The sequence below is a fragment of the Manacus candei genome, unplaced genomic scaffold (assembly GCF_025592945.1).
Source record: "Manacus candei isolate 608988 ecotype Guabito, Panama unplaced genomic scaffold, ASM2559294v1 h1tg000064l, whole genome shotgun sequence".
NCBI classification, from domain to species: Eukaryota; Metazoa; Chordata; class Aves; order Passeriformes; family Pipridae; genus Manacus; species Manacus candei.
In genome coordinates, this window is record NW_026138112.1 from 1942922 (window position 1) to 2064817 (window position 121896).

Below are 121896 nucleotides of genomic sequence, written 5' to 3' on the forward strand. Positions count from 1 at the left end.
TCCATGTGATTTATATGTTTTTTTATTACGGTGGCTGTATTTTAGTACACTACATTGTAAATTGCACCCAAGTATATATGATGGATTTAGTCATTGTGCTATAAATTGTGGTGGATTTTTAAAAGAACACGTCATGGTTGACACAACTACAACATCTGATTTATTTCTAGTGCCAGATTACTGTAACAGTCATCAAAACATTGTCTTGCACAGAGAGTTCATTAGAACATTTCTCAGAATATTCTAGCAAATGTTTGCCTTTCAAAGGCTGCTGTTTTCTACCTATGGTTCTTCAAACCACGTTTACAAAGTAGGGCAGGTTGCAGATAAAGGAAATACATGTATTCTGTAATGAAAACTTTGCATTAAAAGTGTGGAGGGAAGATTGCAATGTCCAACTGTTCCCATTTGTTGTAGGAAAAGAGGAAAAACTGTGTCCCATATAATCTGAGTGGCTGAGATAAAAATGACAAAAAAGCAAGCTTTTGCTCCTGTAAAAAAAAAATAGACTTGATTACTGCAGGCTTATAAAAAGAATCCAGGACATGAGCAGGGAACTTTTTTAAAAGCCCTCTCCAAATTCCACAACAGTGTTACCAGATTCTGTCATGCACAAAGTGTAAAAAGAAAACACAGAAATTACTAAACAACACAAAGTAGAATATTTGCATATTTATCAGTCTGACATGCTGGTGTCTGTTCTGCAGCTTGTCCTGGTGTCACAGGACAAAAGTGGGCACTGAGTATATACATTTGAATAGGTTTTTTAGGACTGTGATAAATGTAATGTATCAGTTAGGAAAAAGAATTCTGTCCTGTTATGTTTACAAGCAAGTTATTTCCTGCTGGGAAACAGGAGGAAACAGAAACAGTCTCAGTTCCTATGTTCTCACTAAATGATCTCCTGAAGTAACAGTAACCTGAGTCCCAGGCCATGTTCACCAGTGCACTCTGAGCCACTGCAACTGCATTGAAAAAAGCTGGATTTTGGATCAGTCAGATCCAAATTTGATGACTGTTCTAATTACTGTATTTGGGAATCCTTAATGAAAGAAGAGTACATGTGTATATGTGTGAGAGAAGGAAAGATGGTCCCTTTGGGATGGTACACAATGGGAAAGTGCTAAGTGTATTAAATATTCATAGAACAATTAGTATTCAGCTTATCCCACAAGTTCAGATCTGAGTCCAGATCCAGATCTTCCCTAATGGGTGCATTTAACCTCTTGGTTCAAGCCTTATCCTGCCAGTAAGTAACATAATTGACCTCATCCAGCCCCAGAACATGCACAACCATGGCTGTGTTTTCCTGTTATTTGTATTGTGGGAAACTGGAGCTGATCCAGAGAAGTCCATGAAGAGATTCCAGACTGACTGTGGAGTGAGAACTAATTGAATTCATTGTCTGCACCAAATACCTTTACTAATAGAATATGAAATAATCTTAAATAATCCCAAAATGTTTTCATAAGCACTTGAATTTATGAAAAATATTCAAAACAGCAATTTTCAGTTATTTGCTAGTACAGATTAGTTTGTAATTTCTTTGATAATACAAATACTCAAGTTGGCAAAATTGTTCAAATTCTTAAACTAACAAATTTGTTACAAATGTTTTCAGGAACTCCTAGAAAATAAATGTTCATTAGTATTTCCAAAAGGCTGAATTTACAGCACTGCATTGCACAGCCACGTCTGAAATGAATTCTCATAGCAAGAAATCTGAAAAATGAGATGTCCAGTTTAAAAGAAAGATATAAACAAGAAGGGACCTGCTATTAAATCCCCTGGTAGTAACTCTCCACTTGGATTCTAAAGGAAATTTAACTGAGCTGAGCTCTGTTTTCAGAGTGTTAAACTGAGGTAAGATAAATCCTGCTATTTCAGTGCTACCAAGGACTGCTACAACAGCCTGTCTTGCCAGTCACCAGGAGGAAAACTTCCAAGAACATGAACTCATTTGCAGGGAAATGGAACACTGAGATAAAACAAGGGCTCCTCACAGCCCAGCCCAGATCACCCACGGCACTGAGCAGATGCCCATTGCTGTCTGAGCTGCTGTAACAGATCCTTTGATGTTGATATATGACTAAATCAGACAGGTCAGAAGCCAGGAGACAGAATGGAAAAGGACAGACCATGGAAAACACACAAGGACATCTTCCCACATGTTTGAATGCTAGCAGGCTTGCACAATCGACTTGTTTATTGGCTTCAAATTAGGATAGTACTTTAGAAGGTTATCAGTGAATGAAAATCTCAGACTGTGAAAGAAACTTTCATTTTTATCTGAACATTTCCCCATTCACATGTTGATTTACCATGAATAATTTACCAAAGTTAACAGCTCATCAGGATCTTTGATGTTTCCAAAGCCACAGCCCACAGCTGTAGTCCTCAGTGAAAAATGGGAGTATACAGCTGCAAGGGTAAAATTGCAAAGTTATGTTTAAGCTAAGGAAGGCATTTCTCTCACAATACCTATTACAGCAGGAGTGTACACTGATCCCAGTGGGAGACTAATGCATCAGCCCCACAGACACTGCTGACTCACAAATGCTCACAGAAATACAATAGCAAAACCAGTCCTGATCCAGAATTCTTAAGGAAGGGAACGTGCATCCTTCCAGTCATTACACTTTCTACTATTTGAGATGCCACATATTAAACTCTGTGCACTTCAAAAGCAGGAACAATGAGCCATGCCCCTGTTGTGCCCTAACTAGTTCTATTCTAGAAGAAATGACAGTGATAGGAACAGATTTAGGGAAGGGTCTATATTAATTCTTGAAGTTTGATGTAATGCAAATATATGCAAGTTGGCAAAAAGAAAAAAAAAAGCCAACATGAATTTAGCCTTTGATTCCTGAATGCTCTCATTTATTTATGGCAGAGAGTTAAAGGGCAGATATTGACCCTTATCTGTTTCTCATGGGAAAGAAGTAATTTTGGTACAAGTAATCTCTGTCTTCTTTATAAGTCCACCCACTACTGCGCCTTTCATAAGAAATCAACATCCAAATTATTCTTGTAACTTCTTGACTACAGTTTTCAGTTAAATAATACAGCAGCTCCCTGTCTTGGGAAAAGTATAACTGTCATGATATTGAAAATGTATTGAAGACAGCAAACTGAACCTATCTGATTCAATCTCATAAATGAATAACATCTTTGCTAGGCTATCACTGATTCAACTGGAATTTAGGGGCCATCAAGTAAGCTCAGTTTCTGTCTCCTGTATAAAGGGATTTTAGTTTGTCATTATCCAGCACTGCCTGAATGGAATTTATGAACGTTCTGTGATACTGCCAATAGACAAACTTACTCCAGAGCTAGGAACAACTGTCTTTGTGACAGCTTATTGCAACTGTTTCTTTTGCATAATGTTGACAAATAGTTTGATCCAAATATTCATTTTGAATCCCTAAATGATAGGTAGAGTAAGCAGACCCAGGCAGCCTCCCAAATCTCTCCCTTCTCGTTTCTTTTGATGCTAAAGTAAGTTTAATGCTAAACTAAAGTAAGTTTCATTTACACATGCATGTACCAATCGCTTCTATCTACAAGCTCCACTATATAAACAACATAATCACCTAAACAGCAGCTGAAAGATACCAAAATATCTAAAATCAAAAGCATAATGGCTATTTCCCAAAAACTGCCAGTAAACCTCCATGGTACAGCTGTGTGGGGGCCAATACAATGAATTAGAATAGATTTCATTTTGCACTTCTTGAACCTGTAACAGTCCTGCATTCCTTAGTAGTGCTTAGTCCTTTGCTGTACCTGTTCTGGTCATTAACATAATCTCCATTTTTATCCAAATTTTATGTTGGTTAGTAGTAGTATTTTCATTGCCACCCCACTGAGGCTACTTCTTTATTCCTTGTTGTGAGTTACTTTATTCTTTATTCTGAGGCCAGGGCAGAACGTTACACTCACATAAACATTCTGTATTTGTAATAAGAAGTTTCCTAGGTGCAAACCAAATAAAATTAAACAGGATTATCTGAACATCAATAACAACCAGGGCAGCTCTTCTCTTACATCTCACCCCATTCAGGATTCTCTGTAGCTTCTATTCAACTCTAACAGCAACAGAGAATCAAAAATATGGCTTCTCTCTCAACAATAAGCACCAGGTACAGAGTTCTGGTCCAAAACTTGAAAACCCCAATCTGTGGAAGTATTTGGATTTAAAGTCTCAAAAAAAAAAAAAGGGGGAGGATAGAATGTTTTCTGCAGCTGAAGTTCAGGCACAAGTAAAAAGGACAGTTCACCTCAGTTCACTATAAATAGAGACTTCTAAGCAAAGACCTATCTGTGGAAAGCAAATTTGGACACCAAAATGTACAGAATAAAGGACTGATTTAGCAGTAGACCTGCAAAGATGAAAAGCTGGAGACAGTGGTTCATTTGGCACTGCTGCCTGGGAATAGACAGGGAGTCATTTCCCTCTGGTAGCTGCTTGGGTGACATAGATTTCTTCATAACTTCATAGCACCAAGAACCAATAATGCAGGTCTGTCTTTGTTCCTTCATAGTCACAGTCTCCACTTGGTGTTGCTGAATGGCCTGACAATCATGAGGATGAACAGCCAGCAGAGGAAGGATGTTCCTACACACTTGTTAAGACCAGAATGACCAGGTAAAAAATTGTCTTTTTGAAAAGAGAAGGGTGGATTAGTTTTCCCCTGTAGAAGAATACTTCTGTAGAAACACTTGTGTAAACAAGCTGAAATACTAGTTTTTGGAATATGGGAGGCCTCCTCCTGTGTCCAGGTGATCCCCCTTTTGAGGAAAGGGAAGACTCAGAACACTGAACTGTGTAACAGCAGTAGCAGTGCTGCTGTGTATACATAGTTTAATACCCACGGGCTTCCTTGTTCCATTTGCAAACCAGAGATGGATTTTACTATCATGACATAGTGTGATGAAGTATATGAAGAACTTTAAATTACTGTGCAATGGATGCAGTATGAAAATATTAGACATTGAATTACTTCATTTCCAGTTCATAGTTTTCTCTTCCCTTGGTATTACAAGGTAGTGAGGTTTGCTGAGGTTTGCATGGCTAAATCCTGGAAGATGCTTGAGAGGATTTTTTTGTTTGGTTAAGTAGAACTCAGTTTGGAGCTTGACATGGCCATTGACTGTTACTGTGACCTCCTTCCCTCCAAGTGGTGTTTAATTCTGAGTGGAGAAAAGTTCCTGTGAACACCTTGTCTGCTGTATTCAGAAAGGTTTGAGTCCATGATCTAGCCAGAGAACAAACTGTTCTTGGGAAAAGCATGAAAGTGTTGCTCACAGGTCTCCTTTGCTATTTCTGTAATCCTTTTTTCTGCTTAATAATCCAGAAGGGTTGGAAACAGAAGTGATAATAGTCTGTCATGTGGCCATACTGAGAAATCATAGGTAATTTGTTTTACTAAGACATTGTTTGCACTCCTGGCAAACACTGGGCACACTGCACTCACTTAAAAATTTTCAGTTACTCTTTCTTTTTTTTTTCTCTAAGAGTAATTGGGAAAGTCCAGTGTGCTCATTTTTGCCATAGAGAGAACATCATCTGAAATGTTTGTTGAGTGCCACCAGCTCTGCTGTACAGTGATTGACTGTGCTAGTCAAACACAGCCCTATGTAAGGCCAGTTTGGGGACACATTGCCACATGAACTGGGATCTGGAAATGCTTCCCTCACCCTGCACTGAGCTGGGAAAGCTGAGCCCATCTGACCAGTCTCTCAGGTTCCATCAGCTCCTTCTGGTGCAACTCTACCCATGAGAAGAGTTTATAGTGCTCAGGATTTGCAGAGACTCTGCTCTTAGTGAGGAAACTCCTTGTATCATGTTGTGTAGACATACATGTTAGTCTCAAACAACCTCTGAGCATTAAACTACCATTTTTGATCTTTATGTGGACTTTGACTTGTGTGCAGACACTGGAACTTCTTCCCAGAACCGCTGTGGGCCTTTGAGGAGAGTCCTACCAGCAATACAGCAAAGTGTGATGGAGAGACCATGTTCTGCCTTGCAAGGAATCCTGCTGTCAAGCCATAGCACTCTCTGAAATCAGGGGAAGAAGGCCTTTAAAAAAATATGTTATCTTGAAACTGTCACGTCTCCAGCCCATCTGCTTTGCCCATCATGGCAGCAATTTATCCAGCATTTTGCCTTACTCATATTCCTTGGAAAATCACTTCTCCGTGCAGAGTGATTGGTTTCTTTTTCAGGGCTCAGCTTGAAGTGCAAGGCTGTAAGCGGGAATATTGGTACTCTGACTCATTCTCTTGGAGGGCTATTTTTATGATTGTTCGTGGAACTACATCTTAAAACTCTCAGTTCGTGTTCTTAAATGATTTTCACAGCTTTCTGCTGAGTCGTCTCAGCACAATGGTTTTCCCCTCTAAAGTTAGAGACTTTCTGAGGTTCTCGGGAATGTAACTACTCTCCATCCCTGCAGCTTGTAAAACCAAACTATTGGCTGAGTACCTCCTTCTTTTTCTTCACCTCAGTAAGTGGCTCCAAGTCAGTGCTATTTAAAATTTAATCAGTCTTGTCCTAACAGGATATACTTCTTGAATTTTAGTGGTTTATGTAAAAGATAGGTTAAATTCAGCTACACTAACTGCCTTGTGACAGAACCTTTATCTCCAGAACCTCTTAATGAGCTCTCATTAGCACAAATTGCCCCTCAATCTCTCACCACTTCCTATCTTCTGCTTTCTTTGCAATCCATTAGCATCCCTTAACAGCCTCATTTGAACAATTAAACTTTATTGTTTCCAGAAACACACAAGGACCCCCAGGTTCTTCTATTAGGTCTGTGTCTCAGGGACCTGGGAAGGTAGTCACACGGTCCAACTTAGCAGAGGCCAAATTCTACCTACAGTTCATTATCCTCAGGGAAAAATTTACTGCGGGTTGTTGATGTGATTGGTAACTCTGGATCACCCTATAAAGGCACTTAAACTAAATGTCTGATGTTAGAGTGCAAGAATCTCCATCCTTTCCTCACACCCGAGGTTCAAGTCTCCCTGGCTAATCTCTGCACAGAACTGTGCCTTCTCTGTGGCGTTGATTTGCCACGGGTTTGTCTTGTGCTTGTTTATGTTCACCATTAATGGCTCAAACTTCCCTAACTGAGCTGGATGTTCTTATTTGCCTGTGAGTGTTTCAACTACCAGCAGGCAAACTCAAACTCTAAGCCATGACAATGGTCCCCTGAAACTGTGCTCGTGGATTAAAGGCTAGAGTGGCCCTGGAAGCTGATCCCTTCCAAAGGGATGGAGTCCATGGACTCTTAACAGTAATTGTATGGTGTGATGTGAACTGTATTTTCTGAGCTTGTCTGCTGACTGTGTTTAAAGCCCCTTGAGAAGAAACAGATCAGAGGTTTTACAGCTACACAGAGTTTGTGCCCAAACACTAATGGCTACGTTGGCAAGCAGAAGGGACTTGGTATTTCTTACTCTTTCCTCAAGATACACCATCTTTTCTTTTGACATTCTGATAGATCAGCAGATTCTCATTCCATGTTATATTCCAGGCATGCAGCTGAGTGATGATTAATGTCTATGAAAGTGAAAACACTGCACCTTTATTTCCTATGTCTTTACTGTGTTACATTATATCTTGTTTGATGACATCCGGAACTGGGAAACGTGGCTCCATTCAAGTCAATGGCAAAGCTTCCAGTGACAAAAGTGTCTCATTCATAAAGCTGTAAACACATCTTACTATTTTTTTGTAACTTTAATTAATTAAATGTTCTCAAGAGGAGTCAGACAGAGCAAAATCTCAACTTCAGCCTTCATCTGATCAGAAGTCTCCATTTTGCTAAAGCTCCACGCAGGTATGAAGTCTTTTTTCTAATATCACATGGCAGAAACAGAGCCTGTTCCTTTCTAAGTGCAGGCTGCCATAGTTTTTCTCACCAACTTGAAAACCATGACGGAAGCAGATCTTTTTTTTACTTGTTTTGTGGTTGTTAGGGAATTTTTTCCCCAAATATTAGTGTTTGGAAATAATATTAATTTCTTTGCTCCTTTTTGTGCATCCCCCAAAGTGGATTTCACTTTACAGGTGTTATGTTCGGTAAGGACTGAATCACTTGCTAGAAATTGGCCATAATCCTTTCGGTTCGTTATTTTCTGCTAATCTTCAATGCTTTTCCTAAGTTTAACAAGTCGCTGGAGTTACAGGAGATGGCAAATTCATCCTAGACCCGAGGAAATGCCTTTTCAGGCTTTCCCCCGCTTGCTGACGCAGCTCAGACATCAGAAACGCGAGTTTAAGAACGCGGCGGAGTTCTTAAACTCCGGGGCGAGGGGAGCGGGAGAGACTTCTCAAACTCTTCACAGGGGTCATGCAAACTGGCATAAAGTCTTTTAACAGCAAAAAGTTCCAAAAAGTCCGGAACAACCGCCGGCTTTGCGCTCCTCCGGCCGCCGGGGAGCGGGGCAGGGACAGCCCGGGGCTGCCCCGACCCGCCGCAGCCGGGACGCGGCGCTGGGAACTCTCGACGGCTGTCGCTCGGAGTTGGTGTTTTCGCGATCCCCGCCGTGAACTTCGCTCACGAGTTGAAAGCTCCCGCGCCCCGCCCGGCCCCGTCCCGGGGCGGCTCCCTTGGCTCTGCGCCGCGCCGGGTCCCGCCTGCCCGGAGCGCGGCGCTGGGCTTTCCGCGCCGCCCGCCCGCAGCTCCGCACCGCAGCCCCATGTCCGCGCTCCCCGCCGGCGCCGACATCAAGCGGGCTCTGGAGAACAGCCCCGAGACCAACATCGAGGATGAGCTGCCCGACGAGCCGCCGCAGCCGCGGCCCAAGAACTACTTGCTCCTCAGCATCCTCTCCTGCTTCTGTCCCGCCTATCCCATCAACATCGTCGCCTTCGTCTTCGCCGTCATGGTGAGTAGAGCCCCGATGGGGGTCCAAGCCGGCTTGACGGGGCGCTCCGCGCTGCCTTGGCCACGGCGTTCCCGGCCGGGGGGGCTGGAGGAGCCGTCCGGGAAAGGGGCATCCAGCCGCCTTTGAACCGCTTGTCCCTGGAGCCTGTGCACAGTGGGGTGAGGCAGCGAGCCTGGGAGCATCAGCAGGCACAGCCAGGGGATCCACCCGAGCTGTCCCACCAGCAGATGGAAAACGTGGAGTGAAAGGCAGTTTCAAACAAGTTTTCGCTCTCAGGCTATGTAAGGGAAGCAGGTTTATCCCAGTTAATGGGATTTGTTACATCAAATAAATTGCACGCTGGATTGGACACAGTGTCTGTGTGTGAAAGTGGTGGCTGGGGAACAGAAATCAGATTTAGTTTCTGCTTCAGCTAATCAAATATGATAGGAGCACATTTTTTTTTCCAGTAAACAGGTTCTTTTATACTATTTACTAGAATATTAAAACTATAAAGATTGTTGGTTGTTGGCAAAAGCCCTTATAAACTGAGTATTAAATACACTGAGAGAACAGCCTTACTCCTACAACCTGCAATTGATATGCATATTCCTTAATAATCCAGCAATCCCATTAACTTCAGAAGGATTGTTGGAACAGAATCTCCTTCTCTCAGTGAAAAGTTGCAGAGTCAGATCCAGAGTTTTCTAGTCATATACATGATCAGTGTTATCAGTAATACTGCAATGTATTTCTGTTGTTTAGGAGCTGAAAAAGGTTTAAAACATGTTGTGTATTTTCATCCTTTTCTCTGACAGGCTGAAAAGGTAAGTACAAATATAGTTGTTTCTTTTTGCAATTAAGTGTAAGAATAGTTAACTATGTCTAAAATATCCTAAAGCACACTCTTTTAAAACTAGTAAGATTGATCAGAAATCACATTGCTTAGGCTTGAAAATGACTTAAAGGAGCTATTCCAAAGCCATCTTCCCAACTATTTTTGTGCAGTTAAGTATTAGCTCCCCTTTTTTTCCCCTTCTGTGTTTGTTTTCTTTGTTGTTACCTTAACTGTACAATGTGATCTTTTCCTTGATTTGGGAAGACTTGGTTCTGCTGGTACCCAGCATCCTTTCTGTCCATGGACACTGAGGGTGCTATATAAAGTAATGAGAGCTGATGATCTGGGGCTGCGAGCGTCTGTTCACTGTGACAGTGCCTTCACCAAGGCACTGGGGCTGCACAGAAGTTATCTGTCAAGGACAGAATTTGGCCTCTAAAGATTTTTGCACCCCATATGGAGAAATCTCCACCCACGGCCTAGTTGAAGTTCACGCAGGCTTTTGGAGTCAGGCATCAGTAACTGTCACCAGGGGATATGTAGAAGCCAGGGTGGGAAGAGCACTTCCTGAATGCTAAACAGTCTATGCAGGTCTCAGCTGCCCACTCCCTTTGAGGGGGAAACAAAAACCAGACCAGTGACCTCCACTGTCTGTGAAACCCTTCTGTTTCAACAGCATTGTGTTTCAACAGCACCTATAACCTGTCCTTTTCCCTAAAAATAACCCATCCAACTTCTTTTCTGATCCCCCTGCCTTTCAGAGCTGCAACCTGTAACTGCTCCATTATCCTCAGCTGCAGGTTCTGCATTTTAGCCTGTGCTGGTTTTATTTCTGTTTCTGCTGGGATCTACATCCTCCCTCTCTTTTTCAGATAGAGTTGCTAAGGGTTAATACTGAGATAGAAGAGTAGGTTATTTTCTTTTCCTACAGAAAGTACCTTATAGTCTGCAGAACTTGCCTAAGATCTTGTGTCAGAGATAAAGGCCCATAGAACCAGAGTTCTCTACAAATTTCCACTTCCTAGAATGGGCCTGAAGGGAAAGTCCTATTGGCTTATAGAGGGGCATGGCTCAGCACCCTGTGTACCTGTGTCATGTCCTCCTTAACTGCTCTAAATTCAGACAGTGTTTTCACTCTAAAAGTAGAGTCTAGGCTCTAACACACCCCAAAATAAATGACAGATTTGTCTTCAGTCTCTTCTGCTGCCCCATTTACAACTCCAGCACTGGTTTCCTCACTTCTTTCTCACCTTTGGAGGCACAAACCTTACCGTTACAGATCTTACCTCCTTGACTATATTTTTAGACTAAACCTTTTGCAAGTTCTCCCTATTGCGATAACAACCTTTTCTTGTTCCTTACCTACCTGTTTCTCATGGCAGGGGTCAGAGGACAGCTGGTAGAATGGTCCCTTAATGGCATCAGTAACACACTGTATTGGCATTACAAGAGCAACCCCCTCAAACGAGTCACTTGGAGGTGTGAGGATTGCTCGGCATGTTTAGCAAATGGAGTTCTGTTTTCCTCAGGGACCTGGCCAGAACTCCTGGCTGTAGGATCACTGTTCTCAGTGCTCCTCTGTGGTTCCAGCCAGATGCCATCCATTCTGCTTCTTGTTGTTTCCAGCAGCTGTATTTGCATTGCTGTACCATTAGTTGGCTCACTCTACCCCAGAGGTGCCTCGCTCAGACTTACCCTGTTCTTACATAGGTGAAAGGCATCAGGGGCAGTAGTGTGGGGGAGGTACCAAGTCAGGAGCTTATGTGACAGAAGAGACTTCTCTGGTGGCTAGGCAGGGTGTCCCTGAGCTCTTTGACTCCTTATCTGCAGCGGTGTCTTGTCCCCTATGGTGAACCCAAGGAGCACTCGGCTGGCAGTGAACTGCCAGTTGTGTCTGCGAGCTGGCTCGTGTGGGCTGGCTGTATCTGACTCATGGGATCAGAGCTAGAGGGAGACTGTGGGACAACTCTGAGAAATGAATTGGATATTTCCAATACCAGCACTGAGGTCTGACAGTTGAACACATTTTGTTGGATTTTCTCAGTATGCCTCGTTCAGTTGTCTTTATTTCAAAGATCTGTATGTCAGACTAGACATCTAATTCTATAGGGCCCTGGATTTGTAACAGCTTCCAAACAGTCTCTCAAAAGCTATTTCTCACTGATTTTTGCTCCTAACTGCCTCTTTATGTTGACACATTTTTGTTTAATCATTTACATGCTTCAAACAACATATGTGGTCAAGCTGTGACAATCTTGGCTCATCTGCCTCTGATAGTAACAAGTTCTTTTTCTGCATTTGTCGCTGTTGGATTCAGATGCTTTGTCTGTACATGAGTTTCCTTAAGCAGAGACAATGAACAAGGGGGTGGTAGAAGTCATGGGACAGCAAAGGATGGAACTTACTTTCTGAGGGAGTCACCTCTTCTAATTGGCATCCTAATGAGCCACATACAGTGTGTTGGCTTTGGTCAGGTCAGTGACTAGCAGAGTGACCAGTGTGCCTGTAGTTAGTAAGTTTATTTCCAAAGTTTATTATTTATACATTTTTTTTAAGTAACTTGTAGGTACCTGGACATCTAACACTGTGTGGGACAACCTGTACCTACTTCAGGAATATTAAAGAACAGGGCTCAGCACCTGTTTTTAGGCATTTTTGCATGGCCTTTATCTTTGAAAACTGGCAAGTTTTTCCTCTGCAACAGCCTGCAGAACCAACTCCCCTTTCATGTGTCCTGCTCAGCACCTGCCTGTTTTGTTCACCAAAAAGCAGAGATCAAGCCTGGTTCTGAATTGCTCCCCGAGTCCCCCCTCTTCTTTCTCTTTCCCTGGAAACTTTCTTACACTGAGGAGTCACCCTGAGTCAGCACGTCTCACTCTTCCTTAGGACTGAACTAGAGAGTGTCTCATTTCCAGGCACAGCCAAATAAGGTTCACACAGCCTGGCTTAGAGAGCTTAGAAAATGCTGATCAGAGAACCTCAGTCTGGTCTGCCCAGACTTGTAAGAGAGGTAGAGGAGGGTTTCTGAAGTAATTCAGTGTTCTTTCTGGTTTTGCCATGATCAGTGCTCTGGGAATGTGGAACAGAAAACATATGTAAAAAGGGATTAGAAGTTTATAGCTAATTCATCAAATTTCTGTTCACATGAGGTTAAGTTACTTTATTGTTGAACTGAGAATATATTTTATAAATAGATGTGTGTGAACCTGGTGAAGTCACTGAGATTACTCAAGTAAATTAACAGCTGCAGAACTGTGACTTTAATTTAGTTTATGACTTCATAGGGAGCGAGGTAGCAGAAACCTGAGAAATCAGGTGGTATTAGGTTGAAAAGGGCTAAAATTTGTTTCAAGAGTTGGACAGACCACATGTCTCATACAGATGCTGTATTCTCAATATATATATATATTTCCCTTGGAAATAAACAGATGTAATATTTAAGGCTTAAACAGTTAATGTTATCTATGTCTAATGTGTAAAACTGGAAGCTTGACCAGGAACCCTTTGAAGCAGATGGAAGTAAATGAAGTTCAAAAAGCTTTGTGTCAGACCCCAGCCACTCCCCCAAACTTCTTATTTGTTCATGAACGTCATATAAGTTATTTCATTTAATTTAAGCCTTTTCATAAGGAAACTTTTGTCTCCTTCCTGTCTCTCCCAAATCCTATTCTGTATTGTTAATGCTGTTTTCCTCCTCTTCATCGTGGATTTGTATTAAAACACCATTATTTATTAAAGTTTGCATAGTGAATTATTTATGCAGTACCTGCAGAAATCACATGGACATTTTCCAGACTCCCTAAATACATTAGTAAAATGGCACAGAACTGCAAGCTGGTGCTGTGACATCTTGCTTACAACTCTGTCTCAGTCTGGGGGACTGAGTTTAGGCTTTTTGCAGGACCACACTGTAAGATGCCATGCAAAGGGAGTGCTTTGATAAGTGTGGAGAACAAAGGCCAGGGTGTCAGTGATGCTTCCCTGTGTTTCCCCCTGTAGCCACAGTCACATCTATGGTTGCTGGCAGAGGCAGGAGGAGGTCAGCCTGCTCCAGACCAAGCCAAGCCATGTTTCTCCTTGTACTCCTTTTAATGACCTTCCCAATTGTACTTTAAGAAAACCTAAGAAAACTCTTCTCCTGTAGACAGGACTGCTGGAAACAGCAGAGTAGTTTAGGGGAGAAGACTGTGCCAGCCCCCCTTTGTAACAGGAGGCTGCACTGGTGGAGTATCAGAAGTGACACTGTCCCATGTGACTATGTGCTTGTTCCCCTTTATCATTTCCATCTCTTCTCTTTTCCCCCATTCCATCCTTTCCATTTGCTGGTCAGCCTCAACAAAATTTGACAGCAGAGCAGAGGTATTAGTGATATTCTTTAGGGACATAAAATAGAGAAATGTTTAGGCATGTAGGCTTCCAGGAAGAGAAGAAATGTATCAGTGCTCTCTTTAAGGACAGGAGTGCATCAGCATCTCAGCCTTTCTTAGACACCAGAGAATAAGTACCTGCACTTATCCTTGAGATGCAATTCTAGGAATACAGGCTTCATTGCTTTGGGACTGTCTTGGCAGGACTGATCTTACTGCAGTGCTAACACCAAGAAAGCATCTAAGCCCATTAGCTTTGTGTGCTCACTAATCGACAGAACGCACAGATAATGTCCCTAATTATTTTTTTGCTTGGGAGAAATGGCTCTACAGCAATGCTTGGTATCCTCTGATGAACTTCATCCCTTTCCTGCTCGCCACAGGCTCAGATCTTTACTCGAATTAACTGTCGTTCTGTCTTTGCTACAAAAGCTGATTTATAACTGAAGCCTGTTCATTATAACGCTTGGTGATACCTTGTGAAGTCATTTTCTAAACACAATCTGAATTCTTCAGTCCACAGAACAGTTCATTTTATCAGGTCCTCATATTTCTCCTCGCATACTTCCCATTTTTGGGATACCTCCTGGAATACATATATGATACTAAAGAACGTGCTGTGACTAATCTGATTCCCTGAGGAAGGATGCTGAGACAGTGCAAAAGAGCACTCTGATAAAGAACTCTGGACTCGGCGTTCTGGTTTTTTTTACAATAAGTTGTAAATTCTCTGTTTCTCTTCTCCAGGCTTTAAACAGTTATAATCAAGGAGACATAGAAGGATCAAAAAGACTGGGTCGCAATGCCCTCTGGGTTTCTGTTGCATCGATTATCATTGGCCTTGTCATCATTGGCATCTATGGGATAGTTCATTTCACAACGGTAAGGAAGCACTATGAGCAGTTCCCTGGGCATGGGCTCCAGAACAACAGACTAAAGATTGTCAAAACTATCTATTTTTATCTCTTTAGAGGTGCATGCATGTTTTCCCAAAGAACAATTTTTACGTATTTTACCATTTAGAAAATTCTGTTGTCTGTAGTTAAGCACAAATGAGCTGTGGGTTTTCTAGAAACTCTTGCAGCTCCAATAGGTTTTTCCACTTTTGGCCAGTTGCTTTTTGGTTTTTCTGCTCCTCATTTTCACCATCTGCGAGACCAACTGCACAGAGATCCTTAGCTTTCAGGTAATAGAGTCCCCAGGTGCTAATTTTCAGTCTCACAATCTGGCCACTTTATCTTTCAACTTTGTAAGGAGAACACGACACTCAATTGCTCTTTTACTGTTTGACAGTAAAACAGGTGACCAACTATATCAAAAGTGGCCACAAATGTAATTTTGACTTGGCTCTCTGTGGGGTAAGGCCATTCCTTCTCCTTGCTGTGTTATTGTCCTGCCTTGCTACACCTGCAGCAATAGTGACAAAGCTCAGTGAGTGAATCTCTGTAACACAAGGGTTACCCAGATGGATTATAAGCTTACTTGAAAAAGAGGACAAATGTAATGAGGCTACTGGTACCATTTCTTAAAATTATGCAACAGATTTTCTCCATAGTACTGTGCAGTTCCCATTAAAATAACCAATTTAAATGAATTTATTATTGGCTGTTTTGACTTTCAATGCACTGTACAAACTTGTGCATAAACTATAAACAGAGATCACCTCATGTACCACTGAAATGCAGACATCTCTGAGGAGTGGAATGGAGTAGCTGATTAAACATGTACAGCATTTTCAGACAAAATTTGAAGTGCACCATGTTGAACTACAGGAAAGTTAGTGGAGATGGAGTTCGGTTCTGTAGGATATTATTAGATGGTGCCACAGAATCTGAACCTTCCTGTATATTCATTAATTTTCTATGCATTTTGCAAGCATGAGTCTCTCTGTTTCAGCTTGTGTTCAGTTTGTTCAGCCCTCACAGATTTAAAACCGAGTCACTTCAGGCAGGAGGTGCCAAGTTTTGTAATTGACAGCAGCAGGAAATTCCTCTGAGCGCCTTTACCACCTTACTCATCATTTCTCAGGCAAGGAGAGCAGCTCAATATTTTTTTCAAAGTAGGAGGAGAGAAGGGCAGCACGGGGGGGTGCCTGGGAACCCTCAGCACACTGCTGGGATATTAATTTCTGTATATAGTTTCTGTAGAGGTCTCTTGGCCTTGAGTTTCGTGAGGGCTCAGGGTTTACTGGATTCACCCTGTTCTCTGGCTTCCCAGTGTCTTTACTGCTCCCCTTCTCCCTCTCACTTGTCACCCTCTGAAAAGCCTTTGCTTCTAAGGAAGTATTTGATGGCAATAACAATCTTTTGATGTGAAAATAGGTTAACAGGAGGACCCAACTGGGCTTTCCTTTCTCCATGCTTACCTGAGTCCCCTTTGTTGCCTTACTTTTGTACATTTATATTTTATACTTATTTTGGTGTGCCACTGGTGTGAATGTATTGCACACTCCATGCAGTTATGTCACATCCATTTGTACCTTGTTCATGATTATTTGCTAACAGCCATTTTGCCTCTGCTGAAGTGAAGTGATTGTAAATTAATTCTATGCCAACTTTAATATATGTTTCAGTTTTAGTAAGAGAGCACAAAATAGCCTTAATAGAGTAATACAACAGATTTATTTGATTACCATTAAGCAGAGATTTAATGTTTCCATGACTACACATGCATTTTCCCTGAAAGTTAATTCTGACTTCAGTGATATGTATGAAAATCTTGACCTTCCAGGATGTGTTTTATCCACATGAAATTCATCAGCTACCACAGCACCCAGTTGCTCCTGCTGACATTCCTTTTGGTCTTCAAAGGATAACAAGTCTCATTGCAAATTACCCTTGGGAGAACCCCTTGGTATTCTCCTACCATATTCTTAGGTATCTTACCTTAGAGCTTGTTGTTTACCATCCTACCATCCCATTTCTAATCTGTTAGTACTTTATCTGTTCTCCCAGAACTGCTACAGCTTCTCACAGGGGGTGTCACTCGAGTGCATAAACTCTTCATAAATTCATACATTTAAGTAGCTAATTCTGATTTATCCACGGCCCTGCTGCCAGTATCAAAGATACCAGGTGTAATGAGAACTTGAGTTCTTCCACAGCATCCCAGGTCAGAGCTTCTGGAAGGCAACAAAACTGAGGCATCCAGGTCAGGTTGGCAGGAGGGAATCTCTACTAGTTGTTACACAACTTTTCCTCTTGGTACAGGAACTTGGGTCAGGCTCAGCTGGCTCTGAAGTCTCCTTCAAAACAACTCCACATGCCTCAGCCAGGAGAAGAACATCGAGTCAGGGGTGTCAAGGGTAGGAATGGTGGGAGCTGCAGAGAAAGGATGTGCAAGGAATTCCTGCTTTGAACAAACAGCAACATTATACCCCAAATAACACCCCCAAGTGTACCTAATAACACTGGCAGACTTGAAAAGAGGAAGACCCTTTCACTTTTCAGAAAATCCCTACCTCCAAGCATCCCTGAGTGCCTTCTCTGGCTTATTCAGTCCCAGAGTAACAGTAGCACAGGAATAACAACAGTCAACACCTACGTCTGTATGGAAGAGACAGCCTTGACTTTTCATGTTGAAACTTTACTTGGTGCTAAGTCAACTCAGGGCTTCTCCTGCTGCCTTGGAGAGCCTCGTTTGTCTTGAACATTGGCATGTTATCTTTAGCAGACATATATTAAGATATATAGTGATACCTATATATACAATATCCTGGAACAGGGCCCACCCAACATTTGGGAACCATCTGCCTTCTGCAGTCATGACCCTGAATGTAGGGAAGGGGAAGCCATCATTTGCATCACTGGAATTAACAGCTCAGCAATAAAACTTGTCTTGATCAGTGTAAACAGTATTCCTCATTATGCTGAGGAATCTCTGAGTGCAGAGCTGTGGTGTGTGCCAAATCAGGGCTGTCCCTCATTCCACACTAGGCCAAATTTATTCTCACTCCATTCTTCATACACTTTCACCCCCTCCAGTCAGCTTCTCCTGCGCTCCTGCCTTGCCAGTCCTGAACACTGAATTACATTTCCACTGCTTGTTCAGATGTAACTGAAGCCAGTATTTGTGTCACCAGCGAGTCTGGCCCTGCATATGTGCCTTAGGCATGTTGTCCATCAAGAGCTGCAGTGAGAAAAGGGACATATTTGCCTTCCATAAGGAGGCATCACTGTGAAGTGAAACAGTGCAGAGCTGTGTGCCATAGCCTGGCTGGCCTTGGTCTGCTGCAGCATGCCTGGATAGAGAGGGAATGGCAAGATAGCTGATGACAGGTGAGACATCCTGAGTCCTGCCTCTAATTCTGATGTCCTTGTCTTAAGAAAGATGTGGTACACACACATACACGAAAGAAAGGGAAAAAAGAGAAGGGCAGTTCCTTTGGTTGTTTGTGACATGTCACTGTCAGAGGTGGGATGCTGCAAAGGTGGCTGTTTGCTCCAACCCACTGCTGCTGTTCTTATGATCCTTCATGAAGCCTGTCAGTAACCTTTCCACTGACTTGGGTGCTCTTGGAGTCAGCCTTCCTGTCTCTGAGTATTTTGTTCAGCAAATGAGGGCTCTCAAGTCATTCACAGTCTGTGTTTTCAGAGTAGCCTTGAAATTTTTGAAGCAGAGTCAAAACTCTGTTTTGGTTTGGTTTTTGATGACACAGGACACAAAGTGCCTTTGGATTTCATTGGAGTTCCACTGGCAGAGCTTAGGGAAACAAAATCCTGGGCTGGATCCTCCTTTATGTAAGTGAAGGAGACCCCAGGGATCCTAAACCCTTTTCTTAACTGGATCTCAACAGTCACGTTCTACTTCATGCTACCATGGGAATTATGGATTCTTATCCCATTCCCGGGTTTGCTACATAACCTGTGAATAGTGTGGAACAATATTCAGCTTCTCACAGGAGATTTTTAGACTCACATTTAGCCTATCTCTAGTGTCTGAGTGACACTTTACAATGCTGTTCAGGGCAGAACTAGAGTTCACATGAGTTTTGCCACCCAGTTGACCCACAAGGCTTGTTATATAAAGCCCAAGTCTTCTGTGCCCCTCTCTAGTGACTCTGCAAGTGGGAGTGAGTCAAGTAGAAATGCGAAGAATGAGTGAGAGGTTTTAGAGTGGAGTAAAGACTCAAGCTTTTCTGTAGAGCTCTGACTGACACAGAGACTGTTTTGATCCAAGAAAGGGCAGCCAAAGCAGGGATGGAATGCAAGAAACTCCTGCCAGTGGACCAGCGTGGGAGACTTCTCTAACTCACATCAAGTGTTCACTGTCTTTGTTTATCTTGAACCCAGGGCCACAGGCATGGTAGAGCTATCCTCTGGTAATAACTTAAATGAGAAGGGTACTCATGTTTGAGTTCAGAATTTTATGAAAACCGTTATGATATTTTAATGCTTTTGTAGAGGAGCCTGAACTTCTGACCCCTTCTTTAATCTCACTCGATCTAGAACTTGACCTCAGAAATACCACTTGTCAGCATGGCTTTGAAGGAAGACAGAGACAGCCAGGCTGTGTGGAAAGCACCAGCTTGTACTGCTTCATAACCAGAAGGGTCTTAAATCAAGCATAGGTGCAGTAATGCAGCATTGGTAATTCTGGGTAGAAGGAAAAGGAATAAGGATTTAGACTGGGCACCAGCAACAGATGTATACATACAGTGTAATGCAGTTTTCTTACTAAGTTGTAAATACTCCTTCAGGAGGAAAAGGCATGCAACATTATTTTTAATGTCTCTGTTGTCCCTTTCATGAGGCTCTCAGAAGCCTTTGCAACCAGTCACTAAGTGACTGCCTGTCTTTCAGAGACAGAATAAACTGAAGGCCAGCATGAGGACAAGAATTTACACGCCAGCCTCCAGATCCTTACATTACAATCCTGTCCTCTGTACCTTACCATAAAAAACCCCAAACCCAAGTCAAGGAATACAGCTTGCCTTGTGCTGCAGGGATGGAACTGCCAGTAACTGATAGAACTCGAAGTCTGAAGTCAGGGCATTCCTGTTCTTTTACCTACATTAATTCTTGGTGTCCATCCAGCCAGTGAGCTTATCCTGCTGCTTTTCTATTGGTAAGGGCTCTCACTGATTATCTCTTTATGCCTGCCTCATTTTACTGGATTTGTAAAAGTATAAGAGCCTAAAGTCCTCTACCTGTCTGTCGAAGAGTTCAGTCAGGTTGGAGGCTGAGCAGTGGCAGGCACGTGCAGATGCACAGGGGCACTGTGACCACACCAGCCTCGTTTCCTTAGCAAACCACATTAGAAATCCTGGTCCAGCTGTTTCATCTGCACTTGCAGGAAATGTTCCCACAATGGCTTCTGCCCACTGGAGTCTTGAGTAGCATCCAGGAGACAATCAGCAAAGGAGTTAATGCTGTCTGAAGGATATATTTATTGTGTCGAGCCTCGTGTCCCAAATCCCTCTTTAAGGAACTGCTAAGCATGGCTGCTTGATGGAGGAGATATCTCAGAGTCAGGCAGAGAGCCCACAATCCAGGGACAAGCCAGTGAGGTCTGTACATCCCTGGGTAATGTCTGAGACCTTCCCTCTACCCAAAAATGTGAGGGAACCTCTCAACTCCTTCCTCTCCTAAAGCAGATGCACAAGAAAGGTTACCCAGTTTAAAATGTCTGTCACGTATTGCTGTTGTATTTACCAAGTTCTCTATTACTGGCAGTGTTGTTCTTGCCTGACTCTTTTATGTACCACTCCAAGAAGCACAGATGCTGTTCACCTCATGAAACTTTCAAATAAGAGCTCATTTCCTGGCAATGAAAGGTCCTAACTTGCATTGATTCAGGTAACCCAGTTTAAAAATTCAGTTCAGACTGACAGGTGACCAATACCATTAGAAACTCAGCTCTTTGATTCAAACCTGTATTGAACCACTAATCTAGAGGGATGTTTGTTAAGAGAACAAGTACCACTAATGTGGCATAATGTATCCATTAGGTCTGCAGAATTAATAATTTAAACTCACAGGGCAAACCCTCTGTCTTTTCCTCCTCTAAACATACTTATTTCTGTGTCCTTGCAGCATGCTATCTGAAGACCAGGACTGCACTTGGAGGATATGAACATGTAAACCTTTGGAGGGGGAAAAAGAAGAGATGGAAACCATTCCAGACTGTTAGCTTTGACCCTACAAGTCTGCAGAGGCATGTTGCTGGTGAATGAACTGATAGTCCAGTTAGTTAATCAGCATGGCGTGACCAGATTTTCAAAATCATTTATTTATAAGAAATCTCAGTATAAAGCAGCATTTTCTCTTTCACCCTAACGTATAATGAGATCTTGCCCTAAAAATAATCCCTTTTCTTTCTCATTTCCCTGGAATGTATGCTGGATCCATGATGTTCCCTGGCTGACCCCAGCCAGCCAAAGCCAACACATCTAGACTGTTTATAGTGCACAATGTAAGATCTGATGCACAGCCCACTGAAGTAGAAGAACTGCTGTTACCTCTGGTGGGTTTTGAATCAGGCCATGAAGGAATTTTTTATTACTTTAAAATAGTCTCAACACAGTTGTAACCATGGGTTAGTGATTTTATCCTGCTACGTGATTTTATAATGCTGTGGGTGTGCTCTGACTCAGCAGCTGCTTTCTTCTGTCATGCTCAGCTTTTAGATCTTTATCTTGGATTTTTAACCACCTGGGACCGATTCCAATCACTTGATTATTAAGAGAGACTCTTCTTCCATAGCATCTGTATTTTTCTTAATGATTTATTTTTGTTTTGTTGTCTTTCATTGTTGCTCTCCCTTGACTTAGCTCCAGTCCTGCATTAAAGTTGCACTGATCATATTTTCCTCTTTAAACTACGTATGTAAAAAGTTCATATTTTTTTTATCTGACAAAAGATCTTCTTTTAAAATAGATGTTCTTCTTCATCCCTTTGTTGTTGTTCCTCTAGCAAGTCTCACAGTTTCATTGTGCTCTACTTTGTTCATGTCTTTTTTGTTTAGCTCATCCTTTCATCTTGCTACAACTACTCTGTATATCACTGCAGTTAGAGATGGACAGACTTTTGCACCCTTCCCTACTTACAGTCACTCTTCCTGATCCTAAGATACCACTCAGTGAACAGCCTTAGGTTCCAGAACTGGTGGCCTCTAAATTACTGCAGTTTCTTGATACATTATGAAAATTAAGCATGGGACAACTGGTTTTATTAGCTGAAAACTGTTTCATAGAATACATTTGTTTTGTCACACAAATATTCCGTGTTAGAAGGAGTAAGTTCTGGTGAGCATTAAGACATGGCTACATCTTCAGTGGCTGTTGCTCTGTTTTCTTTATTATTATACCTTCAAGCAAGCTGTGCCAACTTACACTCCCTGTCCTTGCACTAACATCAATCTGGAGTGACTAACCAGAAACCTGGAGAGTTCTGCAGGTGCAGGTGAGAGAAGAATCATCTGACAGGAGTACAACTACCTATTAAAAAAAAAAAATCCCCCAGAAACCTTTACCTGTTAAAGTGTATGCCTGGAAGTAGCATGTATTTTCTGTGCCTTGATATTTTACTTTCAATGTGCTTTTTTGCTTTTCTTCCTGCCAAATTCTGTTTTTCATTGAAGTCAGTGAAGCATCTTCTATCCTGAATTACTGCACTATAAAACTTCAGGAGCACTGGTGAAATCAGTTGATTTATTCAGCATTTAACTGATAGAATTTGTCCACGTGGGAATCTTGCCACTGATTTTGATGATCCCAAGAATTGGCTGTTCTGTGAACTCCTCTTTGGTTCTTGAACACTATTTCAATGGTCTGATATGTCTTGTGGGACTTTTAGTAGCTTGCGTTATTATCAGATATGATAGAAATGTCATTGACAAGTGGAATAAAATTACTTTTAATTCATGTCCATTCTGGTATGTGGGAAGTGATTTTCCTAAGCTTGGTTGCCTCTTCTGTTTGAAAGAGTAATATCCCTTTTTTCTAACCCCTTGGACAGTTTCAAGATAAAATGAAAGGAGGAAGATTTCTGGCCTACATGATAGCACACAGCCAGTCTGCCACAGCTAGTACACTCAGGAGTTGCTAGAGGTCAGGAAATGCTCAAATACCAGCAAGGTGAGCTCTTTGCTTCATTTTCAAAATAGCATCCAGAAAGAGTGTTGAGGCCTTTTCAAAATGGTCCCTCAGTGGTTTCTGAGGGACTTTACTGCCATGAGGGGAAAGTGGTCAAAGGAGGTCACCAAAGGAGGTCTCTCAGCAGGTTACAGAGTCAGATCTCCACCACCTCGAGTTGCTGGTATCAAAGCAAACCCCACTGCATTGCTGCAGAGACACTTTTCTCCATCAGCAGATGAAAAAATCAAAGCGTGCATAAAAAGTTTGATCCTTCTGCAGAATTATAAACCCCATTACTGTAAACTAAACCACAGCTGGTGGTGTGAGAGGGGAGGATGATTTCCAAAGTTATGTGGGCACTAGAGGATAGGGATAGGCAACTTGAAATATTTTTTGAAAGTGCCCAACGAGGACTGAGATCAATAGGAGCTAGACACCCGACTTGCTCAGAGGCTTTTGAAGACCATACTGGAAATCTAACTTGCATATTGATGCTCATAAATATCTTTGAAGTCTTGCTCTTAATATAATTGAGAATTGAGCCATTGTATCTTCAGTGCTTCTGAAGACAAATGTTGGTACCTTACAGTGCTATTGATTGGTATAAAAATAAAGGCTTTATATTAAACCACTTAATGTGACAGAGAAGGGAGAATGCAGCAATTCCTCTAATGTCCTTAGTACTTCTGTGTCATAGGTAATCTTATTTTTGTTTTACTAATGTACTGGTACTGATTCTCTTCATTTATTTACGTTAACATAAATTTTCAGCCATGTTTGAGAAGTGCAGCTTATGCTGGAAATAGTCCTTGTACAACCACACCATTCTGTTATAGGTGTGACAGACCCATACAAAGGAGGCATCAAACACAGGGAACCTAAATGACATTTTACTGCCCAAACAGCAAAGCCCTGGTGACAGCAATGGGTGTGGAAGGCAGTTGTCTGACTGAGGAATTAGTGCCTGTTTCATGTTTTGAGGGGCATATATACAAATTTCATTATCTCTGATAGGCTCTGGAAATTCCCTGTTTTTCATTGTCATGCATCTAGATTTGGATTATTGGTCCATTATTCTGCATTGGACCAGCCATTTTTTGGTGGGAAAAAAATCCAACTCTCATATATGTGTACTGAATGATGTTATTTGATTAAACAGGGGGAACTGGGAAGCAGTAAAACATATTTCAACTTGTGTGTCTTGGGCAAGTGAACAGACACCTCCTTCCACAAAGCTGCCTCAGGCAACATTTTCGATGCAGTGTTCTTGCAGGATGAAGGCACCAGTTAATGCCTGAAGTCCAGCTCTCTTTTCTCTCCTGCACATATTACAGGCAGAGACAGATGGAAACTTGAAATTGCTGGCCTCAGCTCCTGGATCATGTTGGCATCTTTTGCTTCTTAGGGGGCAGCTGCATTCTGCAAAACAGCACCATGCATGTATCTTGATATGTAACCCTAGAAGAGGACTTCTAAATATAAGTGGGGGTTCTTTGCTGCCATGTGAAGGGAGTCAGCCAGACACTTAAACAACATGTGGTGTGAGCTTCATCAGATTGCAGGGCAAAAAAAAAAATCAAGGGGACAATATGAAATGAAATTCTTAGTGTGCCTCCCTGCAGGCACACCCAGCAGTTTACAGCTTATGACTTGAAGATCAGCACTGGCTCTTCAATTTATGTGGTTGCAACCAGAATCCATAAGCAGTGAGGCTCCAGAAGTTGTTGTTTTATATCTGTGTCTTTCAAAATGGGCTCACAGTGTGACCTGTGTTCTGCCTTTCAGCCTGGAGATAGGTTGTATGTGATTGCTGCCCCAGTGTCCATCACTCCCAGCTTCAGTCCAGGTGCATCTGCTGGAACAGTGTGCAAGCATCTCTTCTAGGCTCATTCCCCTACCAGAGCCTAACTCAGTCTGCCAGTTATTTAAGATGGATTTTGCCACTGATTTTCCTCAGTAGGGGGAGAGACAGGGTCATCTACCCAGTTAGTTTTTACTTTGTGTGATTGTGTGTGCACGTGCACTAGATGAGGCATTTAAAGGACTAAATTCTGCAAGGCATCCTTGAACAGATGTGGAACCTACCCTGACTTTGGAGGAGATACCTCCATGCAGAGTCAGAGCCCCCAGAAGGCACAGGCTTCTGGCTGGCTTTAACCCTTCAGGCTGAAACACTACCTGAATGTTGGTTCCCTCTTGTAATCCTCCCATTTCCAACCTCATTTTTAACTAACAGCTCTGGGAAGGTGTGCAGTGTTGGAGTAGGGAAGGGATGCAGTGGTTTGGGAGGGATTTTTGTGTGTGCTCCCAGTTTTCCATCTCCCAGGCACAACGGCATGTTCTGCATGCACAGCCAAGTGTGTGCAATGTCCCTGAAATGTGAGTGAGCCTTTAAGGAGGCTGCCTGACTTCCTCTGCAGCTCTCCCTGGCAGCCTGGCAAAGTGGGCTAAATTCAGAAGTGACCTGGAAGGAGGAGGGGGCCAGTGTAAAAATGGAGGAACAAACCTGGAACCCCAAGGTAAAATGGGATATGATAATAAGGAATTTAACCAGAAGGTTTCTGCAGTTAAATTTATCCTGTCTTGAACTTCAGGGTAAGTTCTGTTGCTGCTCCTACCTAGCTCACTCTCCATGGCACAGAAGCTACAAGAAGCACTTGCTCATGTGTCCCATAAAATGTGATTGATGGCATGTCTGAATTTGATCCACCAGCTCATGTCTGAGGATGGCTCCTCTGGGTTTGTCATATCTCGCTGTAGGGCTGAGTCAGCTTTCACTTCACTTGCAGAGACTTCTCTCTGGCTAAGTAAGCTTGGATCATGGCAAGGAAAAAGAACTTTGCCAGATATCAACTGATTCTTCAGGACTTTAAACTGCGTGATATGAGGCTTTAGGGCACTGCATTTCTTTTTTGACGCCTACTCTGAGGTAAGAGAAGGGGAAACTCCACTGAAATTAAGGGGTGCACACCAGAGCAGGCTGTGTGATTACAGTGAGCCATGACAGCCCTTCTTCACATTTCAACCAGTGTTCAGTGAGGGCTTAACTGCTTTTTGATTTTAATCAACTGCAGGAGATAATCCCAACAGTGAAAAGGAGAGATTCTGGCCTAAAGCACAGTGATTGGTGAGTGCCATCCCTCACTTTTGTGCCTGAAGGGTCTGTAAGGCCATTCTTCACCCCATCTAATACAAGATATGCATTCCCCTAAACAGATCTCTCCTGACCTCAGATCCTGTTTGGTCCTTACTCTCTTTTAAAATGAGTCAGCTGATGAAGAAAGATGGTAAGTGATATCTCCAAGGGGGTAGAATGACTCAGTAGTAATGTTGTCACTTCACTTGACCCCTCAGCCCGTACAGCACCAAAAGTGCTCTGTAATGATTGTTAGAACCTTGACCAGGTCTGCTGAATCTCATCCTCTTACGAGCCAAGAACCAAATTGCCTTAAAATTAATTTCTGAATAAGATGCTCTGTGTAAGATTTAATAGTCAGGCCAGGTCTAGTTCATATTCACTGAAGAAGGTAGGTGTGAGTGAGGGAAAAAGGAGCTGAGCTTTGCTTATGGCTACTGTCGTGGTAATTAACAGAGACCACGTGGCTCTTCATATTCTGCATCTGCTTTTAAAACCCCACATGGCTCTAGGAGGTGTTGTAGCACAGTCATGACACCAGACAAAGCATTTAATCAATTAGTTTTATCTGTGAACAGTCCAAACATGGACTGTGCTTTTTTTTTTTTTAAGGGAATTTCTTATTCAGAATTACTCAGTTACATTTTCCCCCTGATCCTTTTACCCCCCTGTGTTGGAAGTGCTTAGTGGGGGCTAAGCCTGAGTAGCCTGTTGCTGTGTCTCCCATCTGAGAGATGTGGCATTTCAGAAAACTAGAGAGTTGTCGTGATAAATTATTTCAATGGCAAGTGACACTCTGACATTCTCACTAGGGAAGTTAACAAGGAGCCTCATCTGTGACACATGTGGAAATCCTGATGGAAAAATGTGAACCAGCTTCCCATCTGTTTCATCCTCATCTAGAACTAAGAGAAGGAAGGTTAAGACAGGTATGTAAAGGGGCAGAGGTAGAAAAGATATTTTGTAGTCTTCCTTTGGAACATAGAGGCTGGTCCTGGAGGTAGTAGAAGAGGTGGAGGTTTTATGCCTTTCAGGCTGGAAAGCATGGACGGAGGCATAAAGTCATAGATGCTGTTAAAGGGAGAAGCAAAACTCCAGGGTTCCAGAAAATCAGTGGGTGGATGAGCTCTGCCAGGGCCTTGTGGCATGTCTTTAGATAATCTCTTGCTTCCCACATCTCCTGCATTAACAGCTGTGAGGGAAATGGGCTCCCACTCAAGCTGATGGGAGAAAACAGCACCCCAGTGAATGTGAGGACTGTGCCTGCAGACGTGCCCGTGAGGAGGCAGGGGATGAATTAGTTTTCACGGTGTAATTTCGTCCCGCCCTTGATATTCACGGGGACCAGCACCTCACAAAATGAGTTCTGTGCTGATTGCTCCAGGACTGTGCTACACCCACACCCACCAGTCACAGCGAGGGAAGACAAGAATCGGGGTTGAAAAGGAAGCAGTCATGGGGAAAAGGGGGAGGAGAAGCCAGCAAGAGGCCGACATACCTGTGGACAGGACAGAGGCCGTGGACACAGGCGACTCCCAAAGGTGTTGGCACTTAGCACAACACAGATCCATCACCGTGTAGGGAGGAACCACCACATTTTAATATCAGACTTTAACCTGAATAATGCTTGTAACCTACCACAGACTGGTTACCACAGCCTCGTGAGCTATTAGCAGTCCTTACCCTGCAGTTTATTACCTCTCTGTGATTCTCAGAAGTATCAATAACTATTGCAAAGAAGTAAGGGCAGGCCCCAAGTGAAGGTCCTGTTGCCTGGAACAGGCCTGCCTGGCTGTTGTGCAGATCATCACAATGGCAAGAGATGGAGCCCTGCACTGCAGACACAGCCAGCACACACAGAGGTGTGTGCACTGGTACTGGCCAAAAAAAGAACTTGGGGAGAACACAAGGATTGAGTTTGGACACCAGGAGTTTAGGAGCACTGAGCTGTGTGAAATACCCAAATAACAGCAGCTGCATTTTATATCAGGGAGCTGTTCTGCAGGGGCTGGGGAAGAGCTGCCTGCACAAGTTGCCCTTGCACCCCTCTGGCAGGTTATCCTGTGCCTGGAGTGTTGGACACACCAAAAACAGATCAGGAGCCAGCCCTGGGTCCGCCGTGGGGCAGAGGAAATCCGTCTGTCCCGACAGAATTCTTCCCACAGTGTAACAGCATTCCACCGGGACACAGTTCGACTTGGTAGGAATCCTTCTGCCTGTTTGCAGGTTGCTTCTGCTGGTTATTAAGAAAAAGCAGCTTCAGTAGCTGTGATGCAGGGCACGTGCACTGCTCAGGTTTACGGGTTGCCCAGGGAGGTGGCAGAGTCACCATCCCTGGAGGTGTTTGAGAAGAGCGTGGATGTGGCATCAGTGCCATGGTCTGGGTGACAAGGTGGTGTGGGGTCAGAGGTTGGACTTGGTGACCTCAGTGGTCTTCTCCAACCTGGTTGATGCTGTGTTAGAAAAGTAGAAGAAAGACAGCGACAGCTGGTGAAGAGCAAAGGGTAAAACGAGATTGTGTGATTGGGAATTCTTAGAGAAACATATAAGTGTTATTTCATATGGGAAACATTCATCAGTTAAGGGCTCAGACTCCACCGGCGCTTCCTCGCGGGCCGATGGTCCCAGCGCGCCCTGACCGCGGGGCTCAGCGCCCATCCAGGCGCTGAGGGGACACGCAATTCCCCCGCGGATCCACAACGCTCCTTGGAGAGAGCAGCCGTCCCCTGGCACCGGGAGGGAGCCGGGGATGGAGCCGGGGGCGGAGCAGCACCGGAACCCCCGCGCCGGGCTCGGTTCCCGGCGGCGGCCGCGGGCCGGACCGGGCGGAAGCGGAAGAGCCGCGGCGGGAGCGGCGGGCGGTGGGTGCGGGGCCCGCGGGGCCGGCGCGGGGGGTTCCGTGGGGGACCCGGGCCGGGCTGTGGCGACCCTGCCCCGGGGCTGCCGGGCCGGGCTGTGCCGCCCCCGGCGGGGCTGGGCCCCTGCGGGAGCCGCGCCGTGTGGGCTGCCCGAGGGGACGCGCCACGCGCATCCGTGTGGGGCGGGAGGAAGGGCTGGGAATCGGGTGCGTTCTGCCTCTCCCGGGGAAAAGCGGGGACCGGAGGGAGCGGCTGTTCCCTCCTCAGGGCAGTAGTCACGGCCCCGAGGCTGCCAGAGCTCAGGGAGCTCACGTTCCAACGCTCTTGGAACGTGGTGGGATTTTGGGGTGTGCAGGGCACTCGATGAGCCTGGTGGGTCCCTTTCAACTCAGCGTATTCTGTGTTTAGAGCCCCTCCCAGCTGCTCTCGGCACCCCCGGCGGGTGACACCCGAGATAACGTTATTGTGGTGAAGTCACGTTTTCGTTTGGCTGGTTTCGAGGCGTTCTGACAGAAAGTTCTACTGATGTTTCGGCTGATGTGGTGGAGCGTTGTGTGCAGGGTGTGCAGAGGGCGAAGAACAAGCCCTTGGCTTGGGAAGACACAGCACTTTTGTGCTGCTGACAGAGACCGGCTTGGCCACCTCTAGAGTGAGCCTGGCAGAGGTGCGCTGGTACTGAGCTGTAGCACATTGTGGAGAGTACTTAACATTGCCACTTAGTGTCTTTGTCCTGAGTGTGGGATCTTCAACTCAGACACACAGCCCAAACCCACTGATGAGTTCGCTCTCCTGCCTGCTGATGTTCTGGCTTCGAAAGTAACCTGTGTTAACTGGGCTTTTCCTGCTCTTTTAGATCCTTGGAAATGGGGAACACGAGCAGCGAGCGGGCGGGGCTGGAGCGCCATGGGCACAAAGGAGCCCGAGGGGACGGCACAGGAGGAGCCACCAAGGAGGGGGACCGGCCAAAGATCCTCATGGACAGCCCTGAGGATGCAGACTTGTTCCACTCAGAGGAAATGAAGGTGGTTTGTTCTTGTCTTTCAGCGTTACTGGCTTGGCGCTGCTGCCAGTTGTGGGGCTGTTTGTTACCAACCTGCAGTGATTCTGTTGTTGAGTTTACACCAAAGGGACCGTCCCCCTTGCTTCCCATGCCAGGGAGAGAGAGGGCACTGATAAGGAGTGTAGTGGCATGGTTTCCAGCAAGAACTGAGTGTAGAAAAACTGAAAAGTAGCCAGCTCAAAGGACAGTGCCCCCCCCCCCAGCTTCCTTTGAATCCTTAAGGCCTTTGCAGTTACCAGTGACATTTTACCTATCTATTCCATATCAAAAGATCTGTTATTTTTTTTACCCCGTGTTTGATGGGTTGTTAGAAGTGTCTCGCTGCATATCGTGTTTCATAAGAACATCTAACAGAAAATTACACTTAGATTTTGGCTGCTGGACAGAACTGTTTCCTACAGGCAGCTCTAATTCTGTGCCTACAGTATTTGTACAATGTAACGCTTCATAAGTATTTCTCCTTATTTTTCTTCCTCTTCTTATATCTGTGTATTTTGAAAGCTTTGGTGATCTCAAGTAATTTCTTTTTAACCTAATTGGGGCTGGAGGCAGTGGCATTGTTTTGCCTTCCACTCTTTCTGCAGATTTGGAAGGCTTTAGCATCTTTGCACAATTGTACAAATGAACTTGTGAACTGCATCTAGAAGTGCAGTTTATATTCTCCATCTGACAAAAACTACTTGTAGAACTTTTACCTTAGAGAATTATGCCTGAGGGCAGAAAAAGCCTTCGGTACAACACAGGTTGCCTAAGTGTTCCAGGAAAGAATTCTTTTCAGATTCAGACGTTGTTTTTGCAGGCTCCACTGGAGAAAGAGGAGTTTCTGGCTTGGCAGCAGGACCTGGAGGTGAATGATAAAACCCCCACTCAGGCTCGGCCCACGGTGTTTCGCTGGACTGGAGGAGGGAAAGAAGTTTATTTGTCAGGGTCCTTCAACAACTGGAGCAAAATTCCCCTTACAAGGAGGTAACAAACTGCTGCTGCAGTGGTGCTCCTCAGGGACTGGGAGAGCTCAGTGCTGTGAGAAAGGTGGTCAGTGGGTGGATGGGGATTGTGCTTGGATTTACTGCTCCTTAAGCCTGTGATAAGAACCTGCCTTTTTGATTCTCGGGTGGCACAGGAGGGAAGTTGAGCTGTGTGTCAGTTTTAAAGGAGTGATTTGTTCACTGGGCACCACACAGGAATGACCCAAAGCACTCCCTGTTGTGCAGTCTGTGCCTGGGGTGGGGAAGGGAAAGCTGGTTCTAAGCACAGTGTCTCTGATGACACCTGGATGTCTTTGCCATATCAGTGGCTTTTTTCCAGCTCAAAGGGTCCAGGAAACTCTGAGCCTGGGACATGGCACAAATGAGAGAATAAATCCATATTAAGGTCCTAACTGCTTCTTCCTACCAGAGAGCTCTGGAGCTCTGCTTCTTTAGTACCTGAATAAGTATTTCATTTAAACTAGTGTGGGGGTTTTTCAAAAATTTAAAACTTAATGTATGGCAGAACAGTTTTAACTGTTGATCTGAGCCCTGTTGTCTGTCAACAATGACTGATCTACCAAGTCCTGGTGTGTCTTATCTCAGTGAGTGGCTGCCTGCACTGTCATTGGTGCAGAAGGGTCTTAATTTCTAAGGAAACTTGAGGGAGGAGCACTGTGGCCTGATAAAATGGCATGGGAAGATTGTTCTGTGCATGTGAAATAAATTATTGAGAGAGGAGCTGGAAGAAAGGCCAGTGGAACATCAGTATTGCTGTCATACTCTTAAGTGGAAAGCCTGGGAGACAGGAAATGGTGAAATGAATATGGAAGAAGGATAAAAATATCTCTTTATCAAAAAGAGAAAAAAAAAACAGGTTTGTTCTGTTTCTGTTGTCAGATTATGCATTCTGGGAAAGGGGTGTTTATGCCTCTTTAGAGGATAAAATCACATTACTGAACCCAGTACACTCAAGTAGGAGTGCTTGTTATTCCAGACTGAAATTTCACATCCAGCTCTGTGGTGGGATGCTTGCACTCCATACCTGAGCAGAAGGGAAGTGGCAGTTGAGCATCAACTGTTTCTCAGCTTTTTGAGATGCTGGTAAAGCCTTCTGAAGAATCAGGAAGTTCACAGCACAGGAGTAGATTGCCAAGCAGCAGCTCTTCAGCCCCAGAGTAACTCAGAAGTATCGAGTTGCTGCTTTTATCCAATCATTGTTCATCTATTTTGTAGGCATTTGGGAAATGCAATTTATGATGGCAAATATTGAAAGGGAAGGAAATAGGAGAAAGCCGATCTTGTTCCATCAGCAGGAGTCTCACAGATGAAATGAGGTCTCGTGTACTAACAAGTAATGTGAAGATGTGAGGGTGACTTTACTAAAGCTCAGTGCCAGTTACTTGATGTCAGGAGTGTGGGGGAACTTACTGTCACTGAGGAAATTATCATTAATGATAATTGATTCTTTACCTTCAGATTGCAGCAGAGATTCTCTTAAATGTGGCACTGCCTTTTTAAGGTTTTGCACGTTACAGAGGCTTGTGCTCTGTGTCCCATTGTGTGTCACAGTTTATAGACCAATGTACTTTTCAGAGCCTTTCAGGGCTGATTGTTTGTCTTAAATTCCAGTCACAATAACTTTGTGGCAATCCTGGACCTGCCAGAAGGAGAGCACCAGTACAAGTTCTTTGTGGATGGGCAGTGGACACATGATCCTGCAGAGGTAATGTTTGCTTTGAGTCACTATTTATTGACTGATGCACCTGAGGATGAGAAACTGGCTGGTTTCTCTCCCAAGAGCTGGTCCTTTCAGAGAGAAGGCATCAGTTAATAGCAGAAACTGGCTGTTCAAGCTGGTGAGAGAGAGGTTTCTGATCCCAGCTGGAGTAGTGGCAGCATCAGACTGAACCACAGAAGGCAGGAGATGTAACAAAAGAGGGACAGGATCTTTTGGCCATTGGTTTATAAGCGGTGCCAAGCTTTTCTTGCCTGGTGCCAAAGTGCCTTTTAGAGCACTGTAGCAATGCTGACAGCCCAGGTCTCGCTGTGCTGCACTGCCTGTCTGTGCCAGGATGTTGTTGTTGCTGCTCTAGTAGTCCAGTAATTGTGCCAAAATCTACCAGGCCTGTTCTTCCTCCTGTGCTATAAAACGAATTTTGACCCCAGCCCACCCAGCAGTCCTCACCTGCTTCAGAAGTCTGCATTCACACCTGCTGGTTCCTTCTTGCTGTCTTGGCAAACCTTACAGAATTTACCTTTCAGTACATTCAGCTCTTGGAACCCCCTGCCTTGAACTCCAGCCTTAGCTTTGTAGCAAACCAGCAGTACCAACCATGCTGCATCCTACATCAGGCCTTGCAGTCTGAGCCTGGCTCCATAAGCCCTGTAGAGCTGGAAGTGAAGCTCAGCTCCTGGTGTCACTGGTAGCTTCAGCCCAGACCTGACCCTCTCCTTGTCTGTAGCCCAAGAATTGACCAAGTGCTGTGGGCCTGGCAGGTTCCATGGGCATTTTTCCCTCCCAGTCCTTAATCCTGAATTTGCTCTTATCATAAAACTAACTGAGCTCTTTTCATATCTGGTCCCATCATATTTTAAAAGCAATATACCTCATCCTTGGTAATGCTGATTGTGTGGTTTTGAGAATCCAATAGTCCTACAAGCTTTTTTAATTCTGATTTTTGTATCTTACCTCTTCCCAGCCAGTAGTAACCAGCCAGCTTGGTACTGTCAACAACATCATCCAGGTGAAGAAAACTGACTTTGAAGTATTTGATGCTTTGATGGTGGACTCCCAGAAATGTTCAGACATGTCTGGTATGAGCTTATTGGTAATTTTATGTCACACTTTTTAGAGCTGTTAAAAATTTCATTTTCCTTTTTATCTGGAGTTAAAGCTCCAGTAAAGATTAATCCACACTTGTGGATGTGAGCAGGAATCACAAATCACAAAGGAAGAATGTGGAATGCACAGAGGGAGCCTCTGACAGAGCAGCATTGTGGATCTGATGAGGAGGGGCTCATGGGTGCTTAATAACTGTTTCTTTGCCCCTGCAATGTGCAGTGGCTGCTTTTAGGGCACTCCTTGGTGGACCAGTCTCTGCTTTACCACATGAAACCAATGCTGACAGCCTACATTGCTCCTAATTCCATCTTCCTCTGCTAAGGAAGTGGCTGAGGGGGTCAGAAGTTGCACATTAAGAGGTAGAAATTAGGTGCATTTAGCAGTGCTAACACAGGCTTGGGAATGTATCATATTCTCACAGTGTAATAAAAATTATCTGTATCTTAGAATAATACAAACATTTTTTTGTCTTAAGTTTCATATTCTAGTGTAACAGAAGAGAGGTAGAATTTAGCTTGAGCCATGTCTGAACTCAGCCTTGTTACAGAGCTCTGCAGGGATGGAGACCATGACTGAAGCAGTACCTTACCCCCTCCTTTGAGCCCGAGGCAGGAGGTGTGTTTGGTTGGTTTTTGCCCTGGACAAACCCTTTTTGGAGAAAGTGTTATTTGTGAGACAAAGCCAGGAGGAGATTCTAGTAGGTGCCTTCCCTGCATGTGCTGTAGCAGCATTTCCTTAGACTGGTTTAGGCTCTGAGGAGCTCTTTCCATAACCCTGTCTCTGTACAGGAGTAGCAGTTTCCTTTCACAGGTACATCCTGTTTTTGTGGTTCCCCCGGAGGTAACACAGAGCAGCCTGTGCACTATGGAATGTTTGCTGGAGAAGTGCTGGGCAGAGATGACAGAGGAGTTCTGGAGTGCAGTCAGGCCCTCAGAACTCTGCTGCCCAAATCCTCAGCTTGTTTCAAGTCAGACTTTGGCATCTTAAATCTCCTCTTGGGCAGTGACTGATCCTCTGGCACTGCACCAGTGGCTGCAGTTGTTGTACTTAGGTGCCATTGATTTCTTTCGGTACCTCTAAAGAACAGATATTCTTACAGACTATTTAAGATAAAATATTTACCATCTCTCTGGCAGAGCTGTCAAGTTCACCCCCAGGACCATATCACCAGGAGCCCTATGTTTGCAAGGCAGAGGAGCGCTTTAAGTCACCACCTATTCTCCCCCCACACCTGTTGCAGGTCATCCTGAACAAGGACACAGGCATTTCTGTGAGTACTTTAGCTTGTTTTGCTGAATAATGGCCTTGAGAGTGGAAACAGATGGGGAGAAAATCTGGGAACAGACAGGAGACAGCTTAGGAAAATCCTTCGGATAGTTACCACGTTGGTAAGTTTTTTATTATGTATGTCCAGATGGATTCATCTGAAGTAAATTTATTTTTCTACTTGACTCTCTTCAAAGTTGAGAACTAGATTGCTGTTTTTCTCCCAAAACTTTAATCTTCTGAACTGTTAAGAAGCCAGAAGCACATAAGAGGTGGTTGCTGTTTGTTTCATGGTCACGGTGAGGATGAAGAGGGTTTCACCCAGAGGAGTCCTGGGTTGTTCTGAAGCAGTGACTGTGTTTGTGGTGGGCTCAGGGTAAGCAGCAGTGTTGTACTGGGGGTATGGCTGGTTACAGACAGTGTTTGTCACCCATCAGCTGTGGTGAGTGAACTGTAAGTTCTGTTATTTTCACACTGTCTCCCTTTCTCTTCTTCCCAGTGCGATCCCGCTCTGCTCCCTGAACCCAACCACGTCATGTTGAACCACCTCTACGCGCTTTCCATCAAGGTGAGAGGCCTGGGCACGTTCCCCACGGGGGCAGATTTAGTTATCCGTGTCACATGCTCACTTGTTTTCCATCTCCTGTAGGATGGAGTGATGGTGCTCAGTGCTACACATCGTTACAAGAAGAAATACGTGACTACTTTGCTGTACAAGCCAATATGAGCATCGTAGTTGTTTGTGACCAATTGTTCTGGGCCAGTGCAGTCTCAGAAAAAAATGCTTCACTTAACCAAACATACTCCTGCTCTGTGCTGTAGCAAATGAACTCTGATTTCATATTGTTTCTGAGACTTCCAGGTTCTCCCGTATTTGCCTTATTTTCCTAGTACCACCTTGGAAGTTCTTGGAAATGGCAGCTTCATGGCAACTAGACAGGTGACAAAGGTGTCAGTGCCCATTGTCAGCTCAGTTAAAAAACCACCAGTTTAATTAGGCTGCAAAATGTGAGGGCAGCAGCAGATCAAAGAGCTTTAGCAGCAAGGCAGGCTCTGAGTCTGTCAGCCCAAAGTCTAGAAAGTTCAGGATTCTTGTGGAATCTGATTTGAGCATAACACTCAGCAAAAGCAAGCTTATTACTGCTTCCATAGCTCATCAAACACAATCATTTCAGTAGCAAGTTCCAAACTTGCGTGGCTGAAGTAAGTGTGAATATTGATGATCTGTTTTTGTAGCAGCCTTTTCTGGGCAAAATCAGCAACATAATCACCTACAAGCTCGTTATTATTTTACGGTAGACTGGGGTGCACGGTTTCTACTGTGAATAGCTCTGTAGTTTTTCTCTTCAGGAGAACTAAAATACTTTTCCCCTGTGGAATTTCTGGTAAAGACAATTGTTTTTAATGGCTGGATTTTTCTGTAAATCGTAAATGTGTCTTGGCAGTAACCTGCTTTTTGAAACCGGTTTCTCTTGCTGTCACTGATGAGGACTTCCTTAAGCTGGTGTAGGTAGCTGTAAGGAAATGGATGGACTCAGTTTAGGAATTAGTTCCTCAGTAAGAGCCTGAAGGTGACTGTAAGTGTCCTGTGTCCCAGTGGCCAAACTTGCCCCTCGGTGTCCGCAGTTGCAGCGTGTTGGCTGCAGCAGCACCGCAGCCCTCTGTGCCAGGGCTGGAGCTGGGCAATTTTTTATTCTGTTTCTGTTTTCTGAGTGATCAAAGTAATGCCAGGCTGCCTGTACTTGATAGTCACAGCCTGTTTTATCCCAAAACAAATGCAACATTAATGCAAACCTGCTGCCAGTGTGCCCCAGGCCCTGCTGGGCCCTTCCCTTGGCTTGTGTTGGTGCCTGGGGCACTGTGACTGTGCCAATGATAACCAGCCCCGTCCCACTGTGGGGAGAGCACCCTGCACTGATCTGTGAGGAGTCTGAGTGGGGCCAGAGCTGCAGCAGAGTGGACCAGCCACAGAGGGAGGCTGGTTTGCCATCCTGGGGTCTGTTCACCAGCCTTGTTGCAATATCTCCAGTAGCCGAGTTAGACCTGGGTCCAGTGCAATGGTTTTCTCTGAAAACTCTTTTCTTCATTCTGTGCTATGGATAGTATTTGGTATTCTGAACTCCAGAATTGCTTTTGTTTTCAGCCTCTTTAGAAACAAATAAAACATTTTCAAGAGAAGTGGGTGACTTGCTTTGTTATTACCCTTCCCATCTTTGGAAACCTTCCCTTCCATGAGTTGTTATTTTTTTATAACCTGTGATTGCCTGGTTGCAGTTTTATGGCTCAGTGGGTTGTGCAAGCTTTTCATTCAGAGATGCAGCTTGAAACACTTTCTCCACTTGCACTTAGTGAAGACACAGGTGTTGGTGTTTATTTGTGATGTAGGGGAACTTTTTCAGCTGTGTTCACAGAAAGTGGCTGTGAGAATGTATTGGCAGAGAGAAGTCCTGCAGGGAGGCCTCTTAAATGCTTTCAGTGCCTGCAGGGAAATGACAGCACAAGTTTCTTATTTGAGTGACCCTGAACTAATTTTTTTTTGCTAGAAGAAAAGCTTAGCAGTAGCTTAATAAGTTTGGGTTGGTTTTTCTTTTTTTTTTCCTAGTTACAAAAGAAATTTTTCACGTCAGTGACTAAAGGAGCTGAAACCTTGAGACATGGAGAACAGAAAGGCAGGTGAAAGCATGCACGACTGAAGCATTTAGGGATTCAGGCTCATTAGTTCTGGCTAAGCTTTATGGATTTTTTTTCCAATTCCATATATGCATGACTCACTCCAGGCTCTTATCAGTGCTGGTGTGTTGGAACCACAGCATGGAACCAATTATTTTATAAAAAGCTTGTTCCTTTTTCTTTTTTTAATTTTAATTTTTGCTTTGCAGCCTCTTGCCCTGTCTCAGCTGGCAGAGCACTGGGTACAGGGGCTGCAGCCACCATCAGCTTTTGCAGCCCCAAAAAAGCTGTAGGGGTAACTCAGAGCCCAGGGTGGGGGGCCCAGGCTGTGTGACCAGCTGCTGCCCCACAGGAATGATGATCCATCACCACTTCCACCCTTCCCTGCCCCTGGAATGAGCGAGCCCAGCTGCCCACAGGCCCCAGGGCCTCTCCACTCAGGGGCACCAGGTGATGGAGGTGAGATGTTCCCTGGTACCTGTGGCCTCAACTGACACTCCCAGCAGCCACACCCTTCCTCAGGTAAGCCACAGCCCCCCTCAGCCCCCCCATCCCTTTCTCTCCACCAGGAACATCTGAAGGAGAGCGAATGAAGGAAGAGGTAAAGGCTGCTTTTATTTTTGGTTTCTGCTGGGGGATGGGTTTTGGGGTCTTTTTATTGGTTTTTGATAGGTTGTTTTCTGTTTGATGGGTGAATGAATTAATCACTCTGTGTTCCCTTATTGCAATGGGATGAATCAATTCCCTCCAAAGGCAAAAGCTGGATCAAGAGTTGGATTTATTAGCTCACTTACATTCCCCACCCACAGCTCACAGTCTGTGCTGTTATGTTTATTCTTGGCTGTTGCTAGGAGAGCACATTTTTTAAGGTAGATGCAGAGACTTTTGTTACAGTCACTTTTGGGGACTCTGGAGTAAACCAGTACAGAAATAACAAGAGTTCCCTGCCCTCCCCGACCCCATGAATTTCAGCACAGCCTCTGGGGGTCCAGCTGACATGGATTTGTGCAGGGTTTTTGGGAATCAAAAGGCTCGATAAATAATAATTTTTTTTTACTCCACCAGTTTCTGGATTAGTTTAGTTTTGTTACAATTCGGATCATGCATCATAGGACTGCAACAATGAGCTTTAAATAAGTATTCTTTGTGCACAGTAAAAGAAATAAAGGAACATTGAACAAGTCAGCATTTCATCATATACATCATAGTAGGCACAATAGATAAATCAAGCAGCTCGGGGTTGATGTAGAGCATTTTTCATGGAGAATGTCATGTAGACCAAAACGTAAGAGGAGCCATTGGTAACCCACCCCCACAGCCTCCAACAAGCCCTTTGTCAGGGCTGAGGGGGTGGGTATGTGCACAGAACCAAAAACACTGAACAGTAGGAGGACAAATTAAGTTACTGTAGGCAGCAGTGTGAATATTAAAAACCTCTTCCTGTGAAAGAATACTTCAGACCCTGTAAAAACTGGTTCAGTTAAAAATAGATGTTATTTACATTTAAGTCTGATCTAGCAAGTTTTCCCAGCAGGTGTAAGTTGAGCTGTACAGTAACTCTGCAGGTTGTACTCAATCTGACTGGATTTGTGAATGGTCTTTTTTTTTTAAAGTTGCAGCTATTAGGCCTTAAAGCACCAGCATGTTACAGCAGTGGGATGAGGAACTGTCTCTGTCCACTTTGCTACCAGGACGGTGCTGGGATAAATCCCAAACCTGACATTAGATCACACTACTGTTAATTAAGATGTTTTTTTCCAGCTCAAGATGCATGGGGTCATTTAGCAGGGCAAGACTCTTTTCCCAGATACTCACACATATTTTACCTCTACCCCTCTCACTGGTGAAGCACACAAGGACAGGATTTAGCTGTAGGTGTTTGCAGCTGACTGCTGCTCCAGGAAAGGACTTGGATAAATCCACCTGTTGTAGTTCATGTGAACATGCTTGGGGTTGGTGAAGCCACTTACAACTACTTGTTCAGGGAATGATGAGTATTAAATGCTAAATATTGCCAGGGTTAGGTCTCAGGTCAGCTGTGACACCCGTGGATTCCCCAGCCCCGGGGCTGGGAGGGGGCAGGATGGGCAGGGGGACTCCAGGGAGAAGGAAGCCGTCATTTCACCATGCCAGTCAAGATAGTTATTTGTTTTATTTGGTTATTGTTCAACAACAAAGTTCAATACTTTCCAGGTGGAGCTTTGAACTGGCCCTCTGGTTCCCTCCCTTGTCAATAATAAAAAGGTAATGAAGAAAAATCCTGTACTTTTAGAGACCTAAAACCTCATTTATGCTAACAAGCTTCAATTGCAATTTAATGTTACAATATTTCTTCATGGGAGCGAGGAGGACTGAGCTGAGGGCCCTCCAGTGTCTGAAGATGGCTGTCCACAACCACCAGTAAAACAAAAAGCTAGTGTTGAAAAACGCACAGTTTACAATAAAAAAGTAGAAACCAATTCAATTCCCTTTTGTTACGAATATAAAGATTCTTGTAAATATGTACAGTCCTTTGAGCTATTTCTATAGCAGGAAGCATTTCACGAACAAGACACAAGATATACACTTTCAGGACTCAACAAGCCCATTTCTGAGGTCTTGAAGATCTTCCATGAGATGCAAAGATTTTAAAGACTGATCTCTGTGACCTTTCAAAATATTCAGACCAGGAGACAAAAACTTTCAGCAAGTTTCCTGCCAAATCATCTGATTGAAAATAACCCAACAGACAAGAGAACTGAATACAATATCCATGAAACTCGCCAAAGGACACTGACAAGGCATTGGAATTTTGATGGGTTTCTAGAACAGGTTAGCACAGGCTTGCAAGGGACTAGCAGAAGTTTTAAGTGTGGTGCCAAGGGAAGATTGGATGCAGTTTTGCTCTTCCCAGTTGTAAAGAACAGGGTTGTTCACTTAGGATGTTGCTATTGCAGAGGGAATGGCCAAAAACCTGCTTTGAAAATCATTTGCTCTCTGCTTCATGTTCACAGCAAAAGAGAATAGGAAGCAATAAAAGGCTCGAGGTCGGACAGGCGGCAGCGAAGGTGTGTCAGCACCTGCCAGAGCTGCTCCCTGTGGGTGTCCTGTGCCACCACACCGCATCTCATTGTAGGACAAGCTACAGCTCACGGGAGGAGCCAGCCCGGGCTGCTCCCTCTGGGAGCTGAGGCTGGCAGGACTCATTGCTGAAGGGACCGTGTCCAGTGCTGAGAGGAGAACACAGGTGTGACTGTAACTCTTGTCATAGAATAAGGCTTGTTAACTCTTCGTTGCCAAATTTCCAGAGTAACGGTTATTTTGCAGCGTAATCTAAAGGTTTCGGTTAATTTACAAGTGAGGTACAATACACTACTCAGCAAAGCAACCTAAAAGGAGAGAGCAGCCAGTGATGGTGCAGCAGCATGCAGTGAACTGTCATGCAGAAGACCTGGATAAAGTCTTACAACCCAGTAGCTTATAGGTAATGCACTTTGTCTCAGGGCCGGGCAGGGGGGTCGGTTAAAGCAGAGATCTTCCCTCCCCATCAGAGCTGCTCTAGAGCAATTTTAGTGAGAACAAAATAACTTTCAGAAGTGGCAGGTGAACAGACTAATCAGAAGTAATTTTTTCTCATGTTCTGTGGAGAACATCCAACCACAGCTCCTATTGAAAGACTCACTCACCTTGGCCCTTCTGTTTCCAGGCCATCAGGGGCTCCCAGCACGTCTCAGAACTGTGCCCAACTCTCTGGTAAGGGGTGCTAACCACAGTAACGACCTGGGGCGGGACATTAGTCCCATTTCCTTGATGATCTACTAGGGACTAAAGTGGATACAAAAAGTTCATGAACTGCTTGAAAGAGTAACAGTAGTACAAAGTGCAAAAACGGGAGTGCAGGAAAGTGCAGAGAAATCAACTGAGCTGCGAAGGATCTTCAGAAGCGCCACGGCTCCCGCTGCGGAGCGAGCTTTGGCCCAGCAATGCTGTTTGGGAACTGGGCAGCAGACAGATGGAGTGCATATACTCAGTATATTTCCTTTTTTTCCTGCAGGTCAAGATGAGTAACTTTGTCTAGCTGAGACTTACACTGAAGACTGGTCCCAGACCTGGCAGGGAAATAAAACCACAGTTACAAGTCACAGATGTTTCTCTCCCAGGCATGAGGTGCCAGCAGCAGAACATCACCTGCTGCTCCCACGGAGCCAGGACACAGTCCTGCCTCCTGCCAGGGGGCATCATCCGAAAACACTGACAGGCAGGCACTGTCAGCACCACTGAGCACAGCAGGCCCAGACCTTAACCCCCTTCAAATCCTCTATCACTTGATTTCTGATAGTCAATTCACCTGTTCTAGAGTCAAGCAGCATTTGCGGTCACAGAACTAGCCCAGGGAAGATGGTCACAGAGCCAGAGAGTGACACCATGTGGGCTCTGTTCTAACTAAATTTGAGGAGCAGAGGGGTGAGATTTGATTTGCTCTTGTACTTCACAGTCCCACCAGCCCTTCTGCAGTACATACAAGCCTTGTCCTGAGAACAGAGAAGTCTCCAGGCTTCTGACTTACCTTATTGACTTGAGCAAGAGGAGTTCTGGCACCACTCACAGGCATCCTGCCTCGGCTGCTGTCCTCGAACAGTCGTCCCGGGGAGCGCTCCCTGCGGGTGCTCAGCAGCCGCCCTGGGGATTTCTCCCTCTCCAGAGGTCTCCCAGGGGACTTGTCCCTCCGCAGCTCCGTCCTGCCCTCGCGGTACCGGTGGGGTGTGCTTGGCTCCCGAGGGTGGCTGGGACCTTCCGGGGGGCCCGGGCTGGAGGCGACGCGCTTGGTGATGTGCTCGTTGTAGGTGGGGGGGCCTCTCTTGTTGGGGCTGCTGTCATTCAAAAACAAGGGATGGGAACAGCTGAGTGACAAAAACCTCTCGTTATGTTTTCTTTTGGCAAAAGTGTAACTTTCCCCCATAACACGCCCAGCAGCGCTCAGGTGAAAAGCCTCAGCATCAGCCCTCAGGTGCAGAGACACTTTGGTAGCTGAGTATCCATCATGAGCCACACGGGTCAAGTGCCTCTAAGGAATTGCTGATGTAAGTCAGGTGTGTGGAACAGGCCAGAAAACGACATCTTTTTGTGCACTTCAGCCATACACTTCTTATATAAAAACGCACTGAAGTTTGATATATGCATTTTCACACTCAGAATTTTCTGGGATGTTCAGGCCAGGTTGGGATAAGCTACAAGCCTCGATTTCTCTGTCTCCTGTGCGGAGGGGCACTACCAGCCCCAGTATTTATTCACCTGTGTGAAGTATCACTGTTGTGCTGTATCATATCACAACTTCCCAACACTGTCTGCCTGAGGCAGACTCATTATTTGACAGGAAGGGGCTCTTGCTTTAGAGCTTGTTACAGCCAACCCATGTCTAGTGTCATATCAACAGCATCTGAGGTCACCAAGCTTCAAAGTCAGAGCTTTATCACAACATCAAAGTAAACCAGCAGATCACAAAGCATTTGTGGAGATTATCCCCATCTTCCTAGAGAGATGAAGTTTTTTCCCTTCTGGGTTTTAAAACATCAGTGACTCTCCTCCAGCATTACAGTAACAGGCTATCACCAGCCTCCTTCTCTAAGAACAGAACAAGGGAATCTGTTCCACCACATCAGGGGTGAGGTTTACTCGTGAGGGACTGTAACACCCCGATGTCACCGTACCTGCGCGTGGCAGAGGAGCCTCTGTGGTGCTGCTGCTGCTCGTTGTTGGTCTCCTTCACCAGATTGCCCTTACAGCAGATCACCCTTAACTTGTCCTGGTAGGAGGAGGCCAAGTAGATCGCTCCTGAGGAGATGGCAGGCCCGAGGTACCGTGGGTTTGGTATCTCCAAGTGGGCTCGTGCAGGAGTTCTGGGTAAAATTGCAGGAAAAGTCTTTACAATGGCAATGGTTGCCTTTTCCTGGCAAGTCCATATATTCTGCACCACAGGCTGTTCAAAGGGGTGAAAAGAGAACAACTTACCCTAGAGAAGCTCGTGCCTGAATCTCGATCACTTCAAGGGAATTGAAGTGGGTCACGAACAGATAGGGCTCCCTGTAGGCTGCAGGAGCAGCACAAAGATGGGAAAAAACACAAAATAAATTCTCTATTAAAAACTTCTAAATCACATCAGTGAGTACAAGAGAGCCTGACAGCCCTCTGGGAAAACTGAGGAATACATTTTCTGTAATAAGACACAGACACTATCACTAAGGGGGGAGATGCGAGCTCAAAGAATTGTTGCTTTGAAACTGTGTCTCAAGGACTTTACTAACCAAAGTATCATGAAAAAGACATTAAAAACAGACTATTAACTGAAGAAAATCCCATTAGGCAGCACGAAAAGGCTGAGGGAACCACAATGCCATCATATATTCTTGACTATTTCAGAAACTTGCAAGCATCATCAGAAATTGCACTAGCCAGTTCAGTCAGTGTCAGACTAGGAAAATTAAGGAAATGTAACTTTGGTTTAGTTTCCTTTAAATTGCTTATACTTCAGAAGGTTTTGCCATCTGGATGAGCTTAAATCGTGGGGAAATCTCCATAGTTTCTGATAGAATTGGGAAAGCGAGAAGGGAACAGAAGTGCTGAGTGCAGAGTACCCATCCCACGAGGAGGCTTCAATAATTCCATAATCCAAGTGACTGCCCCCCAACACCTACCAAAAGCCAAGGGCAAGCGGTTCCACTTCAGGTCGTCTGTCCTGCTGCGCCTTCCGTAGGAATCCACAAAGACACCAAACTCTGCCAAGAAAAGTCATGTCATGAGCATGTGCCTGAATTTTATTCCCTTTTTTTGAAGGGACAAAGGCAGTTACCCCAGGCTTTTTATCAGGGACAAGGTGCAGAGATTATCTTGCACATCCTGGAGTGTTGTGAATTACTCCAATTGACATGGAATTGGTGAGATGTAGGAGTACTGTCAGGCCAAAAGGTGCTGCAGTTCTGAGGCTCTCTGTACTCATTAAGGTAAGGTTATTATTCAATTTGCAGACTCCTACCATTAGTCACCCAGAATTACTGCTTTTGAAGACTTCCTGTGCATTGCCATGACGCTGTCCAAGAGGGCAACAAAAGCACTTACACAAAAAGAATAACACCCTCTCTTATTTCATCTGTCTGCACGGGAACCAGACAAAGCTCAGGTCTGAGAACCCCTGAACATTTATCAGGATAATCAAAGACTTGTTTGCACTTAACTCCACTGGCTGCAGTCCTTCCTTCAGGCACAGTCTACGTGCAGCAACTGATCCACAGCAGGAAGAACTTTTAAGCCAGAAACAGGCTGCCCAAAATTCAGCAGCACTTCTGCATCTCACGTGCCAGAGAACAGGTGTAGTGCAACACTTGCACAGCCATCCACCACCTACCATGGAAACACAGCAGATACTCCTCCCTTTGCCCCGCTGGGTTCACTTGGATGATGCTGACTGGAAAACTGTTGGTGGAAGCAGCAAACACAGCAGAGGCCAAAGTGTGGTCATTTTTATCAAGGAACTCTACAAAGAGAATGGAGAAAAACACCTTGATTGACACCAATGTCTTTTTCCTGAGCTGTTTTAGAGCAGCCCCACCAAAAGAATCTGTGGAGCCACTTGGAGCATTCCTGAGGAATTATCTCCTACCCTCCAGCGTGTACTGCTTCATCTCAATTTCATAGAACTTGTTGGTTCCAATGATGATGCTGTAAGTGGTCAAATGGATGCAGCTGCAAGGCTCCGAGGTTTCAATCTCCTGGAAAAGAGGACAGTATGGACAGATATTAGTTCCCTGTAGCAGTTTACAGATAATGCTTAGTCTGGAAGATTGTAAACTGCCACATATGTCTTTATAAAGAGAGAGATGGCAACGTCAAAGTCTCAAACACATATGGAAAAAAACCTCGTTAAAGGAATTGTTTTGTTGGAAGTGATACTTGCTTGAATACAGACTTGCATATCAGCTCAGCTCCAGGTGCTAAGCCAAATATTATCCTCTTCCTTTTGGAAGAATATGCTGTTCTGGAAGACACTTGTCTGCTCTGCAGCTCAGTTTTCTGGAGCAGTAGGGAGCAGCTCCCTGCTTACAGTAGGTGACAGCCATGCCAAGGACTGCCTGCCTGGACAGGGCTTGGAGATGACATAAGACCAGGACTGAGCAGTTGGGGCTGTAAGACAGGCTTGTCACTGGGAAGTTTATCTGTCAGAACTGCCCCAGCTGCAGTGTAGCTGTGCTGGAACAATCACTTCCTAGCCTAGAAGTCACCATGAATCAGGGCAGCTGCTGGAAAGGCAGACAAAATTGCCCAGACAACTGCAGCAGGACTGACCCCAGTCAAGTCCCAAACTCTTTCTAACCCATGGAGCAGAACTCTTGTCAGTAGGCATGTCCATGATCCTCCCAAGAGCATCCTGGCTGTTAACACTCCAGAGATCAGCTTGATGGTTCGTTAAGGAAGACAAACATAAACAACGTTCCTTCCTTCCTTCTGTGCACATTACACAGAGATGTTGTCCAAGACCTGCCTTGTGATTGCACAGCTAGGAGAGCTCTGCAGGTTAGCCTGACACAACACACAGATGCCCAGATCTTCTGAGGACAAGATTCCTTGCATAATTCCTAGCTTATCTGGAAATTTAGTTGGCAGAAAAGAAGAGCATATTCTGGGCTTGCTGCCATCTTGTTAGGATCTAAATTCAGTTGTCTGGATTAGTGGAGATAAGGAAAACTTGCCTTCTAAAACACGCCTTTGCATGTTCCCTTGTCAAAGGACAGGGCTGTACATCCTCAGTAAATCCTGCTGGCTGCTGCTCCATTGTGAGCAGGAGTTGGTATCAGCTACAATGCCTGTAGATGTTCCAGGTTTGCACTGTTTGTGCCAAGACATGTCTTTCCTCCTCAGGAGGCCAGATCTGCATGACTGTGCCCACTGCTTCCCTCCTGCAGTGCCCATGTAGCACTTGGTGGGAATAACAGCCTCAATCAGGCTGTGAATTGAACCAGTGCCTTCAAAGCCACCTGCAGATCCTCACAGGGATGTGTAGTTTGACTGGAACATCCCTTAATTTGTGAATTGGAGAGGACATGAGTTTCTGGGTGCCATAAGGCTGTTTAAACTCTTTGTTCTGAGGAGAGATCCCTATTATTTTGAGGCTTCCCTCTGGTTCTATATGAGCATATAAAATTTATTCCTGACATTCCATTGGAGTTGTGTTTGAGAAGAGCAGTGGGTCAGATGCTCTGTGATCTGCCTGCAGCTGGCTGAGGGGAGTTGCAGCAGTTCTGCTTTCCCTCCCTGCATGGCAGAGAGCAGCAGGACCTGTGCAGATTCCACACAGGGCTGGGGCTGCAGGTGGCTGGGGTTTTGTACAGAGGAGGGCACACACAGCCACGAGAGATCCACACCTTACAGCCTTGTTTCCTGCCAGGAGAAAGTACACATGTACCAGGATAAGTAGGGGAAAGAGCTGCCTATCCTGAGATGGAATAACACCAATATACCCTTCAATTTTCACTTGTGCAGTAGGACAAATTCAGACACCCATTGCTTCCACAGTTGCAAAGAAGAGTGAAGTAATTTGTTATGGATTTCTCCAAAGACAACAGAGGTGAGGATAATTAAGAGAGCTGGATAATTAAGAAAGCCTTTTTTGGGACCAAATAAGTGAGGGTACAATTACAGCTGAATCCAATATCTCAAGAAGTCACAGTTCTGTTCTGCATCTCTCCAAATATGCCAACTCTTATTAAAGGAAATTGCTGCCTACTCCACTTTGAGTCAGTGCACAGTGCAATTTGTTATCATTTTAGCTGGCAAACAAGTGTTCTCATGCATGCAAAAAGGTTCTAGATGTTTGTTTTAAACAAAGGTTTAGTGCACTCTGTGAATTACCTCAGCTGCTGCAGGGAGTTACTAAGCTCACCTTTCTGATACAGAACTTGCTCAAGCTCTCGTTGTATCTCAGAACCACCACTTTATTGGGCATGGCTGCACAGATACAAAGAGTGTTCTCAACCTGGAAGGAAGATAACAAGCACAGTTCAGGATGGTAATACAGAGTAAATTCTATTGCTGAGCAAGTGAAACGGATCCAAGTTACCTCTTGCCACAAAAAGAGCTGTGCAGAGATAAGCAAGTACAATTTTTTAAAAGGGTAATTATTGTGAATTCATGGAATAATGAAAAGCCTCTTCACATTCTCAAAAAAGAACGTGAATTTAAATGGCTTCTATGATCTCCTTTATACTTGGAAGAAGTTAATAAAAAATTAGGTTTTCCACAGGAAAGGGATTAACAAATTCAAATAGGTCAGGTCTACATTTCAATCCCTGAAACTGTTATCTTAAACATCACCTTGAAATGAATGGTGTTCAGTTTGTTACCAAAGTGCTCCATAGAAGTAGTTGTTAATGAGTATTTTTGTTATGGTTAAATGTTCCATTACTAAAACCAGTAATTTATGTAAATGTCAAGAATTAAAGTGATGCAAACACCTAAGGAAATCTGCTGGCCTGGGAACATGGCATTAAAGAACAAAAAGAGGATAGAATTCACTAATTATAAATCTCAAAATTACAGTCAGTGGTGAGGAGGCAGTTGTACTATGCTCTGCTGGATTTCTTTTATCTAGCAGTTTAGGCTACACCACCATGGCATCCTGGCTAAATTTATCCATATTAGTAGCAGATTCCCCATTCTGTCTCCAGCTCAGCCTCTCTTCAGCCCATACACTCTTCTCATTTGAAGAAAAATATTTAAAACAAGAATATAGACCTTGGGTGTGTTGCCAGTGGAATAAAGATGCTGATTTTACTAATATTAAACTCAGAGCAGCCTAAGGGGAGGTCTGGAGGCACGAGGGAGCTGTTTCCTACCTTGCCAGCAGCAAAAAGATGACATCCTTTGACAGCCTCAAAGATATTTGGTGAGACATCGGGTTGGGCTGGGAGGTGAGACTGGGCTAGAGATTGCTTCACTTTCTTTACATCAACAAGACACAGAGCCCTTTCTTCTCCTGGAAACAAAAATGGTTGCATTTCATCAAGGGAGGGCTCCCTATTCTCTACAAAAGTCTGTCCTGTTACCTAAGCAGCAGCTCCTCATTACAGGCTGTTACTGTGGAAACAGTCACAAGGTACCATGTAGAATTCATCCCATATTATTTCTACTCAAAGTGAAACAGAAAACTTAGAGAAACCGAACCCCACGACAGGCAGTAAATCCACTGAGAGAACAACCATTCCCTCCGTGAGTTATTAGTGCTGCTAAGGTCTAGCAGATCACAGCGACTGTGGCCTCATTAGGACACCATTCAAAATTAGCCAGGAAGTATTACTTTACCCTTCAGAACTTCTTAAAGTACAAGATGTTTTAAGTACAAGATGTTTTAACCTCTCTGTGCCAAGAGAATTGGCAAGGGACTTCCAAGAAGTGGCCTAATAAATTGCATTAGAGCCCAAACACAATTCTTCTCAGAAGTCCAGCAACAGACTAACACAGCCCTCTCCTCATTATGTGTGAGATTTGCTTTGTTCTGTACCACCCTGGCACAAATAAAGCATGGACAGCTTAAATCCTTACAAGGGGAAAAATGCAGAACAAACAGAACAAGAGAGAAAATTTGTTTTTCATTCCCTACAAATGTCATATAGACACTTGATAATTTGGGCTTTCAGCTTAAGATACACCCTAATGTTCAGCATGCCTACATCAGTGTGGGAAGGATTATCTCTGGAAAACCACAGATGGAGACATTAAAACTTGTGTTCCTTTCAGAAGGGAATCTTAAATCATGACAGGAAGTCCCAGTTTTGTTACATGGATTAGTATTTAGGGCAAGAGAGGTTAAGAGTTACTGGCCCTATGCCACAGTGATCACATCGTGGTCCTCAAACGGTTAATTAAAAAGGTTATGCAGTGATTAGAGGAGAGATGCTCACTAATCAGCTCAACCCTTTTCAAACTGGACTTGCAATGATGACTGACCTCTAACCTGGAAATGTTTTTTCTCTGTTTCTTCTCTCCCCCAGCTTTGGAAACAGAGAAATCACTTTCTCTGGAAGGTTTAACTGAGCCTTCACGCCCATATCCATTCACCAGCCTCAGACCAGGCTGTGTTAACCACAGTAAGTGACTCCTGGCAAATACTGACAAAGGACCAGATAAAAACCTGTGATGAATCCAAAGGCCAAGGGCCCTTTGGCACCTCAGTGCAGCACAAAGCCAGTCCCATCTACTCCCTGCAGGGAGGTAACACACAGCCCAGTACCTGCTATCATGAGTAGCTTCTCCAGGTCCTTGATGAGGTGAATTTGGAAGACGGCACCCATTCCTGGGATGTGTGTTAAGGAATTCTTCAGGACATTCAGGGCATAGAGACCTTCCTCTGCCCCCACCAGCACTACCTACAACAGGGGAAAAAATAGCACTGCATGAGGTGAACAAGGAATGCTCCAAGAGCAAACTTGGATGACACTCGTTGGCAGTGAAGAGAAAAAAAACAAACCCACAAGCAAGTGTGTAATTACACCTATTGCCATTAAGGCACCACTTCCATGAATGAATTATCCACTCCTCAGAAAGGCCCCACTGAACATCATCATTACCTGGTCACTGAAGGGCATTGTGCAATTTATATCCAAACGGTCTTCACCCTCCAGCTTCAGCAGGGAGTTTCCAAGCAGTTTCTGCAAATGACAAAAAGATATTTTTTTTTCTTGTTGAGTTAATCTTCATTTCTTTATCTGTGAGCATTTTAACAACGTAAGGTCATCATTTCAGACAGGCAAAAAGCTTGGCTTTTTCTCAGAAAGCTAAAAGTTGCAGGGATGCCTCCTACAAAAGAATTAGTAGACTTTTATCTACCTGACACACAGTAAGGCAAACCAATCAGAATTATCCTAAGCTCAGACAGAACCCATTACTGCCCCTATCCTTTCCATTTCCCCCAATCTCTTACAGCAGAGCAGTGGAATTTTCTGAGGGGAAGGATTTAAGGGAAGTACAAATGTTGGTGGGAGCATGTATTTTTCTCACAGACAAAAGGAATGTGAGCCTGAGAAAAAAAAGAGAATTTCCTGCTAGTCAGATATTCCCTGCCTCCAGAGCTAACATTCACTTACAGGATGCCATAGAATCCAATCTCCCTTTACCAGAAAATAGAGTTTTCTGGTACACAGTGTGAAAAAGGCTATCCAAAACCTAAACAAATCTGTTTAACTTCTTATTCCTATTAGGAATAAAACAAACTTAAAAACACACACACACCTCCCCCACAGTCAAGAAACAACAAAACCTCTGACTCCATAAGTTTTTGCTTTTCACTTTCTTTCTTTATTTCTTTGCTCATTCCATGAGACTGAATTTAAACCATGTGCTAACCACTCTTTCTTCCTTTGCTGGAATTACAGAGATATTTTGGGATTCTCTTACTACACTCCCCATGTCTTTGAAGGGTATCGTAACATAAAGCATCAGTCTCCCAATGAACTAGTTCCTGGTGCTCACATTGTACCTCATAAGGCAGAAGCAATAACTTACCTTCAGTTAAACCTCAGTACGTCAAATACCGAAAAAATATTTTTCAAAACTCTGCTCCCTCCCAGAATATTTTATTATTAAACGAAACTTTCATACTCACAGCATCAGCCTCAGCTTTTTCTCTGGAAACTCTCCCACCTGCCACTATTGATTCCAGTGCTGTGACCCAGCGCTGTTTGTCAGGGAAGCTGGGTGCTAACAGGTAGAGTGTTCTACCAGGCCAGCAAGTGGTGTGTGGATGAGACTCCAATTTTAGGATATATGGCACATCTGAGATGTTATATAGATAGAATAAGACTTAGATTAGTTTTTGGAATATTGTCAGTGGACTTAAAATCAACACCTTTCAGCCTCATCGGAGAGAAGTTGTATTTATCATGACATGTTACCATGGCAATTGATACACTGGTTTCTCCTTTACAGGTCCTGCACAGGCTAGCTACTTACAACTAAATATTAGCTGGATGTATGCAATCCATACATACAATGCTCTCTTTACTAAACAAAAATAATGTCTTGCCTTTTATTCAAAAGAGAAAGAAATTCCATTGTGGAAAAAAAAAAAATAGAAAACCATTCAGTTGACTAAAGTTTTCCCTGTACTGATTAAGAAAAATCTGTAAAAACTGGTTATGGAAACCTTTGTTTTTAACAATCTGTATCCTTTAATGTCAAAGTCAAGACATACAGAATCTTATCATCAGTTCTATTCAGTACATACAAATCAACACATCAACATTTTTTCATAATAAGAGACTATACATCCCACAGTACTTCTAAGTTAATGGCTTTCTGGTGAGAGCACAATGGTGGCATGAGGTATGACACATCACACTTGATAGAGAAGAAATTTAAATAAACCGAGTGTTTACGCTACAGATCTCTGGGAATTTACTTCCATTTGGGTGGATGATCATATTAACCACAGTTCAACTACCACGACAGAAGCAACGGCCTGCATGTGACCAGATCTAGAGTGCTGAGCTATTCCCCCAGTTCAGAGAGAGGTAACCTCAAAATTACAGAGTTACAGAATGGAAGTTAAAGGGAGAATATTCTGTTCAGCCAAGCAGAAGGCTAAGTGATGGCAAGCCAGATGAAATCCATTTGACCTCATCTACGTAAGATTCTCACCTGTCTTTGCTGTATTGGTAAGCTCAGTAGCTCCTACAGCTCCATGAACAGTTACATCACCATCAGGAAGGCAGAGCTCAAATTCCTCCAGAGGCCTTTGTCCAGCTGCAGAGGAATGGGGAGACAGATTAGGAATGAACAAAGAGGTAGCAAGAAAATAACTGTGATAGCAAAATGAAGTGGATGCACAATGGATGTTTCACAGCTGGATTATTATGACATGCCAGCTAACAAAATGGTTAAGGATCTAGAAAAACAATGATGTTGCTTTATTACTGGAGATTTAGCTAAACTAGATATGACCATAGCAAACAGTAACAATCCTTAAGCCTCTCAACTCACCAAACAACATCTGAAGATTAAAAAATAGGTTCTTCCTAGAAATGCTAAGTTACCTTCTCTTGCTTCTGCATCATAAATGAGCACTTTGGTTCCTTCCAGGACAATATACTTCCTGTCCCAGCCCTGTTGCCCACGTTTATTATTCCTGAAGGAAACAAGCACAAAGCCATGTTGGACTTTCTGCTCAGATCTTACATAAAACAAGCATGCAACTCCTACAAAGTTCAGTGCAGCAATTGTAATTGTAGTGGTGGTAACTGTAATGCCCATGCAATGGGCACGTACCAATTATCTCATTGGAAGAGCTAGGATAATATTAGGAACTCTTCCAAATATTTCAGCACCTGATATGGCACCAAGATTCCTGTTTGTACCTTGGCACTTTCATCCACCCCTCGAGACGCAGACTGCTGCTTGGCTCCTTCAGCTGCAGACCAGGAGAATTCATTTTATCCCGGCAGAACGCTTCGGAGAAGTGCGTGGCATATTCTGCTGGCAGCCCACAAGTAGCTGGCAAGCAAGTTGAGCATTTTGGGTGACACATCACCTGGCATTCTGACAAAAAGGACAGGGAAAAACTTATGTTAAACGACACAAAAATCATGACGCAGCTGCCTCAACTTCTACCGCGCAAACCCCGGCTTCTCCAAGAACCTCCTTCCACGCTAAACCACCAGATGATTTCTAATGTAGAACGTTTGCACCAACTAGTTTCAAAGCCTTCATATCGGTCCTTTCTTCAGTTTGCACTGAAAATCTGTTCTGGCTGGCTGTGGATCTTCCTCCCCCCCCCAGCCCTGCCGTGTTTGCCCCCTCACCCAGACACTTGGACGCCTGCCGGCCGAAGTGCACCGTGTCCAGGCACACGGCACATTTGGTGGCCCTCATGTTCAGCCCCACGTTGAAGCGATGGGGGATGTTGTGGTGCATTCGCTCCTTCAGGCGGCGGCTGTACTCTGCAAGGGACAACATTTCTCATCAGGGGGAACGCTGGGAGGGGAAAGTTACAGGAGGTTTTGGCAGCTGAAGGCAGTAAAAAGTGACACCATTTATCTGGGAAGGCCGTGCTGAACACAGACGCTATTTTCCTTTGCAATTTGCACATCTTAAGCTACATTACAGCCTCAGGAATTACCTTATACAGGTGCACAGGCTGCAGAACAGACTGTAGAACTGTAACAGCTGATGTTTGGTGCAGCAAGGCTATGTCAATCAAAACACCTAAATTTCAAGCCTGCACTCGGATGTGCTAAAGTAATGTCTCTGCTTTGCTTACAGCTAACAAACCCTTCCACACCTATCCTGGGTAATCAATACACTTCTTCCTACAGGCTTCAGGCTGTAACACCAGCCCCTGCACTCATAAAGCATCTTAAATCCCTGTTAGTGGATCTATCCTTCAAGGCATTGTCTTTTACTGATGAACACAATTCTCTTCCCTGCCCATGACCTGCCTCTGAGGACATTTCCCCATGGCAATGCTACCCACCCTCACAGCACCCTGGGCCTCCCCAGCTCTCTGCCAGGGCTAGACCAGTCTGTGGATTCTGGCTTTTTCCAGCTGAAGGCTGGAGGTCTCAGTTCAGAGTCTCTCTCTGGAACACTGGTTAACCAAGAATAAATGAGCAGAGCCCTCAATCCCTTACTTTTTTCTGGTGATCCCTCTCCCCTTCATTCTCAAAAATATGGAAGGATATCACCTTTTTCTAGTTAATAGGATACTAATGTCATCTTTGACCTGGTATCTTCCTTTTATGCCTAACCCAAGTCTCTTCCCTTTGCCAAAAGTCTTGATAGAAACTTTCTGCTTAGCAGAACAAATCTGCAGACAAGTAAAAATGTTAACTGCTAAGAAAACACCCATAAATCCTTTTGTCAATGCAGGGAGTAGAACAGAAAACACACTCCTTTGAAGAAAACATACTCCTTTGAAAGAAACATGATCTTAAAACAATTCATGCTAATAATTACTTCCTTACCGAAGTTTTCAGAAACATATTATCCAAACAGAATTTCAAACCAAAAAAAATAAAAGCAAAACTCATCACCTAATAACCCTACAATGAAAAAAAATGGGGTTTGGAGTTAAAAATAAAGAGATAGCATTGACATGGTAGAGAGAAGAAGTTGGCCAGGAGCCTACCCTCTGGTGTGGAGGATTCCTTCCTGCGGCTGGAGGGGGGAGCCAGCAGGCTGATGGGAGTGGGCTGGTGCTCCGGGGAGCGGACTATGGCAGACATGATGATCTGCTGCCTGGCCGTGGCTGGAGTGGATGGATGAGGGTGGTCGGATATTTTCCGATGAGCAGCTACAGACAAGATAAATGCCACCTCAGTTAACACAACCAACACCACACGCTCGTTCACAGCAGCGGTTCTGTGCGACCGTTCAGTTACAACCCGCAGAACAAAGCGTAGCCCTATTGCATCTTCACAAGAGGAGATCATGATTAAACAACACCAGTTACTGCTACAGTGGCACACAATTAAAGGCACGTTTTCAGACCAAAAACGTGTGTCTCCTTCCAGATTCACCTTTTCTGTTAACCCCTACCTTCTTCACGAGCAGATCTGAGTTCAATGCGTGTTTTCTGAAGAGCCTCCTCCAGCTCAGCAGAACGAGCCTTCTCCTTCTCCAGTGCCACTTTCAGCTCATTGTATTGCAGGGGAACCTGTGTGGGTAAAGAAGGGTCCTCTTTCCGCCGACTAAACAGGCCCTAGCAACAGAAACACACAGACAACTCCTAACTCCTAGCAAGAGATGGCTTAAACTAGGCAAAGTGACACTGGCTAGTGTCAGTCCGGCCAGAGGGCCTAATGGCAATTCTGTTATGCTTAAGGATGGATTTTTAGTTCAAATTGGCACTGGAGAGAAAATGTTGAGATATGGATTCATTTAAAGAGGGACGTACGTTACCTGTCAGTACTCACACCTGGAGTTTCCGAAAGCATCTAAACAGAGGATCTCAAAATATGTGGTTAAAATTAAATTACTTAATTCAACATGACAGAACAGCTTATGACAAGGATGTGACACAAGTCACATCACCTGACTAATTAGTCCTATGCTGTGACTACAAGACAACCACTCTAGATGCACACTAAGTTCATACACATGTAAATACTTACCATTAAAATAAAAACATGCTTAAAATTCTGTATTCCCACAGCCTCACTGAGGTGGAGCTACTGGGTTGTAGGAATAACAAAATACAGGAAAGGCCACAAAGAACACATTCTGCCTAGTGAAGTTTGCATTCAGCAACTTGGAGTGGTCTTAAATGAGGACACATTTTGTTACACAAAGGAAGATAAAACAGAATATTAAGAATACACAGCACATAACTAATCACAAAACCATTTAATTCCATGCCTCCTAAACCTGTTTCACCCACCTTTTTCTTTTTTGCTGGTTGGTCCATCTTTGCCTGCAGGAAATCAATGAGTTTAGTTTGCTGAGAAATAGTGCCCTCCATTTTCACTTTTTCATGGGAATAGAGAACCTGTGAACCACACACACGTGTAAGAAATTTCATCTTATCAGAAGAAACAAACAGATAACTCAATAGCAAAACAGAGCTAAAAAACAGTGTAAGGAAAGTGTCAAACAAACGGTAGAACATTCTAAAAGCTCAGAGGGAACCAGGCAGAGTCCTGCCCTGCTTCCTCACCCTCACCTGAATGTTTTCCAGCTGATATTCCAGGTCACTCCTTTCAGTCTTCAGGAGATCTGCTCGGTCCAGAGCCTCTTGCAGACCTTGAGTCAGGCGGAAGATGTGATTCTTCTGCAGATCCATTTGCTGCTGCAGCTTTGCCTGCTGTTAATAGGAAAACAAAGGCCAGTGGTTTGGGGTTGCTGCTTGCTTGTTTGTAAGTAAAACAAGTAAAACAAGTTAAGCATTATCACTCCTTGTAAAAGAAGCATCACTGCAGAACTTAAAAGTAAACAGACACCTCTTTAAAAGCTGGAAAATTACAACATTCTAGAAGATTCCCTTCCTTTCAGAGTGCATTAAAACTAAACAAGCATTTCTACGTAGAGTATTTATATTAATCTGTGGCAGTGCCATTTCTTTCAACTGCATGTTCAAGTTATTTGCTTTTTTGAGCACTTAAAATCTTGTAATTGTTAATTAGACTGCACATACAGAATTGTTAATTAGACTGCACATGAAGAGTTTCTTGATACCACTTTCTCAAGCTCTCTATACAACCACCAGGAGCCATCCCAGTACTTTGTAATAATAAATTAAAAAAACAATCTTTACTGTAAACCAGGCTAGTCATAGTCACATGAGATAAGGAAAATTATGGCCAACTGTTTACATTTTTGTCTCTAACTAACAACAGAAAAGGGCACATGACAAACTACTCTTTTAGGATTTACACTTTATTGATGAGAAAGTCCCTGAGAAGGAAAACCACGAACAGCCATATGTAATAAAGCAAGAGCCAGAAATCTTCTGTTGTGATGCATAATGGAGTTCTCAGCTCTGGGGTACCCTGACAGTACTCAAAGAAGACCAGAAGACTCTAATTGCCCATAACCATCCTTCCCCTGAAATCCTCCTCTGCACCCTTTTCCCCCACCACCCGGGACTCATTGTCTGTTCAATGATTCCCTGATACAGTGCAGGTGTGTGACCTTGGATCTGACTCCTGTGACCCAAATTAATGATGAAAAAGGGCTGTGAGAAGCCTCACCTGTGACCTCCACCTGTGCACTCCCAGCACATTGTCTAAAGAGCTGCTTTTAAGCTGTGGTCCTTGCACTTGGCCTGGTCAGAGCTGGGCCTGGGCACAGACCTGGCCTAGGACGTGCCCCATGGCTACAGGCTTCTGTAATGGTCACTGAGCCACCACTGAACCTGGGTACCTTCCCCAAACCTGCTCTGCTCTTCTCCTTCTGGTTCTGTGGGTCTGTGCCCACTGGGTGCAAGGTCCTGTCCTTGCCTGATGTGCTGCCCCCAGCTTGGCTTCCAGCTCACCTTCCCCTGAGGAGCAGTTCACTCTTACTGCTCCCCAACACAGCCACACACTCTGCAAAGTTTTAAGTAAAAACAACTCCCCCACCTTGATTAATCTCCCCAGTTATACAGGAGAAGGATGGATGTGTAACACTTATTCACAGAACCTCCCCCCCTCAAGATGTGGAACCTTCTGAAGTTCTAACATGAGTCTCCAAGGTTACCTCCTCCAGAAGTCTCTGCTTGAGCTCCCTTTCTGTCTCAAGCTTCTGTTGTAAACTGCGAGCATTCATCTCCAACATGGCATGCTTCTTCTCCAGGTCATTGAGCTAGGCAGGTGGGACAGAGGCTCAGGATAACACTGAACACTGATAAATAGAGCATTCCACAATCCTAAAATCCAACTGCACCAAGCACGTGATAAATAACGACATAATTATCCTTTCCTTACTTGCAAAAACCCAACCAAATGACATTTTGGAGTGTTCAAATGCAGATACCAAGTTATTGAAGGACTTCATCATTCCAGGTATCATAGGCTGCTTTTGCTTTAGTCTTTTTCAGAGGTCTTTGGCTTGAAGATAGAATTCTATTCTATGACCTCCATTTTTTTTTAATTTGTTTTAACATCTTGAAAAAAGCTGCTCGAGGCCACATTTCTACAAGTAATATCAACAGAAAAGTATTTCATCTAATTTTAAAAGTCTAGGGTTGAAAGTTACCTTATCAGAAAGGCTCTCTGCTTTGAGCTTTTGTTCCTTGAGTGCTTGCTGGAGGGCCAGAATCTCTGCCTTGTGTTCCTTGACAGCCAGTTCTACCACCTGGCGAGACTCAGTAATACGCTGATCTGCTCTCACTCTGCATTAAAATGGAAAATAATGTTACCTAACTCCTTTCAGGCTTGACCTCTCCCTAGTGTGCAGTGGTATCAATAGCTCTTTCAGGGGTTGCCTCAAATTCAAGATGTTACTTTATGAAGCCAGACTGTTTGCTGCAACACTTTTATATTATATAACTCTGTTCCTGCCCCTGCTAGAACTACAGCCTTAAAATTTCAAGACCCCACAGGAAGAGTTAGGAACAAAGACTATTTTTCCATATAATAAAGTAGAAGATAATAAATCAAGACATTTTAAAAATTACAGTGATAAATACCACTCCCCATGGATCTCTCACTTGCAAAGAAACAAAAGGAACAATATCACTGGTGAATGACTATTAACTAATAAACCATTTTTAGAACTACCTCACAAGATTTTATATTTAGTTCCAACTCCCATATCCTATGCTAAATATAATTTTTGTACTAGCTTCTATAGAGCATTTTCATAAAAGTTAATAAAAGGGGGAGGAGGGGAGAGAGACCTGCTCTGTTTCTCAGTATCCAGCATCCTCTGCAACTCTCTAACTCGACATTCAAACTGGGACTTCTCATCCCCTAGAACATTTCTCCAGGCTTCCCACTGACGCTCTTTCTCCAGGAGTTCATCATTCAGGGCCTCCAAGTCCATTACTTGCTCTTCCAGCATCGTACATGTTGTCTTCAAGGCCTCCATAGTCTAAAAATAAATCCTCCTATCAATTCTCACATCCCACATCAAGCGTGCACTTTAAGCTTCAGCCTTACCATTTAAATTACAGCACATGCAAATTGGCAGCAAACATAAGCTGGTAAATCACAACCCATTTATTTCAAGGCTCCCCTACGTTTGCTTGCGATCGCCGATAATGTCAGTTCGGTGTCATTACGAACATTTTGAGATTTCCAGGGTCACAGAATCAAAAATGAATAATTCTAAATATCTTCAGATATTTAATTACATGTTAAATATCTTCAAAGTGCAAAATTTCTAAGTAAAATTCTGTAAAAACACAATGGGAAATACCAAAAATTTCCATTCACTAAAAACGGCTCTGGGAAGGGAAGGCTTACAGGCCCCTGGAAGCTTATTATTCATTCCTTATAGGTTTCCAGATTTAAAAGAATTTTTTGCCTTTCAGATAATTAGCCAGCTATCACCAAGAGATCATGCCCCAGATTTGGAGAGCCTGACCTGTTTCTGGCTGGTGAGCTGCATCTCCCTCTCGGTGATCTCTCGGCGCAGGTGGTCGACTTCGCTTCGCAACTGCACAACCTCATCGTTGGCCCCCGAGGCCTCGTCCAGTTGTTTGGACAGGAAGAAATTCTGGTTGTTCAGTTCTGCATTGTCTTCAGTGAGCTGGTTCAGCTGCTCTTCCAAATCCGAAATCACCTGGAAAGAAAAGCAAATTAAATTACATGTCAGTGAGTACAGGTCTGTGAATAAGTGTTCTCGCACAGAACAAGCTTTTACACTTTTTTCAAATTTAAACAAAAGTAAATGGTAGATTTTTATGCATAGGAGTGTACTTCACTTAGGAAGAGGGTTTTGTTTCTTACAGAAAATAACCTGTTCTTTTTTTAATCTGGTTCAGAGTACAAATATGCTGCAATGCAATTTATTATATGAGTGAACTGTCACAGCTAAAGCACTGGGTTGGGAGTCAGGAGCTCTGGTTGTATTCCCAGCCCTGCTGCTGACTTACAGTGCCTTTGCCAAAGCACTTTCCTTTTTTTTTTGCCTCAATTTCCCCTAAGAGCAATGAGGTCAATACCTCTCAGGAAGGCTTTCAAAGAGTGGTATTGAAGAAAACTGATTGAGAGGTGCAGTGGAGGCACTAAAACCTGATGGATGCCCCTGGGAATTGCTTGTATTATTATATGTAACACTGTGTGTAACCAGGAAAGGCAGAGAAATTTTAAGGAATATAAAGTAGCAGCATTATGGATGGGACCACTAGGAAAGAAATTACTGTGGTAACACAACAGATTAACAGAAAACCAGTGAAAAGAAAAAAATGCCTTTGGGTGAAGTGGAAACACTGTTTAATCAGAACAGCATTCCACTTAACACTTTAAACCACTTTTCCTTTAAATTTAAAGAAAAATATAAACAACAGTGGGCCATTTTCACATTTGATTTTTATGAATGAAAGGCCTGAACACAGGGTGGATGAATATGTACCTCCTCCTAACTCAAAACCAACGTCACCACAACAGAAGAGAAAGAAATCTCAGTATAATCTTGAAATCAGCTTCATAAAAAGAATTTCAGAAACTGGTTAACTCCATATAATTCATATTCAACTCTCAAAAATATGTTCTAGAGGCTTTTTTGCCTAGATGTCAAAGAAAAGTGAATAAGACACTTCATTAAATGGGAAAATGATAAAACCCCAGAGCACAGTTGGCCACACATTCAAATTTAAATATCCCAATTTCCTACACAAGCCAAGGACTTAAATATCTAAAGCAGCAGAGGATAGAGCACACAGCTCTTCTCAGCTCTCTGGAAATATGACAGCCACTTCTTTTTGAAGAATCTCTAACACAGATTTTGGCAGCCTTTTACCATGCCTCTCCTAGACCTAAATTAACAGTATTTGGTTTTTTAAACTGTAAGCAGAAAAAGTCCAACAGGCATTACTCCCTGCTGGGTGAAGGGGAGTTCCTGCCACCCATATGTTCAGGGTCGAATGAAGATGATTCACACTCCACAACACAACATTTCTAATGAGAATCTGACTGTGTGCTCCTTCCTGAGCACTCTCACTGCCCTGCTCAGAATCCCCATTTTATTCTGGGTTGTTTGCATCGAGCTTTCCGAGAAGGCAGCCCATGTCAGAAGGATGTGTTAGTGTTTGTATTGCTACCAGGAGAAGAACTTAGATATCTATTTATATAAACAAAAAGGAGCAAAAGAACATTTGTTTTTACAGTGTTTTACCTACCATTCTTCCAACAGCTGAGATCTCAGCTAACTGCCAGATAAGAAACTCTCCTTTTCTTCCACTTGTTTTTATTTTTATATTTAACTACATCAGGTATCTAAGCAGTTTGAAGATGTATTTCATATATCCATGGTTTCTTCCACATCTATTTTATATATTAATACAAGTACTTCTATAAAAATTATTAAACTAGCTTTGAAGTACAAGAAAGAAGAGATGAGGGAAACACAAAATGGATAAAGTTACATGCAGAGTTAATGTGTCAAACTACTTAATGAATTATTAAAACTGGCTGCATTTCAAGTTGATTTAATTCCTTAAGGGCTAGAAGTTGAGCTCCCATTTTCTTTTATTCTGTGTTCTGAGATTTTGACTTCTTTCCCTGAATATAACTAAAATTAAACCCAATCATTTTATATTTCACTACTACATTCTATCTAGCAGGATATTTCTGGAAAATTTCAGACAAATAAAACAGTTAAGAAAGGAGGGTTCCAGAAGAAGTGATTTGATCTCCTTTCTTGAGTGTGTATTTACTGACAATTCCAACCTAAATAATGTAATCCATATAGATTGATAGATTTAATTTTTTTTAACTAGAGAAAATTTGTTCTTCTTGGTACAATTTTCCATTTTTCATGGGGAAAGGAGGAATCTGTTAACAAATCCAATTTTTAAAAGCTATCTACAGCTATGTAGAACCCAACAGAATGAGAGAGTTTATTAATACTATAAAGCCTAAAGAGTAATGGGTAATACTGACACAGGAAAATGGGACATGGTGTGATATAAATGCCTGTCCTGGGGTCCAACAAAAAAGAAAATACAAATCAAAAAACCACATTTAATTGGAAGTGTTGTCTTAGGCATAAATACATAGACACAACCTATGCCAGAATCCTGCACCTGGAAAGAGTTAATAGCTTTAGGTATTTTTGGTTTTCAGTTAAGGAAATCCCCAGGCAAAAAAAAAAAACCACCAAAAAAACAAACCCAAACCAACCAACCCTAAGCTATTCTGAAGGTAAATTTGAAGTATATGAAAGGAAAGTCTGCAAGAAAACACTATTAAATCCTTTAGAAACATATAATATAAATATAAAAATCTTCACATTTAAAGTTTATAAAACAACTAAACACTTGAAAGCTTGGAAAAGCAATCCTAGACCATCTAGGCCACTGCATCAGCACTCACAGAGCAATTGGAATTTTCTCTTCAATTTATGCACATCTTCATCACAACTAATCCTTAAAACAGAGATATCACCTAACTACACCACGCTCATCTTGGCAGATTGTTCACTACATGCCACATCTAAGCACTCAACTTATCTTTATACAGACACAGAAGACTCTGCTAATTTTTAAATATTACAAAACAACCCAAGCAGAGCAGCTCCTCAGCAGAAGGGACCACACACTGCACAATTCCTTCCCTGTTGCACAGTTGGAGGAAAGCAGGGTGTTCCTCTAGTGAGACTGAGCACGTTCCCAGCTGTTACACCTGGCTCTACAAACCTCTCCAGCCACAGATCAAATTAAACATCAGAGCAACAAGCAGTCAGGGCCATGGTGATTAGGTTTGCATATCAGACACAATGTACAGAACTTATTCCACGTGTTCCACGGAGCAAAACCGCAGGCAGAGTAACGAGGAAAAGGAGAAAAAGAAGGAGTTTTTTTTTATAAACTAGTAACTGCAGCTTGCAGACTTCTCCATACCCTTATTCCTTCATGTCTCAGTTCTCAGATGCCACCAACGAACACGCAGAAAAATGCAAGGACACAGCAAGGGAAACTCTTTTGGGATGCTTTCAGCAGCATGTTATTTGGAGCTTAAGGTAATTCCAGACTAATAGTTTTCCTCTATCCACTTCCAGTCCTTCCCATCCCCACTAATCTCTTCTAGAAAGCTACCTGTCAGAAGTAAATAGAAAACAATAAAAAGCTGTCTCTCAGCCCCAAATTATTGTGAGGAGGAAGCAAGAGCAGACATCAGACTTGCTTTGTCTCACATCTGGACCTGAGAGATGAAGCTTTTCAGACAGAGAAATCCCAGCACTGTAAGGGAGCAGAGCACCCAGAACATGGCTGCAGAGAGATTGTGCCATTTGATCCATTTATAACAATGAATCCCTCACTTTCCTCCCCTTTCCATAGTCAGACAACATCTGTGCCTTGAAACACACCTTACACAGGGATCTCAGTCTCCAAAAACCCATCATGGCTTGAGGGACATTGCTCTCCTGGGGAGCTGCAGAGCAGTAGGACACTGCACTGTCTGCATTCCTCTCCTTCCCACACCAACCCAGGATTAAAACACACAGTCCCTGGACTCCTCTACCAACCAGGAGCCTCATCCTCAAATGAAATTATGAAGATGCTGTCCATGGTGTAGGTCCCATTAACCTCTTTCACAGCAACACCCCAGAAGACTCTGACTTTTTTAAAGCTACAGAAATTCAATCTCTGCCTTTAACTGGTATGTGCCATCATATTTTCTGTGAAATGAGAATCAGGATAAGCCCTCCCACCCAACAGCAATTTTCTCTTTTTTTTTTATAAAATTAACAAAGCCATTTATGTTTTTGCCTGGGTATTAGCCTTGTTACAGTGGGCAAGATCCCTTTACTCTGAAACATAATTTAGCATAAAGTATACAACATCTTTGGATATAATTTTGGAAGCTGTCAAGAACACAGACTGTTTTTGTATGCCAGCTCATTGAGCCAATGTGGAATCAGGATCTTAGACTGAAGTCAGCAAGACTTCATGCATGACTAAAATGATACACGTGTCTGATGAGCTCACAGACTCACTGCCTCAATATCCAATCTCATGGGCAAGTGCAGAATCAAGCCTGTTAATGCTTAAATGGGAACACAAGATGACAAAAGAACCTCGAGGAGAGAAGATAACCTTTATTTTATTGGAGAAAACTTGAATAAATGGAAATGCAACATCCAATTAGTGTTAAGAAATTCTCATTGCTAGAGTAAAAGTAAGTCTGTACCTGAAAAACAAGATTCAGATAGTGGTTCTCTACTATTTTGCTAAGCTGAGTGTAAATACTTTATAGGGTTCTTTTCTTCTAAATATTTAAAGACTTTACTTCCTGCTTACTGAATGTTTTCTTTTTGAAACATTTCTAGTATTATTTAGATAACTTAGTTGTATTTTTAATTTTACACATGTTGATGATCCCAGAACAAGCCATAATTCAGAGCCATCTGGAAACAATGGACAAATATGTAAATTTACCTATTTAAAAATGCCTTTTGTTTCTAGATCTTTCTCTGGTGGCCTGGAAAATACTTCCAACTTCCAATACTTCAAATGGATCATATTTTTGATAGAATTGATGTAGGGAACTAGTTCTTCTCCCTCAGCAGAGTTGCTGGATGAGCTATCCTTGTGAGAAGTCTGTGATAAAATACTACCCTCTGTGTGTGCCCACAAGCCCTGTGTGTGCAGCAGGTACAACAATTTACAGTTTTTGTTGTAATTAGGTATCCTGCTATTTCTTGCTCAACTGAAAGACAGAGAAAGCAAATTTTAGCATTTTCTTTTTGACCCATCTCTTTGAGAGATGTCACAAGGGGAAACAATGCAGAGCTATCAGAGCAACTGAATACAAGTTCACAAACAAGGCAGAAAGCATGACCAACACCACAGCAATGGTCTCTGTGTCTCTGACCCAAAACCAGCAAATTTAAAATTAACAAACAGGAGAACCTAAAAAGATATCTCCTTGCACAGAGACCTCAGCAAAAGGAATAACAAGTGTGCAATAAGCATACAAGGAAAGCAGACACACATTTGAGTTAAGCTCCAACCAGAAGCTGTGACCTTTGTGAAGCTAGAGAGACAGAAAAAATACCAAAGAAAGTAGATTAAGTATTTTTATTTATCTTTTGAATACTACAAAAGTACTGAAGTAATTCAATATTTCAATATTTTTCCTGTCTAATCTTATTTTCATAATTCTTATGCTGTTTGAGGCTTCTCAATAAGATCAAATAAAAATAATTCCCTACCAAAGTTTGCCAGACTAGTTCAAGGAGTTTGTATCAGCTTAAAAAGGATATCTTTTGAGAACTTGCTGAAAGAATAAACCCATCCATTGTCATGCTGTATAAGTAGCAGCATATTACAATTATTCCCTTGGAGAGCTGTCTGATTTTAAAAGGAGTATAAATTCTAATCACCTTCAAGTGGAACCACGTGGTCACCAAAAAGTACAGCCTGTATCATACCAGTTACCATCAGATAAACACGAGGCTGAAACATCTGGTGAAGGCACCATAATTAGTGTCCCCTGACCCTCACTGGCAGGAGAAGATTGCCCTGATTTCCTCTCAGTGCTCCTCAGCAGACAGGATGGACAGCTAGGACCAGTCATAACACAGAACAGGAAAGTTTCTGTCCATGGTCAATTAAATTATACATGGCATTCTCCTGGGCTGGAAAGAGAATGTATGATGAGCATGTATTATTCATTTAGGAACTATTTAATTAATTTCTTATTGATGAAGATGTCTGATCCCACTTATCCCACTGAAGGGCCTGACAATGCACAACACTTTTACAAATCCTTTGATGCAGAACCTTTGAAGCTCTCGACATTCTGGAAATGTTATGGGTCACTCTTTACTGCTGGAGCTTGTTCACCACACTTAGAGACAAAGTGTTACTGGATAATGAGTTACAGACTCTGCAAGGCAGCCAACCCTGCAGAGAACAGAAGCCACTGCTTCCACATCTGGTTTTTGCCTCCATGGAGATCACAGAAGTGTTTGCATAGAAAGCTGCAGTTCTGAATGAAGGGCAAGGTATAGAACAAGAGAAGAGAGCTATGGATGTAAGATATGTGATGACACACATGGAGCTAGAGGATCAATCTAAGAAAATGAAGAAGGGAACAAAAAGTAAAGATTCTTGTGCAGGATTTCTTCATCTCTGGATATTTTATGAACAGAAGAATGCCCTTGCTTAAGTGCTAAAGAGTGAGGAAAACAGAATGACTCTCCTCTTGAAAAGGTATTCTTGGAAGATGGAAACTTGTACAGATACTAAGTCCAACAGCATGAAAAACTGAATTTGAAGAAATCACTGGTAGTAGGGAAACAATCAAGATAAAAAATCCCAGGATTAAGCCCTGCTTACAGGGTGGAGAAGGAGAAAAAGCCCAGAGGGATCAGCAATCGCTGCTGATCCAGAGGACTGTGGTGCTCATCCAACACTTCTGTAATTCATGTCATTGGAAGGCAGATGCCCTCTTATCAACCATCATAAACAAGTGTGAAGATTGTTAAACCTCAAGAATCCCTGTGGATAGACAAAGCCCTTGGACATCTGTCCTGGACTGATGAAATGAATCCGAAAACATGTCAAAGATCTCAAGGTGAAAATTCAGATCCTGGAGTCCTCTCTGCACTTTGAGCAGGCAACTACATGTCAACGTGTTATTTAGAACCTTAACACTCCTTGCCTCTTCAAATAGTGTCAAAATCCTCCTTAAAACCCACTCTGGCCTAGATCTACAATGCAGCTCAGGATTTGGACAGGTAGATCTTTTCTTCTTGTGAGCAGAAAAGATCTTCACCTATAGTCATTTTTTGCAGCTGCTACACCATTCTTATTAGCTGCACTGCAATGAGATATTTTAATTTACTTTCTTCTCCAAAAAAGAAGAATAGTATCAATTTCATGATCAGACTAAAACCTCAAAATTGAGGTTTACCTGAAACCTAAAAGAAATCAAATCCAATCCATCCAGGTCCTACTAACACCTTGAAGCCAGAAGTCCACATTAGGAACTAGTGTCATCAAGGATTAAAGGAGGAAATTGTTTGTTTCATTATCCTTAATTTCAAAATAATTCAATGATCTGTATTTAATACTCACTGTGCAGCTATTACGAAGGGCTTCAAATTTACGCTGGATTTCATCTCTATGTGCCTAAAGGAGGTAAGAAGTTAATCATCAATTTTTCATACATTAGAATTCGAATCCAACAGCTGTTGCTAAACAAACTGCAGAACAATCTACCAGCAAGCAAAGTTTGGAAGGCAGATGCTGCAGGGTATGAAAGCACTTTGCAGTGGCAAAGAACTGATTAGCAAAAGTCACATCCTACTCAATCAAAATACACTTATGGCTCCCAGTCCTGAACTGCTTTAGAAAAATGTACAAACTCAAGAATGGAATTATGTAACAACAGGTTCCTTCTGAAGTGGTCAGCAGAAGACTTGTTGATCCCATTTTAAGTTTGTACATTCTTGACATTATAATTTGAGCTGGTTTTACTTCCATATCCAGATTGGTATTTCATAGAAAATGAATACTGCATACAATTTAATGCTTGCAAAGAAAAGCTATAATGATATAGTATGCAAGCCATCCCAAACAGCTCTGCCAATCTACCTGAATCCTACCACAAAGTCCCTTTTAAATCCCAAGCCTCTCTAAAAAGCAGTGATAAAACACAATAATCAATTCTTTGGAAGACAGCATCCAAAGCATGGAAAAGTGCAAACACTTTTTTTAAAGAATGCAGGATTGCATGCACCATTTTACCCCCTAATTTACAAGCAAAGCATGACAAAGCAAAAAGTTCTTGTTTCAGCCTCATGGCCTCTCTCAAAATTCATGAAAGGGATTTAAAAAGTGTCTAATGTCATGTGCTAAAGGTAACCTGTGCAAAGGTTAGTGCACGAGCACATCCAGCCACCTTTCTTCATTCAGAACATTTCCCTTAGAGCCAAGAGACTAAACAGGAAAAAACTGTTCAGCAGAAGTCAAATATGAGAGCTAAAAAGCTATCTTACCACCACGGGCAAGGTGAAAAATTAAAAAAAGAAGTATATAAAAAAATCCATGACAGGAATACTCCCCAGCCCACCGAACTGGACTGTCTCACAGCAGCTGCTCCAAGAGCACCACCATTCTGCCAAATTAACTGAAGCAATGACTGAGTGAACACAGGTCATGAATATTCATCTGTTTGACTGTTGGGTAAAGATATCAAGCACATCACCAGCCCAGTGGCAGTGATATCAGTTGTTATGCAAAGCTTTCAGCTGGGAGGGGACTGCCTCAGTTTTGAGCAGAAAAGAACCCGATGCCGTGTTCTATTCAGTTATTCTTAGGCCTCGATGCTGTTGCTGCACTTGCCCAGCTTGTGCCCACTTCAGAACTGAGGGAATGGTTCTCCCATTCAGCTCCCAAAGCATCAGCATAATTCCAGCACCCACGTCAGCTGAGCCCACCACCCCTTCCAAAAAACAGCAATGGCAGGAATACTTGGAACAGTTCTTTGATTAAATGCCACTGGAGCACAAGAATGCACATTTTCAACACTTCCAAATAACAGGATTTGAAGGTCATTAAAGGCTGCTGCACAAGGGGGTTTAGCTGGTAGCAGGTCATCTCCACTCTCTACCCCACAACCCTGGGAATCTTTTGTGATGGAAATATTTCTTAGAATCAAACAGTTTGAAAGCATGCTTTTGTACTCAAGAGACAGCAACCAGCAACATATAATCTAGAATTCCATTTACAGGGGGCTGGGGTGGAAGAGGGTGGCAAGACTTGAACTTTTCTTTTTTCCTTTCTATCATTCACACACCTCACCAGAGACTGCAAGACACGTGTGACAATTTCTAATGAAACAAGCATTATGTGCTAAGAACACTCTTTCCTAGGAATTTGGTGGGGTTTTTCTCCCCCCCTGAATAAGCCTCCTCAAAGCAGGGTAACTGATAGGAAAAAAATAATCAAAACATTTATGATCATCCAGTACTTCTAAACTCACGAGCTATCATTTAAATAAGTATATCACAGAGTAAAGCTCCTAAAAATACCAATTTTAGATGCAACCTTCACCTCAACACAAAAGCAATAAAGCTCCTACAAGCCATCAATCAGTTTTGGCAGCAATGAACCATTACTAAGAAGTATTCATGTGGTTAAAGATATAACTTGGCATTTTAGCCATCCCTGCTTCTATCAACACAAGGCACAACTCATATCCAATTCTGAAAATTAAAAATTTAACACTATAAGTTAATTTAAACCCCTCTATGAAACATGCACCTCCATAATTCTTATCTGTATGTAGCAGAGATTTCAGGGCTCACCGTGAGGGCTTGGATCTCTTCCTCTGCCTCAGCTGTTGTCTCCTCCAGCTCGGTTTTGGCCTCGCGGAGCTGGTTCTCCAGGGCTGTCCGTGCCGCCTGCAGCCCAGTGATCTGAGATTCCCGCTCCTGCAGGGTCAGCTGCAGCTCTGTCAGCTGCCTCTTGAGCTCCAGCTTTTGTTCTTCATGCTCCAGACTAACCTGAAGAAAGAAAAAGTAGAATACAAGTTACTAACAAACAAGAGACAGGCAATGCAATCTCATTTCAGACCTTGCTTTAAGATGCCATTGCCATGTCTGTCCCAAAAATCACGTCCTTATAGATTGTTTCAGTTACTGGAAAGTCAAGGATGCAGCTTTGTCTACTCCCTAAAAACTACTGGTTTGCTTGGAAAGAGGTAAAAAGCAACCTGCCATTTTGAAACAACAAGACAACAAGAAAACAAGAATAGTTGCAGCTGTAACTGGAACTTCACATATCAAATGTTGATACAAAATGTTGAAGAAGTTTGTGATGAACTTTCTACACTGAAACTGAGAGTCTTTAAAAATCTTTACTTGGGCATAAATGTCCATATTAATATTTATTCTTATGTTAATGTTATATACATTTTGCAATTGACTTTCATATTTCATCTTCCCTTCAGATTCCTTTTAAAGAAAGCCACCAGATCATCTGGCTCTGGGTTTACCTGAGTGGCTTCTGATGAAGGTTTTCTTGCAACATACTCAGGGATAAACATGTCATTTCATGGATAAGAAATGAACCACCAGCAGAACAGATTTCAGATGCTCAAAATCAATTCCAAACTTTAGCACCTTCTTCAAGCTGTCTGTTATCCCAAGGGAATCTGTCTGTTGTGCTGGAGATGCATGACAAGCCTGTCAGAAATCTTACACTGGTCCCAACCAGCCTCTGGTCAAACAAGGACATGGTTTTCCAACCCCTGTAGCTAAAGGCAAGATTTCAGTCTTAGCTAAAAATTAGTAGAGACTGGAGAAGGTAAAAGAAGATCAGAAGTGGATCCAAACTAGTTGATACAAAACTAAAAATGAGGCACAGCTCACAGATCTTTAAAAATTTATATTTTCATATTACTGTAGGTTTTCTTTCCAAAAATCTCAAAAAAATGTGTGTGAAGCAACAGGTCTCCTGTTTTCTTACAGCAGTTCTGCTGTGTCCTTTGCTTTCTCTGCTGTAGGCTCTAAGGATATGGTTAATCTGATCATTGGACATAGCTGAGCTTTTATTCTCTACCCAGACAATACTATAAGGATATTGTAGAAAAAACCCCACACAAATAAGATTCTGAGAAAGCAAGATGATCTGAAATCTCATATTCAGAATGACAAGTTCTTAATAACTACTTTTCTCTCCTTCTAATGAGCAATTTTTTATTTTTTTTTTTTTTACTACTAGGGGGGAAAAAAAAAAGTACTGTTAGACCAAACTAAATTAACACACTTTCAAATACCACTAAAACAACTTAATTCTAGTTCTCACTACATTACTCAAAATGGGATGCATTCAAGAAAGTTTGTTGGGAGGGACTGAAGCCAAGTTTTCACCTCTCTCAGCCGTGTCTCCAGCTCCAGCAGGCGGTTCTTGTCAGTGTGATCTTGGTGACTCATCTTTTCCAATTGTTCTTCTAATTTTCGATTCTGGGCCTCTAACTTTCCAGCTTGTGTTTCCAAGTAGAACTTCTGTTGCCTGAGCTCTGAAATCATCTCCTCTTGGGCTTTCCTGATGGGAGAAAGGCACAAGTGACAAACCCAAAATGTCCCCAACATATGTCCTTTCACTGGGGTGAAATAAGGAAGAACCCAAGTTTCCTGTTAAGTAGAACAGTTCAGTTCATAGCTTAAATTCTACATCCCAACTAAACATAAAAAATACTGGTGTATTCACCAACATATGCCCAGAGCACTAAAATGCCATGTTTGCAAGTTGCACAGACAAATGGATCTTGTACAGGGCAATCTACAACAATATTTGAGCTGCAGCTCATTCTCCTCATTTCTTCAGTTCCTTGTTACGTGTTTTTCTATGCAGGAAACACAAATGCTAAGAAGAGTTGCTTTCTCACAATGTATTTCCATGAGATAAGAGGAATGAGATGCTGCAGGATAGGGGGTAGTGTGTTTGGGGTTGTTTGTTGTGGTCTTTTCTAAGTTGTAATGGATCTAGAACTTGACCTACACTGATGTGAAGTTTTGTTGTCTTTGATCAAATTCTTAATCTACAAAGTGAACAAAAGCAATTACTTGTGTTCATAAGAATTTTGAGAGCTGGCAATGATTAACTATTACCATTTGAAATGCATACCCTCAAAAAAAAAAAGGTCTTTCTACATTATTTACAATTCCTGGAATCATGTTATCATGCACTGGAAAATTCTGCCTCATAGTGTGCTTTCCACTTAGAAGCCTCACAAAGCTCTCCATATATTAATGAATTAATATTTTAAGAAGTTCACTGTGAGATAAGCTGTTATTAATCCTATCCCAGAGAAATTATGTGGGTTGCCCAAGATCAAATAGGAAGACTTAAAAAAACTAAAAATAGAACTTTAGTCTTCTGACTCACATTTCTGTGCATTGCAAGCAAAACCACCCTTTCACCTTTCCTCTCTTTTTAATTTACCTCTACAGAGTATTGTCAGCCAGAACTGTCAAATGGTGTTATTTCATTTCCTACTGTTTACTGGGCTATCTTCTCAGGAACCTGATAATCATTGGTTTCCTCAGATACTGCTGGAACAAGAGCTTGCAGAGCTCCCCTCTCCTCTGAAGGGTTTAATCACTAGTTCTCCTCTTGATAAATGCTCGGATTAGTTGCAGCTTTTGTGCATTCAAAATGCAGTCCAACAACAATTTATGCATTTTCACCAGCCCAATTCACAAAACAAGCACAAAATCATTAACTATCTGCATGCATAATAAAGCAGTTTTCTCTCAAAATGTTGCTAATTCTGTCCTATCTTCTACCAATCCTGCAAAGTTACATCACTTGACAATATGTCTCTCAATAATCTATTCTAAGTCATATGTTAAAATGTTATTATATGTTTTCCTTGGTTTTTATGGCTCTTCAGTTAAGTGTACTGCTTTCAGAGGGTGCATCCAGCTCAGCTAAGTTCTTACACTCAGTCAGACCAATGACTGTGACACTTCATCTTCCAAAGGCTTCCCAGGTACATGTTGGGAAAACATTTATGTTTTATTTCAGATTGAAGGTAAATTATGGCTTTTGTTGCCTCAACAAACTTCCTGGGTGATTAACTAGAGGTCATCTGGAGCATAAAGCAACACAATTTAATTCCTCAGTTATTTCTGTCAATATTTTTGGCTGGTCAGGCTAAAATAACTTGCCAGATATTTGAAATACAATGAAAACTGGAGCCATTACATATCTGGAGGCATAATCAGCACTGAAAAGGAATAAAACCAAGGCAGCTCTTTGCCAAAACTCATCCTTGTCTGATTCTATTCAATATTATAGGGGAATCTATCCAAGTGCTTCCCACAAGGGCACCACCTGACATTGCATCCAGCAGCTGATGGGCACAGAAAACCTGTGTGCAAAAAGCCAAAGTTGGTGGATCTCTGAACTCAGTAAGGGCACAAACTGCTTTAGCTTTGCCCTGCAGGAGGTATCAAATAATCCACGCAGGATGGGATGTCTGTGAATGTAAGGTATTTAAAGTTTTCAATTTCAACACCATGTGTCACAAGAACCAGGGAAAATATAAAATCTATTAGCAATATTTATGTTCAAAAATGGAATATATGCTTCTCCAGAGGTATTTTGGATATTAAAATTATTAGTATTCATTTAACATGTTTGGCAAACCAGCACAAATCATTTGCCTCAGGAAAGGCTCCAAAGTAAACACTCACTGTAACACAAACCAATTTTCCCAGTCATGTTTGAGGAAACACAAAATACACAGTGAGCCACAGGTATGTGAAGAACAAGCACGTTTTTGAAAGCATATCACCGAAAAACAAGCAGGGAGCACAGCAGGCCTGCAAGAAAGAGCCACTTTTACAGTGAGAATCAGAGAATCATTTAGATTGGAAAAGACCTTGAGGTCATCTTCCTGAGACCTGTTCAGCAGTGACTGCAGCTGCCACACTTACATGTTCCTCTGGGTAAAGAGGCTGCTGTTTGCTGCCAGTTTGTTGGCCTCAGACAACTCCACAATTCTCTGTTCCAGTGACCTGATCTTCGAGTCCATTGCATTGATCATCTGAAACACAAGTGATCATAAAAATAAAGTTTATAAGAAGTCTGAGCTTTTTCTAGAAACAAGAAGAACTAAAAGAAGACTGCACGAATGGCCAGAAGAGCATCAAAGATGCAATTCCTGGAGCTATTTATAACTGCTTTTTGCTGCTTTAATATTAGGAAGAAAAGCAACCACTATATTATCAAAATGAGGGGTACACAACAAGCTGCATGGCTAATTTTAAGGATATATTCTTGAAGATACGCTGCATTAAAAAATCATGTCTTTTAAAATTAGCATTAATCAACGAATTTCCTTCAAAGCAGCTCAGCAGCTCTACAAAACCTCAAACAAGATTATCTTGCTTGAAATCAGTGTCAGAAAGCTACTCTTCAACTGCTTTGATTTCCAATTCAACACCACATACCGCCTTCTGCTCAGCCAGGACTTTACATTTTTCACGTGCTTCTTCTTCATGTCTTCTGAGCATATTCTCAAGTGCTTCCTTATCTGCAAGATCTTTCTTCATCTGATTTTCCAACACCTAAATGAAGACATTTCTTTTGTCTAAATTATATCTGTTTCACTGGGCAAAGGGCAAGCAGAAAGAAAATCATGAAGATAGACAGAAATTTATTTTTTAAGCAGTTGATCATATCTCAAGCAAAACTAAACCCAGGGTGCAATTGTATGAAATCCATGGAAGAGCAAACTCCAGAAAAAAGCATTCCCTCAATTATTGTTGAAGACTGAACTTGATGATGGAATTTTATAGACATGGAGACAGTACAGATTTTTTAAAATTATTACTTTAAGTCATATAAACTCTGTTCAAGAACAGTTCCAGACTAATGCAAAAAACCCCAGAAAAACTCTCTACTCCAAAATATGTACAATAGGGGAAGTAAGAAAGTGCCCATCCTTTGGCTGCCCTACCAATATGGTTCAGAAGGAATCTGTGAGTTCCATAAGTGTGGATGAGAAAGGCAACTGAGAACCACATGAATTCTTCTAGTCAGAGACACCAAATCTAACAGCTAAGTAAAAAACTTATTTTTGTGACACAAACACCTGTCATCAGGAACAGGACTAAAGTAATCAATTGCTACACTTTTTTAAAAAATGCATGTCATGTATGCATGTCCAGAGCTCTAAATCAGTTGTTAACTAAAGGTCCCTCCCTTCAAAGAAATTTTTGAAGGCACAAATTCTGCTCACCACAGGATATTTTTTACTGTTCCAATTACAAAAACCCCATGTCCTCTTTCATCCCTTTGAACCTTTTTCATCTGGTTTCCTGATTTCTCCTCCTAAAGCCTCTAACATAGGTCCCCATAATACACTGGTTTTCTTTTTATTCATTTTCCAATGCCTATCCTCTTTTCCAGCTTTTATATCACCACTTCTCCTTTCCCAACATCTACATCTGATCTTCCTGCTCTCTATCAATCACTCTCCTCTCATTGCTGATTACCAGATGCTCTGATCTGCCAACAAATCTTTACTTCTTTTTTTTTCCTTCACATTTCTCCCACAGAAATTTCTTCTCTCCTCTTAAATATTATGTCCTCTCACATTTAAGCCAAAATGTAGAATTAAGGTCCTAGTTAAATGTACCAGATAAAGATTGTTTCTACTAAGAATAACCTGGTTTAGCAAAGATTCTTACAAAATGTATTTACTGCCTGTCATACTGTAAGCTCTTTAGAAAAAACCATAGCCAGTGTATATACTCCTATTTCCCAGCTTGTTTTTCCTAATTTTAGATGGTGTCTATGATTCTATTTCTGTTTGTTAATGCTACCCTGGAAAAGACAAAAACAAAGTGGGTGGTTTCTGTGGCTTCTTGGCAGATGTTACAGCTCCAAGAGGATGGAATTTCAGAAATGCTCCAGTATTTGCTGCATTTAAAACTTGCAGGTAGGTTGAGTGAACACTCACAGAAAATCACCAGTACGAACTGAAAGTTTCTTCAGGGTGTGAGATCTGACAGCACTAAGTATCATTGAGTCAGCAATAGTCAAATTACAATCACCAACTGCCTCCCTGTAGTTCTGACTCCCAATCTCAGCTGTCCTAATGCAGTGCTACAGACAGGTAAGGTACAAGGGCAGGGACTGGGAGAAAAACTGATTGAGATCCCACTAAGCTCCCTGCACATTGCAATAGGGGGGAGCAAGAAGGCTACTCCTAAGACTAAACAATCAGAGCCTAAAGGCAACTGTTTTTCCCTGAACTCCTTCTACCCACAAAAGCTTGTAGGAAGATAAGATATTTTTACTTTGAGTTTTTCCTCATAGAATTGTTCCTTCTGTTTCAGCTGCAGCTCCAGGTGTTGTGCTGCGATCTGAGCCTCACGATGCTTCTCCTCCAGCTCCTGAAAGCAGCAGAGATTCATATTCAGACATAAAGAAATAGTAGGTGCTGTGTGTATGTGTTACACAGGTATCAAACACTCATTCATTCTTTTTTTAAGACTTCACACTATAAAAACCCCAAGACCAGGGCTGTCATGTTAAACAAAACCTTATGAGAACTGCACATTTTCTCCTTTAAGCTCTGCATATTGCTGCTGACCCATCTACTGCAGTGCAGGTCCACTGCTAAGGACAAAGATTTCTGCTTCCATGGTAAGAATCTCCATTTCCCAGTAAAATATTCTCAAAGATAGGCCAAGGACATTTGGTGAAAACACACAGTTATAAACATTTTATAGCTGCAGTGGCATCACAGGAAGTTCAGATCTATTTTTACCAAGGTCTCTCACTTGTTTTCTCACAGAAAACCTCAATAAGGGGCTACTGCTGTCAATGCTTTTCATTCTGCATTCAGAGTGGGAATAGCATTTACTTTGCTATATTCCTCAGACAAACGTTGTCAGAACAACTATTTATAAATTGCTTGGAAAATGAAAAGTGCAGGATGCAAGACATGTGGTGGAACATGCCAGAATGTTTTTAACCTCTTTGTTTCACATAAGATAGTTTCAGCTGTGCACAGCAAGGATTTAAGCCATTTGTAACTCAGAAATCAGCTGTTTCTGCTGTCTGACTATGTTATTTGGGGTATATCTATAATCAGCTTTCAACAGGACACCTCACAGGAGCTGGGCTTACAACTTTATGCTCATTCATTGTTGTATTTGCCACTCCAACAATTTCCCTGGAACAAGAGCAGCTCCAGGTCTGTCATTCACTACCACTGGCTTGACTCTTGCATAGACAAGTTGAGGTGTTGGGCTGCATCCAGGTCTCCTGTCTGCCTTCATTACTGCATAGCACAGAAAAATTTCCTGATATATGTGTGTACTTTAGCACTTTTCATATTAATGTCATATTTTCTTTTCTGATCTTCCTCATCTTGAAAAGATATGACTTTTTTTTTGCAGTAATTTGCCATAGACCTCTTTTTCCAGAAGTGAGAATCAAAGAGGAGGTTCACCAAAAGTAGGTCATCTCCAGTGCCTAGTCCCGACACTTCTGCACGGAATGGAGATTGCTGCTTTTTGCAATTGAAATATGTCTCCCAGCAACAAGAGGGACAACTCACCTCCCCCAGAAGCCCACACGTTTCAGGGCCTGGCAGAGAATCAGACAACCAGATCAGCAGCAGCTTCAAAGCCACCAGCATCAGACTGCTCATACTGTGGCAGAAGCTTCACCAGTTCCTGCAGTGGCACTTAACAGCCAGAGTGGGCTCAAAAAGGTAAATCTCTTACCATTCCAGTTCTCACTCACTATTCTCTATGTAGCACTGACTTTGTGTTTGGCATCACAGCATTGATCTACACGTTCAGACAGTAATAAGTATCTTCTCTGACTTGTTTCTTGCTTCTTATTCAATTCTTACAGGCAGATGAGCTGGTACTTCTCTGATACTGCTACATGAGTGTATGTGAAAACAATGCCTTTATTCAGCAATATCCACCTTACTCTATGCAACTCTGCATCTCCAACTCCCTTCTTACCTTTCTATACTTTCTATACCAGGAAAAGTCAAGTGTTTGAAAAGATCAGCTCGAGGGGAGGTCCAGGGTAGGAGTACAGAAAGAAGAACACCAGTACCCTGCGCTCCCAGGTCAGAATTGCAAGGGACTAGGAAAGACTGTAGGAATATTTCTTCAACACCTGTTTGACTTTTTCATAAAATACTTTTGTGCCTCCCCAACACTGTGTCAGAACTCCATGGAAACTCTATAAGAAGAGCTAAACATATCCCCTGGTGTAAAACAATTACTCGATATTTCTGCATTCCCTTCCAGTTTCTCCTCCACAGAGAACGTAATCAAAACCAAGGAACAATTCCCAAATATACACAGGAGGCTTATGAAACAATTCAAAGTTTTACACTATTTCTAAACATAAAATTGGCTCTGTGCCCAGCATAGTCTCCCACTTACCATGCACTCGTGCTATCAAAACAATTTGAAAGGAACAGCACCACTAAAGAACCGATTCTACCTTTTTTTGACAGCAATCAGGTATTCTGGTGTTAAAGTCTACATCCCCAGAACAAGCCTGGGTCATCTGTTGACTCTAAATATGCTTATTTATACATTTCCATTTGGCCTTCCTCAGGTGTGTCTCTGCTCAGGATTACTACCAATAAAATGCCATCCTTTTTTCCCTTGTCATATTGGCAACACACAAAGAGAGCTCATGAGGAACGCAAAGTAAATTTAATTATTCCACTATAAAATTATGCTTCCTGTCCCAGGGAAGCAAAAGTATTAGAAACACCCTCTGCTTGGTTCACTGGAGACTGACATACTAACTTACTATAAAGATTTAATAGGTTTAAGCAGGAGAGAAACAATAAATTGCCAACAGAGAAACATGTGGGTGAAAATGGTTTCCTGACAAATATTATCTTTGGAGATGAATAGTTTAGATGACTAATTTCTCCCTGCTTCAAAACATAAGCATTTCAAATAGATCTGACCTCTAAATTCCTCTACCATTTAGTTTAAAAGATAGATATTAATGGTTTTGTTGTCGTAGTATCTTGTCCTGAGAATATTTTACTTCTGAAACAATCACTAGGTAAAATAATTTAAATATTACTATGTTGACTTAAGAGTGCTCGCCCTGAGACAACTACAATTTTGAAGAAGTATTAAGACTAAAAGTACAGGAGTGAGTTTGTAACTACAGGTGCAAGGAGAGTTTGAGTCCTTAAGCTTTCTCCAGGATGACTGATACAAGAAAGAAATCCCCTTATTCACCAATTTCCACCTTATTCGATGCAATTCTACTTCTTCTGATTCTTTCCTCCCCCTTTCTTACAAACTCTCACGCTGGAAGTTTCATTTTCACCTCTGCTCACCAGAATTTTCTCTGCCATCTGTTGAATCTGTTGAGATTTAGTTTGAATATCTTCTTTCAGGCGGTTTTCTCGTCGTTCCACAGTCTCTAATCTCTTCACTTGATTCTCCAGAGAATGGCGCCGTTCCTGCAGAGCAATTATGAGCTGCCATTTAGGCTATTCAACTCTGCACTAGCACAAAGCAAGGAGCAGTTTCTAGAAAAAAATTAGGCTGAAGCAGGCAATATACATGGTTGGTTTCTGTATTTTAAATCCTCATCATGCCTCAAATCCCTTCGGTAACCACATGTCCTTATTGACTCCTCACTCAGAATAAAAAATCTCAGCTTTTTTCAAAGAAATGTATCTTTTTTAATTAAAAATGGATTCATGTCTAACACTTTCCCCTGAAGAGTTACTACAGGAATACCCATTGTTCAGAGTCATCCAGATGAGGGTTCCTAAATTGATGCACATCCCGATAACTAATTTACTTTAGATAGACACTCTCCACTCACCTCCGCTTCAAGTAATTTCTTCTTCATGCTTTCATTAGAATCTTCCCTGTTCTGCAGTTTCTCCAACTCCTTCTCAGCTCTCTCCTTTGCCTGACGGATATTCTGCAGAAGCTCAGTTGCCTCTGAGCTGGCTTTCACAGCCTGAAGGTCAAAAGAAAAGAAAAGAAAGGTATTATATGAAAAGCACACACAACAAATTTGGTGTGTGAAGGTTTCATCACCTCAAGATGGTCAACATTCTGAATAAATCCACTACAGAACTTTGGCCTATCTGTCTAAATTAAGACAACCACAAACATGTGTGGGAACCCAAATTCTAACATCAATTACATAATTCTAATTTCTGTTTCACACACACAAAAAAAAATTAAAATCCAGGAGATGCACAGGTTTGTCTTATCGAAGACTTGCTACATTTTCTACTATATAGAAACTTGCTATACTGCAAGTTTCTACTTGACTCTATATCTTGACAGTAAAGTCTACCCCCCAGTTCAGCTCAAGTTCTTGGAAAGAACTCACAAAATAATCTTACTAAAAGATCAAGAGAATAACCTGTCGGCCTAAAGACAATTCCTTAGCATCAATGCAGGGAGAGAAGAAGACTGGATAAAACATAATTGTTTTGAAATATTACAAGTACTGTTTCTATATAGTTTTGGCCTCCATGAACAATAACCCTCTCAGGAAGTGCCAAGTGTGAAAAGCTTGCTCAGGGGATTATTATGACAACCCCTTTCTCTTCTGTTGAAAGATTCCAATAAGGCTGTTCTTACAGTGATGACTGACCATGACAGCAAACATTAGATATTATTCAGCATACATTGTTAAGGTGTTTTATAATTCTGCTGTGAATCCTTATTGTTCAATACTTTTACTATGAATAACTGAACTCTTAAGTGACTTTGCAATTAAAGCAATTAAACCAAGTCCAACATGTATTTTAATAGTGAGCTAAAACCAGCTGAACTCTGTCTTCAGAAGCAGGGGAGCAGTGCATTGCCCATGGCATACCCATTAAATGAGAATTTCTCTACACTACTCCAGTTCTGACTCAGCTTCATTTGTAAAAATAAACACTGTTGACATGTCTCAAGAGCCAAAAGCATATTGAAAACACCAGTGATTTCAGATACCAGTTCCCACCCCCCTTTCCTTATCATCCCCCATGCTATGACTAATTCTATTTTTGAGGGTAAAACAAAGTGCATCCCTCCTCTCCATTAAGGTTTCACTGGAAAGTCTTGTGGAAAATTCACTTTCACCACCCAGATGTTACCTTTGTCAGCTTTTCCTGCAGCTCCTGGATTTTGGCCTGCTGCTCTGTATTGATCTGCAGTTAAATAAAAAGATGGAGGGAAACAGTCATAAAACCAAAAAGGAAAAAATGCTCTCTGCTGATGATACTGTATTTATTTTAATTGACTTCCCAAAAACCTTTGTTTCTCCCTATAAATTCCAACACATCAAAATGCTCCTTGGCCAGTCTATTCCCACTTTGCTAACTTCTGCCTGATGTCAAATTTTGGTCACCAAATAGATTGTTCAGTGTGAGAATACTCAGAATTCTATTAGGTTTTCATTTGCTGTTCTTTATGAATAAAGAAAGCCCTTGTGCATCTCCAATTTCACACCTAACTAGGATGACACATAAAGGCCTGTCTTTGTCTGGCTTCTGAACACAATCCATTATGAACAGGTTAGCCAGAGACAGCTTTATATCAAATCAGAAAGAACAGTGAATCACACCAAGACAAAGACATTTTAAAAAATGAAATGAGATGAAATAGGGAGGGTTGAGAGGCCGTGCATGTCACAGACTAGCCAAAGGCACTCTTGGTTTCTATGTATAATGTGAAAGACCCAGCAAGCAAACTCCAGGACACCGAAGTGAACATACCTTCTCCAATTTGCAATACAACTCTCCTGCTTCATTTTTTCCTTGATCTTTAACCTGTAACTTAAGTATAAAATACATAAAAATCTCAGGAAAAGCTGTAGTACATTGTGCTTCTATCCAGTCGTGGTATTTAAACACTAGAAGTTACACAAAGTTGAAGTCACGCTATTTTGAGGGTACAACTGGAAAACATTTTGCATTAGTTGTACAAACCACAGTAATCTTTGAAGGATCCCTCCCCCCAGCTCATGTGTGAGTGTGTCAAACAGCACTAGGAATTGAAGCAAAGCATCAGCCCTGTGTCTCCCACGAAGCCTAAACTACCTTTTGCAATTTGTTGTGGCATTCGGCAGCTTTACGTTTGAATTCTTCAGCTGCCAGTCGGGACTCCCTCAACTCTGACTCGTAGAGGTCACTGCGCCTGCGAGCTGAGATCAGATCCTCTTCCAACTGATTCATCATCAACCTCATTTCTTCGACTTGAGCCTGATATTCCTGTAGTTGGGGTGGAAGGGGAGGAGAAGGTATTACGTTTTAGAGGCAAGAGGGGAAACGCTTGGAGCAGCAGATCCCAGAATATTGATTACAGGCAAGAGATGGGTTTAAGAGGATGTGGAAGAAAGGTAAAGTACAAAATAAAACAGTAAAAACTAAACAAAATAACATCAATGGTGTTCTGGTTTGAGTCCTGCCATTTTCAACTCAATACCTCGTAAAGTCAAAACACTGACTTTTTTAAGAGTGCAGGAACACATAGATACATCTACACACAAATGATAAAAATTACTTACATTTCTAAGTTCTGAAACAGAAATGTGCCTTTGAGTTGATGTCTACTAAATGCCCAGATGCTGCCTCAAGATCTATTTTCGCAGGCTGATAACATGACAGTTATCACAGATCTGCACAGCTTGGGTAAAAGGAAAGAAGGAGAAGCAGAGGGGTAGCACACTGTGCCATCAGCTATTTTCTCTTGACAGAGTTAAAAAGGATCACATTGCTCTGCATGGGAGATAACCTAAAATCAAATATCATCTTAGAAAAACTACCTATAAATCACACTGCCCATGGAAGATATTTTTCTATATAGGCAGAAATAAAGATTCCCCTTGCAGGAGACTACAAGATAGGGCATTTGGATGGGGAAGATGGGAGAAGAAAAGAATTTGAATTGACTATCTCAATGACACTGGGAACTCAAACTGAGACTAGCTCAAGAGATTGCTTCTCACATATTCACTGGAGAAAAAAGATTTTAATCATGTTTATTTAGCATTTACTAAGTCCTGTAAGTATACATTTCATAAAATTACTCTAAAGCAAAGGAAAAAAAACCCAAAAACCAAAGTATTTTTTATGAAGTTGAGAACAAGCAGAAAACAAGCACATCAAGAGCTAGGAACAAAGATTATGAAGGACTGACAGTGGGGGAGTCTCTCTTTCTTTCCATTTTAATACCTTACAATAGGCCTGACTACCCCCATATGCAGAAGAGGAACTGTCTCGTGACAGACTCAGGTTTGTCATCGCTCCCCCAGACAGGCACTGCCTTCAGCTACAGAGGGACTGCAGGAACACTGACCCCAGGGGCAGCCCCTGACTCTCCAGCAAGGAGAGCTTATGCAGATATTTAAAGAAGCTGGGCCTTTAACAAATTGCTTTCCTACTCCTTTGGCAGAATGGCTCTTTGCTTTGTAATCCCAAAATTGGTTCTCCAGTTTGTAAGGAAGACAGGCACCTACTCTTTCCAGTTAGCCTCCTGTGGATGACCTTATTTTCTTGCTGGAAAGAATTAGAGCCTTTTGATAATAACTACGCATATATTAACTCAAATATTCTTTTCATACAAATAAATTTATGAATAAAAAAGGCAGAACTGTTTGAAGGAATACATGTCCTGCTCAGAAGGTACAATTTGTTAAGACTTCCTAAAATACTGGGCTTTTACATCAGCAAGCACTTGACCAAAGAATTACAAGTATGACTACAGTTGCCACTGTGACAATGAGTGTTTGGGAAGGGAGGAGAATGGGGAAGGAGAAAAGAAGGAAGAAGAAGAGATAGTTAGTGATATTTCAGGTTTTCTTGTTTCATCACATTTGAAAGATTATCTTTGAATAAGTCTCATGATCAGGTCAGAGAACAGGCCACACCACTCCAGGCAACACAGAACAAACCTCTCAGATATTCACTGGTCAGAGTTTAAGAACTACCAAGAGGTACTTAAGTGCATATTAGTGGACAGGTAAAGCTCAGGGCATGTACCTGAAGCAAATCACATCAGGGAAGTACATACAAATGAGTGGGGCTCTCAAAAAATACAGATTCTGAGCTGTTGCAAGTACATCTGCTCATACAGATCTTCATCAAGTAACAACCAGAGCACAGGTTTAGTTAAAACAAAAAAAACAAAACAAAACAAAAACCAAACACACACCCCAAACAAACAAAAGACCCCACAAATCCACCACGCTCTTCTATTCAAGTACCTGAGGTCAAGTTGAACCTACAGCCTTGCCCTGAAAATACCATGTGCCTGAGTATTCACTTTTGAAGGTTCTGATTTGCTGTTGATTTGACTTGTCCTCTCTCAGGTTTCAGGTTTTCAACAGCAAAACTCTAAAGGGACTCTTTCATCTCATCTCCCAGTTCCCTCTGACTTAAAAATCATGGTCCAAGTTAATGGCCAAGATCCACCTGCTCGTATGAGTCAGCACAAATATCTCAGCATTTTTTGTTGCTCTTGTCTTTCAGAAAGCTCAGAAGATCACCCCAGATATGAAGGCCTGCAGGATATTACAGATTCATTTGTTGACCTAAGCAGCACTTTTATGTCATTGTGATTCTTCACAAGCCAAATTAAGAGATTCTGGGACAAAGCATTTGATTAAAAATTACTTGCATTATGTTTCCTCTGTTACATGTGTCTGTACTGCCTAAGAATTTACGGGTGTTTATAATCATCAGAAATGTTCCACATTTCAGTATTTAAAGCAACTTTTCAAGCAAAGCACCAGAACAGAGAGCAGGGAGCTTTAGATCCCTTGTATTACATAAAACAACCACCCAGAAGAATGCAGGAGAAGTCTATGGAGGCCTGATACATCCAGAGGGTTGAGTTTGCATTTCATTACTTTTTACATAAGAGCTTCTTATGTCTGGAGAATTATTACCAAGGTTTCTGGGCTTCCTTGTCTCAAACACTTTGAAATGAGTCAGTTACCATTTGTAAAGTGCTTTGAAGATGAAAACCAACAGATAGCTGCAAAGAATTATTTGAATGCTACAGCAAATTTCAATTTCTTTGTCTCAATGCAGTATGTTGCTGTTAATTCATAAAACTGAATTAATTTTGTCTTGTAAATAATTTTAAATCCTAAAAATGTCCAAATTTGGGCATATTTTCATTTAATTTTGACTTTTTTTTTTTTCTTATGAACAACCATATGGATTAATGAATTTTGGACAAAAAAATTTTTAATTTCTCCTTTGCAAATGGATTAAATTAGGAAAAGAAGAGTTAGGCAACATACATTCTATTTTGAAAGACTATTAAGCATTTTAAATGGTCAGATAAGAAAGAAGAAAAAAAACCAACACAAAGGCTAGCTCAGTTCCCTCCCAGGTGAAGATTCATTAACTTGTTGTGAAATTTGCATACCTTAACCATTTTAAATGGATAGCTCATTTCTAATGCAGTATATTAGTAAAGCATTGCAACTTTCTCCTAAGCTAGTTTTATAGACAGGACTAGGAAAAGAAAAACCTGAAGTTTGGAGTCTGTGCTTACTTGCAAAATACACAAGTGGAATTTTGTTGCTTCCTATATTGTTTAGGAACCCATGTGAAAACACACAGATTGGGAGTTATCCCAGCCTACCAACATCAAATGTCATCCTGGCACCAGAGCTAGCATATGCCAAGAATGCCTCTTTGTGGCCAGCCACCCTGCTCCCCAAAGAAGCAGGAATACCTGTTCTTTGATCTCCTGCAGTTTTCGGCTTTGCTCTCTGATATCATGAAGGAGCTGCAGTGCCTTATCATCTTCCTGAGACACCTCCATCCGTGCCTGCTCCAGGCTTCGCTTTAAGCTCTGCAGAAAGCAAAATGTTCAATACACAGTCTTTGGTTTTTTCAAATGGTATATAATGAAGATCTTTAGTTACACAAATGCCTCCTCGACTGCAGTGAGGCATCAAAATCATAACAATAAAAAAAAAAATTAAAAAAAGAAAAATTGAGGCACCAGTGATGGAACTCTAATGAAATTCATGGCCAGTGCTGCTCCTATCTGAACAGAAGCAGCCCATTTTTACAAACATTGTTTACTCAAATCTTGGTTCAAATATCTACTTCCTCACATCAGGTTTAGAGACAAAAACCAAACACAGATCACAAAAGGCATCCATTATTGACAGCATTTATCTATATTTTATCCAGGACTATTAATTCACAACCTAGACACAATCCTTCAACTTCATGTTACTTACATTTTTCTTGTTGCTGTTAAGTGAGTCAAATGCTTTAATCATTGTTAAACTTCTACAAAGAACAGAAGAGCTGAGTCTGTATCTCACCACATACCTTACCTGCAATTTGGACCTACCAGTGGAATGGTCCTCCTATCAACTGAGTATTATTCTTCAATAGAGAGATATAAACTGAATTTTATTTATTTACCTAGTAGCATTTGGTATGGTAAAACTCAGCCCCGTTTTAAGATGTGCTTCCCAACAAACCAACCCATCAGAAATGGTTTTCAATTCTCTGAAAGAGAGTATTATCTGCACTTCTGTTCTTGGTACAAGAGAGGAAACATAATTGTATATCCAACTGAAAATACAGAGACTATCGACTAGAATGAAAATATCCTCACTGGAATCTTGCCAGGACAACTGGGCAGACATTCCAGCTCCCATGAAAAATGCCAAATGATCTTTGAAGTCATGGTTTTGCAGTCTCATTTTTATATTCTACCTGAAAAATAGCCCCTGTCCTACAACCTTCCCTGACATTGTGCTGGGGAACTGGATCAGTCTGAACTCAGGACACCACAGATGGAGGCAACACCATTGCTTCCTAATCCTATTTGTTCCTGAAGATTTCTGTCTAGGCATTGATTAGGCCCCTTCCTCTTCTGGCTAAGAAACCTGCAAGAAGTCAAACCCAAGCATGTTCTAGCACAGCCAGTAAGACAAACATCACAAATAGTTTCAGCAAGACCAGGACAGTAGTCACTCCTGCATGATCTAAGCACATGACCATGAAACAACGCTCGAATAAAACTACCAAGCAAGCTTTTGCAAACAACTCAGGGCTCCATGTTCAACAGATATCCCCTCACACATTATTTTCTCTCCATCAAGTACCCCACTGAAAGCACGATGGAAGAGAAAGACAAAGACCACCAAATTTCAGGCCTCCAGCTCTGGAAGGACTGGGGTAAGGGCTCACACTGCATTCTGTGATATAGGTGGCCAGGTCCTGCTCCAGGAGGGATCGCTGGGTCTCAGAGGCTTTCAGTTCCACCTCCTTTTGGCTAAGTACAGCCTCCACCTCTGACACTCTCCGGTGCAACCGCGTCATTTCCTGCTCCATCTGCAATAAATACCAAGAGGTTATAAAGGGGGGCTTCACAAGCTTTGTTAACTGCTACATTCAGAGCTCTGTTTGTAAGGAATTTGTCTCCAAGAGACTTCTAAGCTATGTTTCTCCAAATGGTGTTTAAATTCCGATACCATTGTCTCTGCTCCAGGAATGCACAGTTCTTCTTAAGGACAAGTAGTAAGTCTAAGTCACCCCATTCATTCAAGCTGCTTGTTCATATTCAGTCATTCTTCGAACCCCAGTTAGCAAAGAAGACACAATCATTTTTCACCTGACTTGCAGAGATGGGTCACTTTAACCTTATCCCAAATCCATGCTGGACCAGAAGATGGTTTCCCCCCATCTCCTTGTCAGGAGCAAATGGTCAAATCCAGAACAGAGCAGGGAGAAAAGTAATGGAATTCTCATAAAAGTCTCAAACAAGCAGTAAGTGTTAAAAGACTCCACCAGGTTCCCTTTATTGGAGCACAGCAACTGTTATGAGACGTTCACCATAAGCAGTGACGTGACAACAGTTATATAAGCAGGAGCTGATGAGTGAGGAAGAGCCCCTCAGAACAGTACTGGGGTAACTGTTGTGATGAAGAGGCAGGGCCTGCAGGAAGCAGCAGTCGTCTGTGTCAACGCTGGGAAAAGGACAGTTTAAAATCCAGAGCCGCTTCTTGTTAAGATAAAAGTATCTAGAGCAACAGCATGGCCTAAATTCATCTCCCTTTGTACTGGACAGGAAGCCACCTCTCTGAAGGAAAAGCACTTTGCCCACCACGAGTCTGGATGATCAGCAGCATCTGACAGATCCCTGGACATACAGTGGTTGCAGATTCCTGGAGCAATGGAGATGGCCAATCGCATAAATAAATACCTTGTGACACTTGTCCTGGGCGTCTTGGAGTTCTTTGCTCTTGAGAAGAAGTGTCTTTTCCATGGAGCTGACCTTGGCTGGAGAATCCACACTTGAAAAAACAGATCTAAAGGAGCAAAGCCAAACAGCACATGAATATAGGCAAAAGGTAACAGAAATCTGATTCATGCAGCCTTTGTAAAGTCATTTTGTACTTACTTATCCCGGGATAAAAGAAAGGTGCAGCAATTCCAGCCTAACAGCCATCATTTCAGATCAAACATACCATAAAAGCTGATGACAGTATATCATTATTAAATAATCCATGTGTACTTCTATTTACGATATTAATGTTTTCCATCAGTGGATATGTCACAGTGCAAAACAATAAATCACAGCAGCAGCGTTGCATAATTTGTAGGGATTTATAAGTGCAACAAAACCAAAGCATAAAGTCAAAGTAACCTTTGGAAAGATAACAAATTTCCGGAGAAATGCCTTTTATTTGGTACTTTATTTTTAAACAGGTTTTTAAATTATCATCGAACTATAAAAGCCCTAAAAACTTCAACATTTCATAATCTGCACCACAGGAAGAAGAGTTTAATATCCTTAGTTACATTCTGTGAATCAAAATTGAAACTTTCCTTACCCAATTCATATGATCCCTACAAACTCAATCAATATCAATATGATTAGTCACACTGCAGAACTTCAGAGCTCCACTTAGAAGTAATTCTTTTTCATGAGACACAACTTAACTGTACTGTTCAAAACAATTTGACTCCAGAAACCTGGGGGAAATATTTACTTGTCCTTAAGCTTTCTGTCTAATTGGGACTCAGCATTTAAGAAGTTACTGTTTCTGCTAGTCTAAATTCCTTCTAGAAAATGATAGGAAGCCACCTGATGTTTGGCAGCATATTTTTAGTGCTTTGCAGTCTTAAATATGCAATCTGCAACCAAAAAATTAAGTACACGAATCAAAACATAATTTTAAAAATCACATTCTCCCTCGCATCAAATGATTCAAACCAGATATTTGAGCAGTTAGTGATGGAACCAGTGCTAACTGATAGATCAAAACGCAGGAGCACAATGAAGGGGCTAATAAAAGATCACACGGGCTGCCCACACGTTGCTTTCTGCTTCTCCTGGCCACAGTTTGGTGTGCAGCCAGCTATCCCCATGGAGAGAAAGGAGCTTTGAGCAGCTCTCTGCATATAGCCACACACCCACACACAGCAGCACAGGCTCCTCTTAACACCAAGGAAAGTTTCGTTCCATCACCACCATTTTCTGAGAAAAATCTACTCCTTAATCCAACTAGATATGCAACACAGGCACAGGAAGAGAGACGGGGATTTGGATGAAAATGCTGCAGCAACATCTCTGTGTCAAACAGATCGTCAGCACCACCACCTCAAGCTGCCATTAGGAAACAACGTTTGGGTATCAGCAAACAAACACAGCAAAATCCACCAGTTCTGCCCCGAGAGGTCAAATATTAACATCTCTTCAGAAACCTGATATGGAAAAACTTAGAAGAAAGAATCCTGCATGTCAATGATACAGATATGATCAGGACTTAGTAAAAAAAAATGTTTAAAATTAATGCTTTTATACAACATTCCTTTAGTCCTGGTCCAATCAATCCGATCCGTCTAATTACCATATTTAAAAATCAATTTATAAAGCGTGTCTATACTCCTACAGAGAAAAGGCAACCATCTGAGAAAGATGCATATTAAATTCCATAACAGCTGGGTGTACAAACAAGGCTAAAAATGAATAGTTGAGAAAAGCAGTCTAAAAATACAAATTAAAGCTCACATTAACTAAAAAAGACACTAAGGAATCTGCTTTCAAATGTTAATCAAATATATGTAAATAGCTGCAAATATGTACTGAGACAAGTCTGAAAATCTTCTTATAATAAAAATGTATTTTTACAGGTCTGAACTGTACAGGCTGAAGCAATCTTTTTTTCAATTATAGTTTCAGCCTTAGCCATCACCTTTTCAAACCTGAGGCATTACCTAAGAAAACTCCAGCCAGTTCTCCCAAACCTGGTTTTACTTGTGGCTTCTATTCCACCTCCCTAAAGGAGCTAATTTTATTTGTTATTTTTGCTCATTTATTTTATTTGCTATTAAAAGAATCAGAGCCTAATGTTACAGGCACTGTTTTGCTTTTCAAAAATTTCTCCTAGTAAGCCAGTTCCAAGCATCCATATGCACTGCAAACCAGGCAGGAACAGGATGGAGTCAGGGAAGGAGATGCAGAGCTCTGCAAGGACAGGTGGTTCAGCCAGGTGGGATGGGCTGGGACAGAGAGCAGGAGACCGACCGAAGTTTGCATTTCACGAGGTGACTGCAGAGGGAGCTGCTCCTCAGGGTTGGGGTTGGCTTTGGAAGGGAAGAGGAGGCTACAAACTAGAACTACAACCTTTCTTCCTCATTCCTGTCCAAAGCAAGGAAAAAATTCCTTAAAAATATATGTCCTGGTGACAGGACAATTTTCCTGCCGTGGAAACAGTACATCTTATCCCCAAGGAAACCGATTTTGGTTAGCACTGGACACGCAGCTTTTAACAGACTTGCTTTCCCAGTAATTCTTTCCTGTGTACAAATTGTATTAGAACAACTTCCTGAACATCCATACAATCTTCAAAGTATCAGAAAGGGGCAGACAGAGGAAATCAAGAGAAATGGAATACTGGCTAATCTAATAAGCCTTGTCATGGTGATGGAAGCTCTCAACAGAGCATGACAAGGTGGAAAATACCCACATTTCTGGGGCACTTACATTCTTCCTCAGTCAGCATCATTGCAGAAATTAAACACATACAATCCAACATCAAAAGCCATGATGCAAAGCTATCATTCAGGCTGAGACCATCTCAGAGTATCTCATTTAATTAACTGCTACATCTGGATCAATTCTCTTAGCACGACAGCAGTTTCTGTTGTTTCCTCTGAAGTGTGAAAAAATAGATTAACAAAAGGTAACCAGCATCCATCAACAAGAAAATTGCAATAAAAAATTAAAAAAATCCCAAAGTCAAGTCCATAGTACCAAGCTCTGATAGCACTGGGGCTGTGCCAATTTACTTTCCAAAGAAGCACTGCCTGCATGACTAAAAACCGAGTTAACTTACAGCTGACTAGTGATTTCACAGCTAGATCAGCAGCAGCCTCAACCAGCAGAATGATCAGAAATGGTGCTGGTTGTGCAAAAGCTCCTCCAGTTCCAACTTGGCTGAGATGAAAAAGAAAAAAGCATTAGCAGAGGAAAAGCTCCAGGATGACTCTGGGGTATCAAACCTTGGTCCCCCCCGTGCATCACATCACACCTCGTAACTTCCTGTGTCCTTTTGTGCCACTCTCATAAACCCCCAACTCACCTGTGCTGCTTCCTTCTCACAGTGATTGGCACCATCTGTCCTAATCCTGGCCCCCACACAACATGCCCATAATCTCATCCCCCATCCCTCATGCTCTATTCCTTTTAGCATTATACTCATCTGTACCTTCCGCCCCCTCCTAAATGCTTGCTCAGGCCTAAAAAAAAACCAACCAAAAACAAACAGTGATACCATCAATCTGTGAATAGAGCTTGCTGAAGCAAAGCATATTTTTGGTATGCTCATCCTGTGCTTCCTCTTTAATCTATCTTTGGTGAAAGAGCTCACCAGAACCGACAAACTGTTGGAAGAAATCAGTAGTCCTTCTTTTGGGAAGAATGGCCCATTTTAAACCTCAGTATTTTATAATGACACTCATGAATCCATATCAAATTTTTAAAATTAAAAAAAAAACAAAAACAAAAACAATCCCAATAACCCAAAAAAAACAAAAAACAAAACCCCAGAAATCCTGAAAATACCACTCCTTAGGACCTTGCAGAGAGGACATGGGCAGGCAAAAATTTGCATTATAAAGTATTTTTTAATTAGGTATTTTGGTACATTTTATTTGGTATTGATTTTTACTAGGCATTTATTTTTATTAGGTATTTATTTTTATTAGGCAATTTGGTATATTTGGTTAACCCTGGATTTATAACATATTTATCTTATGCCTTCGGGCTTCTGCTAGTCACCTGCAAAGGACAAGAACAATTTTCCTTCACCACTTGATGCATATTTTTGGCACCCAAGGGTTTTTGTCACTTGTTCTAAGCACTGGAGATCAGCCATGGTTAGGGACAGGAAGGTGGGGCTGGCTTTTAATGGAATTAAACCCTCAGTTGCCTCTTATCTTGTCACAGTCACACGCTCACAGCCAAACCAGCAGTCAGGTTTGCAGTCTGACAGGCTCTTCTCCCCCACATCAGGAATTCAGAGGCCATGATGGGAGAAGGACTCAGCTGGTCTTTCTCTGCAGCCTCAACCCAGCTCTTAGAATCATCCAGCAGATTGCTAGGACAGGAACCTGTGGCAGCAGCAATTAAGCCCTTCATTTCTCCTGATTGCTTCCTACAATACATTAATGTCATGACTTTTGCTCTTTTGTTAAATTTCACAGTTGTTAGAGGGTCACAAATTCATCCCAAATCTCATGGTATGGGGCAACACTGTAATTCAATGAACCCTTTTAATCTACACACCAACTACGTAATTTCTGGCAACAGGTCTAAGTGACTCAGGTGAACCCTTCTAGCACCAAGTCATTGGGAGAAAGAGAAGAATGGAAAAGAGAACTTCTTTTACCTTCCTTTTCTTTTTACTGAAGTATTTGAAATTCCTAGCTCAGCCACACCTTCTTACTGTCCAGTGAACAAGGTCAAACTTCGTGGCTTGACAGCCCTCAAATTAAAAGCCACCAAAGTTTCAAGGACCTTGTTACTGGCACCCTGCAGCTGCCTGGGCTCACTGTGAGCAGCACTGGAGGGCTCGTGCTGCAGACAGGAAAACAGATCTGCATCACTTAGCAACCATAAGGTTGGACTTTCAGAGGAAAGATTTTAAGAAGAAAAATTCTGGACTGATCAACTTCCTGACTTAGGACCTTCCAGAGAAGACGTCCCGAGATTCACAAGAGATAAGCCTCCCCCCCTCCATTTACTGTTATGCATCTAGAATTTGATGTTCAAGCCAGTGTGGACAGAAACAGTACTGTATTTCCTCAAGTAAAACACACACTAGACAACATTTCATAAGTAAGAAGTTATCTTTAGGACCCAACTGCAGTGATATTGAGGATAAACTAATCACCGCATTATTTAAATACAGATATATTTTCAAGTCTCCGCAAGCTCTTTGCCATATTTAAATCACCTTCTCGGAACAAAATGCAAATATTAACTGCTAAAAATAACAAAGTGCATTTATCAAGATCTCATTCAAAAAAAGAAGCCAATAAGACCTACCTAAATTAAAATTATTTGGGGTAAAATTAAATATATGATGTCTTTCTGTTCCAGTACAGGGAAAAAACAGGCCACACAAAACAGAAATTTTACTTCAGTCAAAATCTCTCCAGAGGACATTAATCCCTATACTCTTTTGCTTTACCTTTTCCTATCTATTACCAAAATTCAAATATAACTTCCATATGCATTTTCAGTACCATCTCCAAAAAAGCAGCACATCAATCCATCTGCTACAGCTGTCTCAGCCTCCAGTACAGTTACACCACTGTTCTGAGACTTCACCTCACACTCCTCTTCAGTTCTAGTCCTGGACCCGATTACATAGAGATTTTTACCACACATATGTGGTCACTATTGAGGCTCTCCTGTCACCTGAATGGCCATTTAGCCTTGGTACATGGATTGCAGTTCCCCAGGCAGAAAAGATAATACCCTAAGTTAAACTCATCACTCCTGAATTAAGACAGATTTTAACCCCAGGTATCTACAGATCTAACAATCCCTTTTTCCAATTCTGCTGACAATATTAGATCATTTCACCAAAAGAACACTTTTTGGGTTTTTATGTTGTCTCCCTTTTGCCATAAGAGCAACTCTGCTGAGGAGGAACAGCCAAAGATTCCCTTCTTATTACTGGCATAACCATCATATAACCTTGATTCACGGCGTGGGCAAGATCAAAGATGTCAACAGTATCACCAGATTTGGTGACACGTTTACTGCAGAGCAACTATCACAACGAGTATGACAAAAAACGAAACTTGATTAAGACAGATTGACAACCAAGTCCCTGAAGGGAACTAACTAGCAGGAGTGAACGATGGTTGACACGAAAACACAGCACCTCAGTGCACTGACTCACTAACACAGTTAAAGCCACTGCGTTCCTGAGAGGCCTCCAGATCCCAAGGTAAGGACTTCCCAACTTAATGCACTGCACTAATACTTTTTCAATAGCTCTGTCATCAGAAACTAACCACCCACCACATCAGATGGTTTATAACACATTACTTATATTCTTCTTTTTCTCTGACTCCATTCCCTCAGAAAGCATGTTTTCTTTCCATGGAAAACCATTTCTTCTAGATCTTCACATCCCTACACACACACACACACACACTCTGAATATTTCACCTGAATCTCCAGTCTCCTAACACAGTACAGCAATGCCCAGTCCTCCTTTTTAACTTGACCCAGCAGCACACAGCCAGCTGCCATCAGCTCCTTCTCTTGTTCACTGACCCATTGCTGCACATTCCCAGGTTAGTGGAGCTCCATTTCTGTGGATCACTGATTCAGCCTTACACATCCCCAGCACTTGGTGCCCACTCTCTGACCCAATAAAATAACACCACCCCCCTTTTCCATCTCTGAACTCAGTATTCTCCCTCTTGCAGGGATCTGCAGTACCAGAAATGCAATCATCTGCTGCTCCCTGCTTAACAGCAACAACTAATTCAGAGTATTTCAGCAACAATTTCAACAATAACTGCTTTAGAATCAATCTTTCCATCCCATTCCCTCCCCTTCATCCCAGAAATAATCACAGAACGGTAGGACATGCACAAGGCACAGCAGCAACAGATCAAGCCCGAATCTGGCAGCTTCCCTACAGCAGAGTACAGCAGTTAAAACAGCTTTTCCCCACACACACCATCCCCACTGTAACAAACCTGCCCATTTTCCAGTGGTCCTGTCCACCTAAGCAATAATTCCTACTTACTCTGGTCTGAGGATCCCCAATGCCTTGATGAATGAAAACCCCACAAACGGCAAATCTTCCCCCGAGAATCCTGCTGGGCTCAACTGGCGCGTAGAGGATAAAACCCGCGAATTCTTCTCTGGTTCATCAAAATTTGAGGTGTCATCATCAGACTTGAGAGTAGGAACGAAGGGGGGAGGAGCTGGTGAAAAAAAAGCAAGAAGAAAAGACAAAATTCAGCTACAGTTCACTCTGCAACAGTCCCACTCATTCAGTGCTTGCAATGGCACTGCAGCTCCTGCTTTTAATCTTGCTAACACAAGCAGACTGAGCTGCTGCTCTCAAAGCGTATTACAGCAACAAGAGATTAACCCTTGAGCCACCAACATGGCTACCACTCTGCAGGCACAACGTCTCCCACACTCACCAAACTGGGCTTTAGCTTGGGCATTTGAGATTGGGGGGCTTGGGGTTTTTTGTTTCAGGTTAGGATGTTGGTTTTTTTAAACACATACATTGAATAAAATCAAAGCACCAGGCTAAGTAAAACATTGATGTAATATAGCTAAAAGTCAGTCAATTCTGATTCATCTTGAAAAGGAAAATGTCTTCAACCTGTCCAATTAGTGACACTACCTGAGAACGAAGCCTGATCCTGTGCCAGTCAGCTGAGGGATATATCTTACCCTTCAGCACTAACAAGAATCTTCCCAGCATGGGCTTCTAATCAAGAGCAAACTGGTCTTTCTCCTGGAAGGTTCTAATAAACTACAGCTACTAGAAATTCACTGGTGTTTAGGAAAGGGAGAAAGTAAGATTTTATTTCTCTGAAAGAGCTTGCTGAAGATCTGGAACTCTTGTCGGGACACCACTGCAGTCTGGCTCTGATACAATCAGCTCTGAAGAGAGATATAAATAGCAGGAATTACAATGTATTTCTTAGTATAATTTCTAAATTGGTACCACTTAACTTGTCAAGCAGTTGTTTAATTTCAGCCGATTTTCTTACATTAGCTTCAGTTTAATTAACCCAAGGAACAAAAGGACAAGTTCTCCTCAATGATGTGCAGCACCCGAGCTACCTGCTGGCTTGGCTACATGTGGGAAAGGAAGGAATGCAAGAGCCTGCTGGGCAATTCCTGCCTCATTAAAGCACGTTTTCTAACATTTATTTATTTATTTATTTATTTATTTCATCACTTAGGTCCCCACTCACTGCAACTCTACAGAGCTAAAAAAGAGAATAGCAAAGGAGACAGCTCTTCTGTCAGCAACCAGAGCAGCCCATTGTCACCAGCTGATGGAAGTGGAGTGTGCTAAACCCGTTACCATGGATCCAGTATGGATCTCCTGGAGCTGAAGGGCTGGTGAGGATTGAAGAACCGGGAACAAACATTCCAACCCCTGCAGTGCAGGCTCCCTGCTCCTCACTCCCTGCATGCTCGGGGGTTAACCCTACCTGCCTGCATCGTGACAGATGCTGCTGCCGGCGGGACTGACAGGGGCAGAACCAGGCACGGCTGGAGCTTGCTGGCTCCCTCTAGGCTGCCAAAGCCCTTCACTGCCCACTGTTAACTCTTCGTTCTCTACACAAATGTAGCTGAAAGTACCCACCAGACCAGCAGGAACAGCCAAAAGACAAAAAAAAAAAAGAACTGTGTCTGTATGAACTGCCAAATCCCAACCACACACACAGGCTTTGGTAGCAGCTCCCCAAGGAGCCATCCTGATGCTGCTCCCAAGCAGGGAAGTGAGAAGAAATTCCATGAAGCCAGATAGGATGCTGCTCACGTACAGTAGTTCCAAGTCCATTAGAATGAGATAAATGGGGAAAACACAGAAATTAAATAGGTTCTGTAAGTAGCACTTTTATTTACTGGCAGCAGAAGATTTAAAATTTCTGTCAATATCATGAATTTATTAATTTCTTCTGTTTTATTATGGTTATAATACAAATTTTATTATGGTTATAATACAAATTTAGATTCAATATAATGCTGATATTTTTGTACATAAATATAATTTTGAAATACAGATTGTTGGTTAGGCTGTGTATGTTTTTTTTAAATCACTTAATGTCAGAATAACGTCCAGCTACTCTTCCATATCCTCTTAATGATTAAAAACAGAGAAGTAACAGGAAACAATTTGTAAGTATTTCATTTTTAATGCAAATATAAGCCTCAAGTTACAGTTAATTCACAGCAGAGGAGGATTAATTTAGGATTAGAATTTTTTAGTTCAGGACATTTGCTGAAAGAACTCTGCACATCCTCTTACAGGAAGGGGCTGCTGTGAGGTTTTTAACATTGTTTCTGAAGACAGATGCTGTCTGTGAGGTAAAGTAATAGGGAAAACAGCAAACTCTTCACTTCATCCGGGAAGTCTAGAATCTTTCTTAAAGAGGTACCAAAATCCAACTTGGCTGCCTTTTTATAACAGTACAAGCACCCTGTTATGCACTTCCCAGAGCCTGACAGATAACTTTATCTTCAAAAGAGAGATCTAGAGCTTTAATTCTCACCAGAAATCAGCAAAGAAGATCTTAAGAGTCATCTTGAAGCCCTTGCAATTAAAAAGAAAGTCCTTCCTCTTACCAACAGTAAGAATTCTTACTCAAACCACATGCATAAAAGAAAATATCATTTAACTATGCATGCACATAAAAAGATGAAAAGGGCTCAGTGGGGGCACAATGGATGCACAGAGATAAAACTGAATGTGAGACAGAGTAAACCTTTGGGGCTGGTGGGAAACTAGTTTAAAGAGCACAGTGTTTTACACTACAGCTTCTTCTAATGCTTAATAAAATATGAGAACAAAGAAGAGAAATTGTGAACACTAGAGTAAAAAAGAATGAAAAAATCCTTTGTCCTCTATGTTGCATTCACTAAAATCCATCACTAAAAGTCCAAGAACTCTGCAGTATAACTTTGATATTAATAATATTTGTATTGATACTAACGTTAATATTTGTTCAAGAAATAGTAGCAACTGAAGAGGAGACTTGGAACAGTCATTCAACAAAAACACCCTTAGATGTCAAGTAGTTCTGAAATTGTCAATAGTGACTGAAAATGAGAAGCAGAACTTCTTCAGGAGTTTCAACACAGGAGAAAAAAAATCACTCCAGAGTAATAACTGGGAGTAACTTAAAAAAAAAAAGAAAAGGTTAGATCCACTCTGTCTGATTTTGTTAATTATTTGGTAGCTTCTTCACAGTCTTTTATTTCCAAGACTGAGTCCTCTGTCTGAAGTCCAAAATACCACAGAATAAACAGAGTAGTCTTGTAAAAACAAGCTAAAACAGACAAGCAATTTTGTTCTCAAATGTGGGTTCCATGATGACATAATCTCTAGTTAAATTATTATTTCTTGCTTAAAATCAGAAAGCTGTCACACAGCTGTAGTATTTTCAGAACAAGATGAAGACTGGGGAATGCAAATACATTGAAGTGCTTATCAGTTGCTTCTTTAAGGGAAGAATCCTTTAGCAGAGGTCAAGACAAGCCTCTGAGAGCTAAATGTGAACACGGTGCCATCACATCTGACAAGGTGAAAAATTTGCACTTTTTTCAGGCTCACTCAAAAGGGAGGCAAAACTATTACTCAAAAAGACACTAAACCTGATGTTTCTACTCATGCAAACTGGTCGGGTACAAAGACCTCTTTTTGTCTCTGCCATGTTACGACGAACGCACATGTTCTGTTTACCATTTAAAGGATCTTGTAGAGAACTGCATGTTTTAAAAAAGCCAATTGCTTGCCTAGATACCTCCCCACTTGTGGAAGGATGTAACCCTCTTCCATCTGTTCCAAAGGATGACTTTCAGAGGAAAAGGGGGTGTTGTAGGTTGCTTAGTTTAAAAAAAAAAAAAAAAAAAGAAGAAAAAGGAAAAAAAAAGAAAAAGCCAAAACCACCACACACACACACACACTCTCAAGTACTTTAATCACTTTATCATTAACATTAGATAAAGTGTCTCCTATGGAAATAATTTTTTTAACACTGCATTAGTGTGTGTATTTATGACTAGTTCAAAGAACATTGCTTTAACCAGGTCTTTCCATCATTTCAAAATATTTTCATGCGAATTCAGAAAAGAGAGACTGCATTTCCCCTGGGACAGTGAGAGACTCAACTGAAATAGGAGACTTAAAAGCAATACAGAATGTTTCTTAAGGATAAAAATGTGTCTTTTCTTGATATACAAGGTGATCTATAAATGCTTCCCGAGGAAAAGCATCCACACAGCCTTTTTAAGTAGGTTAGGCATTACTGTTCCTGGGGCTCTAACAGCCCTATTTGAGAAGGTGTTATGGAAGAAAAATAGAAAAGCCCAGTGATGTAATTTAAGGATGTTTTCTCTAAGACCACTTATAAAAAAGGCACTGTACTAGTTCCAACCAATTTATACAATATTGTCTTAACATTTCTACTGTTCTGTCAAGACAAGGATCCAACACATACATTTCTGTTAGCAGAAGTGATCTCCAAGCTGAAATGAAAGTGAGCTCCAAGAAACAAGTCAATGAATTTCTCTGAAGACAAGCATGAAACACCACAGTGTTTAACTGTTAGCATGTTGAACGTCAGCTTTGGGTTCAAAAGGATAAAGAAGTGTCTTAGACTTATGAATAATGAGATTTGGGTTCCTGCTTGTTCACAGAAAACAGCCTAAAAATCAGTCTTCAACACTTTCACAAGTTCTTGTGTTTGCACAAGACATGAATTCTTTTCTTCTCATATATATAGTTTCCTCATGCAAGTCCAAACATGCCATTCCATTTTCAAAGACCTCTTGGACTGCAGTTACTAAGCAATTCTTAAAATGAAAGGTTCTTTATGCTATACATATATATTGCTTAGTTAATAATAAAAGTCTTCTGACCATCTCCCAGCTAGGCTTCAGCAAAGCAGTTTGTTGGTTCCAAATTAAAAAGCTGATGCAGTTTATGGATTTGAAATTACAGAAGGTAACTAACAAAATCCACAAATTATAAAGAATGTAGCCTTGTTGCTGATAACTCAAGTATGTCATCCCCCCATTCTCTATCTCTGATTTTAGATAATTATTAAGTACTCAAATAATTCTGTTATCAACTTTCCAGTGAAATACTTGATCATTTAGCTGAAACACAGGTAGAAATATGCTTATTCCAGGTAAATAAATTCCAAACTATTTTCAGAAAATTCTGTCAAGTAAATCAACACAAACTTTTGAAAGTTTTGGGTTGGTTTATTTGTGAGGGGAAGTGTGGTGCTGTCTGTTTTGAGGTGCCTTTTTTTTTTTTTAATAAGCTTTAGAAGTCATTAAATAGCAGAAGTCAACAGAGAGCAAAATCCATAAGTGTGTTTCAGTATAATACTCCAATGAAGGGGAAGATTACCTGTTGAGACTAATTCAGTTAAAACTGACCTTAGGTTTAATGGTTTGATCTTGTTTCTGTAACTTAAGAGCTGCTTCTACAGAGACACATTACTTGAACCCAAGGAAGTTGAGAGCTTGTTTTAGAGGCAACAATCTTTAGGAAAGGGGTTTACTAAAAAGTCAAGTGTTTCATAGGTTACCATAACAACAAAATGTAACACTGAAAAACCCCTTAATGACACATTCTTAACTAAAATCAGTGCATTAAGAATGGCTATCCTGGAGCTCTCAGCATGATAATTAAATACCTGCAAGGCAAAGGTACCAATTTTTTCTCTACCTTGCTCAGTTTGAAACAGAAATTACATCATTGTTCTTATGGACTAGAGAAAAGTCTGATTGTACTGATACAGAATTTGTTTAACAGTCGTAGAATCATAGAATCATTTCAGGTGGCAAAGGCCTTAAGCTCACCAAATCCAACACTCCACAACCCCAAAATCTTTGACCAGGTTAACCTGAGGCAGTGAGATTCTTTAATACAAACCTAAATCCTCTGACCTCTTCCAGCACTCACTAGTTTCCTAATTTTCTCAGGCTGCCATTGCTCCTGTCAAACACCACTATCAGCAGAGGTCAAGATTAGAAAGAGCTCTTTAGCCTTTAGGTAGCCCAGGTCAAACCTGACAGAGGTTTTGGACAGAAGGACAGCACCACTGCCCCGAAAAACCAGCCCAAGGAGAGCCACTGCCCAGAGCAAAGCAAGAGGTGATACATTGAATCTGCTGCTTAAAGCAAGAAGACTGCTGTGTTTTGTGCTAGTTCCAGCAGGGGTTCATTGAGGATGAGGCACAACATCCAAGTCAGGGGTCAAAACTGCACGAATTGGCACAGTAGGTAGGTCCGGATATTAAAGGGAGTGATTCAATCCACTGGCCAGCTGCAGGCAGAAATGGGATTTTTTTAAAATCCCAAATGCTTATTTCAACATTGTAATGACAATCAGGGCTGCCTACCAGCTTGCCCATCAGCATCACCACTGCTCCATGAAGTGGCAAAAGTGCTCAATGAACTCGTGCAGTCGTGTGAATCCTAGACAGGCAATTGGTAAGGAAACAGCAGAACAGATGCTCACATGGCACTATTTTTTTTTTTGGATCTGAGATAATATGATATAAATGTTATAGAAAAATTTCAGACACTGGTGGCTTAGGCAGGGCTCTGGGGAAAGAAGGCAGAGTGAGCTGGGAAATGTATGCTAAAATGATGAAAAGGGCTCGAGGCTCAACAGCTCTCAAAGGGCAGAAACAATGGAATTTAACAGAACAGCAACTCCACAAGTTCAAAATTAATGAATCAACAGAAAAGTGAGCAAACAGTCTGTGGAGCTGACAGCTGAAGTGCTGAGATAGTCATCAAATGTAGAAGCACTGGGCTTAGCAATTTATCATGGAAAATGGAGCACAATCATTCCCTTGCAGTATATTTGATAAAAAATATAAGGCAGGCATGTTGCCTGCCCAGATAATCTTACAGTCCAAATAATTTCAAATACTATCCAACACAAGTCAGACGCCCATATAGAGATCACTGGTGATCTGTGAAATATTTGCTTTTGCCATGGAGCTGGAGCCTCAGTACTTCCAAACACAAAATTCCATTGTTTACATAGTATTATAAACAGTTTTCTGCACAGAAAATTATCTGCCTCAGTGGTTTTATTCTACTCCTAGCTGAATGAACAGATTTTTGACCAAAAAACCCCCAGTGATATATTACCCCCATTGACCTTGAGGAAAAACTCAATGGCCCTACAGCCATGGACATTTCATCACCTACAGAAACTACAAAAAATAAACCAACCTTAAAGTGAAGTTGGTTCACGAGCAAGGAAGGAGAAAGCTGAAGGTACAACAAAAAAAAACAGATGAAGCCCAAATTAAGCAAACTGAGGTGGCAGAGGCCTGAATGAACCTACTGATGCATTTTAATCTGAGAAAGGACATGGAAAGGACCATTTTGATTTTCCAGTCTAGTGCCTGCAGTAATATGGCAATTGCATCAGAAATTCATATGGAGTTTTATTAAACTCATCTCACCTTACAGTTTTCACCTGAGATGTTAACATAGCCTATTCAAAAACCAAAATGAGCTGTTTTGTTAAAAGCACCTGCTCCAGGACACGGTCCTCTTTCATAATGAATAATTCAAATCAAACACACAAATACTCACATTGTAGCAATTTTCCCATTAACCAAAGAATCAGAAATTCTTTATAAATACAGCTTTATTCTACTTACTGTTACGGATATTATTCCAGTCAATTTTAGAAAAAAATGGGTGGCAGCAGAGACCCTCATAACCCAGCCTTTCCTTCTGCCCACAAAGCAGGCTCTGGATCAGGTCAAGAAACTCACTGCTAACTTTCACATCCTCTGGGAACTTCAGAAATCTCTGCATTAGAAAGAAATGGATTTCTGCTCAGTAGGAAAACAGGCTCAGAACAGTAAGATTAAGTTTCATTATTCTGAGATATGTCAGGCACAAAGGATGAATATTTATAGCACACAAATAAAAGCAGGGTGCTTTTTATCCAAATAGGCTTTTATATGCATTTACTGCAGCAAAGATAAGAACACAGGAACAATTGTTCCCACCCAGGCCAATGGTATCCCAGGTCACCATCTTATGCTGAGCAATGGCCAATGGCACACACAGATGGAAGAGTAAAACAAGACACTTTCCCAGAAAATTCTCCCAAACTTCCAAGGGTTTGTGGCTTAGGATTTTCTGAATCAGGGACTATGACACCTGTTACAAAAAATTACTTGATATCTACACTACAGAGACATGCAAATACAATATAAAGCATATATTCCAAGTATTTTATGAACATGACAAAGTAAGAGACATCCAAAAACTTCTTTTCTCAACTGTAAAAACAGTCTTTAGTTACACCCTTTTTACTTGAGAACAGGGAAGGAGTTCTCTCTACCTGGAAGTTCATGATGTTATTGAAAGTTTTTGCTGAAGTCCCTTCAGTGAAGGGAGTTCTTCCATAAACCATTTCATAGGCAATGACTCCGAGGGACCACCAGTCACATTCTGGACCATAAGAGGCTTTGCCATCCCCGCTCAACCCCGTCAGCATTTCTGGTGCCATGTAGTCAGGTGTGCCAACAGGCAGCCTGGCACTCACCTAGAAGCAAAGATATACCAAGTGATATTACAGCACTTTCTGTTCATTTTCATCTGGTTTCTTTCTTTCTTTTTTTTTTTTTATTTCTTTAATGAGGCATAATTTTCAGCCCTCCAAGTGAATTTTAAGTAAGTAATTTTAAGCAAGGCTGTTTGGCAAATAAGTGCAACATTAAGGACACTGCTGATAAACAAACAAAGCAAGCTATTTGGTATAAAAGGAGTCAAATCATCAGAGCCAACTGTTATTAGAAAGTACAAACTCCTAAAGTAGAAAAGCTGCATTCCAAAAAGCACAGGATTACTAAACTGATGTTTTAAGCAGAAAATACAGTCTAGCTCTACTGCTTCAAGTAGTATTAACAGGGATATCGTAGTTGAAATTTCAAAACCAGTCAAATTTAGACATAAATATTCCCTGCCCTCATTCCTCTCTCCCCCCTACTTTTTTACCTTATGTTCATGATCAGCAGAGTACTAATATCTGAATTTCTGGACTGCTTAGAAAAGGTAATTCGGGAGTCAAAACTGCAATCATTTTTGCACTGAGTGGCATAAAGAATGAAACAGAACAGCAGGCAGGCTAAAAACCTGAGGGTGACTGAAAAGGTAATGTGAAGAAAACACTTAAAAGGAAAATGCAATGCAGAAAGCACTGAAAATGCAAGAACAGGGAAAAGAGAATGGTGAGAATCACATCAAAAAGAAAATGCTATGAAGAAAGAAAAACTGTAAAACAAGACCGGAATCTGGTGCAGAACTTCATGTTCTCACTTAGATATATTTTAATTTTAAATTTTCACTTAAAGTTGTTTGCAGTTACCAAAACTTACAAGGAACTTATAAAAAACTCCACTGATCCAGATTTCAATGTAGTGCTGATGAGTGAAGCCCAGAACACTGGAATGTGACCCATTTTAACCAAGAGATCCCCAGTCTTCAAAGCTATGCCACCTTAGTTACAACAGACACGATTTCCCTTCAAATTATGAACAATTATAAATCCATGTCCATTGAACAGCTGTCAGAACCTCTAAAAGCATGATTTTGTATCACAGTGCAGCATCAGGAGTAAGTAGTCTTGCCTAAACCTTACCTGTGTATTTATATGTATTTAATGAGCTAATATATATCTACTGAGGGCTGCAAAAGATACCTGAGCTCATGTTTGAAAAGCCTTTCATAAATAGAAAACTATGATTGAGAGCAGATTCTTGGGCAAGAGAGGCAGAAGAGCAAGGTGCAGTCCAGGAATAAATACCAAGTTAGTTTTCCCCTTTTGACTGGACTATCCAAACAAGCCACAGACAAAGTTTAAATCCACATTATTACCGTTTTGTTTACTGTCATCTTGGCAGCTGACCCAAAGTCCACCAGTTTAATGTGTCCTGTTCTGTCAATAAGAACATTCTCTGGTTTGATATCTCTGTAAGCAAGAAGAAAGCCATCAGTACCTTTCCATGCTATTCCCTGCTATCACATCCAGATAACAGGGTAGCCCTATTCAGTTACACTCAACCCTGTGCTCAGCTGCACTTTCAAGTGGGAGCCTTTTTTCCAACTGCTGTTCTGTTTCCAACCAAATAGGAAAGTATTAAAGTTCCCCTTATTTCATGGAAGGTTAATAATTATTGATAGAAGATGGAAAGAGAAGGTGGTTTTGCACCCTCATCACATTGTGAGTTACAGTGAAGTATGAGGTAGCTTTCTTCCCAAATTCCCTTGCAACTTATTCTGCTCATCTTCCAAATCCAGGCAGTGACCCTGCATTAGAAGGCCACAGTCTGTGCTCTAAGTGCAGCCACTGCACCTCCTGGAACTTAAAATAATTCCTAATAATTTCCACACCCTCAGAATGGAATAAATTTATTAAATACCAATATGATTTGAAAATGCACACATCAGCCTCCAAGCCTGGAGAGAAAACTGTGATATTTAACTACTCCAACATCCTATACTGCCCTGTTCGCCAGTCAGCACACAACAATTTTTAACAATTACACTAATTTCCCACACTCTTTGGTGCCAAAAGCAGCAATCTCTGGAAAAGATTTAAATCTTTTATAGTGCAACATTAAGGCTTCTTTTTACTGAGCCTCCAGAAAAATATATGTAACAATCCTTTCTTGATATTAGGCTGAACTTTACATCAAAGTTAATGCCTTTAGCTACAATTATAGTTGGGAGTCTGATTAATTTTCTAATTTTGTCTTCCAATACAGCTTGTGAAATACTGTCCTGAAAGAGGACAGGATATAAAATAAAAGAAATCACACAAGAATGCATCATTCCAGAACACCTTTTCTGGAATGATACTGATTAAACATATCTGTGCTCTGCAAAGCAAACTTTACCTACCTGTGTACATAACCCATCTGATGGACACTGTGAATGGCCAAGACCAACTCTGCAAGATAAAACTGCACCATATTCTCATCCAGTTGGTCCTCATATCGGTTTAAGAGGGACAGCAAGTCCCCTCCAGGCTCATACTCCATAACCTACATTAAAGTTTAAAAGAACACATATTTCATGTACACAAAAGATATTCCATTCAACTCCTCCATATTACACTGGACACATATCAAATAGTGGCATGTAATACAGGAAAACTAACAGAAAACAAGCACATTTCAACCATCACGTTGTTCTTTAGTATAACAACAGCAGTAGTGTTCAGCAGAGGAGAAAAACAAACAGTGGGCATTACCAAGTAGAGATTTTTCCTGTCTTGAAATGCATATTGTAACTGTGGAATCCATGGACTGGTGCTCTGAGCTAATATGCTGCGTTCTTCCTCAAAAAATGACACCTACAAAAAGAAGTGTTCAGTTATATCATGATGAGAGGGAGTTAAAACACATTAGAATCCCCTAGTTTGAGAAAAGTTTGAGTCTGTGCCAAAGGCACACATCGCAAAAAAATCACACAGAGATTTTCAGTGCTATTTCCTTGTGATATACACCTTCAGAAAAGTAATTTCATTTTACTTCTTTTTGTTTTCTGTTCCCCTCCCACTCTCTGTTGTCTAGTTTGCTTTCAGCTGAACAGTCCCTGCAGCAAAGGCCAGCTTCCCTCTCAATCTGTTGAAGCTTCCCTCTCAATCTGTCTGGAGTGCAGTCCTGGTTGACTTCATCTGGACTGGCCCCAATAAAATAAAACTAATCTCAAAAGAATCAGACAAGCAGAAAAGAAGCTGGACCAATTATGGGGTAGCATCTTACAGCCAATTTAGTAATACATTCATTGTAAGGCATTAAAATATAAGGTTTTGATGAAATCCTCCTCTAGCAACTATTTAATTGTTTGGATGTTCAGCCAGACAACAAGAAATTAATTTTATTACAGAATACTGCAAATTTCTTTAGACCAACATTCCCTACTTTCACTGACCCACAATGAACAAGAATGAGCAAATGCCATATAAGGGTAGTATCCTGCTTTGCTTTCTTGTTAGTCTATGCAATAGAACAATTTTAGTCTGGCTTCATTTTTAGTAGCTACAAAAAATTATAAGGAATCTCAGGAGCAACCTAACTGCACCATGTATGGGGATCAACTAATGCAGATATTGCTGCATAAATTCAAGAGGTCTTTCATGGAGTGTCTTTGTCCTGCTTGTCATCTCAAGTCAGTAAAAGAATTAACTTCTGTTTCTCACTAAACTATGATAACAACCTCTATTACCCCATTTCCCAAGGTAGCAAGAGGCTCTCCATAAAAACCCAATCACCAGTTTGCCTTCACACCCACTCTTGACATTCTACGTCACTCTTTAAAATAAAAAACCCCTTAATGAAGAGATTGCCTGAAAATCCAAGCCATCAACAAGCAGATCAATACTGATTCAGTGTTCACTCCATCTGTTTTTTCTTGTCTTACAATTGATGTTAAGCTCTTGAAGACACGGGCCATGTTTTAGCACCTGAGGATGGTACTTCAGCCAGTCCATGGACTTTGACAATGGCTTTTAAACACAGCAAAACTACACACAGATTTATTGCTCTACCAAAATGTAAGATGAACCTTCTCAAGATACATTTCTAGCTTTATTCTAATAGTAGTGACAAAAAGGAAGTGTTTAACAAATTGCAATTTATCCTCCTACTGTAATAACACAAATATACATACATGCTCCTGTGCCAGCAAGGACTCCTTGCTCATCACCTTCATAGCATAAATATCACCAGTAACTTTCTCTCTTACTACTTTGACCTCTGCAAAGTGACCACAGCCAACCACACTCTTTACTTCAAAATCCTTCACACTGGGTTGCAGTTCCTTTAGTTCAGCTATAGCCTCTGCATCTATAAAAATAAAATACTTATTTTTACATTGGCCAATTGGCATTTCATGAAAAAAGACATCAAAACTGGGGAATAAAATTAAATTTAAAAAAAAATTAAAAAAAAAAAAGACATTCAGTTCCAGATTCTCAAGAAATGTTAAATCTTTCCAGAATATGCTTCTTAAAAATAACAGCATGCATAAGAACTAGAAAAAGAATGTATCGATGCAGAGTTAAGTCTGAAATATGGTACATACAAAGGAATCAGGAAATGCTAAGACAGTTCTCATAGCAACCATAATTCTGTCCCATTCATAACATCAGAGGCTGAGAGCTTCTTTGGTTTCCAACTTCTTTCCAGCCACCCTTTACCAACACAAAGTGTATTCCCTAAATATGAGGCCTTCACTGGAGTCCAGGGGCAGGGTTTGCTCCTCTGCCTGAGGGAGGCACTAGTCCATTGTCTAACAACCAACCACAGGCATTTATTGCAGATATTCAGCTCAAGTTTTCCACTGACCAGCATGCAGGGTGATGCTCAGTCGCTCATGGGAAACTGTTCTAAAAATTCTTCAGACCAACAGAAAATTACTGTCCAATAACAATATCTAGAAATCATTGGATGGAGCTGTTACAGAGGGCATGACACGTTGCTTGTAACCAAGTGGCTTTCTGCTAAATCTTAACAGAAAAATTGATGCACCTTTTATTTTCTCTCTTCCCTGAAAGGAACCCGAGCACATTATCAGTAACATATTTACTCCTTTAGAAATTAGATCTTTGAAGAACAGAAACACTATTTACAAGTTGCACATGCAAAACTCAGGTAACAGAAGGAATCCAAAACATGAAAGAGCCAAGGATTATTAAGTTCCTTTCTTGAATTTTTTTTCTCATCCTTCTAGTCACTACCCTGCTCTCAACTTCTGACATCCTTCTATTGTGTGCATTTGGAGCTCTGCTGTATCAAGTACTCAGACACTTTCCAAGAAAGTGCCTCCTCAGATATAAATATAGTACAGACTAAGGAGGATGCACATTCGAGTCACAGCACTTCAAAAGCCACTTGCATTTGATCTTGGACCTGAACAAAGCTTTACTAAGACTGCCAAGATCCCCTTTGCAATGTTGAGTCTGCCCACAAAAAGTCAGATGCTCAAAGTCCTGGGTTACATTCATTAATGGATCAAAGCAACTAAAGCATTACTTAAACATCCAGATTACTAAGAACTGTCTTTTAAAATGACACCTGAAAATTAGTTTAAACAAACTTACACTTCTTGACAAAGTTGCCAACGTGTTTAATTTTCATTAAAGCAGGATTTCTGCACTCTTCAAAAAGAACAAATAACGAATCAAGGATGCCTTCTCGGGAGAGAGGAGACATCTGCTGTTGAGTCACAAAGAGTGGCTTCCCCTGGAAAAAAAAAGCAGCAACAGTAGATGGAGTCTCAGACAACAATGAAAAGCCTCAAATCAATAACAGATGTATAGAGCAGATTATATATTATTCATTTTAAAATCACTTCTTCAGAAATTAGGCAAATGATACAGAAGTGTGAGGTAAATATATCAACTCACTGTGTCTATGTGTAATAGCTGTCACAGGTATTTTACTTTTAGACAAAGCAATCTTAATGATATTTAAAGTTCAAGTCTCAGCTTTCCTGAAACTACCTACACCCTCCTGATGACTCTGATCTGACTGGATTTTTCCTTGACACTGTATCATGTGTGTTTTTTCATGGTACAAATGGTTTAAGCAATCGGTATCAATACTAACTCTAGGGGAAAAGCTGCTGAACCTCAGATGATCAAATAGCAGCTGGTTAGGTAAATTCATCTCAGGACAAACCCACAGCTACATCACCCATGGAAAAAACGAAGATTACAGGGCACAGAATGCAATATTTCATCTTTACATGGAAAAATCCATCAGGCTAAAGCATTGACACATGCACAAAACATCAGACCTGATACGATCCACTGAACTTTGTGCAAAGCAGATACACTTTGAACTTCACTTATTTATCCACTTCTTTTACCCCTTCCCCCAGACAATGACACAGGCACGCTTTGAGCATCCACACAAACAAGTAAGGCTGTATTTTGACATGCAGGGAGTGGACATGAACAAAACCGAGATCAGCTACTCCCAGGCCAGATGTTCTTTACCTGAAAGAGCAGATTCAGCCGAGAAGCTCGGCTGGTGATGGGCTCCATCGCTCCTGCCTCAACCGGATTTCGGGCACCGCATTTAAACTTCAACATCTTTACTGGTACGAGCTTATCCCGTATAAACAATCACCTGAAAAAGAGAACAGGGACATTCAGCAGGAACTTGAATGGTTGACTTTAAATTAAAAATAAGGAGATGAGGGCGGATGTAATCTAAGCAACATTTATATTCCCTCGCGGAAGAAATTTACGAATAGTGGTAAGTTTGAACGCGCCTGGAACGGGGGGTGTTTGGGGAGTGGAGAATCACCCAACCAATTAGGTTGGAAAACTCTTAGATCATCGAGCCCAACCTGTGGCCGAACACCACCGTGTCAGCTACACCAGGGCGCTCAGAGCAAGATCCAATCTTTTCTTAAACACCGCCAGGCACGGCGGCTCCACCACCTCCCTGGGGTGGAGAGGGAACGGCCGCAGGCGGGACGGTGCGGAGCCCCCCCGAGCCCCCGGTGGCCTCAGGGACCCCTCAGCCCCCCAGCCCCCCCTCAGAGCCACCCCTGAGGTCCCCTCCGGGTCCCCTCAGAGCCCCCTCCGGGTCCCCTCAGAGCGCCCGCCCCGCGCGGCCCCGCCCGGCCCCGCGCGCTCCCGCCTTTACCGCCGCCCGCGTTTGAACGGCGCGCGCGGGGCGGGGCCCGCCCGCCATCACTTCCCGTGACGGGGCGCGCGCCAATGGCGGGCCGGGCGGGCCGGAAGCCCCCTGAGGGGAGCCGGGGCTGGCACCGCTCCGGCTCGGCCTCCCCGGGGGAAGCGGAGGCAAACCCGCGCAGCCTGCAGGGAGCTGTGAGGCGCAGCCGCGGCTGTCGCTGAGCTGCTGCGGACCTGCTCTCGCCTGTTTGCCCCCGTACAGCGCTCACGCCGCTTGAAATGTGTTTTACCTCTTTATATTTTTTTTTCTGTCTGTTTTTGCTTTGCCAAACCTTAGAGCGCACGAAATTACTCATTCCCAAGAGTCCTGAACTGGAGGTGGCTCGACCCTGCCCTGCACGTCATAGTTGGCAGCAGGTGCTGCCAGGTGGGGCAGCCAGAGGGGAAACGGAAAGGTTTTCAGAAGCTTTAAATTTCCTTTCTGTAAAACCCCCTGTCTGACCTGTACGCCCCTCTTTGTATGGCCGTTTTATTCACATACGGGGTGATTAGCTTGCGAGCGAAGCCCCGCTGAAAAGCTTCCAGCTCGGCATCCCCTCCGAAGCGCCTCCATGGGAACGGTCAGTGGGATGCAGCGTGACCTTGTTTAAGGACGGATCCATGAGATGTCCGTGGAGAACGTGGGCACAAAGCACTCGTGGGATCTGCAGACACCACAGTGAATGTTAAACACGGGGTGCAGCGTCAAAGCACAGCCCGTTGTTACACGGCAGGATTTGAGCTGGTAACAGAAACCTCGGTGGTGGGGTCCTCAAAAATAACCATGTTGCTGTGTAGTGATATAAAATATTTTGCTCTCCAACATTCATTTTAGTGACGCTAATACTGGCTTGGCATCTGGCTGCTAAAGTGCAAATCATTTTACAGATTTGTGCTTCCTTCCACCTTTTTCAGTCCACCTCTGGAACGCTGACATATTTTTGGTCTATTTCTTGTCTCAAACTTATATATCTGGGCTCATTTCAAGTTATTGAACCTGAAAGAGTTTTTAAAATCTAATTTATTGTCCGCCACCTGCACTGCCAATTTGGTTTTTGGATTCCACTCAGAACACTGTCATTGGCTGTGTCTCATCCACAACCGCATTGCCCGGGAGAGATCAGCTCTTAAAAGAAGGGCAGTAAAGAGCTTCCTGTGCATAAACTGATCAGTGTTCATGCTAGTGCAAATTAGTAAAATACCACATCCTGCACTGACATTTGAAACCTTATCCTGTCTAAAGGTGTCCTTTCCTATATTTTGGACAAGTCTTATTGTCTGCCATCCAAATTAAGAGGAGAATTACAGGCTCCTCTGCCTTTTGCTTTCTCCAACCCATCTCCTCCTCAGCAGATGCCATTAACCCCCTCTCTTTTAACTGCCAAAATTACTGTTAAATATCCACATAGTTTCTAATTCCATTGGGGAAATCACCATATCTATATGTAGATGTTTAGATGTAGATGTAGATGTTTAGTTTAGATGTAGAAAACGAGTGCAGCAGAAGAGCTGGGTTCTCCTTCTGAGAGCTCATTTCTATATTGTGTTCAAATCACAAGGTGTGGCTGTTCCCTCTTCTCTGCAGGACACTGTGGAATAGCTGATCCACAAACTGGGAGAGGAGATGGGCCATTAAAGGTTTCATCTCATACACATTAGGCCACCCTTTCCCTTCTACAACATGAACAGCTCTGGGTCTCCCACACAATATCCCAAATTTGACCAGCCAGGTGAGCTGCTTGGCTACCAAGTCTGCCTTGGCTGGACCATGGGCCTCTCTCAGCTGCCCAACAGGTTCAACAATGGCATCAGTTCAGTTCTATGATTTTCAGGTTTATAGTTCATTCTTTCCAAATAAAGATTTCTTTGTTTGCATACTGTTGGGTGTTTGCAAGGAGGGAAGCTGGCTGTTAAAACTGTTGTTTGGGACAGATACGGTTTTCCTCATAATTTAGATGGGGGTTCAAGTTAGATTAGCTCCCTTTAAAAAGGCCCTTAAATACATATTTTTCTAGAAGCAGCCACGTAGTAAAAGATCACTTACTGTTTTTTTCTTCTCTGTTGCTGTGTAAAAAGACTCACATCAACAAGAATGTCTACCAGCAAAATGAAAGAGTGGCATAAAAATACAGTTGCACCAGAACTGTTATCTAATGTAAGAAAAAAAGCTGAAGTGGCAGATGAGGGGAGGAGAGGAGAGAGAGAAGGGCTGTACAGTTTCAGTGATAACACCTCAGTACCCATTTCTTATGTCTCAGGTAAAAAAAACCAAAACATACCTGTTCAGAAGAACATGTGTTTTGCTTTTCTTTAAATTGGTGATCTGAAGTCTTCAGAGTGAAAGTGATGATTCCTTCATACTTTTGATATTTTTATCAAGAGCAATCATAGTACACCAGTTCTTTGTAACAGTCAAATTACATATCACTTCTTGATCTTGACAGCTGCTCCTGAGAATAACCTCACTTAACTTGAAGGATCAGCAGCAGACCTGCAATTGTACAAAGCAAGGGTTTATTCCTACTATTAAATTAACAGGTCATCAAAAGCATAACAGAATAAATAGCTCTGTGATTTTCCCTAAACAGGTCTCAATATGGTGCTCAACATGTTTTTGACATCTCACCATGCATTGAATTGGTTACCATCTGTTTGGCAATTTTTTTATTATAAGAGTAGGGGTTTCTCTTTATTTCCTTGGCCCAGATTCTCCTCCCTCATGCTGTTGGATTGTGCTCCAAGGTGACTGTGTTCCCAATATTACTTGTCACTGTAACACCCTTCAGGCTTGCCTGAGGTATAAGACACTAAATGTAAAAGAGCAGGCACGCAGGTACACCAGATTTTTGCCAAGGACCTGGCACTCAGATCCTCATTCAAATTCACTTCACCATATTTTAATGGGCAGAGAGCTGCCAAGTCCCCCCCAACACCATCTGGCTGAGAACTTCTGTATTTACAGCAGCATCACTCCGAAATATCTTCATCTGTGGAGCAGCGAGACGCTCGTGGCTGCTCCCAGGATGCCAATGGATTTCTGTGTGGCTAGGAAGTAATAAACAAATAAACAGGGGTTGTGCTACCACAGTGCTGAGAGCTAAGCATGACCAAAGAAACTATTTTTTTGTCCTATCTGATCTACTCATGCAGACTGGGGTCTGCAACCCAGGCTTCCAGAGCATGTGGACCCCAGAAATACATCAAGTACTTCAGCAATTCTTTGCTTGAATGTTATGGCTGGCCTTTACCACACTTAATCTATAGCTAGTCTATAATTCTCTATAAAAACAAAAAATTAATTATCTTTTATCAGCTCTATGCCTTTCTCTAACTCACCAGTATTTAAAAGATCTTGTAATAAACCAAGTTCTTCTGTTGTTTTTTTTCCCCAGCCCTAACTCTGAGCACAGCTGGGTTACCACCTTCTGTATCAAAACAAATCAAGTCAAATAAAATCAAATAAATTTGGCTGACTCAAATGCTGTCATAAACTCTTGCTAATGGTAGCTCTCACCTTCACTTAATGGGACCTAAACAATCCTTAAGTCCCTGGCACATTTTGTTCCACTTTCTTTTCCCAAACTATCACAAAGTATCCAACCTAGATATAATAGTCATGCACATTCCAGGGGACAGAAATATTTGCACAACACATCGTTGGGAATAACAGTTATGGAAGAGGTAAATAAATTCCTTTTCAAAGATAGGAAGGCAAAGAGAAATAATAATCAGGAAATAAAATTGTCTTTCCTTCTGCAGTATTTTTAATTTCCTCCTGAGGATTTTTGGGAAGAGACCACTCCACAGTCATCTTCCTGGGATAAGCAGAAAGGAAATGAAACTTTAAATGACCTGAAAGGCTGTTTGGTGTTTCTTCCATAGACTTCCACTACAAGTTAGGCACAGAGATACACCTGATAATATTCTTCAAGGTTAGTTTGATTCAAATATTAAAGGCCTTTTTTGTTGTATTAGCAATATAGTAATGATTTTATTATATAAGTGCTAATGTTCATTGGGTTTTTTTTTATACATTGCTTTTATTTTCTTTATATTTACAGAAATAAAATCCACTAAAATAGCTCTAAATACACATGCCCTTCCTATTAGATACACAGCCATCATCTTTTATTTATAAAAATGCAAGTAGACACATGTGGTGCTCTTCAGACCAAATCCTAGTTCTGAGGATTCCTCATTCCAGCACACACTGGTCAGTACCTGCCCATGTTTTCTGACCAAACTCTCCCAACACAGCCACGTGCTGAATTTCTCTGTAAGCCAAAACAAAATTTCTGGTGTGACCAAAATGAAATGGTAACAGAATTGGGTCACTGACCATCTTTCTTTATGTGTAAACTGAGCATTTAACCACATGAAAGTGAAGCTTTTTTTAATCCTAATTGTCTTCCACTTTTTTTATATATTTAGCCTAAAACAAATCCCTCATTACTTTCTGAAGAAATAATTTATTAAATTTTAGATGCAGTGAAAAATAAATTATATTTTATATATCTCAGCATCATGCTTCCTTTGTGCTATCAGAGGAACACCCCTGATTCCACAGAAATTATTTTACAGAAAGCAATTTATTAAACCTCACGATCTGTCAAGACACATGAATATTGATGTGCTCACATTAACATCTTCTGGAGCAGCTGAAAACTAAATTTGTCATGACTTAATGGGAATTACATGTTGCAGAGCAACAAGTGACAGGCGCTTAATTAAAGCAAAACTGACAAAGTATCTGAGCCACTCTAATAAACGTTTTGTTTTAAATGTCACTAAAGAACTACTTGCATGTTTTCATTGATGCAGAAGGGAAGACAACCTTGAACTCTGGCTTAGGAGATAAAACCTAGAATGGAACAGGTGCAGTTTATCAGCTGGAAATTGCATCTAACAAAACACTCAGTTACTCTGGAATGCAGTGAATCATGAAAAAAATGGCCATTTCCAATTATATTTTACCCAGATTCCAAAAGAAATTATGAACAGACATACATTTATGGTGAAGACACCGAATTCTTTTGAGAGCACGATTAAAACTTATTATTAAAATTTAATCGTATATTGGTCCTAGGATGAACATATTCTGAATGTTTGCAGCAAGACTCTTTCCTTGCCTTAAATCAACAAGAGTTCTGCAGGAAGGACACCCCTTCACTTACTACAACAGTAATTTGCTTGTCTGTGGGATGAGCATCGGTGCTTCATCCCCATGTGTTGAAGTTCCATTTAGGAACCTGGCATTCCCAGCCTCCTGTGGGTTCCAGAACACTCTGTATCCTGATTTGTGGGGAAAGAATTTCTGGCTCAATCCAGTCCACGGACTATATTTGGAAACTGGAAATCTGACCATCCTTGAGGGAAAGTGTCCAAAAAGACACTTCTGTGTTAGTCTAAGTAGAAGGCTCTTAGTTGATCCCAGGGATCAGCCAGAGACGTGCCAGACACATCTCCCTGCCCATGCAAGGATGCCTTGCAGAGCCCTGCACACCCAGGGCTGGATTAATTCAGGATTTAGCTGGTTTTGAAAGACACTCAAGTGTCACTGTACCGTGGTGATTTGAGGGAGAACAGATCTAGTTATTGTTTGGAATTTTCTGGAATAAATAAGATTATATTTCTGTTGGCACTACAGGATGCAACAACATGGCAGGCAGCCATGAGGGAAGCATCACTGAATCAGTTCTCCACTGGAGTAGAAAATATCTCCCTTTCTGAAACAGGGATGTTTGTTGGTTTGTTTGGTTGGGGTTTTAAATAGATCAGTTCAATGCCAGTTGAAAACTCGATTCAGTTGGGAAGAACCTGCTCATATCAAATCCATACTCCAGTTGTCTCTGCTGGAGAAGCCACTGGAAATGCAAGGTGCCTTCCTGCAGCCCAGTGTTGGCTGGCAGGTGCACCACAGCATCCCAGGATCCTTAGGGTTGGAAAAGTCCTCCAGGATCACCGAGTCCAGCCGATAACCCCACACTGCCAAGGCCACCACCAAACCATGTCCCAGGTGCCACATCCACATGGGTTCTGAACACTCCCAGGGGTGGTGACTCCACCACTGCCCTGGGCAGCCCGTTCCAGTGCCTGACCACTCTCCCTTCAGTGAAGACATTTTTCAATATCCAGTCTAGACATCTCTTGGCACAACTTGAGGCCTTTTCTTCTTGTCCTGTCACCTGTAACCTGGGAGAAGAGACCAACCCCCACCTGGCTCCACCCTCCTGTCAGGTAGTTGTACAGAGTGATAAGGTCCCCCCTGAGCCTCTTTTTCTCCAGGCTAAGCACCCACTGCTCCCAAAATACAACAACATACTACAGAGTTCCAAGATTTGTCATCTAAAAGCAAAACAAAATCTCTTGCTCTAACCTACAGTTTAGAAAAACAAATACTGCCAGACTGAAGCATCAAAATTAAGTATAAAAATAGATTAAACAAAATATGTCTGCTAAAATTATGTCAGCTTTTTAAAAAAACTCAACAAGCCAAAACAAAAAAACCCACAACTTTTTACTAACTCTGGTGAATTAAGATACAGAGATAGACTTGAATTCTTCATTGTGACGACCCACCCTTAAGGAGAAGGAAGCATATATTCACATGATTGAACTTGAAATAAATTCTATATCTTTCCTTTGAATATTTATTCCAAAAATTCCAGTAAACATTGATCTGTGCTCTGCAGCCTTGTAACATGGTGGGAAGTGTGAAGAGGGTAAAAAGGAACAATAATAGCACTTTGTGCACAGTATAAATAAAACCATCAGATGAGGCAATGGCAGCTTTAACATCGAAGGACTCTTCCAGGTAAGACTAAAAGAAATTTAGATTTGATTGCCTATCTACTTTTTAATCTGGAATCACGATTTTGGTGCTTTACAGATTTGAGATGTTCTTGCTCTGAGTGGGTGTGTTCATTCCTGTCTTGAAGAACTCAGCAATGACAGCCTACACGTTACTTTATTTAATTCCTCTCGAATTAGTTCTATACTGTTTGCTTGGAGGCCAAGGAATATTTTACAGTGACTATTGTGGGATTCAGTTTTTCCATGTTAAGAATTGTGATGAATAAGTGATTAAGAGATTACACTGACAAACAAGGAAGTAGCATAAGGTTCATAAAGGAATTGAATGACACTTTCTGGCTGCTCTGGAGGTCACTGCCTGGTCAAATTGCTTTTTTTGGAGTGGTGTTCACCATTCCTCACAGTGATTGGCCTGGCTCACATTGTTTCCTTACACATTTAAATTTCCTTTACTACCTGGAAAGAAAAGGCTACAAAACCAGTATATTCTTCCTCAGAAATAAAGCACGGTGTGAAGTTGTTGCAATGATGCAACTCTCTTGGTCTGCCAAGGAATTGCATTTAGCCATTTTTAGCCAAATGCTGGATACCAAAATACAAGTCTTGAAAGGAAGAGAAAGTCCATGTGAAAGAATTTCTATGGAATAAACATTTCCTGCAAAAAAGGGGGGTTAGGCTACTTTTCTTTTTTTTTTCCCCCAGTGTCTTTAAAGTACTGCAGATGGGCTTTTATTTTTAAAATCGCTTTTTAATAAAAGGTAGTTTTATGCTACAGTTTCTAATTCATCTATAATTGAATGAATGACATAAACCCTAAAGTAGAATATTTTCTACTTTCTGCTCTTCCCATCACTTCACTATCCAGTTTTCCTCAGAGCAATGGATCTTTTGTGTTGCTTCTCAGAAATTTTAAAATGGATCAGATGCAACATTAATAAACTGTGCTGGTGGATGGGAACAGCTAAGAGCAATTACTGCCTTGGAAACAAGGGGAAAGGTGCAGACTTGTTGGGGCATAGGACACATTACATCTTAACCCTTTTAAGCATGAAGAAGAAAGTAGTCAGCTTTTCATATCAGTTATCAGAAAAAGCCTAATAGCCAACCTCAGAATGACAAAAAATAACAACCAAAAAATCTATGCTAAGTAATTGTTATTTGCTTACAACATTTCTAAAGCAGAACATCAGCTACCCTCTTAAAATCCTCCAGAAAACAGCAGTAAAAGCAGTGGAGGAGGCTGGGTTCTGCATCAACCCAATCCATCATGAATAGGTGTTGAGAAACAAAGATTATTTAGAATACAAGATGCTGGAATAGAAGAGATCTGCACACAAGCTGCAGTGTTTGTTGTACCTCTGTCCTCTCTATATTCCCCTGGCTTTTGTTCTGATGCCTTTCAGTACCCTCAAAAGGTGATATATCATTTGGTTCCTGTGAATAAGAGGTGCTGTTTCTCTCTTGAAAAGGGTTCTTTAAATCCTCCTGTTTCTCTGGAATTCTTCAGCTCCAAGCTGAGCCAGGGGCAGAGCCAGGCAGTGCTGGCAGTGGTGTTCAGCAGCTGGGTAGAGTCTGCAAAAGGATGGCTATTCTAGAACTAATCTTGCCACCTTATCTGTAGCCTCTTGGGGCAAAAAATACTATTCAGCATTCAAAAATATCCAGTAAACAGGCTGATATAAGGTATTTATAAATGAAGAAGGTGCAGGAACAAGCCTGTCTCACCAGCCTGTTGTTGACTGCCCAGCTGTGGTATGAGAGAAGGACACACAACTCCCACAGCACGATTCAGGAGTACCAACACATCAGAAAATGGCAACTGCTAAATAACATTTTCCTTTGCATCACTATCAAGTCATTTGTAAAGGGCTATTTCTGCCCAAGCTGCATATAAATTGCACGTTGTTAGTGGATTGATGCTCTCTGGCTTCATCTGCACAGTGCTTCGTGCCAAAACCCACGAGACTGCAGGACCTCAGTCGTAAAGAAGAAAATAATCAATAAGCCTGGGCAGCTTGTGACGTTTAGTGACAGGTTTTCACTGCCTATATGGCTGTATTTTAATTTAGACAAAAATAGTCAACACTGCACTTGCATGCAAAAAGAAGTCATCTGCTTCTTATCTAATGTGTAATTCAATAATTCCTATAATTGATCTTCATTGACAGTTTTTGCAAGCTCACTCACCCACACTGCACATATTGTGCTTCCTGACATAATTCCCAACATAGGCGATGATATTTCAACAGAGGAAGCTTGTTAAATCAGGTCAAACAAACTAAAGAATCAGAATGTGCTGCAAGTCCCTGCAGCTGTCTGTCTTTCTACCATTCCCTCCACTTCCAAAAAAACCAAAAGCCAAAAAAAAATAAAAAAAAAAAAGAATCCCAGCTATTGGCATTTTCGCAATGGGCTAAAAATACAAAACTCAGCTTTGTTAAACGTTGATAGGCTTCCAAGTTGAAATACATCATCATTATCTCCCTAGATGCTGGACTATTACTGTTGATCAGATATAACTGCCAGTCTTTTATTGCTTCCACAAGGTTTAATTTTCCCTGGAAGTGCCATATATATTCTAATGACCTGCTGAATTAAAAGGATTCTAAATTGGTTCCCAATTGATGAGATGGTGTTTCTGAGATCAGCCAATAAAGGGCATTTTCTCTCATAGACAAAGGAACACAAAAATTCTGGGGGTGATAATGGGTCTTCAGGTGTCTGAAAGAGTGATACCTAATTTCAGAGAAACACAAACAATAGATGCATTTTCCATTTACAGTGATTGTAAATAAAGAGGAACATAATGTTTCTGTTTTATAAACACGATCACTTGCCTACTCAGCGTTCTCCAACTATATCAAACTACTGTTATTCTTCAAAGAATTGAGATACAGGAAGAGTTTAACAGACTAACAGCTAATAGATACTAACAGATAGCTAATGGAAGCATGTTAGAATACTAGACACGAAAGGCTGGAGGATCATTTCCAGAGCATATGCTGGCACAGGAGAACCCCATTTTAATTTTCTATAAATACAAGTCCAGCTTTTAAAACAAAACATTATTGGAAGCACAGTGCAAGGCACTTTTCCAAAGATGTAGATTCCTTTATTCCAGATCCTCCTTCCAGCTCTAAGCTCTCATTCTATGGCAGTTGAGAAATGATTCCCATAAATCACCTCCTTCACCCAGAAGCCTTTTCCCCAGTCGGCTGGGGGTGGGCTCTTAGTCTGACTCCCGGCTGTGCTGCTGAATGATTTTCCAATTTCTGGTGGCTTTAGCACTTCAGGTTAGTTATGCTGCACATTATTGAGCTGCTAAGTCATGAGGAGAAAAAGGGAAGCAACCAAGGGTGACGCATGTGCAGACACAATAAAAATCAAAGTAGCCTGCTCTTACCACAGCAAGGGCCAGGGAGGCTCCTGCACAGGGCAGGGATGTTGGTGTGCCCCGAAGAGTAACACAATATTTCCTGAGCTCTGCAGACGTATCATGCTATGTGGAAGCATCTTCTTTTTCCCACTGAGTACGTTCTGAAACACCAAGCAAACAAAAACACTTGAAGGGCAAACCCATAAATATTTCAGTTGGTTGTATATAGGTTACTCCTTTGGAGTTAAACACTGGAGTCAAACTGACACAGTGTGTATCTTACATGTCACAGACAATGAACAACACAGAACTCATCCAGGGAATAGCAAAGATTCCAAGCTATGGGCCAGACTGTGGCACAGGAAGCCATACAGCCTCTTTGGGGAGGATATTTAATAATGGAATGTTTGGAAGGTAGTTGCTTCCTTCCCTTTTGGTCTTCACTGAAATTTCTTCACTTAAATGTAAATTTGGGGAAGCAATATTCATCTATGTGATGTCCTTAAATCAAAACAGCAAGGGAAAATATAAAAATTAATTAAATTCTTTACAGAAGGCTACATCTAACACTGACCTAAAAGAGGCAAAAAAAATTATTTATTTAATCTAAGATACAATTTTAATAG

General features: G+C 41.8%; 3 protein-coding genes across 14 annotated transcripts; 2 read left to right on the top strand and 1 right to left on the bottom strand.

The window, feature by feature from the left end:
• The first annotated feature begins 8569 nt into the window (after positions 1-8569).
• TMEM233 (transmembrane protein 233) lies at positions 8570-22951 on the top strand. Its single transcript, XM_051805411.1, has 3 exons — positions 8570-8904; positions 14836-14970; positions 21123-22951. Exons 1-3 carry the CDS (start codon positions 8716-8718, stop codon positions 21132-21134), a joined length of 336 nt encoding a protein of 111 aa, XP_051661371.1. The 5' UTR covers positions 8570-8715; the 3' UTR covers positions 21135-22951.
• Positions 22952-23092: 141 nt separating this feature from the next.
• PRKAB1 (protein kinase AMP-activated non-catalytic subunit beta 1) lies at positions 23093-36187 on the top strand. Of its 4 annotated transcripts, XM_051805402.1 has the most exons (11): positions 23093-25683; positions 25954-26291; positions 26381-26451; positions 27113-27229; positions 30012-30180; positions 31018-31184; positions 32816-32909; positions 33886-34000; positions 35165-35298; positions 35794-35862; positions 35944-36187. In XM_051805402.1, exons 5-11 carry the CDS (start codon positions 30022-30024, stop codon positions 36019-36021), a joined length of 816 nt encoding a protein of 271 aa, XP_051661362.1. In that variant the 5' UTR covers positions 23093-25683; positions 25954-26291; positions 26381-26451; positions 27113-27229; positions 30012-30021; the 3' UTR covers positions 36022-36187. The 4 variants fall into 4 exon arrangements, with proteins under 4 accessions (XP_051661362.1, XP_051661365.1, XP_051661363.1 ...); XM_051805405.1 differs by lacking the exons at positions 23093-25683; positions 25954-26291; positions 26381-26451; positions 27113-27229 and adding an exon at positions 29084-29161; XM_051805403.1 differs by lacking the exons at positions 23093-25683; positions 25954-26291; positions 26381-26451; positions 27113-27229 and adding an exon at positions 29282-29364.
• Positions 36188-40097: 3910 nt separating this feature from the next.
• On the bottom strand, positions 40098-121380 carry CIT (citron rho-interacting serine/threonine kinase). Of its 9 annotated transcripts, none has more exons than XM_051805381.1 (49): positions 121298-121380; positions 113361-113572; positions 110395-110527; positions 109495-109636; positions 108063-108238; positions 106642-106743; positions 106290-106432; positions 105264-105357; positions 103729-103932; positions 103034-103187; positions 95383-95563; positions 88305-88410; positions 87290-87433; positions 85809-85928; positions 82160-82330; positions 81836-81889; positions 81215-81268; positions 79936-80076; positions 79439-79564; positions 76395-76490; positions 74541-74657; positions 74025-74134; positions 71451-71625; positions 69885-70082; positions 67651-67704; positions 59988-60185; positions 59299-59492; positions 58656-58791; positions 58158-58262; positions 56644-56784; positions 56362-56469; positions 55521-55683; positions 55111-55275; positions 53786-53923; positions 53342-53522; positions 53021-53112; positions 52626-52730; positions 51592-51761; positions 50558-50638; positions 50221-50356; positions 48827-48966; positions 47875-47967; positions 45598-45706; positions 45343-45471; positions 44636-44716; positions 43953-44031; positions 43652-43840; positions 42511-42811; positions 40098-42052 (listed from the first exon to the last, which is right to left on the bottom strand). In XM_051805381.1, exons 3-49 carry the CDS (start codon positions 110488-110490, stop codon positions 42029-42031), a joined length of 6216 nt encoding a protein of 2071 aa, XP_051661341.1. In that variant the 5' UTR covers positions 110491-110527; positions 113361-113572; positions 121298-121380; the 3' UTR covers positions 40098-42028. The 9 variants fall into 9 exon arrangements, with proteins under 9 accessions (XP_051661341.1, XP_051661339.1, XP_051661343.1 ...); XM_051805379.1 differs by having other exon boundaries at positions 81836-81895; XM_051805383.1 differs by having other exon boundaries at positions 42511-42814; positions 55521-55638; positions 121298-121379.
• Positions 121381-121896: the final 516 nt, after the last annotated feature.

Excerpts from the sequence above, each read along its gene's own strand:
- CIT (XM_051805376.1), bottom strand. The coding sequence starts at position 110,490 with ATGTTGAAGTTTAAATGCGGTGCCCGAAATCCGGTTGAGGCAGGAGCG. Across the intron at positions 82,331-85,808 it reads TGCAGGAGATCAAAGAACAG|GAATATCAGGCTCAAGTCGA; the intron begins GTATTCCTGCTT and ends CCCCAACTACAG. Across the intron at positions 58,263-58,655 it reads CAGAGAGCCTTTCTGATAAG|CTCAATGACCTGGAGAAGAA; the intron begins GTAACTTTCAAC and ends CCACCTGCCTAG.
- TMEM233 (XM_051805411.1), top strand. The coding sequence starts at position 8,716 with ATGTCCGCGCTCCCCGCCGGCGCCGACATCAAGCGGGCTCTGGAGAAC. Across the intron at positions 8,905-14,835 it reads CCTTCGTCTTCGCCGTCATG|GCTTTAAACAGTTATAATCA; the intron begins GTGAGTAGAGCC and ends TCTCTTCTCCAG.
- PRKAB1 (XM_051805402.1), top strand. The coding sequence starts at position 30,022 with ATGGGGAACACGAGCAGCGAGCGGGCGGGGCTGGAGCGCCATGGGCAC. Across the intron at positions 32,910-33,885 it reads GGACACATGATCCTGCAGAG|CCAGTAGTAACCAGCCAGCT; the intron begins GTAATGTTTGCT and ends ACCTCTTCCCAG. Across the intron at positions 35,863-35,943 it reads TCTACGCGCTTTCCATCAAG|GATGGAGTGATGGTGCTCAG; the intron begins GTGAGAGGCCTG and ends CATCTCCTGTAG.